The sequence below is a fragment of the Ammospiza caudacuta genome, chromosome 17 (assembly GCF_027887145.1).
Source record: "Ammospiza caudacuta isolate bAmmCau1 chromosome 17, bAmmCau1.pri, whole genome shotgun sequence".
Taxonomy (NCBI): Eukaryota; Metazoa; Chordata; class Aves; order Passeriformes; family Passerellidae; genus Ammospiza; species Ammospiza caudacuta.
The window spans coordinates 2,461,934-2,599,554 of record NC_080609.1 but is presented as its reverse complement, the minus strand read 5'-3'; the positions used below and the strand labels follow the sequence as shown (position 1 = coordinate 2,599,554).

Sequence of the window (137,621 nt, the reverse complement as noted above, 5' to 3'; positions counted from 1 at the left end):
GGGCTGCTGAGCCCTGGTGCCCTGCGAGGCAGAAATGCTCAAACCCCATTTTCCACCTCACATGGAATTTGGAAAGCTAAAATGTTGGGTAGAACCGTCCCTCGGCTTTGCCCACTGGGCCGTGTTTGGTTCGGGAGGAGAGGGGTGGTCGGGGGGAGCGTCCCCCACATGTGGCGGTGCCAGATGTGCTGGCTGGTGTCCGTCTGTCCGCCGGCCCCGCTGGGACGCGGCGAGGATGGCGAGCAGATGGCGGGGAGATAACACCTCCCCGGCCCTCCGACAGGGATGACCCCGCTCTGCCGCTGATTAAAAGATTAATTTTGGAGTTTGAAATAGGAATTTGATAAATAAACGCGAGCCCTCGGCAGAACCTCACCCGGCCGGCAGCATCAGCGTGGGGGCGGCGGCGGCCGCGGCCGGAGCAGCGGCTCATCCCTCGTTCCTCATCCTTCATCCCTCGTTCCTCATCCCTCATTCTCCATCCCTCATTCCTCATCCCTCGTTCCTCATTCCTCATCCCTCGTTCCTCATCCCTCATCCTTCATCCCCCATCCCCCATCCCTCATTCTCCATCCCTCCTCCCTCGTCTCTCGTTCCCTCATCCCCGGCTCTCCCGGTGGTGATGCCAATGGTTCTCCTGCAGCTGGAAGCTCTAAGCCAGTTTTGCAGTGCTGGTTTCTGTGCAGGAGCTCGGCCAGAGCCAGCAGGAGCTCAAACAGCCTCGAGGGGGCCGCCGGGGCCGGGCAGGGCTCGGGGCCTGGCCCTCTCTGTTTTTAGGGATTCACTTGGGTGAATTTCGTGCTGTGGTTCTCAGGATTTTTCCCATCTGTGGGGTGGACAGGGGGTGGCCAGGCCAGCAGAGCAGGTCCTGCAGCCCCCACCAGCCCCTGTTAATAAGTTTATAACCAGTGCAATCCCACAGCCCAGGGGATTTAGGCAGGCAGGATGATTTATAATCCTGTTAACCCTTCACAGCAGTTGACACCCAAACAGGGGCCATGGGACCAGTCCCCAGGTGAGCATCAAATCACTTCTGATGGGAAGGGCAGGAGGAGGAGAAAGGCTTCCTCGTGGGAGAGATGTTAATGTTATCACAGCTTGGAGCTGCTGTAGTGGAAATGAAGGCCCTGTTTGAGCTTTCCCCTGTGTTTGTGTTAATCCCCATCTCAGGGGTACATCCAAGGGTTGGGCTGGAGCAGATGTTGGGGGATGTACAGCTCAGCTGGGCTCTGGCATAAATGCCTTTCCTAAAAACTTCTGGGCAGACCAAGCCTGACCTCCCTTCTACCTTAAACAATCTCTCCTAATTGCTGCAGGACAGGTTGAATTGATAATTCATAATTGCAGAGGTTCTTTTTGCCTTCTCCCAACCAAAACCTTTTGGAACAGCACAGGGAGATCTGTGTGTTGATGCCCATTGGAAGAGAGCTGTAACCCTTGCTGTGGTTTAACCAAGCCCCAGCAGTGTCCAGGAGCAGCTCTGCCAGGCAGGTGCCCACACACTGAGCATCTTCTCCTGGGCAAGAAGAACCTCCAGAAATGCTCCACCACTCTTGGCCTGATGCATAATTGTCAGTGGCATCAGATTCCTCCTGCAAGCCCCTCTCTCCCTGGGGTGATGGGCAGCAGGGATCTGACTGTCAGACAGCAGAGGGTCATTGGGATGAGCCCCTCATGCTGCAGAAATCCACAGGCTGAGAAGGGTGATGGAAATAGGGATGGAGTTTAGGGGAGGGTGATACAAGGGGCTGAAGAACAGGAAAGCCTGACCAGCAGTGAGGTGGATCTCTGGCTGCCTGAGGTCTCTGTGGCTGGTGCAGTGTCCTGGGAGAAGGGGATTTTCCTCCCTGAGGAGTGAGAACGTGCCTCAGCCTCAGGGGAGCCACTCTCCTCCAGCAGGAGGAACAAGCACTGAGAACAGCCCAGCCACCAAATACTCCTCACTCTGCATTGTCAGCCTGGGCTTGGGAGGGAGTGAGGCAACACCAGCAGGAGTGGGGAGGGTGAAACGCCCCCCAGGAGCCCCCTGTGACCTCTGAGGGGTCAGGGGGAGGGATTGAAGGAGCTCTGGGGCCCACAGGGTCCCTGGGAGGAGGAAAGAGCCCAGGGCTGTGGGGACAGGGGTGGCAGCCCTGCCCGTGGGGATGGAGACCACAGGCTTGGAGGAGCTGTGTCACCCCCCAGGGCTGGCTGCAGCCACTGCCACCCTCTGCCCACCTGCAGCTGGTGCCCAGGGAGATGCTGAGCCCAGGGCTGGGCTGGGAGCACAGGATTGCCCATCCCTGAGTGGTCCCTGTGGGACCTGCCTGGTCCATCGCCACAATTTTGGCACTGTGGTTCCCTTGGGTGCAAGTTATTGCTGAGGTGGTTCCAGCTGGACATGAGAGGAAAACTTTGGGAACAAGCAGCCTTTGGAATCACTTCCCAGAGACGTGGTGCATCCCCCAGTGCTGGATACTTCCAAGGCTCAGCTGAGCAGGGTGCTGGGCTGTCTTGCCCAGACTGTACTTTGAACAAGAATGGTTGCACCAAGCGCTCCTCCAGGTCCCTTCCACCCCGGTGTTCCATGATTGTTTGTTCCCTCTTCTGTTCAGACTTGTCTGTGAGCATCTCTGATCTCCTGAGCTCATCTGAAGTGACTCCATGGGTGCTATTGTGAGAACACCGTGGGCTGCACCGTGGGCAGCTCCCTCCCAGCTCCTTCCCAGCTGATTGGTTTTTTGATTTATCCCCAACGCTTTGTAGCTGATCCTGCAAGCAGCACAGTTGCAATTTTCCAACTTCTAATCAGATGGAGAAACCTCTGCAGCCTACACTGATTTTGTTGTGTCATGAAGAGAACTCACCCAATAATGATCCCGAGTTCCTGCTGCTCCCAGGGGTGGGAGGATGGCAGAGACCGTGACCCAGTGCCCTGCTGGGGTGAGCCCTCCCACCTCCGCCTCCTTAATGCTGCTTTCCGGTGCCAAAAGGCCTCAGACAGATCTCACTTCCACTGCAGGATGTCTTTCCACCTCTAATCCCCACCCACACAAACCTGCTTGGACTCTGCTCCTCTGCTCAGCCGGGCACAGAGGCTCCCTGCGGGCTCAGAGTGCTGCTGTCAGCACGGCCTCCCCTTTTCCCCTTTTTCTCTTTTTCCCCTTTCCCCCTTTTCCCTTTTTCCTTTTTTCCTCTTTTCCCCTTTTCCCCTTCTCCTTTTCCTCTTCCTCTTCCCCTTTCTTGTTCCCCTTTCTCGTTCCCTTTTTCCCCTTTTCCCCTTTTCCCCTTTTCCCCTTTTCCCCTTTTCCCCTTTTCCCCTTTTCCCCTTTTCCCCTTTTCCCCTTTTCCCCTTTTCCCCTTTTCCCCTTTTCCCCTTTTCCCCTTTTCCCTTCCCCTTTCTCCTTCCCCTTTCTCCTTCCCCTTTTCCCCTTCCCCTTTTTCCTCTTTTCCTCTTTTTCTCTTTTCCCCTTTTCCCCTTTTCCCCTTTTCCCCTTTTCCCCTTTTCCCCTTTCCCTTTTCCCCTTTCTCCTTTTTTTTCCATTTCCCCCCTTTTTTCCCCTTTCCCCCCTTTTTTCCTCTTTTTCCCCTTTTTTCCTCTTTTCCCCCTTTTCTCCCCTTTTCTCATTTTCCCCTTTTTTTTCCCTTTCCCCCTTTCCCCCTTTCCCCCTTTCCCCTTTTCCCCTTTTCCCTTCCCCTTTCTCCTTCCCTTTTTCCCCTTCCCCATCCCTGTGCCTGGCCAGTCTCAGGATCCTCCCTGGGGCTGTCCCTTTGTGGTTTGATGTGGTCCTGGGGGGATCTCAGGGATAACCCAGGGATGCTGCTATGGGATCCCCACGGGGTCTGGCCATGCCTGGTCACAGCTGCTCCCCTCTCCTGGTTCCTGGGTTTAGCCTCAATGCTGGGGCTGGAACAACTGAGATTATTCAGATTAATTCAGATTAACAATGGAGATGATGGTTCCATTTCTTGTACAGCCTCAACATGGCCTGGAGATTACTCCATGTCTTGGTTCAAAACAACAATTTTTGGGCCAGCTATTTATGGAACACAATGACATTTTGGGCTGTGAGGGGCTGTGTGGCTGTGGGGAACCCCCTGAGCCCTCAGTTTCAAAGGAAATGTGTTTCATGGGAGAGGAGCCTGGGGTGATGCCTCCCATGGGATTTGGGTTTGCTGCTGGACACGCTGCCCGTGCCATGCCAACCCTGTCCAACAGTGACACCAAACCCATCACTGCCCTCGTGCTCCAGCTGCTCCCAGCTCTGTTTGCTCCTTGACAAGGGCACACCTGAGTTGTTTTTTACCATAACTTTGCTGTTGATTGTGCTTGTTTCAGCCATTTTCTTCCCCTCTTTTCTTGCTGAAACCCAAACCCATCACCACCACCTTCTCCAGTGCTTCCTCTTGGCTCTGGTTCCTGTGCCTCTCCCAGCGCTCCCAGTTTCACTCTCCCACACTTTCCTCTTCATGCTCTCCCAGAAAAATACACTGGAAATGCACCTGACTTGTGCTGACCCAGCATTTTTAACTCTGTGCTCCTGCTCCAAGACTCATTTTGATTCTATTTACAGTTTCACCCACCCCTGCTTATAAATGGTACTGTTAAGTAAAGCTGACTTATACAGTTTCACTCAACTTCTATTAAAAATATATTTTCCAAGCAAAAGTAATTTTCCCATTGGGAAAAAAAATTTCAAGGAGTTTTAAGCCCATTTTTCTAGAAGTCAAAGAAAAAGTGGACAACAAGTAAAACATGTTTATCTGCTGTCCAGCCCCATGGGGCATCAATTCTCACTTCAATTATTCTTAATTCTTCTATTCTCTCACTTAAAAAGCTAAAATCTGATTTAAAATCTGAAGTCTCACCAGCAGTTCCCCGGGAGGAGAATCCTGGGTTACCCTGGAGTGGCTCAGCTGGGTCCCAGCTCCACAAGGATCTCGAGCACACAGCCCAGGCCCTTTGCCAGGGGAATGTTTGCCCTCCACACTGTTCCACAAATTAGGCCTGGGACCCTTGGGTAGATCATGGGCCCTTATAAATCCTTCCTGAATGTGATCCCAAGTTTTAAACCACTGAAAATCCTCTGAATTGTTTTTGTTGAAGATTCCTCTGATTGGAGATGTGTTAATGAATGGGACCAGCAGCAGTGTCTGGTGCTTTGCCAGGTTTGGTGTGTGTTTTGGAGGATGGAACTGAGGAACTGAGTGTTTGGAGAGAAAGTTGGAAGCTGAGCATTGCTCCTCTTCCCTGAGGGCCTCTTGGATTTGGTTTTCATTTCTTTTACCAGCTTGTGGACAAGCCTGTGGTTTATTGCAACATCCCACCCAGTGGGAAGGACCAGGAACCCCAGCCTGGGGCAGCTGAAGGACTTTGAGTCAGAAATGTGAGCCCCAAACACACCTGTATAACCCTGAGTGTAGAAATTGTTCCCTGAGATGCAGAAATCGGGGTGGGTGAATTGCTAAAGTGCCAGGCAGGAAAATTTCCCCATTTTCCTGCAAGTTTTGTCTTGGCCTGGCTCCAGTGAGCTTTCCTGCAGCCCCTCTGAAACTGGGCAGAGAAGTGACCTTATCATGGAGCCACAGAATGCTTCAGTGGGAAGGGACCTTAAAGATCATCTCATTCCACTCCCTGTCTTGGGAATGGACCCCTTCCAACCTGCCTTTGGAGATTTCCAGGGATCCAGGGGCAGCCACAGCTTCTCTGGTCACCCTGTGCCAGTGCTTCAACTTTATCCCACTGCCATTGCCTCCAGTGCTTGTGCAATCCCTTCAGCATCGCTGATTTATCCCAGCCAAGACTCTGGCCCGTGGATCGGGGCAGGAATTGTGAGACAATGCATCAGCAGAGTCCCAAGGGATCTGGGATGGTTGTACACGGTGTTTTGGTGGTGGTTTGATGGTGTTTTGGTGGTTTTTGGTGGTGTTTTGGTGGTGTGTTGGTGGTGTTTTGGTGGTGGGATGGAAAGGTGTCTTCCTCTGACCAGGAAGGTTCTTGATGCATCAGAGGACTCAGGGTGTGATCCTGAGTGTGAGTGGCAGGAGCTGCTGGGTGAGGGGTGCCCAAAAGGTCACCCCAAGGTGGGCATGGTGCCAGGGCTCCCCTGCCCCTCAGGGAGCTGTGCCCTGGTGTGGAACAGCTCCCACTGCAGAGTGGGCACAGAGGGAGGGTTTCACAGCCCAGCATTGAATTCCTGTGCTTGTTCTGCCACAAAACCTCCTGGCCAGCCTTGAACGAGGCACCAATACCAAGAGCTGGTGATCATTGGGTCTTGGACTCTCCTGCCTTAATTTTTGTCTCTCCAGCAGATTTAGAGATGGGCCCAGGTTCCACCCCTCAGGCTTAGCCTGCTTCAGCCAAAGCCTTGGCAAGGATGTGGAGAGCCAAAAATTAAGGCAAGAGAGCCAAAAATTAAGGCAGGAGATTCCAACATCTGATGACCCCACATCTTGCTGTGCTGGAGTGTGCAAAATGATCTATCACCAGATGCATCTATGTTTGTCTAGTTGGCATTACTTATCCAAATTTTATTTTTTTAGCTAGATAATTTAATTCTTAGGAAAGTTTTGGCCACCTGAAGGTCAAATCTATTCAGGTTTTATACAGCATCTGAATGTCCTCAAGTGAAAACAATTTAAAAAAAAGAAGACAAAACGCAGGAGAACGTTTCCAATTTGTCTTTGTTTTGAAGCACTTTGCACAAGGCCATCGGGGAACCTCCAGCTGATAAAATCAGCTGTTCAAGCATGGGAACAGCAACATCCATCCAGCAGTTTGGACTCAAGGGATGGTTTGGCAAGGGGTGGCAGTGCCAGGCGTGGCCACAGTGGCTGCAGTCAGAGCTCTGCTAATGAGGGCAGGGGCCACTAATGGGGCCTGGCCAGGAGCCTGCTGAGACATGGGACAGCACGAGGAGAGCACTGATGGGGAGGCAGGCACAGGAGCTCCCTGTGACCTCAGATGTCCCCCAGAGCTGGCTGGGATGCAGGACCCGTGTCCTCCTTTGGGTCCAGGGGAGGACATTTCCCTTCTCAGGAAAGCCACCAGAGCTTTCCCCCTGCTCCTGCCAAACCCCAGGGTGGCTCTTCTGGTCCGTTCCCATCACTGGCAAACCTTGAATAATCTTATTTCATCCCCCCATCCCACAAGACAGGGGTGCTGCTGCTTCTCCAGCTGGGTGGTGGCACCAAGATAGAGATGGAGCACACAGCCTCAAGCTGCACCAAGGGAAATATAGGTTGGATATTAGGGAAAAGTTTTTTACTGATAGAGTGATAAAGTTCTGGAATGTTCTGCCCAGGGAGGTGGTGGAGTCACCATCCCTGGGTGTGTTTAACAAAGCCTGGATGTGGCACTGGGTGCCAGGGCTTAGGTGAGGTATTGGGGCTGAGTTGGACTCGATGATCTTGAAGGTGTCTCCCAACCCAGTGATTCTGTGAATTCTCTGGCTGTTCAAAGGCAAGTCAGGCTTTTGAGCTCCCAGCACACAGGGGACAGCTGAACTTGTCCTGCATTAAGAAGGAAATCCTGTGGGCTGGAAAAGATGCTAAAAGGAAAAAAATCAACATCAACCCTAAACCCCCTAAGTGCCACAGTCTGTTCCTGCTTCCAGAGCTCTGCTATGGATTTTAGGGATGGTGACTGCACACCAAACACTGCCCTCCATCCCTGCAGGGGCCGTTCCCAAGAGCACATCTCAAGGAATCCCTTTGTGCTGAGGATGAGGGGCCAGCCCTGCTCCAGCCCCGCGCCTGGAGGGGCCGCGCTGGCCCCGGCTTGCGTAAGCTTTAATCTAAAGTTGGAGATGTTTTGAGCTGATCTGTGTTAATGTTGGGAGGAATTAACATGCATACGGGGACACCACGTGATGCCCTCCGACCTCCCCTTTTTTTTTTCTTTTTTTTTTTCCCATTTTTTTCCCCCATCACTTTAACGGATTCCTGCCAAATCCGAGCGGTGGTGCCGGGCAGGGCCGGGCTGGCACCGCCGCCACGATGCCCGCGGTCTCTGTGCTTTACAAGGGAGTCATCATCATCAGCAGGTAATGGGGATGGAATTGCTCAACAGAAACAATTCCAGCCCAGGCTGTGCCCTGTGGCTTCCCCCGGAGCGGGGTTGGGATGCAGGGATGGCAGGAGGAGCCCCGGACATCGGCGCTGGTTGGGTTTTGTGCTTTGGTGGCGTTTGAGGCTGGTTGGGTTTTGTGCTTTGGTGGCATTTGAGGCTGGTTGGGTTTTGTGCTTTGGTGGCATTTTGTGCTTTGGTGGCGTTCGTGGCTGGTTGGGTTTTGTGCTTTGGTGGCATTTTGTGCTTTGGTGGCATTTGAGGCTGGTTGGGTTTTGTGCCTTGGTGGCGTTTTATGCTCGGGGCTGCCGGGCAGCCGTGCCTTGGCGTGGGGATGATGATGATGATGATGATGATAAGGGTTGATGGCAGGGATGATGATAAGAGCTGATGGTATCAAGGAGCATCTGCTCCACTGGAGCTGCAGCCGGTGGTGCCTGCCCTGATCCCGGCTCGCTCGGGGAATTTCCTCTGTGATTTACTCGAAATACCCTGAAAATCCCGAACCAGCCTGAATCCAGGGCTGCTCTGCCTCCCTGGGATGCCTTCGAGCTCCGTTTTTCAATAGCCACATGTGGCCAGTTGTTTGTTCAGTCTTCAGTGAGGTGCAAGGATGGCAAGAAGGGGCACTTTTTATCATGGAGAAAACGCCTCCAGTCCGAATCTGAGAGGTGGAAGTTACTGGCTTTGCTGGACAGCTCGATATTTTGAGTTTTATTTTGGACTCCTGGTAAGTCCCTGCAGGTTATTCTTATCCTGCATCCTGCTGGATTTGGAGCTGCCTCTTGTTTCCCACGCTGCTGTTCCTCCTCATCCATGTTCAGATCTGGGACCTGATATGGATTGGGAAACACTTTCTCTCTTGGCACTCAGATGCTGGGGAGTGCTTTGGTGCCTCCTCAGCCCTGGTTTCCACCTGGCACATCTGGGTTGGGGTTTCAGATCAGAGCTCATCCATCCTGAGGAGCCCAAGGAGAAGTGCTGGTGGTCCCAGGTTTGGTGTCTGGCATCTGTGGTTGGGCAGGGTGGTTTTGGGGTCATTCATCTGGGAGCTTGCCTAAGGTGTTTAGGGGGAGGCTGTGGTTTTAGGGGAATCTCAGGTGTGTGATGCTCTTCCATTTGCTCTGGCTTGTGATGAGAAGCTCCCACCAGACCAGGCATGACTGGGAGCAGTTCTTACATCCCATTTTCCAGACCCTCTGCCTGCATTAAAAGCCTTGAGAGTGGATTGTGCCTGTGTGTGTTCATTCCAGGCTGTGTTTGTGAAGTGCTTTACTCCAGAGCAGGGCTCCCAGCTCTGATCTCATTTCCCAGGAGCTGCACAGCTGTGCAGCCCCGATAATCTGGGGTAATGAAGCACAGACAGGTCCAGCAGATTTGCTGGGTGGGGAGGATGATGCTCAGCCCTGCACATATTCTCTCATTTATCTGGGCACAGCTTGGGGGGGCTGGCTGGGGGCTGTTTTGCCCCTGTGGGTGCAGTGGTGGGGCTGTGCCTCAGCCTGGGTGTGTGCTGGGCTGGGAGGGACAATGTGCCCCAGGGTGTGCTGGCTGGGCACCTGTGCCCCTGTCCTTTATGGCCCATGACACAAAACTGCTCCTCTTGTCTCCCCCAGGACACTCATGGGACCGTACGGGATGGACCGAGCCGTGCACTGCTTCGACTTCTACGAGTGTGCAAACGGGCTGGGTGAGTACCAGGGACTGGGGGAGTACCAGGGATGGGCTGTGCCTCAGACAGCCTCTAGCCCCAGAGCCTGGGTCAGGATGTGCCTCCCTGTGTGCAGGCTGGTGTCCCACTGCATCTTGTGCCTTGTACCTGCCTGCATTGAGCACCTTCTGCACCTTTTGCAGCTGTGGCACTAAAAGAATGTCAAAATCCCAACTAATTCCATGGTAATGGTGAGCAGCCAATGCAGGAGCCCAGGCCCACAGCCCCTTCCCTCAGCTGGATGAGCAGGAGTGGCCTTTCAGAATGTTTTGGATTAAATCAATTAAAATGCTAAATAAATAGAAAAGCAGAAGCCCCAGCACTCCCCTGCCCCTCTGCAGACTTTTCCCCTGGAAAACCATCCCAGTGGGGGATGGAAGGTGCTTCCTGAAGCACTCCTGAGGGCTGGGTGCATGAGCTGCCTTTGGAAAGTTTGGCCCACGGGGAAGGGAATGAGCACAGGGTGAGTCAGTTGTCCTCCCGGAGCACTCTGAACTTCAAAGCATGGGAGAGGAGGGAAAGGAGGAGGTCACATCCATCAGAACATGACAGAGTCCCAGGTTCATGACACCCAGCCCAGAGGGATCCAGCAGAGCCTTTCTCTGACCTCTCTGTATCCAGTGGTGCTCTGCCGTGGGCTTTATAAAAATCTGTTATCCTGCATCAGCATTTCACAGTCTCTCCCTTAATCCTTGATTGTGAGTGCAGCCCACCCTCCACAGAGCAGCTGGGGACCCTTGGTGAGACCTCTGAATGACCATTTGGGACAACTCCTGAGGAGTCACCAGAGAAACAAGTTCAGATTTCCTGAGACCCGAGATTAATTATGGATTCATTATTGGCTGTTTCCAGCTCTGGCAGGGACAGCTCTGCTGACTCTTCCCACATTCATGCGGTTCATGGGAGCTCAGAGAAATTACTTTATTTGGTGAATATGATATTTTAATCTGCAGAGGTGGATTTGGTTGGGTTGATGGGATTTCAGCTGCTGGCTTAGATTAGCTCATTGAAGGAGGAGGCCCAGAAAAGCCTGATGGGGCCATCACTGACCTCTGGGAGAGGTGACAGACGTGGCAGCCCTTTGTGAGCCGCTTCCTCGGGTTCCAGCTCCTCTCCTTTCCCCCAGTCTGGGCCTGAGGGTCTCTGCAGGGTCCAGCAGAACCTACAAAGCAAATTGTGATGTGCTGGAGGAAGCTACAATGATGTGCAATAATGTGGATTTCCTAAAGCCATCAGCTGCTGGCTTCAGCCTCTCCTGTGGGGCTTGGAGCACTCAGGACAGGCAATCATCCTGCAGAAATCATGGAATGGTTTGGGTGGGAAGGGACCTCAAAGTCTCATCTCACTGCACCCCCTGCCATGGCAGGGACACCTCCCACTGTCCCAGGCTGCTCCCAGCCCTGCCCAGCCTGGCCTTGGGCACTGCCAGGGATCCAGGGGCAGCCACAGCTGCTCTGGGCACCCTGTGCCAGGGCCTGCCCACCCTCACAGGGAACAATTCCTCATTCCCAATATCCCATCCATCCCTGCCTTCTGGCAGCTTAGTCTTCCCTCTCTGATGAGTGCTGCTTACAGAATCCCTGTGTGTGCCAGAGGTGTCAGAGTGGGTTTATTTGGGAAAAGAAAGTGCCTTCATGAGTTTCTCAAACTGAATGCAGGGTTATCCCAGCAGTTTCTCAGATGTTATACCAGCATTTTCCCAGGTAGGATGAGGTGTTATTCCAGCAGTTTCTCAGGTGGGATGCAAGGATTTCTCAGCAGTTTTTCAGGTAGGATGAGATGTTACTCCAGCAGTTTCTCAGGTGGGATGCAGGGTTTTCCCAGCAGTTTCCCAGATGGATGCAGGGCTATCCCAGCAGTTTCTCATGTGGGATGCAGGGTTATCCCAGCAGTTCCCAGGTAGGCTGAGGGTTATCCCAGCAGTTCCCAGATGGATGCAGGGTTATCCCAGCAGTTCCCAGATGAATGCAGGGCTATCCCAGGTGGAATGCAGGGTTATCCCAGCAGTTTCTCAGGTGGGATGAGGTGTTATCCCAGCAGTTCCCAGGTGGGATGCAGGGTTATCCCAGCAGTTCCCAGGCAGGATGAGGTGTTATCCCAGCAGTTCCCAGGTGGGATGCAGGGTTATTCCAGCAGTTCCCAGGCAGGATGAGGTGTTATCCCAGCAGTTCCTTGGGAGCAGCAGCAGTGCTGGCTGCCAGGTCAGCGTTTGGCCGCGGGTCTGTTGCTCTGTGGCTTCAGGTGCAAACCCACAAGTGAACCTCAGCAGAAGTTCAAAGGGGTTACCTGGCAGCTCCTCTCACCTGAACCTCGAATTAAGGAATAGCCATCAAAGGGAAGTGCTGATTAAGGAGCATTTCTCAGAAACACTGAGATCTCATTATCTTGACCTTCATCTGCTTAGGACAGGGCAGGGAGTGATTCACCTCCAATCTGTCCCTTCCTCCAGACAGAAAAAGCTGGCGGGGGCTGCAAGATCAACAGAGGGATTAAGGGAAATGTAATTGAACATTGCCAGCTTAGGCAGGGAGCAGGCTGCCCCTCTGTGTGCCCAGCCTGGCAGGCACTGGGGTCAGGATGATCCCAGTTGGACTAAACAACCAGCTTAGCCAGGACACCCCCTGACCTGTGTGGATCCAGGAGCAGGTGAGATTATAGCCTGAGAACTGTGACTCTGGCATTAGTGGGAGTGGGATTAGAGGCACCAGAGGAGCTTGAGGGTCTTGGGGAAATTTATAGGATTGTTAAGAGCCTAAACAAAGCACAGACTTGGTCAGTCTTACCTCTAAGTCCATCTGGAGTTTTCCTGGCAAACTTTGTTCTGCAAAAGAGAAAAAAACCAGGGACATGGACATCAGCTCCAGGACCTTTGCCAGAAAGGAAAGATTAAATAGAGGGATCCAAAATAGGCTAGATTATCTGGCCCTAAGTATGACTTAATAAGCATTATACTGGGACTTTGATGCTGTGATAATTAAAGAGCCGTTATTTACCTACACTGGGTCCCAAATAGAAATCTGATTGAAGTAAATGTTTATAAAATATGTAAAAAAATATCATCCCAGGAATGCTGCCACCACAGTCCTGGATGGTCCAGGTTTGCTGCCATCCATCAGCTGCTGTCCCCTGGAGTGATCTGAGCCCTGGAAAGGCTGAGCCCTCCCTCCTCCTCCTCTTCCTCCTATTCCTCCTCCTCCTCCCTGCCCCACTGGGACTCTCCAGTGGATTTGGGGAGCAGGACTGGCACCCAGAGCAGCTTCTTGGTGAGGTGATGGGTGTGAGCAGTGGGCAGAGCTCAGCAGCCTCCAGCTGCTTTCTCAACAAGAGAGTTAAAACTGAGGGATTTTTCCTCCCACACCCAAGTTTGAGTGTGTCTGGAGCAATACTGTGAGTAATCAGTGATTTTAATAACAAGATCGGATTTTCTCCTGACATCGTTGGGGATAAAGGAGGATTTGGGATACCTCAGCTATATTAAGGCATTATTACAATTGATTTGCAGACACAAAAGGGAAATGAGTCATTATTGATTTGATACCAGCACACACTGGGCTGCTGGGGGATGCTGTGGCTGGGCCTCTGCAAGGTGCAGATTTCTATATTATTTGTCTGATGTGCTTCATCATTCCTAATTCCTTTGTGGTAGGAGTGAAGAAAGATGTGGGATGTGTTCCTCAGTCATGTCCAGCCTTGGGCTGGACTTCAGGCTCTGCTCCATCCAGGAAACTGATGGACTTTGCCTCTGCAGACCCCTAATGTTTTCCCAGGCCCATCCCTGGGGTGCCCCTGTTCCCTGGGGTGTCTGCACAGCCCAGCCGAGATCCCCTGGCTCCACAGGGAGCACAGGAATGTACTGCTCAGCATCCCTGGCCATGGGCAGGTTTTATCTTTCATGGCAGCAACATCTCCTCCCTACTTTTGTGCCCAGTGCTTGACCTGACCCACAGCTTGGTGAGGCTCGTGCTGCTTATAGATACTTTTATGGAACAATATTTCAAATTTGAGTGAAGTTCTTTTACAAATCACTATAAATTATAAAATATTATAAATATAAATTATAATAGATAATAATATAATATATTGTATAATTTATAATATATAAAATAATATATAATGTATATTATATATAATATAGATATATATTACATATTATATCTTATATATAAATAAAATAAATAGAAAATATTATACAAAATATAGAAAAATATATAAATAAATTATAAAATAATATATATTAATATATAATATATAATATATAATATAATATTATATTTTATATTTTATATTTTATATTTTATACTATAAATTAGAAAATATCAGTGCCCATTCCTGACGTGTTCTGCTGTGAGTTCCCTGTGAGTTCCAGCAGTAACAACAATTCCAGCTCCTCACAAGGGCCTGCTTAATGTGTTAAGCCTAGGGAATAAACTCCAGCATTCAGACAGGGCTGGGATTTGGAGCTTGGGAAAAGCAGCAATTGGTGCATATAGAAATGTAAATGTATTTATGGGAAATTGTTATAATTTAGTTATTATCTAATCTAATCTGAAGGTGACTTGAGACACAAAGGCTTTCCCTGGAGGCAGATGAAAGCTGTGAGGGGCCTGAGAGCAGAGCTTGGGTTACCAGAGGAAGGGAAGCAGGGATGGGAATGATGCCGTGCCCTGAGAAATCCCCACCCAGGATCCCCCTCTACCTTAGTTTTTAGGGTTCCCAGGTTTTAGGGCAGCAGCTGGGCCTTGTCCCTACAGCCCAGGACTGTGCAGGGCTCAGAGTTGGGGCAGGGCTGGCCTGGGCCTGGCTCGGTGGCACTGCCTGTCCCCACCCTGTCCCCCTCAGCCAAACGCCCGACCCATGGCTCTGGGCACAGATTTGTTAATTAAAGCCAGGCTTTTTAATCCTTCTGTCCACAGCCTGGATCTTCCAAGTAGGACTTAATGAGCCCTGGATAAATAAATAAGTCTCTTGGACCTTTTCCTGCCAGCCAGCTCAGGGTGGGCACAGGGACAGGCCCTGTGGCTCTGAGGGGGCTCTGAGGGGGATCTGAGGGGGCTCTGAGTGGGCTCTGAGGTGGCTCTGAGGGGCTCTGAGGTGGCTCTGAGGGGCTCTGAGGTGGCTCTGAGGTGGCTCTGAGGGGCTCTGAGGGGGCTCTGAGGGGCTCTGAGGGGCTCTGAGGTGGCTCTGAGGTGGCTCTGAGGGGGCTCTGAGGGGCTCTGAGGGGGCTCTGAGGTGGCTCTGAGGGGCTCTGAGGTGGCTCTGAGGTGGCTCTGAGGGGCTCTGAGGTGGCTCTGAGGGGGCTCTGAGGGGCTCTGAGGTGGCTCTGAGGGGCTCTGAGGTGGCTCTGAGTGGGCTCTGAGGGGACTCTGAGGGGACTCTGAGGAGCAGGACCCCGTGCCAAGGTGCTGCAGGGCACCCAGGGGTGTCACACATGGAGATGGGGTCACCCCCCTGCTCCTGCCCCAGCTGCTGCCCCAGGCCCAGCTCTGACACTCCTGGGGTGGCTCTGCCATCGTGTCAGGGCTGAGGAGCTGCTGGAGCTGCCAGGGAGCAGAGATGTCCCCAACCTCTGGGGGGTGTCCAGGTGTGACCAGGGAAGGAATCTCCAGTGGGAAACGCCACCAGGAATGATTTATTTGATCTGCAGCAGGAGCAGATCCTTTCCCATCAGGGATGAACTTGGAGCTGCTGGAGAGAGTCCAGGGGAGCCCATGGAGATCCCCAAGGATGGAGCCAGGCTGGCAGAGCTGGGGATGCTCACCTGGAGAGGAGAAGGCTCCAGGGACACCTCAGAGCCCCTGCCAGGGCCTGAAGGGGCTCCAGGAGAGCTGCAGAGGGACTGGGGACAAGGGATGGAGGGACAGGACACAGGGAATGGCTCCCACTGCCAGAGGGCAGGGATGGATGGGATATTGGGAATGAGGGTGGGCAGGCCCTGGCACAGGGTGCCCAGAGCAGCTGTGGCTGCCCCTGGATCCCTGGTAGTGCCCAAGGCCAGGCTGGGCAGGGCTGGGAGCAGCCTGGGATGGTGGAATGCCCATTGGAATGGCACTGGATGGGCTTTCAGGTCCCTTCCAACCCAAACCATTCCATGATTCCATGAATTTAGGGTTGGGGCTGCACCCCTCAGGCATGGCCTGTGCCAGCTCTGGTTCTCCTGCCTTTGTGCCACGGGCTGTGCTCTTCCTGCAGGCATCAAGGTCATCGGTGGCATCAAGGAGCTCGCTGGAGAAGAATATGGAGTTTATGTCAAGAGGATCCTTCCAGGGGGTGTTGCTTATGCAGATGGTGAGTGGAACACAGGGCAGGGTGCCATGAGGTCTGAGAACAGCCCAGACTGAGGGCATTTATTCCACACATTTGTGTAATCCCTTCTTAGATATTTTGGGTGCTTGCTTGGAGATTTTCCAGTGGTTGAGGGGTATTTTTTTAGTGTGGCAGCAGCCTTGGACTGGCTCCTCAGCATCTGTTCTATTGCTTTGTGTGTGTAGAGCCTGACCCATCTCTGCCACACAAGAATTTTCCTGTCCCTTCCCACCTCTCTGTGGCCCCAAAATGAGCAGAGATCCTTTAGCAAACTCAGCTCTGCTCTGATTCACTGATTTCATTCTGAATATGTTCAACTAAGTAGCTATTAGGGGTCTGCATAGCTCCCCTTTTACAACTTCAGCTAAAAGCTATCTTTTTTTTCCCCAGCTGACATCATTTTTCATCCAATAAAGGAAAATAAATCCAGAACAGGTGGAAATGCCTCTCATGGTTTTCTACCTGACCTCGAACTGAACTGCTTGACCTCAAAGTGAATTAAGCAAAAGCTTTATTGCAGTTTTCAGCATTTACTTTTGCAACTTCCTAGAGCAGAGGAAGTGCTGAGACCTTGGCACGGGCTGTTCTGGGAGGTTGCAGAAATTCATTTATGGACATCTGGAAAAACAGGTTGGACGAGCATCTCAGGAACAGCCCATGCATTTTTCATCCTGTCTCTGGGCACAGGGGGAATGGCCAGCCTCTCCCAGTCCCTTCCAGCTGTATTTTCCACAGTTTCTATCCATTAGTTTTCTTTTCTAGGCCGCCTGCAGCCAGGGGACCAGATCCTGGAGGTCAATGGAGAGTCCCTAATTGGGGTTACCAGTGAAAGGTACCATGGCCAAATGGAAATGTCCCATTCCTGTTGCTTTTGTGGGATTCTGTGAAGTGGCTCAGGCTGTGGGTTTTGTGGGGGACACCAGGGCATCATCCTGGGTGCTGTTCCCAAGAGCCAGCTTGGAGATGATCAGACAGAAAGATTCAGTATAAAAATAAACCAGAGAGCCCAAATTGTATCAGAGCTGCTCAGACATCTCCCCAAAAGCTGGGTTTGAAACAGCTCCTGTCACCTCCACTCCATCTGCTGCAGCTCCCAGCACGTCCTGCAGCTCCCAGCACAGGAGATGAGCTGAGCCTGAGCCTGACAGTGCATCTCCAGCTCCTTCTGGAGCCACGACCCAGCCCCTCAGCTCCCACCAGAAGAATCATTCACAGCTCCACAGGAACACCAGCATTTTGGGGCTCTCCTTTGCCATGAAACATTGTGCTGTCCTATTGCCTGCCCTGCATTCCTGCACCAGAGGCTGGATGGGGAGCAGAATGAGGAGCCAAAGCCCCAGAGCTGCTGGGCCTGGTGCTGTCCATGAGAAATCTCTGTGGCTGTGGGAGGCTGTGCCTGCTCCCACAGCTGCCCTGGCTGCCAGGGGTACGTGAATTTTGTCCCAGAAATGGCTGTCCCTGGGATGGAAGCCTCCCCAGGCTGGGAATTACAGAATCCTGGAATGGTGTGGGTTCAGAAGGATCTTAAAGAGCACCTCGTTCCAGCCCCTGCCATGGGCTGTGCAGGGGGATTTGCTCTGGTGTCTGCTGGGTTTTGCTGTCAGGGACTTCTCACTTCCTGCAGAAGTGGGAAACCAGGGTATTGCTGGGCTGCCCTCAGCCTCGCTGCCAGGGCAGGGAATGGGGCATGCAGCCAAAGCTCAGCTGCTGGCAGGGCTTGCCCAGGGCAGGGGGCTGTGCCAGCTGTGGGGTGAGCAGGGTGAGGCCAGGGGAGCTGGGACTGACCTGTCCCTGTGTTCCAGGGCCGTGGACATCCTGAGGACGGCGTCGGCCACCAGCCACATGCGGCTCCTGATCGCCCGCGATGACGACGCCAGGTCAGGGGACACGGGGAGGGACCTTGGGGCACTCCTGGCACCACAGCTGGACAGTCTTGGGGCAAATGGGGCTCAAATCCCACAGGGAAGGTGGCCAGGGGTCCTTGGTCACTGTGCAGTGGTGGGAATTCAGTGGAGCTGTAGTGGAAGGAAGCAAAGCTTCCCTCGGTGGCTCCCAGCTCCAGCCCTGCCTGGGTGAGGTCCCCATGTCTGTGGGACATTCCAGCACTGAGCAGATTCCCACAGGTCCTTCTCCAGCTAGAGCCAGGGCTGCTCCAGACTTGGCTGCAGGGTGGCACAGCTCCCTCATCTCTGCTCTGTGGTGTTTCAGCACATCCTGCACAGAACTCTGGATGTAGGGACAGCAGGATCTTCCCTTTCCTTTCTGGGAACACGGGGAAGGATTTTTCTGCTCTCCACTTTTTTTTCCCCACTTAGTTTTGTCTTTTATTGATGCCCTGCTATCTTTTAAGTCTGTCCTTGAGCATGGGTGAGCATCTGGCATGTATCAGACACATTGAGTTAAGGTCTTCCTTTCCCAGAGCTTTCCTCCTTCTCAGGGAGGATGAGAAGTTTCTCCCTAAACCTGTCCCTTTGTTGCTCCCTGGAAAACCTTGCTGTCTCAGAGGGTTTGGCAGGAGAAGGGAAGAGCTCAGTCTTGTCTTGACTGGGTTAAAGCTGTGTGGGACAATGATGAGAGAGGGCAGAGCTGTGGGACCCCAGGCATGGGTTAGTGGAGTCTTTGCTGATATCCCACAGGAGATCTGGCACAGTGTGCTGGCACAGCCTCTCCCTTGACAGGAGCAGGGGCAGCTGAGGTGCTGAGGAAGCAGAATAATGAGGGTGGGATGTGGCAGAGGGAGGCTGTGGGCAGGCTGTGCTCTGCCTCAGGTCAGTCCCTGCTGAGCACACCTGGATCCCGTTAGTGTGGAGATGATGGATGATTAATGATGGCTGCATTCCTTATCCATCAGCTGCTGTGCAGCCTTCCTGCCTTGGCACAGCAGTGAGAGTGCCCTAATGACAGGCGTGAGACCAATTCTGACACAGCCATACACTGCTGGGAGAATTATTTGCTATTAATGACAGGCTGCTTTTAGCCACCCTCTTCCAGGGGAAATGCCATCTCCTGTTATTACACTGAGTGCAAGTCCTTCAGCAGCTCTGAGGAGGTGCTGGGTGAAGCCAGTAGGTCAGCAGGGATGCTCTGCTCCAGTGGGGATGCTCAGGATGCAGCTGTGAGTCACAGCAGTCCCCTTGGTGGGGCAGAGTGCCAGGGGGCATCTCACACTCTCCCAGCAGGAGAGATGGGATCCCTGTGCTCTGACACACTCGATTTCTCAGCCCCCAGGTGAGGTTTTCTGCCTCCACGGTGCTCTGTTCCCAGATGTTCGGCAGCTCCAGCATCCCCAATTGCAGCAGATGTTCCTGCAGCGCTCCTGGGCCGGGCGTGGCCCCGGCTCCCCCCCCCCACCCCCGAGCACTGCGGGGAGCTGGGGCAGGGCAATGGAACTTCAAGCGATTTATTTGGCCTCGTTCACTGTTTGTTATCTGTTAAATCTGCAAAAGGTTAGCCAGAGGCAGAGGGGAGAAGTAATCAGTTTATTTTTTCCTTTTCCCAAAAGATTTGCAGAGATTTCACTTACATAATCACCTCGCAAACTGTTTAATACACGAATACATATCTCCAGGATTAAGAGCTGGGGGAACACGGGGAAGGATTTTTCCACTCTCCACTTTTTTTTTTCTCACTTAGTTCTGCCTTTCATTGATGCCCTGCTATCTTTTAAGTCTGTCCTTGAGCAGGGTGATCGATGGAAAGGGGGGTGATGCCCGGGGAGGTGCTATGCCATGAGCTCTGGGCACCTTCTCCCCTTCCCCCTGCCCAGCAAAGCATCCCATGAGACCTGAAAGCTGAGGAGGACACAGGGCAGAGAAAATTCAGTTTATTTTCAGATCCTTCCTCACCCAGAGCTCTCAAAGGAGAAGGGAACATCATGGCTCTGGGTTTGGATCCAACCCTCCTGCCAATTTTCCCAATGACTCAGCTGAGTAGCATTTTGTTGTGGTTGCCCTTGGGTGAATTTGAGTCATAAACGCTATTATTTGTCTCTGGAGTTAATTATAGGCCCAAATTACCTGTGCTTTTCATGGAACTCAGTCTCTGGCATGTATCAGATGCATGTTTGGGGCCTGTCGCATCAGCTGGGCTGCAGAGAGCAGCAGTAATGCCAGGGCTTGAAGCAGAGGATTCAGATTTGGAGCTGGACTCACCAGGTTTAGGTGATGCTTAAATCTGATTTTCGTCTGTGCTCACCTTCATCTAATGAGGATAATTTTATTGCATAGTCATAATTATTGTTTATTCATTCTCAGCCTGAAAGTCACAATAGTTCCTTGTTTCTCTGCCTTGCACAGATATGGGCCTGGTCTGTCAGGTTTATCACTGGGAGGAGCCAGGTTGTGCTGCACCTCTGGGTCCTGGCAGGATGAAATATTAAATTAATTGTGTTCCCACATGAGATGCATCCCCAGCATGCCAGGAGCAGGGGCTGGTGGGGTAGCAGGGCTCACACAGCCAGCAGGAAGGAAAGGCTGCTCCTCTGTGAGTGCCCTGCAGTGTGGAGCAGGGTCAGACTCACAGCATCTCTGAGGGTGGAAAGGATCTTTGAGCCCAACCTCTGACTGCTCTCCCAGCTCAGAGTGCCATGTCCAGCTGTTCCTTGGACACCTCCAGGGGTGGGGACATCCCCACTGCCATGGGCAGCCCCTTCTAAGGCCTGACCACTCTTTCCATGAAGAAATTCCTCCTGGTGTCCAACCTGCCCCCCCATGGCACAGCTTGGGGCCATTTCCCCTTGTCCTGTCCCTGTTCCCTGGGAGCACAGCCCAACCCTTACCTGGCTGTCCCCTCCTGTCAGGAGCTGTGCAGAGCCACAAGGTCCCCCCCTGAGCCTCCTTTTCTCCAGGCTGAGCCCCTTCCCAGCTCCCTCAGCCCCTCCTGCTGGTCCAGCCCCTCCCCAGCTCTGTTCCCCTCTCTCTGGACCCCTCCAGCCCCTCAGTGTCTGCCTTGTGAGGGGCCCAGAACTGCCCCCAGGCCCAGGTACAGAATCAGCTCCCAGGTCACTGTGCCCACCCTGTTTCTCCCAGCAGAGGGGCTGTGACAGGAGCTGGTGCCTGGTGTAGATGCAGGATGGTCCCTCCTGCCCTGCCAGCCCTGCCTGTGACAGTGACAGCGCAGCCCATGGCTCTGCTGTGCTGAGCATTCAGTGCTAAGCTGGCAGGGAGGGCTGGGGCTGGCTGCAGCAAGCCTGGGTGTGCCAGGGACAAGGGCTGGGCTTTGGGACAAGTTGCCAACCTCTCCCAGAGCTGTGAGCTGCACCTGGGCCTGGCACTGCTTCCATCCCACCACAGAGAGGGAAGACATTGAATGGTTTGGGTTGGAGGGTGTCTCAAATCTCATCCCATCCCACCCCTGCCATGGCAGGGACACCTCCCACTGTCCCAGGCTGCTCCCAGCCCTGCCCAGCCTGGCCTTGGGCACTACCAGGGATCCAGGGGCAGCCACAGCTGCTCTGGGCACCCTGTGCCAGGGCCTGCCCACCCTCACAGGGAACAATTCCTCATTCCCAATATCCCATCCATCCCTGCCCTCTGGCAGTGGGAGCCATTCCCTGTGTCCTGTCCCTCCATCCCTTGTCCCCAGCCCCTCTGCAGCTCTCCTGGAGCCCCTTCAGGCCCTGGCAGGGGCTCTGAGGTGTCCCTGGAGCTTCTCCTCTCCAGGTGAGCATCCCCAGCTCTGCCAGCCTGGCTCCAGAGGGGCTCCAGCCCTTGGGTTGTCTCCATGGGCTCCCCTGGACTCTCTCCAGCAGCTCCAGGTCCCGCTGCTGTTGGCCCCAGGGCTGAGCCAGCTCTGCGGGTGGGGTCTCACCTGAGGGGCAGAATCCCCCCCTCCTGCTGCCCATAGCAGGGCTCAGCCCAGCACAGGGGGCTCTCTGGGTGCTCCCAGCCAGGGCAGGTCCAGCTCTCACCCCCCAACAGCCCAAATCCTTCCCCAGGGCTGCTTTTGGTTCCTTCTCTACCCATCCTGGACTGGGGCTTGGAACTGCCCTGACCCAGGCACTTGGCCTTGTTGTGCTTTATGAGTTTTGCACAGGTTGTGCTTTATGAGTTTTGCTTTATGAGTTTTGAGGGTTCCCCCTCTCCAGGCTGCCCAGGTCCCTCTGGATGCCCCATCCCTCCCCTGCAGGGTGTGACCTCCCCACAGAGCTGGGTGTCAGCTCCAGGCTGGCTGGGGGTGCCCTCATTCCAGTGCAGCTGTGTGAGAAAACCTGCCTTTGTGACGCTTTTGGAGTGCTCTGGGTTCATGGCTCCCACTCACCTGCAGGTTTGTTTTTTGTTTTTTTTTGTTTTTTTTTTTTTTGAGACAAACCAGTAATTTCTGATGTCACAGGCTCCACTTTCTCTCCCAGCTGTGGGGCAGAGCTGAGGTTTCCAGACGCTGTGTAACCTTTGATGTAGGATTCACCCTTTGTTCTTCCAGGAACAAAAGGGCAGCACAAAGAGGCATTATGAGATAAAATAACAATTTTCTGTGGGGAGATTGACCCCCTGCTGCTTAATCTGCAGCAAAGTCATCCTGGAGCTGGCTGATGCTGCAGACCCCCCATCCCACCCTGGGGCTGGCTGAGGCTCTGCAGGGCCAAGCTCCATTGCAAGCATCCCTCAGACCTCAAATGTTTGCATTCTAATGAAAAAAAAACTGGAGAAGGGCTTGTTAAAATGAACTTTCCACCTCATACAACGCCACGGTTGTTGTTTTTTAATCAAGCTGGGCATTTTAGTCCTGCAGGCACCTGACAATTCACAATGTTTTAGTAAGGGTCAAATTTTAAATATTAAAGACATCTTCTGAAGCTTCTTGGTGTCTGAAAGCACAAAGCAAGGCCTGCTGGCATTCCTTCAGTGTGCTCCTTCATTAATCTGCAATGTTTGGGCATTGTCTGCCCTGTCCAGCTCCTCCAAACACAGCACTGAGCACAAAATTAATTCCCATGAGACTGGCACCAGAAAGTGCTTTACTTTCTGCTGGGATAAATAAATGTGTGCCTCAAGTTAGTCATGTGTTTGTGTCCCTGGTGGAACTGGGGCTGGCAGGAGTGACCAACAAAGCAGGAGCTGGGACGGTGGCATTTGGTCACATTGTCCCTGGGCTGGACCCAGCCTCACAGCTCATTCAGGCTCCTGAGAAAATAATGATAAACCTCCTTTGTGGATGAATTTCAGGACACAAAATAAACAACAACAAGGAGTGCTGAGCCCGTGCATGTGCTCACTTATGACAGAGTTTGGCAGCACGGGTTGGTGACGGGCTTTGCAGGGTCACAGAGCTGCTGCACCAGTTGCATTTGCATTGACTAAGAGTATTTCAGCCATTGTTTGGCGTTTATAGCCTCCTCTGTGCTCTGCTGGATTATTATCTGAGGAAAATGGAACAATAGATGACCACAGAAATACCCAGCCCAAAACAAAGCCTGAGTGCTGGTGGCTTGGTAACCACTGGGAATAATGTGTGAGATTGCAGCGCGTTGGACCTGCCCCTGCAGGGGTCAGGGAGGGTAAGGCCATGGCTGTGTGAGCTGCCAGTGAAACTGGTATGAATCAGCTGCAAAAACACAGAGGCTGTGCTGGGAAACTGGAATAATTCTGCTGAGATCCACCCGAGGCTCAGCTCAGGGATCAGCAAAGCAGGGGCTGCCTTGTCCTTGTGCTTCCCCAGAGCTTGTGGAAGCGTTTAGGTTGGAAAACCCTCTGAGACCCTCGAGTCCAACCCTTAACCCACCACTGCCAAGGCCACTGTTAAACCATGTCCTCAAGTGTCACATCCACATGGTTTTTGAACGCTTCTAGAGGTTCCACCACTTCCCTGGGCAGCCTGTTCCAGTGCCTGACATCCTTTCAGTGGAGAAATTTTCCTAATAATTCACTTATTTTGGTGCCTTACATTATGAAACTGCCTTCTCCTCATGCACAGTAAGTGCAGATCACACAGGGCTGGCCCCACACAGCTGTCCCTTGATGGGCCACTGTTGAAGTGAGGGGGAGAACGACCATCCTATAATGCATCGAACTCCAACTTTATTGATCGATCCGTCACCTTAAATAATAGTGTTAACGAACTTCATGCATATTCCAAAATACAGCTTTATGATAGGCTAACAGAGAAAACTCTAACCACTCCTTTTGTTTTACAATACCGTAGATTGTTTACATCAAACAAAATCAGTGTTCTCACTGTGATACGAATGGTTCCCAAAACTTCCATAACTGTTCCCAGGGTGCCATCTTTTCCCAGAGAGGATGTTACCTTTGTTATGGGAAGACTGCCTGAGAACTTTATTGCTTATACAAGGATGCCTGAGAGAGACTAATTGTTTATAGAAGTCAGGCTGGAAGCTGCTTTGAAACTGCTTCACAGCTACCTGTTACTTTTCTCTCAGCTGCATGGCTTCGTGGCCTTTTTCCTCAAGCCATGCCTGAACTAAACTCCCGACAGGCCACCAAAAATGCCTGCCACTGTCTGAGGGGTAGATCCAATAAGGAATTCCAGTGCTTGGAGAATGGCTTTGATCATCCTCTTGTCCTCCCTACTGTTTTATCACCACCATGACTGGGAGGTCACAGCATCTTCTGGGTGTCCTGATGGCATCTTGGCTGTTCCTGGGAAGTTTGTGCCCAAGAGGTGAAAGCCAAAAATGCTCTGTGGGGTCGTGGGGTTTCTGAAAAAAGTCATGGTCTTTTTTAAAGGTCATGGGTTTGGTTGATAAAGACAATAGTATGGATGCAAATATTGGGATTCACCAAGGCATGTCACTGAGCATTGTGTGACACTTGGGTTTTAAATTAGCATTAAATGGAATGAATAAGGCATGAATTTGATGGCAATATTAGATAAGGCATGCGCTGGTCTTTGAAGTTTGTTAATGAGCTGGTTGTGACTGGGAAGATGTAAATTACTGAGAGCACTTCCAGCAGGAACCTGAGGAGCTGATGATTCATTCATCATTTAATATTGTTGACTCTAATCTAGCCAATAACACCCCACATCTGTCCTGGTGAGGAACGCAGATGACGCAGCGTCTGCGAGTGTGTCACTGCAGTCTCCTCGCTCAGGGAACTTTGCTGTGGCTGGCTTCCTACAGGTTCACCTCTGGAGCTTGTCTGACTGGCAAGCCTGAGAGGGAGCCACTCATAACCAGGCTTTTCCTGGGGCTATGGCATCAGGAAGGCTCCTTCCCATGGGGATTCCCTCCTGCCTTCAAAGACGACATCTAATGGTGTTGCTGTGGCCACTGAAACAACATTTGCAGGGTCTGTCCCACTGCCTGGATGCTTATTAACTGGCATGTGTAAGAAATTAGTCATCCTTGAGGATCTCTCTGCCAAAAGGTCAGATCCTGCAGGTGAGGTTGGGTTATGAAGGGAGAGAACACCCCCCAGTGCAGGGGGACAACATGAGAGCAGTGTGGCAGGGTTGGATCAGAAGGCTGCTGAACATGAGCACGATGGAGATGTGATTCCTTTCCATGCCTCCTCATCTGAAAGGATGTGAGGGGCTCACAGCAACTCAATGAAAGCTTACAGAAATGAGGCAGGAGCTGGTAGATGAGGACAATGGTGGTTCTTAATGGAGAGGTCATGAAGAAAATCACCTGTGGTGTACAGGGACTTCCAGCTCATCAAGGGCTCAACACACGGTGGTCAAACTCAACCTGGAACAAATCGTCTCGTGCCTGGGCATGGAGATCACTTTCCAGGGGATTTTGGGGATGAGATTACATGCAGGTCTTTGTTGAGGTGTCATGCTCCAAGGGTACAGCTTGTGATGTTTGTGGAGAGCATCATCATGGATGGGTTAGGAAAGTGGGCTGATGCTTCTGCAGGTGCCTCAAAAGCCATCTCCCTCTTTACTCCAGCAAGAGCTACAGGATCTGCCTTCTGTCCAGAAAAAGAGGAGCAAAACCAGAGAATAACCTGTATTTAACTGTCCTAGAAGGAGCCACAAATAGGCCGAGAATTTTTGGGTTTTGTTTGCACAGTTACAGCTCCTTCTGGCAGGGTTTCATTTGTGTGGTGTGTTTGCAAAACTTTTGAGCCTTATAGATGGGGGTGAAAACATTTCCAGGAGGGTCCATGAGGAGGGGTGCAAGGCAGAATGCAAGGCAGGGCTCCAATGTTCATCTGCCCACTCTCAGGAATGACAGCTCTCAGCACAGAGCCTGTCCATAGAATCATGGGATCATAAAGATTGGAAAAGACCTTTAAGGATACATCCCTTCCTAGCTCCTCTTGTCCTGAACACACTCCAGGGCAGGGAAGGAGCACTCTGGAGCTCTAGCCCATCACAGGAGAGCTGCACTGCCATGAGATTGATTATAGACCTGAAGCCTTGCACAAGCTCTTGAAAGCAGGGTCTTCCCAGGAGGAAGCTTTGTCTGCTCCCACAGCTGGAGAGCACCAGCCCTGCAGCCTTGGTACCCAGTCCCTGCCATCAGGGGCTCTCTGGCCATACAATCATGTGGGGGGAGCTCTGAGCAGCAGCTGACTGCACCATGGTTTTGTTTGCAGGAGAGAGTTCTCTGAGCTGCTGGAGAAGTTTGGCTCCCAGAGCAACACGGGCTCGGCGCGGAGCTCGCCGGTCCTGCACAGCGGCAGTGAGTAGCTCTGCAGGGAACTGAAATCTCCTCTCTCTGCAGAGAGAGTTTCCTTCATCCCAGTGTCATTCTGAAGGAGCTGTGGTTGCATTTGAGGAGGTGTTGGGGTGGAGGTTTGAAGAAGGCTTGTCCTTATTGCAGACCCTTGGTGCATGCCAAGAGCATGGCCAGTGCTGCCACGGGGTGATCAAGGGAGGCTTGAATTGGATCATAACCACTCCCCTGATCCCCAGATTCTGCCTAACTCATGTGCTGGGCAGGTGACTCCATCAGTAAAGGCAGCTGCACATTTTTGCTCTGTATTTCAAGGCATTTCAGCAATAATTCATTTAAAGATCATTATTTTTCATTTGCTAATGAGAAATGTTTAAAGAGATGCAACAAGGTTGCCCTAAGCATGGTGCCAGCACAAAAAGCCATGTGTGCCTGGGGAAGAAAGCTTTCCCTACAGCTTGACATCTCACCAGAGAGCTGCTGGCCCTTCCCCTATGGCAGAGGTGTGTGGGGTTGGCAGTCCCACGTTGGAAGAGTGTAGGAGGATAGAACATAAAGTAAATAAAGATAGTAACGTAAGTAAATAAAGGTAGTATAGAAAGTAATCTTACCCCCCTAAAGAGTTGCAGCTGAGCCAATTATTAAGGATTAGGAGCAGGCCTGATATTAACAGCCACACCTGTGGCCAATCAGAAGAGTGTTATAAAAGAGTAGATTGGTTGGCTGAGGAGGAACTGGAGTCAATTGGCCACCGTGAGGGCAAGGAAGAGTCAGTGCATAGAGGAGATGCCAACAAGAAACATCAAGGACGTACGAAACTCTAGTGATATGGAACCCTTGCAATGTAATGACAATAGAACTCTTGCACTATAATGACTACAGAACTGTGCCGATGTTTCCTCTCCTTCAGCCCTATCCTGGTGTCTTTAGCCACCATGTGGCTTTCCCCAGAAATCCAGGAGTATCCCAATGTCTTTAACCACCATGTGGCTTTCCCCAGAAATCCAGGGGTGCAGCACCATCTCTCAGCAGCAGAGCAGGGGGAGGGTGATGCTGGGGTGTCTGAGTGCCCTGCTCTGACTGTGCCTTTGTTGTTCAGGTCGGTACCTGGAGAGCACCTCGTCGGGCTCGTCGTCGCGCTCGCAGAGCCCGCTGCTGCTGAGCCCGGCCACCTCGCACGGCCCCTTCCTGGGCAGCCTGGCGCACGCTCCTCACGCACAGTACGTACACATCCTCCCAACCTGGGCAGCAGGGCACCACCAAATGTCAGAGGATACACCCACTAAAGAAATCCAGGGCTTGTTGAACAGTTTTGTTCATCCTTATGACCTCTCTACTCTTCTATCGCCGGAACGGTTCAGGGGCCACAGCATCTTCTGGATGTGGTGGTGGCATCTTGGCTGTTCCTGGGAGGTTTGTTCCAATGGGGATGAAAAGGTTCCCAGTTGAGACAATCCATATGTCTACACCATGCAGCAGCTCCTCTTCTCTGGGGGTACCAGTCATCCGTTTTTCTGAGTCTGGATTGAAGGCACTTGAGACAGTAATTCAAGTGTTTATTATTTCTTATTAGTAAAATAGTCTCACTGCTGTGAGTTCGGCAGCTTTTCATTAGAAGGCACAAAATGGCCAACAATCTCTTGTTACAAGGTCTTTTTAAGACTAAACTATCCAATTTAGAACTGACACCTAGATTATTTTCTCTTTTAACCCAAAAGAGCTGCAATGGGGACTTTTCTGCCCAATTACAAAATGCCACCCAAACCCAGGAAGAAGAAGCATGAAGAAGAAACCCAGGATGACACCCTGTGCCTCCATCTTGCTTCCATCCACAAGATATTAAAAATCCCAAAACCTAAATTTCTCACCAAGTGACACACCTACACTACACTCTATAATCTATTTCACACTTTTGTGGATTCTAGTTTATCTTGAAGTCTGGGAAACTTTCTCCATGAATGAGGGTCAAAGTCAGTGCTGCCCTGGGGGTCAGGGCACCCCAGAGCAGACAGAGAAATATTCCTGGTTCTCTGGGTTTCCACACTCTTCCTCCCATGTGAAACCCAGGGAGAGGCCATGGTTTGCAGCCAGGTGAGAGGGCCCTGCACATCACCTTGTAAACCACGAGCAGAGTGTTCCTGCAAGGCTGGTGCTGCTTTCAGGACCTGTTTTTGGAGCTTGTGTCCTATTGCCATGCTCCTGGCACTTTGACCCCATGCTCCAAGAGCACCAGCACCTCTGCATGCAAACATCCCTGATTCCCTTTGCTTTGGGGTCATCATCCTGCAGCCACCTCATCCTTTGGTGGCCAGAGCATCTCCCAGAGTGTGTTTCCATGGGGCCATGTGCCCTGGCACACTCTGCAGGGTCAGAGGCTGGGACAGGCTGAGCTGGTTTTCTGCACTCCCGTCTCCAGGGCCCTTCTCCAGAGGGACAGCTTGGAGGCTGTTCACAGTCATGGAATGGGGACCATTTGTCCCCAGGGCTCCCAGCTCCCATCCTTTGCCAGCACAAACAAGCCAAGACACTGGTAAAGAGAATCAGCCCTCACTGCAGAACCAGTAAATCCTCTTGCTAAATACCAGCTTATTAGGGATTTGCAGAGGACAAATATTTGGCACCAGAGGTTTGAGCTGCTTGCGTGGAGTGAGAGACCCAAACAGAGGAGACACCAGATCATCTACTTGGCAGCTGCTTTGTTCAAGCCATCCTCACTGTGCTGTTAATTCCCTCCAGGGTGAGGTATAGAATCCAGAATGGGTTGGGTGGGATGGAACCTTAGAGATCATCTCATTCCAACCCCCACACTGGGCAGGAAAATGGGCATTGAGGGGCCTGTCTTGGTGACCTCCTTGCCATGCTGTGCCATGTTCTGCTTGTCTCCATGCAGCTGCCAGGCCCCACAGGTCCCCCCCCTGGAATCACAGACCAATGCTTTCACCTGAGCATTGGTGGTCAGCTGTGAGATGTAATTTGGGCCGTGGGTCTTTTCATGCATGTGGCTGCCACCCCTTCTGCTCACCACAGGTTGTCCCCAGGCTGTGACTTCTCGTTGTGGCATCACTTGAGGTCCTGTCCCTCCACTGAGCAATGGGAGCTAGATGCAATGTAATCTCACCACAGTCAGTGTCTGAGATTCTGGGTTGAACAGAACATTTTAATGCTGTATTTCATTACTTCATTTCCCTAAGATTGTTCACCTTACAGCAATGTTTTTTTCATAAGACTATGGCCCATCCACTCCTTCCCCTGGGGTGTGTGACCACAGGGCTGGCATTGCTTGGGAACCTGTGCTGGTGTCACTGTGGGGCGTGGGATGCTCAGCTGCTGTTGTGTCTGAAGTTGTAACACAAGGAGCCAGTGCAGGCTCTTTGGGCAGGGGCTGCTGTGGAAGTAAACTGAAAAGCAAAAAGCCAGCTGCACCCACCAGCTGCACCCATCCCATTTAGAGGAAAAGGCTTGTTGATCCTTCTGCACCACCAAATCCTTCCCCAACCCCCCCGTTGCAATGCTGCCCATGGGAGCTCAGTGAAATCTCTGCTCCTGTTTGCTGCTCCTTTCCATCCTCAACTGGACAAGCCACCTGCCACAGCAGCAGCTCACAGTGTGGTGGGTGTTGCTGTAAAGGATGCCCATTTCTTAGGGCATCTTGCATGATTTTGGGTCCAAATCCTGGTTAAGACACACCCAGCTGTGTATTCTGAGCTTCACTTTGATGTTTCCTTAGAACTGCTTGATAGCTGATCCATCTGTAAATTGCTGTCTGGTGATTTAGTTGGGTTCAAGCAACAACATGTTGATCATTTGTGTGGTTTTGGCTATAAAACCAGGAATGCCAAGTATATTCTGGTTAAATCTTTAGTTTCTTCTCTAAACAAGTATTCCCCTATTGGAGATTAGGGGAAGCAGTCACTTTAATAACACTGAACAATGTCTGCCCGAGAACAGGAGGCCTCACTTCCCCTTTCCAACGGTGGGTGGAAGAAAGGATGCAAATAAAAGGCTGGGAGAAGGCAGAAGGATCACACATGGAAATAAATCCAGGCAGTTTGTTCAGTGGTATGAGAAGATAACCCAGATCACCTTGAGTCACCTGCTGACTTCTCTCCCTTGCAGCTACTCCATTGACTCAGGAATCCAGAGCATCTCTGTAGCAAACTCCTCTGGCTTGGGGCTGACAATCAGTGGTGGATCCAACAGGCCTGATGGGCCCATGATTTATGTCCAAGAGCTTTTGCCAGATGGGGACTGTTACAAAGTAAGTGTGGAGACCCTCAGGATCTCTGCCATGGGCACCTTTCCTACAGGCTGTGGCTGTTCTGAAGCAGTTTTTCTAGGAGTAGATGGATAATTGCATGGACTAATGAGGATCTGTGTTGCAGGAGAAGGCTTTGGGCAGAGATGTCCCTTCTCAATGCTGTGTCTTTCTCCCTGCTTGTTTAGGACGGTCGGCTCCGACCTGGAGACCAACTCATTGCCATCAACAGAGATTCTCTGGTGGGCAGCACACATGAGGAGGCCAGAAAAATAATTGAAAAAGCCAAATTCAGGTAGGTATAGAAAGTATTTCCTGTCATCATCAGGTGCTGCTGAGTCTTAGGCAGAACACTTCATACCAAGGTTTGGCTTCAAGGGCACTATTAGCCTTAAGGTGGTCACATCAGGAAATCTTGAAGGCATGGATCATCCTGAAGTGTAATCCAGACCTTCTTGATGTTCTGGGCCTCATGAGTATCTCCTATCACTGCTTTGAAACAGAACTGAAGTTAAAGAAGGGGAAAAAAGGAGACTCAGGAGAGATCTTATGGATATATACAAGAGGGTGGAGCCAGGTGGGGATTGGGCTTTTTTCCCAATTAACAAATGACAGGACAAGAGGAAACAGCCTCGAGTAGTGACAGGGGATGTTTAGATTGGATATTAGGAAAAACTTCTTTCATGGAAAGAGTTGTAAAGTCCTTGGCACAGGCTGCCCAGGGCAGTGGTGGAATCAGCTAGAGGTGTTCAAAAGCCATGGAGATGTGGCACTTTGGGACATGGGTCAGTGGTAGCCTTAGCAGTACCCAGGAAATGGTGGAACTCGATGATCTGAGGGGTCTTTCCCAACTTTAACCATTCCATGATTCAATGGATTGCAGCTGGTGGAGATCCAGCTGCACTGGTGCAGGCTATTCAGGCTTAGGTCAGGTTATCCTGGAGACAGAACCACAAGCACGGGAGCTCTGCAAATTTGTGCCTTTTGTTTGGCTAATAAGATGTTGTGTGTTTGTTGTTTGTTGAAGACACGAGGGAAGCACAGAAGTGGCCTTTATCCCTGGGAGGGGACGGTTACACCCTGGCCTGTCAGTGCACAGCAACAGCCCATCCCCACCTCCAAAGGCTCTGGGGAATGGCCTGAGCTCCTGCAGGCTGAAGGTCCACGTGAGGTCCCCAGAGGTAGGTGGAAATTCATCTCTAAAGAGGTGTGATAGCAATCCCGGAGACAGATACCAATCCTTCATCAGAGAACTCTTCTTCAGGGAGTCCCAGGTAATACTTCTAAAAATCCAGTGGGAAGTCTGTGCTGTTGATGTATTTACCTGCAGGCAGATGTTTTAAATCTGAAGTAATTTCTTCTCTCTTGGGTTTGAGACAGAGATGGATCTGTGGAGGTAATGACAGGAGTTTCATCTTCAGGGCCTGCATTCAGACCTGTTTCAAGAGTCTCGGGTTTAAAAAAAACAAAGCCTTTCTGTGGATAGAACCTGCATCTCATTCAGCAGCAGTCATAGGGCTGGAAGGGATCTCTGGAGCCAGTTTGATCTAGGCTCCTAGCCAAAGGCAGGCACAACTCTTTATTCTCCAAGCCCTGTGATGAGGATGAATCCCCAGCATTCCTGCACAGCCCATTCCTGCTCCTGACTGCTCTAATGATAAGCCAGGCTCGCTCCTGCTGCAAAGCCAAGCTCCACTTTGTGTTTGCAGAGCAGTGCTCGAGCTGTGAATGGCCGGACAGGGTTTAACCACACAACCCTCAGGGTCTGCAGCTCCACTCTGTGCATTTGTCACTCCCCTCCTGGACTGGTGCCGTGCTGGGTGTCCTTTCTGCCCTCTTCCACACAAATTTCCTTCAAAAGAGGCTGGCTGGATGTTCCTTTCATACAAGACCATTCACAAAACACCTTGCTTTCCAGATCTGTGGGGACACAGACTTACATGAATGTCACCTATGTGTTGCCTTTGGGTGCCCCAGGCTGGAGATGTGCCCTGGAAAGGCACCAGAGCCCCTGGAGCTGTGGCTGGGTACTGTGGTTGGAGCCCTCACCCCCAGCTTGTGATGCTGTGTATGAAATCCCACCATTGGCTGGACAGATTGGGCTCCTTTCCTCACTTTGCCGCTGAAAGATGGAACTTCTAATGAGGTCTGGACTCGCACACCAGGGAAAGAGTGCCCAGTCAGATGTGCTGCCTGTCTGTATGTCCTCACACCAGTCCTGTGTCCTCTTGGCACCCAAGTCCCCAGCTGTGTCACAGTTCTCTTGGTGGTGTTCACCCTAGGATTATTTTTCCCTCTTCCTTGTGCTCTCAGCCATGACATTAGCACACAAGAAAGGGTGTGAACTGATCTCAGCTTCCTGCCCTGCTCGCTGGGATAATGATGGGTTTGGGGTAAATATCACACCTGGCTGTGGCCAGACTTGGGACCTCCCTGCTGGATTGGATGCAGAGCTTCAGGGAGATCCTCTGTGGAGAGACCAGGCAAGGCCAAAACCAGCCCCAGCACGCAGGCACAGTTACAGAAAGGACAGAACTGTTTGTGTGTGACCAGGTTTTGGGGTGGCTCAGCCTGTGCCAGGTGCTCCCAGAGAAACCCCTGGAATCTCTTTAGGTTCACCTGCACAAGGGATGTATGTGGTGCCCTCATGGCTCTGCCTTGAACTCTATCTCCTGCTCATTATTTAGACCAACAGATTCTCCTTAGCAACTGTCTGTGCCATTTTGTCTTGTTTTTCTAGAATAGACGTGAAAATCCTTTTCCTGTGCCTTCTTTGTCTCCGGACATTTGCCCACCAGAGCTCACAGTCTCAGGTGAGTCCTGCTCAACCATTCCCTTCGTGTGGGTGACAAACAGCTGTGGCTCCTCAGAGCTGAGGAAATTACAGAATCACAGAATGGATTGCCTTGGAAGGGACTTTAAAGCCTGGCTCATCTCATCCCCTGCCATGGCAGGGACAAATTTCACTATTCCAAACTGCTCCAAACCCTGCCCAGCCTGGCCTTGGGCACTGCCAGGGATGCAGGGGCAGCCACAGCTGCTCTGGGCACCCTGTGCCAGGGCCTGCCCACCCTCACAGGGAACAATTCCTTCCTGATATCCCATCCAGCCCTGCCCTCTGGCAGTGCAAAGCCATTCCTCTTGTCCTATCACCACATTTTTATCAGTGTTTATACTGCTGGAGTGGAATTTAATGGGGTGATAGTGACACTCAGCCTGCTCAGAGAGAGGGCAGGCAGCAGCTTGGTTTACTCAGTCAGTAGTGATTATATCCATGTTTGCCCATAGTAGCAAAACTCTTTAGTAAGGCGCTCAAGAACTGAGGTATTCAAGAAGACAAATTCCTGCACTCTCAGCCTGTGGTTCACTTGCAGCAGTGGCTTTGCCCACCTAAACATGCAGCAGGTTCTCCACAGGCCACATTCCCTTCTGGGGGTAATGGGGGGTCTTGGGCACACAGCATAAAGGCAGTCAGGTAGAGAGTCAGGATGTACACAGCAACCCTGGGCTCTGAACAGGTTTTGAGGATGCCCTCAATTGGCCAAACTGGGAAATGGCTTAGAGATGTTAAATAAATCAGATTTATCTCTACATCCAAGCTTCAGTTTTTGCTTATTTTCCATTCTGTGTTTCATCTTTATGCTCTGGGTCTCCTGAGCTCTTACCTTTTGTGGAGAGAACCACTCTGTTCATCCAACAGTGTGGCAGCAGTGAGGGGTGAACCTGAATCACCCTGCAGCTTCCCAAATCCCTTAATGCTATTGAGGAAACCTCAGTAATCCCCAGAGCCCAGGGAGTCAACCTCCACAAGGTACCCCACACCTCTGTGAGAGGAAGGTTACTCCTGCCCTGAGGGAAAGGTGGATTTACCCAACAAATCCTGAACAAGTGCTGCCCACCATTCTTGCAGCCTCAAATCCAACAGCCCTTCCTTCCCTGTGCTTACAAATCCTTGTGCCTTGCTGCAGTTCTCTGGAAGGCTGAGAGCAAGCCCTGGAGCTAAACTGTGTTTAGTCCATCCCTGGGAGCAGCAGGAGATGGGGCAGCTGCTCCCAGGGATGCCTGGCTCACCTTGGGCAAGCTCAGCTCTGCCTTCCTTGCTGCCCTGGAGAGTCCCTGGGATGGGGATGAGCTCTGTCCTCCCTTCCTGAGCGCCCTGCAGGTGCCAGGGACACTCTCAGGTGGCCACCACAGACAGCCAGTCCTGGTGATGGGGACAGAGCAGCCCAGTACCAGCAGTGACCCACCCATGGCCTGACTTAGCTGGGGATTTGCTCACTCCAGGATTTGAGTGTGGGATGCCAAGGAGGCTTTGTGCCAGTGTTGTCATCCATGGAGACAAAGTGACTCTGAAAGAACCACAGGCTGGGAGCCTGGGCCAGGCAGTGCCTCTCTCTGGGTCCCTGATGGATGCCCTGGATATGGCTGTGTCCAGAGCTGACAGCACATGGAGCTAATCCTGATTAGCCATGGCTCCAAGGGTAATGGCTCTGCCCTTGAACTTGGAGAGGGAAGTGCTGGTGGCTGATCCAGCAAACCCATTTGCTGCCTCTTGCTGCTTCCCAGCTGCTGGCCTTAGCAGAGCAGATGGAGGCCTGGATTAGGAGGATTATGCAGCTCCTCTGCTACTCACTGCCTTCTCCTGGCACCTGGGCCCTGCCCCGATGGCCAGGAGGGCGAGGTGAGGGAGAAATGCTGCAGGGATTCCAGAGGAGCAGTGGGACTTGGCCAAACAGAGCTCACTGTGATGTTATCTAGACCCAAGCAGCAACAGGAATTGCTCCCTGGGCAAATCTCATGACTGGCACCAGAAGGAAGCTTGTCACCTGGGCTGAAGGTCTGAGGGTGGGCAGGGGCAGGCACAGACACCCTGCACCCTCCTGGGGTCTGGGTGGGTTCTCCAGGAGCAGTAACACCTCCTGCAGCCCTCCTCCCAGGGGCTACCATGGTTCCTTACAGGCAAGGGTTAATCATAATGGAAAAGGTAGGGTTCCCTCTAGGGATGGACTTTTGTGCTCTGAACCATTTCAGCAGTGCTGGCAATGCTGAGCCAGCTGTTGGCAGCTGGATCCTCCAGCTCATGGCAGCTTTTCACCAGTTCAGCAGCTGCTGCCTCTGGGTCTCTCTGCCTCTGTGCCTGCCTCACAGCACATGTGGCTCCTGCCCAAAAACCCTGCCTGCCCAGCTGAGGGGAAAAGGGTTCAAGGCTTTTTGCAGTCTTGGGGAGGGAAAAAACCTCAGAGTGGTGCTTTTCCACCACATCACTTTTAATCTATTCATTTTTAATGAACTTTTAATCTGTTCATTCCTATGGGTGTCAGGAATTCTTTCTGTTTTGTTTAATCAGAGTAGACAAGAACCAGGCAGATTTTAATTCATTTTTCTCACAGTTCGCCATAACTCCAAAACTCCACCAAACTTTGTGATTGGAAATTTCCAAAGTGCTGGAAGTTTTTTGCAGTTCTTTGTCCCTGGATGAAACATCTCATTTTAAACCATGCAGAAGCCTAGTTTCAGAAGGATTTTCCCCAGTATCCAATCTTTCCAAGAGAGGCCTAGTTCAACCTTCCAGAGCTGGTTTAAGTAAATCCTGGACTTGGATTTTTGCCCTGCTGCACACACTTTACATTTCATGCAACAAGAGATCTGAATTTTGCTTTGCAGACACCTCTACCCAAATGCTTCCCCATTAATCTTTGGTTTTGATTTTTCAGCACCTGCTTCAGCTTCTAACTACAAAGCAGCTTCAGGCACCAAACCCAAAGTAGCCCTGGATCCCCATATCCGGCTCAAGGATGGAAAACTGGAACTGGTGAGTGGCAGGGTCCCTGTCCCCAGGGCAAGGTCCCCTCCTTGTGCACTGTGCAGGAAATAGTCCAGCTTCAGCTGAGCTTGCTGCAGGTTAAGAGGGTGAAACATCCTGACTGTGTCTAAAGGGGCATTTAAACATGCCTTGGCTCATCTTGGCTATTTCTTGGTGCTCCATGAAGCTCCAGAATTCATTTCCTGGCAGCTGCACCTCCTTTAGACATCATGCCATCGGCTAAGGTTGTGCCCTCCAAACTTTTGGTGCCGCTGTCACTGCTAGGGTGACCTCAGGCAGCCTGGTGTGCGGGAGGGGAGGCTGGGACAGGAGTTATCCCATCGAGATTCTCCCATCACTTTGTGGAGAACACATTCCATGGGCATGGAGCAGAGCTGCCCATCTGCTCACCGAGACGCCGGGGAGGGACAGGGTGGTTCTCCCGTCTGGCACCTTGGGTTATTCCGGCGTTTGAGCGGGGACATGGGGACAGGGCCACCACGGAGGCCCCGATGTGACGAACATCTGCTGCCCCCCGACGGCAGCGCCGCGGAGCCGCTCTCGGAGCCCGGGATTCTCCCGAAGCGGATCCAGGGTGGCATCGGCACAGCGACCTCTGCTCCTCAGCTGGCAGGAGCGCAGCGCTTGGTTTCGCTTCTCAAAGCTCTGTTAGCTTTGGGGGGTGACACCGACTGGCGCAGCCCGAGGTGGCTTTGGGGTGGCCAATATCCCAAAGTGAGGGAGCCTGCAGCAGTGCCTTGCTCAGGGGGGTGAGCAGAGGCGCAGGAGGTGGGAATGGGACAGCAGAGGGATCCCAGGACTCGGTGCTGGTGCTGGGAAGGTGAGCGAGGATCCCTCCGAGCCCCTTCCCAGGGAATCTCCTGTGAGCAGGAGCTGCGAGTGCAGCCTGGCACTCGAGCGTTTCACTCAGGCTCTTTCCCAGAGTCTGCTCGACTTTGTCTTTTAAAAGCTTTCAGCTGCTGCTGCCAGCAGGGAAGTGGGGCTTGCACAGGCTGATCTGCTTCTGTGTGCTGCCCTGAGATCGGGCTGATAAACATCAGGAGAAGTTAGGGCATCAGGAGTAATGAGAGAGCAAAACATGCAGTGGAGGAGCAAAATGTTTGAATGTCTCCTCTCTCCATGAGAAACACTATGTTAATAGCTTTTATCTTCCTGGTCCCAAACACAATTTCTGAGCAGTAAGAGAAAGGAGAGCCTGAGTTCTTGCCAGCTGAGTCTTGCTGAAACTCCTCTGGCTTTTGATAAAAGTCCTGAAAACTCATTGGAGCAGCAAATCTGATTGCAGATAAAATGTTCTTGGAGGGATGTGAACCTGTGTTCAGGAACAGACATTTCTGTACACATGCAACAAAGGAGAGACTGCAAATCCAATCCAAGCCTGTTCCTTTGGGAGATGCTGCCTGGAGAAACCCAGCACCAAGTGTCTTCCCAGTGCTTACCCCAAAGAATTGCTTTTCCAGTATTTTTCTTTTTAAAGGCTCCTTGTTTCTGCTCAAGGTTCTGCAGTACCTTGGTCTGGATGTGACTGAGGAGAAGAAGAGGCAGCTCAGGCAAAGCCTGACCACGGACTCGCAGGGGACTGTGGCCTATGGAGGTGAGCAGGGGCTCTGCCCAGGGAGATCTGACATTTCTGTGCAGCTTCACTGGCAGCTAAAAAGGGAAAAAGGGACAGAAGTGGCTGGTGAGACACCTGCCTGGGTAGGGATGGAGCCTATAAAGAGGGGAAGTCACAAACACAAAAGGAGGCATTCTGTAGAATCATGGAATGCTGGAAGGGGTTGGGTTGGATGGGATCTCAAAATTCCTCTAATTCCATCAGACACCTTCCACTATCCCAGGTTGCTCCAAGCCCTGTCCAAGAGAACCCTTCCAGGGAGGGATCAGCCACAGCTTCACTGTGAAACCTGTGCCAGGGCCTCACTGCTCTCACAGGGAAGAATTTATTCCTAACATCTAATCTAAACCTACTCTCTGTCAGTTTAAAGCCATTCCCATTGTCCTATCATGGGTAAAGTCAGACTAAAAGAAAGCTGGTGCAAGGGTTTACTTTCCTTAAAATCCCAGTTTTCCCAGCAGGAAAATGAAACACACAAAATGAAAGCCAGTTCTGCTTTCTGTGGCCTTCCAGAGCATGGCTGGCCCCCAGGGTCTGCTCCCCAAAAGGCTTTCAGCAAAAATCCCAAACCATCAGCAATGTCCCCAGCAGAGAGAACAGTCACAAGGCATCTGGATCAATGTTTTGTGCAGAGGGAGGGATGGCACACAGAACCACAACCCTCTCCTTTGAGTGACTGGAGCTGTAGTTTGTGGAAACAGAAATGAGGATGATTGGGGGTATTTAGCAATGTGCTGCTTTTGCACAGAGACTCTGGCTCCTGCTGCAGCCCAGGCACCATCCAGGACAGGCTTCAAGGTGGCACCCTGTGAACCTCATGAAGTTCAACAAGGCCAAGTGCATGTTCTGCACCTGGGTTAGGGCAGCTGCAAGCACAAACCCAGGCTGGGCAGAGAAGGGAAGGAAAGCAGCCCTGGGGGAGGATTTGGGATGTTGGGGGGTGACAGCTGGACCTGTCCTGGCTGTGAGCACCCAGAAACCCCCCTGTGCTGGGCTGAGCCCTGCTATGGGCACCAGGAGGGGGGGATTCTGCCCCTCAGGTGAGACCCCACCCGCAGAGCTGCGTCCAGCTTGGGGGACACCTCAGAGCCTCTTGCAGGGCCTAAAGGGGCTCCAGGAGAGCTGCAGAGGGACTGGGGACAAGGGATGGAGGGACAGGACACAGGGAATGGCTCCCACTGCCAGAGGGCAGGGATGGATGGGATATTGGGAATGAGGGATTGTTCCCTGTGAGGGTGGGCAGGCCCTGGCACAGGGTGCCCAGAGCAGCTGTGGCTGCCCCTGGATCCCTGGCAGTGCCCAAGGCCAGGCTGGGCAGGGCTGGGAGCAGCCTGGGACAGTGGGAGGTGTCCCTGCCATGGCAGGGGGTGGAATAAGATCATCTTTATGGCCCCTTTGTGCCCAAACTATTCCATGTTTCTGTGATTCTGGGACCCTGGTGCCACCTCCCTGATGGTCCCCACCTGTCCCACACAGGCCATTCTGCTGTGCCTTCCTTCATGTCTGAAAGAAAATTAATGTGGATTTTCAAACTTGTAAATTTAACACCTTTTCTAAGTACTGAACTCACTGAGTTGAGTTTTTGTTTAAATCAGCAACGTGAGAAAGGGCAGCAGGTGCCTTTTTTCAGGGAAATGTGGGTTTAGCCTAAAATTTTAAAACTTTCAGAACCACAGTCGTCAAAACTCCCCTGTGAAAATATCTGGGGTTTTCTGGGTGTTAAAAATGTCACTTTTTTTCAGTTGGATTAGAAACAGGAGTATGATAAAGTCTGTCAACAACTCATTTAAGCTTGATGGGGTTGCTGACAAACCCAGGATTATTAGAGAAACCTGTCTGGCATCTCTGAACCCTGGATGGCCCCAAAACCAGTGGCATTTTCCCCTAACCCACAGCAATTTTCTCTTTTAGCCTGGTAAAAACTGCTTGTTTCTCACAGATGTTCTCCAAGCACTCAGGGATCTGATGCAGGAGGAGCTGGACGAGGCTGGTTTGGATTCCAGCTCTGTGCTCTTCACTCAGCACGAAGTGGCCAATTTGCTGGATACATCAGCTTTTCACTCCCTGGTCAGTCACCCCAAAGCTCTGCTACATTGAATCCATGGAATTCTGAGATGGGAAAAGCTAAATTACAATTTTCTGGTTGTTCTAGAGTTAGAAAGACAAAGCAGAACTATTAATTAATCATTTTTTAATAGAAAATTCCATAAAAGACCTCTAACTTCTCATTTGTAATAAGGAAATAAGAGTATCTATGGGACAATATGAGGAAGCAGCCTGGCAGTTATGCAGAAGGAGAAATAGCCATAATTAATCAATTCTAAGTAATTTCATCTGGTTCACAAAGTGAAAATTCACTCTAGCTCAGCCACATCAGCAATGATGGGAATCAGAGAGTGAAATTCTGTGGGGCAAAATGAACCATGCTGGTGCTGAATTATTTAATGTGCCTTTTGATCTATTGCATAAAAACGCTGACTCCCTTTTTAGGTGATTCTGATTCAATGTGTGATGAGTCTGTCCCTCTCCTTGCAGACCTTTGACTCTCTCAACTGCAATGGCAGCGAGGACCTGGAGCAGCTGCAGCTGGAGATGAGGGATCTGCGGCACGAAGTCCGCAGGCTGAAGGTTCAGAGCAGATTTCTTGGCTGGGATTTCTTGCTGTAGCTCTCTGTGGGGGTAATGGGGTGGCCTGTCCCTCTGGAGAAGTCACCAGTTTGCATTCTGTGCATTCCTCAGTCACACAGGAGCCTCTCACCCTCCACTCTCCTTAATTGCCTCTTTCTCGCTCTCAGCCTCAAAGGAAAACTTATTTGTACTCAAAGCATGCAGGCCCTTCTCAGCAGGGAGTTAACATATTTAAAAAGCAGCTCTCATTAAGAATTCCAGTGTGTGATTAACAGAAGCAGCACCTGTCCTCTCACCCTCACCTGGCTGTGAGCACCTCAGCTGTGTCCAGGTGGAATTCTGCAGGTCACAGCTCTAAAAGCTCTCCCTGTGTGGGGACAAAGTGCACAGAACTTCTGTAAAATAACATTCTGGTGGGTAGGGGCATTCTAGAAAATGTCCTGTCATCTGTTGCTCCTAATTTGGTGAAAATATTTCCCACAGTCTCTCCTGAGAGAAGTGGAGAGCAGCAAGAAGTCGATGGAGGATGAACTTCAGCGGCTGAACCAAGTTAGTGGAGGGATTTCTGGGCTGCTGGGGTGGGTTTGGGGGTGGGTTTGGCAGCTGAGGGGGACGTGGGGTGCTCATCAGAAGTTCCTGGTGCTTGCAGAAGGCGCTGGGGTTCCTGTCAGAGAACAGGAGCCTGCACAGCAAACTGCAGATGGCCGAGGTGGTGCAGAGACAGGCCCACAGTGCCGAGCAGGACTACGAGGAAGTGATCCACCTGCTGGAGGCTGAAATTGCAGAACTGAAGATGCAGCTGGCAGGGAAAAAAGCAAAGCACGTCTCTGAAATAGAGGTAATGCAACCCCCTGGAAAAACCCACAGCCCTTCAGACTCTTCTTCTGTGGGTTCATAGTGTCATGGAATGATTTGGGCCAGAAGAGATCATAAAGCTCATCTCAGTCCAACCCTCTGCCATGGGCAGGGACTCCTTCCACTACCCCAGGTTGTTCCAAGCCCCGTCCAACCTGGCCTTGGACACTTCCAGGGATGGGGCAGCCACAACTAACTAAGGTCACCCTCCTTATATTTACACAGGCCACAACTAACTAAGGTTACCCTCCTTCTATTTACACAGGAGAAAATGAAATAGCACATAGATCATTTTCTGTGTGGGACCACAAGGCCAACACAGTCTCTGGATCTGTGTTATAATTTGCACAACTTCCACTGTCCCTTCCCAAATGCCCCAAACTGTTGTTTCCAAAAGCCAAGGCTGGAGCATCACCAGCCCCTTTCTCCTCCTGCTGTGTCCCTGTGTCAGGAGGACATCCTGGAGCTGAGGAGGCAGCTGTCCCTGGCTGATGGCCAGCTACGAAAATCCGAAGTGTCGCGGAAGCGCCTGGAGATCTGCAATAGGAAACTGCTCCTGTTTGTGCAGGTGAGGTGTGCACCTGCCCACTGCTGCAGCATCACCACGGCCTCTTTCCTTCAGGGTGCTTTTGCAAGTCCAATCAACTTCCTGCTCCATAAGCAAGAGGGTGTTTTTTCCCTCTCTTACCCAAAAAAGTCACTGTGTGTTGGTTAGGAGGAAGCAGGGGATGAGCTCAGATCTCCTCATCCCCTGGGAGCAATGCAAACTCCGTGGTGCAGGTTTTGCTGGTGGCTCTGCTCTTCCTGGCTCCCTGTGCTGAGGCTGATGTCAAAATCACCCATGCTCACCTTCCCTTACTATAGCTCTATAAATAGGAACCTGGAGAGTGGCTTTGCTCTTCCAGTGCTTTTCCCCTTGGATTTCCTGCAAAATCTTAGAGTTTAATGCTTCATTTGATGGGTTTTCCACATCATTCCCTATGTTGGGAACACCAGTCTGTGTCATTAATAAACTGGCCAGCATGGGAAGCATTAGTAGTCAGTGTATCTGCCATGGCTACTGGTGGCCTGTCCCAAGAACTCCTGAAATCAAGCAGAAACAGTGGAGCAAAAGGAAATGTAGATGCTGTGTCAATGTAGATGCTGTGTCCTCTGCTCCAAAAAAGGAAGAATTAAATGCTCCAGAGCTTCAGCACTATCTGCTAGAGCCTGTGCAGTTTGGGGTCAGACTTTGGAAATATATCTCATTGACCCCAGGGTCAAACATCACAGGATTTTGAGCACTGGAGCAAAACGTCTTCATTTTTCCTCCACCCCTCAGTGGTGCTGGAGAAGTGCATGGTAGTGAGAGCTTACACGTGCAGGTCCAGCCCAGGAGCCAGGGGCTGCTGGCAGCCATGATCACTGAAATGCAGCCTGCAAAATTATTCCTTGGAAGAGGATTTTTGTGTTGCATTTCATGTGTTTTAGCAGTAATATTAAAATGCAGAATTCAGATGTGTCTGTAAATTCATGAATGCTGCCTGAGCTGCAAAAGGCCTTGAGATATTTGCTTCAAGGGCAATGAATAAGCAGAAGCTGATTACTGTCATATTAAATCTGATCATCAGGAAAAACCCATGGGGTTTGTTCTCAGGAATTATTCATTCCTACAAGTTTGAAACCTTTTTTTTTTTTTTTTTTCTGTTGCATGACAGAACATTTACAAGGTCTTGAGCACACACAGTCATTTACCAGATGAGAAAAGGTAGGAGATGGCTTCTGGGCTGGGAATGGTGAACAGCAACATGAAATGTCCTTTTCTGACCTTTCTCTGGGGAAGGTGCTTCACACGTAACCTACCCAGAGTTTCTAAACATACTTTCACTTTGGAAGTGAAACCATGGGAGAAAGATGATCTGGAGGCTGCTGGTGGGTTGATGCTGGGGGAATTGGGCCTGTGTTTAGGCTTTTTTTGGGAGTGAGGAGCTGAAATTCAGCTTGGGTTAAATTGCTCTTGTCAGCAGAGACCCCAAGCAGGTTGTTTCAGAGCAGCACAGTTTTGACCCACCTGCTTTTCCAAACATAAACCAGTTTTGGCTCCAGGACCACATCCTTTTTATCAGCAGTTAGAGCAGACAGAGTGTAAGCAAGGAGCTCTCCAGACTCTCAGCTGCATGAATAGCAGCAGAAACAGAGCTCAGGCTTCTGGACTCCCCTCCAACCTGAGCCTGTCTCCTACCACTTGGGCATAAATGTACCACAACTCTATGTGTGTTTTTAACTGATTAAATAATTGAAAAGTCACTGTCCCGTCGATAATGACCAGTCCCTTTAAAAGCCAGTTTTTAAGAGGGATGGAAATCAGTTTTTAAGTTTCCAAGTTGGTTCTTTCTAATATAATGCGGGGGAAATGCTTTTGACAAATTCTGAAGAGTACTTTGCTATTTTTCTGTAACAAAGCAATGCAAGTGTGTCTAACAGACACTTTAATGTGAAGGGATGGAGATGCAACCCCCCAAACACACAGAATTTATGTAGCAGATCCTTCCTGAGAGGCTGGCCAGGATTGTCAATGCCCATTCTCTGACAGAACTATTGATGGCACTTTCCGTATTTATAAGCGTCAACCATGAAACAGAAGAGGATAAAACAGATGCAGTCTCAGACACATCTCTTCCACCTTCAGATCTTGTTGACCTTTTGCTATCAGAAGCTAAAGAGCTGTTAGCACCAATCCTCTCCAACAAGGACGGTAAGCACTAAATGAACCAGAGGAAGCTGAATCCCAGCAAGTCCCAGGGATCTCTGCCAGTGTTATTGGCAGTTTCCAGCACCTTCGATATTTTTCCATACCAGTTGAGCCTCCCTGATTCTCTCATGCTCACTGGGATGTAATTACCCTATATCCATGTGACTCATCTGTGGATCTGCAATGCAGAGTCGCAGGGTATGGAGTCAAAGACTTGTGCCCAGGGCCAGAGGAAAGTTGTTTATCCAGGGGAAAAGCCCTGACAGGCAGGAGGAGGGTTTCACAGAATCACTATAATGATGGTTGAAAGGGACTGCTGGAGATAAGAACTTCTGCTCCAGGTAGGGCCATCCCAGTAGAGGGGATCTGCAGTGGGTTTAGCCAGCCAGGATGGAGATCCACAGCCTTCCTGGATGGTGTTCCCTCACTGCTCTGTGACAAAGATGTTCCCAGCACCAGCCTGAGCTCCCCCAGGGGCAGCCTGTGGCCTCTGCCCCTACTTACACCAGCTGCCCTGCCAAAAACAGCTCAGCTCCACAGCCTTTAATTTCCCTGATGTGGCAGTGGGGGCTGTGAAGTTGCCTCCTGGCCTCCTCTTTGCCAGGCTAAACCAGCCCAGCTCCCTCAGCCCTCCCCAGCCTCTCCCTGCAGGCCTGGAGCTTCCCTTGCTGGATCCTGTCCAGTTTCCCAACAGCTTTAGACCCAGGATCCAAACTTTCCTTCTGCCATCCAGGTACCGTTCCAGCAGTGCTGAGCAGAAGGGAACAGTCACCTCCTATTTCCTTGGAGTAAAAACCAGCCATGCTCCCTTTTCCTCACATCTGTGAGCAAACCAGGGAACAATCCAGCTCCATGACAGTCTGGATTGGCTTTCTCAGTCTGGGACTCTGAGCTGGTCCATAAGCCAAAGACATTTCTTGGTGGCAATTATTTGACCCTGCTTGTCTCCTCCCCCACAAAATGAGTGTCTGACCTCCTCAGTGTCATGTCCAGGTGAATTCCCAGCCCCAAACAGGTGCCCAGTCCTTACTTTGATGCTATTCACCAGCTCAGTGTGGCCACAGCCCAGCACTGGCTTTGTCTCAAAGCACAAGACACAAAGGAAATAATTGCAGCCTTTCAGGAGCACCTCTGGTTTGTGAGTGCTGTCAGCATTTTCTGAGCTCCTGCCTCATTAAAATGTGCATTATCATAATGCAGCAGCATTGGGCATGTTCTCTGCACTAACATTGGCTCTGTGCTTCCATCTGCAGCTCTGCCATGGGACAGGGACCAGTGCCTGCCTGCGGAAGGAATCCCAAATTACAAGGAGTAGGTGTCAAAACTGCTGTGGTCTGTAATTTGGACAACACAGATACTAAAAATTCCTGTCAGTTTTGTTGGGGTTTTTTAACCAAAACTGTTGCTTGATGACTTTTGATCAGACAGTCTAGGAGAGGCCTCCAGATGGCCATGACAGAGAAATGCTGTGAAATTCCTAGACAGAAAGAGACTTCCTGCCCTGCACTGTGTGAATTCCTGGATTTCTCTTTTGCTTTATAAAATGCTGGTTTTCCTTCAGGCCAGATGGGAATTTGTGGTTCTGTGGCTTGTCTAGCCAGCATTTTTATAGTGCACTCTGTGCAAGGGAAAAAGCATCACTGATTATGTTAATTTTTTATGCTGTGATATCGAGATGTTGTGAAGCTCCAGACAAGGAAAGCAGGCTGACTTGGCTTTGTTTGGACCTTAAACTGTTAAATTTCCCTGAAACCTCCTAAATTGCTTGTATTTAACAAAGCCATTTCCTAAAGTTATCTGAAAGGGCACTTTGAGACCTAAATATCTCCTACTGCTTTCTTAGCTTAACTCAACCTGAAGATCTGCCAGCACGGTTTTTTGTTTAGGTACAAAGTACCCATTTGCAAATGATAATTTCAAGGTTATGAAAAGCATTTTCAGACAAAACAGGCAGCCTGCACAGTCTAACCAGGCAAGATCTGTGGCTGCTTCTTCTTTCCTAAATAACCAGTGCTATAATAATTATCCTCTGTGTCCTTCTCCCAAACCACCTAAGGCATCTTTCTCCTTTTCAGCCACCTCCATCAGAAGACCACGTGGCCCCCTCCTGCAGGCCAGACCAAGAGTGACCAACCACAGCCACCAAGCCCCACGGAACTGCCTAAGAAGTCGACATAAATACCCCATGGCTTGGTGGTGCCCTGAACCATGGCCATCCATCCCAAGGGATGGGAAAGACACCCCCAGGCACCTCAGCTTCCAGGCCAAGCAGACTGAGAACAAGAATCATTCTTCCTAACTATCCAAGACTTTTTCAGCAACCTCCCCTGCGTGTCTACCTCCGAGTTATCGTACGAGGCTTTTTGCTCACGGTTTTGCAGCTTTATAGGAAAAATATTCTCATGAGGCTACAGAGGCCTGGATTTCTGTGGCAGCCTTTTAGAGCTTGTATTCTGGGTAGCATGAATGTACCTGAGGGACTCAGGGGTCTCCAACAGATCCCTTTTGGTATTTCAGATGAAAAACCAAAGTCTATTTAGTGACTGTAATCAAAGCAGCTTAATCCCTAGTGTCCTAGTTGTCTTGGGATAGGAATTTCTCTTTTTATTCTTTTTGTATAGCTTATCCCAGCTGCAGTGCTTGGAGTGGGAAGCAGCAGCTCAGGCAGTTGTTGGCCAGAGTGCAGGAGGCCAGCAGGGTGCTCTGGTCACAGCATGGACAGCGAGCCCTCCCTGGAACGTGGCAGGACATAGTGAACATAGCTCAGTAAAGGTCCCTGGTGTCACTGGGAAATGAGATCCACGTGATGCAAGACTGGGACAGCAGTGGATGGGGATGGGCAGAGGTCTGGAAAATAAAATGGAAACACTCCTCACAAGGAGTTTGCTCTCTGGGTTCTGATTGCAGCTGCTGCGTTCAGCGTCTCACAGACAAAGACACAGCCTGAGACCATTTTTCCTCCCTTTTATTTTGGCAGCTCCTGGGGAGATGCATTGAGAAGTTGCAGGAAAATGGGGTACAATCTGGCTTTTACAAATAATTTGTTAAGATTACTTCAAGTCTTCTTTGTGGGGGTTCAAAGCATGTGGATCCTTTATTGTCTAAATTAAAGGCTTAGGCAAAATCATGACCCTCACCAGCATCTCCTGCACTGGAGGTATCACTGCACTGCTAAACCAGCAACTGTGTGGTGGAATATATCACATAAATACCCAGTCTGAAATTCTGGGTAAGCTTAATTTCATAGCTTGGGGTAAATTAAATCTTGGGAGTGCATACCTCAGAATATAAATTAAAGGACTTCTTTTAAAAGGAGACGTAATCCTTTGGACTGCTTACAAGGAATATTCCCAGGAAGGAGAAAATATTCATCTTGGGATATGCTGTTTAATAGCTCATTGCCCAGTGCTCTCTGCTGTGATGGAATGATAGCAAATCCTGGTGTTACCTGTGGGTTTGGCCCTACAGCTTTGTTCTCATCTCCTGTGTTACACAGACAGGTAAGAGGCACACTCAGCAAAATCCAGTCTCACCAGTCTGGTGTACCCTGGCTCTGGAAAAACACCTCCAGTTCCCCTGGGGTTAACCAGCAGATCCCAATCTGCTCCTGGCAGGGTCTCTCCAAAAGCATTTGGCTGGAGGTGGCATCCCAGGGAGATGTCTCCAGCCACTGCTTGTCACACTTGTCAGGGAACAGCACAAACAGGATTTGGGGAAGGAGCAAGACTTGGGTTGTGCTGTGCTATTTCATATTCCCAATGTCACTTGAGACACCTGGGAGAAAAGGGCAAAGTTATGGGGGGAACACACCTGTTTAGGCTGCACTTAATCAGCTAGAAAATCAGCAATCTGTTGTGGAAATCCACAGAAGTTTCAGTTTCATCTCTGACAGTCATGGAATTGAGTCATTTTCTCAAAATACAAGTTCTGAACTCCACCTCCTTGAGTGCTGGAAAGGCACAGACCAGGACTGTCCCAGCAGAGACCAGTTACGTCATCTGAAAGAGGAACTCTTGATGCTGCTTCCACAGTCTGTATTATTCCACAGATGTGTATTTAAGGTCCCCAGAAAGAACATTTTGTATTAAAGCATCACAGTGGGTGAGGGTTTGGATGAAATAAGCATTATGTGGTTGGTGCTGGCACCTGGCAAGGGGTGGAAAGAAGGGGATGCTGCTCCAAGGCTGCTGTATTTGGGGTGTCCTGAGCTGTCTGTTTCCAAAAGAGCTGTGAAGTTCTCAACTTTTTAAATTTAAATTTATTAATAATAATTTAAATTTTCAACCTCTGAGGCACAGAGCCTCAACAGCTCTGTGCTCTCAGCTAACTGGCTCTGGAAAGGAAATCCTCCATGTTCCCATCAGCCACTGGAGAGCCTCACATCAAACAAGGATCAAGAACTGCATGCTTCCCCAAGCTCTCATGTTTCTCAGCTGGTTTCCAGTATTTCCTCTGAATTTACCATATTGCTGTGCCTTTGCTCCAAGCCCAGCAGAGCTCTCTCTCTCTGCTAACCCTGCTGTTCCAACCCCACCTTGCAGAGCAGTGCTCAGAGATAAGCTCTGACAAGAGCTGTGCTCCTGGAGCTGACACTGATTTTGGTGACCCAGAATAGCAAACCTGTGTCAGGCTTTACTCCCAGGCAAGGGGAATCAGGCAGAACTCAGCAAGGCACAGGGTGACATCTCCTCACAGAGCTCCAAGAGGCAAAAGGGGAAATGCATAAAGGAACAAACAGCACAGAAAGAAAAGTTATTTAAATAGGGTGTTCTTTATTCATACAGGGCCTGTCTAGCAGTCAGTAAGAGAGCTGAATTCTGGGTTAATTTGCAATACTTTGGCTTGCTTGTAAGGTTGTGGAGATGTGCTGCTGTCACAATGTGCTGTGTTTGTCTCAGAGAATGTGCCTTGGAGGGTCCCAGAATGACTGCACAGAAATGAGAAGGAGTGTTTGTGATAAAAATGAGACCTGAATGGTATTAGATCTTTCTGAGTGGCCTTCCAGATCCTGAAGGGATCCTACAAAAAGATGGAGGGGGACTTTTTACAAGAACATGTAACAGGACAAAGGAGAATTCTTCACACTGACAGAGAGCAGGTTTGGATTAGATATCAGGAAAAACTTTTCTGTGAGGGTGGGCAGGCCCTGGCACAGAGCAGCTGTGGCTGCCCCAGCCCTGGAAGTGCCCAAGGCCAGGTTGGACAGGGCTTGGAGCAGCCTGGGATGGTGGAAGGTGTCCCTGTCCATGGCAGGGAGTGGAACTGGATGAGCTTTAAGGTCCCTTCCAGCCCCCAAACCATTCTGTGTTTCCATGATTCTATGATAGGCTGGAATATGGCAAATATCTTATGAGCCAAAATGCAGAGAGATCCCCATAAACAGAGTATGTCAACACACTGCAGGTGATAAACTCAAAAAGATGCATTTAAAGAGCATCAGTGGGATCAGCTGTTGAGCTGGAAGCTTTGGGGGTTAAATATTAGTGATGTGATGGGTTTATTTTGTATTTCTCTTATGCAAAGCAGAAATTCAGTTCTTCCTGCTGGTGGTCAGAGGGTGGGAGCCCCCTCTGCCTCACAAAACAAACCAAACCAAGATTGGAGCATCCATTTCAAAAGCTGCAGAAGCAGGGCAGGCAGGGCAGGGAGCCCTGGCATTGTCTGGGAAGGTGAATGTAGCAGAGCCATTAGCACAATGTTCATCTGCAGTCCCACGGGGAAAGGAACCCAATCTCAGCCTGCTGCTCTCCAGTTTCATCTCTGCCACCTTGCTGGGTGACCTTGGGCAGCACATTTCATCTCAGGTTTGCACCAAAAACAAACAGGACTGAGAGGGGCACGGGCAAGGCAAAGGCCAAAGGGATCCACGGGGTGTGGGGCTGTTGTGACCGTGTTCACAGGGGTCTGAAAATGAGGGAGGAGATGAGGATCTGACTCCATGTTTCAGAAGGCTTGATTTATTATTTTATGTATTATATTAAAACTATACTAAATGAATAGAAGAAAGGATTTCATCAGAAGGCTGGCTAAGAATAGAAAAAGAAGGAATTATAACAAAGGCTTCTGTCTTGGACAGAGAGTCTGAGCCAGCTGACTGTGATTGGCCATTAATCAGAAACAACCACATTAGACCAATCACAGATGCACCTGTTGCATTCCACAGCAGCAGATAATCATTGTTTACATTTTGTTCCTGAGGCCTCCCAGCTTCTCAGGAGGAAAAATCCTAAGGAAAGGATTTTTCATAAAAGATGTCTGTGACAGGGCAATGTCCTGGCAGGAGGGGGTCAGTGAGTGCTGTGGGGTTGGGTACTGCAGGTCTGCTTTCAGTCAAGAAAACATCAATATTTCAACTTTTCCTGGCTCTCAGAACAGCAGATGCAGCTTTTGCTCAGCTCTGGTGAAGCAGAGTGAGATGAAGTGTTAAAAGGTGTTTTTACCGAGGTGTGCAGGTGCAGAGGTGAGCTCCAGCCCAGAATAGTGCAAGGGAGGAGCTGCTGTGTCTATCCCAGTGCTGGAGGTGTGTCGGGAGCCTCTTCTTCCTCCCAGCTCCCCTGTGACACCTGGACTGCAGCCCACGTTTAGAGAGTGCAATTCACCTCCACGCTGCTTAAATGGGCTCTAAAAGGCAGGTGAGCTTTACTGCTGAATTTTTAAAGCAAGCCCTTAATGTTTAAGCAGTGCTGATTTTCTAAGGGCTGTTGGACAGCAGCTCCCCAGAGTGGCACTGCAGGAAGGGCTGGGCTGGAGGTGTGAAGCTGCCTTTGCCTTTTCCTTTTCCTTTCCCTCAGGGATCCTCCTCCTGCTCAGGGCTGAGTTACCCCAGCACCTCCATCACAAACCACTGAATTTCCTGGCCTTGCTGACTGCAGCTTTGCCACAAACCTCCTTTGCAAGTTCTTTCAGCTGCTTCCCTAATAAGGTAAATAGGAATAACAATATAATAACAATACAATATAACACTGCCCTGGGCTGGAGCTCACCTCTGCCACCTCCACACCTCGGAAAATGAACAATCCCTACAAACTTTTTCCTGCACGTGATGTGCCAATGCGTTTGAATTGCTGTTGAATTTTTTAATTTATGCCACCAGATGAGGCAGAGAAGTTGAGACAAAAGCAGAATTTGGAGTGAAATGCCCTTGTAAAGGGGGAAGTGGAGGCTGAATGATATCTCCAGACCAGATGTCCTTCCTGGAAGACATTCTCCTTTCTAACTGCAGGAGTTCCTGGGCTGGGCTGCTGAGGGTCAGAACTTCTTATTGAGGAGCTGCCATGAGAAAAAGCTGAGGGTCAGAGCCAGCCCTTGAGGCAAACACCCAGTCCTGGTAGGTGGGAGGGCAGTCAGGGCCCTTGGGAATGCCCTGGAGAGCTGGCCATGTGTCAGGGGAAAAGGCAGCCCACTGCCACTGGAAAATGCCAAGGTGACCTGCTGGCAGCAGGAAAAAAAAGTGTTGGAAAATAGGAATTATAGTCAGGGCTGCACAGCAGAGAAAAAGATGGATTGGGACCCACCAAAATCTCATCCAGCTTTTATGGCCTGAACAAAAGGGAAACAACCACAATTAGGGCACAAAGCAGTTACAGGCTGGTGTAAATTCTGCAGAAGAAGATGGAAATAGGTCTTTATTTTTTCTTCTGTTTTCTCTGAGGAAATATAGCAGTAAATGAGGAACAGGAGAGACATACCACTTCTTTAAAAAAGAAAGTTGCTTTGTGATGGGAAATTCAGAATATTTATTTATAAATAAATACAAATTTTTTATTTTTAATATATATTTATGAAGTAGATGTTGCAGGCCTTGAGTAACTTTGTGGTTATTGATGCCAAGTTGTGCTGCAAAGGTCTTTAGGAAAAGTGCTCTGGCTCCACAGGCTGCAGCCCTGGGAGCTCTGACATTTGATGGTCAATGGTTGTTTTTGAGCAGTGTCAGGTTGGTTTCCCCAGTCTGAGATAGCAGAACATTTCAGGAAATATTGCTGATCAGAAATAGCACTGCAGCTTCCTGAAATGCCTGCCCAGATAAGGGAACACTCTGCAGCTGGAAGTGATAAGGAGGCAGGAAAAGACAAAGCAGCAGTAAATGTGATGTTACTTCAATACCAGCAGGCAAAGGGGCAGCTGGTCCTTAGGGAGAACCTGAAAGGAGGCTCTGAAGGTGCAAAACATTCCCCAGCCAGTGTCCCACACCCACTCGTGGTGCCACACACCTCTCCTGCCCCAGGACCAGCTGCTCAGGCACTCTTTGACACCCCAAAGTTGGGCAGTGTTGGCATCATTTCCTGCACAGAGCCACGGCCCCAAGGACTGTCACTGCATGGTGACAACTGTCCAGCACATGTCCTGACAAACAGGGGCCACTCACCCTGAACTGCAAAGGATTCAGCAAACACTGCTCAGGCTTTCAGAGCTGGTGGGAGAGGGGAAGCTGAGGGGTGAGGATGCCTCCCAGGATCCTCCTCAGTCTCACTTGTCTGGGTGACTCCCTGGTACCTCATCCCAGAGCACAGTTTGGGGAATATTTGCTCAAGGAGTGGATTCACAGGTGTGTGATAAATCATGTAATAAATTAAACAATACAGTGCAGTGACAGAGTAGAGAGCTAAGGTGAGCAGGTCCCTTTGCTCTGACCTACCCTGGGATAAACAGGATTAGATTGTGTTTGGGAGCTGTGGCTCTGCCTCCTCCTGCCCTGACCCAAGAAAGTTCCTCCTCCTCAGGGGCAGGTGCTGGCTGGGGGAGAATCACAGAAACATGGAATATCACAGAAACATGGAATATCCTGAACTGAAAGGATCCCATCAGCATCATCCAGTCCAGCACAGCCCTGCACAGGACACTCCATCAATCCCACCCTGTGTCCCAGAGCGTTGTCCCAGCACGTCTGGAGCTCAGGCAGGGTTGTTGCTGTGACCCCTCTGTGGGGTGGGGTGAGCCCATCTCCACACACAGCCCTCCTAATTCTCCTTTTCTGCCCACGAGAGACGTGCCCGGGGCTGGAGCCCTCAGCACAAGAAGGACATGGAGCTGCCGGAGCGAGTCCAGAGGAGGCAGCAAGGTGATCAGAGGGATGGAGCAGCTCTGCTGTGGGGACAGCCTGAGAGAGCTGGAGACTCAGACTTCAGAGCCCTTTCCAGCGCCTAAAGGGGCTCCAGGAGATCTGGAGAGGGACTTGGGACAGGGGCTGGAATGACAGGCCAAGGGGGAAGGCAGGGTTCGGTGGGACACGGGGCAGCGCCGTCCCCTCACGGCGGGACCGGGACCCGCCCGCCCCTCAGCGAGATGGCGGCGGGGGGCGCGGGGGGGGGGGCCGCACGTGCGGGGGGCGGGGCCTGCCCGCGCCCCCGCAGCACAATGGACAGCGCCCTGCGGGGGCGGGGCCGGCAGGGGGCGGGGCCGCCGCAGCCGCGGGAGCCGCCGAGAGCGGGATGGGTCCGGCCGGGCTGCGCCGCGCCCGCGGTGAGGGGGAGCGGGACGGGCGGGAGGGGAGCCGCGCTATGGGATATGGGCTCGGGAATCTGGGTGTGGGGTACGGGAGGCGGCCGCGGTGGGCAGCGCTCTCCGGGGGTCTCTCGGCGCCGCCGTGTGAGGGAGGGGAGGGAGGGGGTGGGTGTGAGGCTTTTCCTGCCTCGCGTGTCTGGCTGGGCGCGTCGTGAGGCGGCGGAGCGGGGGCGGTTGGGTGAGTGTGGGGGCGCCGGGAGCCGGTCTCCTTCGGACACGGGAAGTCGAGAGGGAAATTTTAGCCATAATCCTGTGGGATCGGGGAAGGAGCCGGTGAAGACCGGGGTGGCGGGGGATCCCTTGGGGTCTAAGGACAAAATGCAGCGGTTCTGGAGCTGTCGGGTCGGTGATGCCGGGGGCAGCGCGGCGGGCGCGGCCGAGCCTGGCGGGGGCTGAGAGCGGCACCCCGGCACCAGCCGAGCTGCCCGGGCTCGGGGTTAACAGATCCACCCTGAAACTCGCCCTGAAGTGTTTATAAACTCAAAGGGTGACCCTGATCAATGGCTGTTGAGTGCATTGATGGATTTAACAGGTTGCCCAGAGAAGCTGTTGCTGCCCCATCTCTGGAAGTGCCCAAGGCCAGGCTGGATGGGGTTTGGAGCAGCCTGGGCTGGTGGGGCTATAACGAGATGGGATTTAAGGTCCCTTCCAAACCATTCTGTGATTCCATGTTTTCAAGTCAGCTTCAAGGTGAACCAAGTATGTTCTCAGGGTCACTTGGCTAAACTCCTCCAAGCAGTAAAACTGGTCTGTAGAGGGTGAGAAGGTGCTTGTGTGGATGGCACCGCTTGTCTGGTGGGGCTGATGACAGCCAGCCTCTGTTAAAGGAAAATACAGCTGCAGATTTAACTCAAGGCACGCTGAAACAGTTTGTTGTACTGTCAAGTGAGCTTCTGCCTGGCTCTGCTCTTGATTTATGTGTTATACTGAAGCATGGGGTCCTTGGCAAAGAAGGATGTGAACTTGGAGAAGTGGGTCCATAGGAGCCCATGGAGATGCCCCAAGGGCTGGAGCCCCTCTGCTCTGAGGCCAGGCTGGCAGAGCTGGGGGTGCTCACCTGGAGAGGAGAAGCTCCAGGGACACCTCAGAGCCCCTGCCAGGGCCTAAAGGGGCTCCAGGAGAGCTGCAGAGGGACTGGGGACAAGGGATGGAGGGTGATGAAGCCCTTGCACAGATTACCCAGAGGAGCTGTGGCTGCCCCATCCCTAGAAATGTTCAAGGCCAGGTAGGATGGGGCTTGGAGCAGTCTGGGACGTGTCCTTGTCCAGTGAGGAGAGAAAACAGGACAGGCTTTAAGGTCCCTTCCAACCCAGACCATTCCAGGATTCTGTGTCTCCTACTTTTAAATTGTGTTTGAGAATTGAACTATTTCCTACACTGGATGGATAAGTTGATGTGCTATGACTTCCTGTGGAGTAGTAAGGTGAAGAATGAGGGGTTTACTTCAGGAGTGCTTATCTCCTGCTGCAGGCTGGCAAATATCACAGAGTTAATGTATTGCTGTGCATAAAAGTTCCATGGTGATTCTTTGGTGAGAAAATTACCTTACGAGATGGATGTGTGGAAATATTGGGCATGGAGCTTGTTGTGATGCACACATGGAAGCGAAACAGCTCTGAGAGCAGAGTGCTGACACTGTTCCGTTTCCTTCTTCCCCTCAGCCAAAAAGACTGTTCCCTATTGTGTGGTCAGGAGTGTATAAATGTTGTTGTTTGGGTGTTTGTGTTGCTTGTCTTTGGTTTTGATGCACACCAGGACTCCAGGTACCTCTGCCAGGTGCAGGAGCAGTGCCCAGGCTCCACCTCAGCACAGTGATCTGTACCTCCCATGCTGCCTCACCTGCTCCTGAGGTGTGTCTCAGGGGCAAGACTAAGCCCTGCCTGAGCAGATGTCTCCTTCTAAAAACTGGTAAAGATTTATTCTGGCACCATTCTGCCTTGAGCCTTCCTTATATCAAGCTTCAAGAGACTTGTTCTTAAGTTCTTAGGTGAAAAAGCTCTAATAAATATCCCACAGCTTGGTGCTGTGTTGTCATTCTGTGTGTAAAGCATCAATTGCAATATCTCCCTCAGTGAAAGGGGCCCCAGGCAGAGGAAATGTCACACACCTTTCACTCCACCTTTCTCTAGAAAGAATGCAGCCCTGTGGATTCCCCTTTTCTAACTGGAAATATCAGCTTAGCTGGGTGCCACAGCTGGCTTTCACGTGGTGCAGTGGTACTTCAGGAAGTCAAGAATCCTGCTATTTTCAGCAGTTCTTTGTCAAAAACAAAACAAAAAAACCTGCTCAGTTCTCTTCAAGATGAAAAGCAGCCACCACAGGTGGGAGAAGTTAATAAAGTCACTTGCTGCCAGTTCCACATCCAGCAGGCAGCCCCAGTGTGGAAGGAGCTGGGTGAGTTCTGTGCCTTGATGAGGAGCAGGGGGTTTGATTCAGGGATTTCTGTGTATTTCATCCATACACTCATTTCTGATTTCCAACCATCTGGCTGCATTCTGTTGAGTAAGCTGCTCCTACAAATAGCAGAATAGAAGTCAAGCATATGGAAAACCCCTCAGGTGTGCAGTGGGTGATTCTGGATGAGAAGGGAACACCCAGTCACTGTCACTGCCTGTCCCTTTGCTGTGTGCAATGATGTGAGTTCCTGCCTGGCTCCTGTGCTGGGGGAGCTTTGCACAGTGGGGCTGCACCACTGCTTCTTCAGAATCCATTTCTCTGGAGTTACAGCAGGTGCCATCAGGGGTCCATATCCCTCCTCCTCCCACCTCCTTCCCTGGAGCACCTGCTGGTGCATCTCAAGCGTGTAATGAGCTCTCTCTGGTTCACAGAGGAGTTGCTGTGTGGGCTGGAGCAAAAGGGGTGCCCAGGGGGCTGAGGCTCCCAGGGCTCAGTGCTGTTGGCACAGTGTGTTGTCACAGGGTGCTTTGGGAAATGTGGTGGCTGCTGCTGTTTGCTGCGTGCAGCTGTGCAAGAATTGAAATACTTTTAAAACCTACTTGGGATGGTTAGGGTTGCTATTATTGGGATGATTGTTGGTAGCCAGATTTGTTGCTTCAATGCATTGATGACTCCAACCTCTGAGATTTTATCAACTACTCTGGGCTTGGCCAGCTGGTATTGAGCCTCTTTCCTGGCGTTTCCCCATGGATGCTCCAGGTGTGCCTCCACCTGTGGATTGGGCTTTCCAAGTGGTCATGCTGCAGTTCAGTGGGTCACTGCTCTTCACCTGAGTTGTCTTCCATCAATGTTTTTTTTAGCCAGATGCAAATAGGAAGTTGAGCAGGGAGCCTGGGCCACTGTAGAGCTGGGAGGATGTTTGAGGAGCAGACGAACTCTCTGGGTTGGGTGGTTTCTTTCTGGTGGTTGACCTTACCTGTTTATAATTTGAGTCGAACACGAGATGAATTTAAAACCACATCTGTCTTTGGTGCTAAAGCCCTGGGAAGATGCACTCTTGAGCTAATATGGCTCAGATGCCCAATGGTAACACCTGGGACTCTTTGTCCTCATCAGTGCTAATCATCATCTTCAGCTGGGTGTGCCAAGCAGCCACCTTTCACTGCCTTTTCTGATGGTTTTTTTCTTTTTTTCCAGGACTTGCAGCAAGAATCCCTGTTGCTTTGAGAAGCACAATGACCATCTCACAGCTCTGTTTGGAGGAAAGGGCATAGAAGGTCTGCTGCCACTGCACTCTCCCGAGGTAGGAAAGATTTCTAGGGCAGGTGTGAGTTATCATCTGTCATTCTTCCACAGCTTCCCGTGGGTGTAATAGTCACTGGCTCTTTTCTCCAGCCTCCCCTCAGCTGGAGGAGCACAGGGACAATAAACCTGTGGCAGTTGAGTCCAGCAGCTGCCAGGAGCAGTGGCTCTGTCCAGGTTGTGCCATCCCACTGCTCTATGGCTGGTGCCTCTGTGGGTGATTCTAGACTGATCTGTCTTGAGCCTTCCTGCTGTGGAGGTCTCTGACCTTCTCCTGCCAAGGTGCAGGAATTCCTGGTGCAGGAGGTGAGATCAGAATAAGCAAGATCCCAGCTAAATGTGCTTGAGGAGGCTTCTCCTGCTCTGTTTGCACTCACAGGAGGGTCCCTGCCCAGCCTAATCGTGTTACAGGTCATGTTCCAAGGTGCCCTGTCCTGTGCCTCTTGGCTCGGGTGTCTGACACCTGATAGCAGCCAGGGCTCCCTGGGATGTGCTTGTCCTGCTGCTGGGTTGGATGCTCTGCTGGGAGTTTCTCTCTGCACTGACTGGCTTGGCATGGACTGGCTTTTAGCCCCAGTGAGACAGAGACCCACCAAGTCCTGACCTTTGCTGCTTGGGTAATGTGATCCTCTGCAGAGGAACTGTCTGATCACCGGGCCCTATTTCTCCAAAAATCCCCCATTCTCAGGTACTCAAACTCTTCAAGTCCTTTTCCCCCTCATCCTTGCATAGATTTTACAGTGTGATGGCATCTTGCAGCAATTTTTGAGGGAGAATCTATTGCCTATTCATGTTTCACCTCGGGTTTTGGGCTGAAAATGTCAGGGATAAGTTGTGTGAGTGCTCTGAGTTCAGCACTACACTGTGTCACGCTGCCCAGGGCTGTGTCTGCTCAGCAGTGGAATTTGAGTGGGGTGGAATGAGCACAGTGCCTCCAACCAGCCATCCATCCAGCCTTTTGTGTCCTGATGCTCATGGATGGCATTGGCAGGAGCAGTACAAAGGAATTCCTAAAGGAATTGCAGAAAGCAGCCTAATAATGCTTTTTATAATGATTTGTGCACTTCCCTGGAGATTCTGGTTACTGGTGCATGTTTGAGGGTTAAAACCCAGGCAGGACAGTCTGAGGGAGGAATCCTGATGAGGACAGTGAGAGGTGGCTGGGAGCAGGGAAATGCTGAGGACAGGATTGTTCCTGCTCCCTGCAGTTCTTGCCTCAGTTCAGCTGGAACAGTGGGCATCCAGGCAGTGGGATGTGATTGCCAGCTTAGCATCAGGCATGTTCTTTCAGCATGCTGCTTCCTTTTCCTTCCTTTCAGTGAGCTAAAACAACTGAGTCTTACTTTGTGCACAAAAGCATTTAAAACACATGGTATGGGAAGCTGTGGAAGCTTTCAATGAGGAAGATTTTGCCCTAATCATTACAAGTATAATTTAGGGAAGGGGGATAGGGGGAAGAATTGCTGTGTAGGCTCTGTAAGGCTCCTAAGACAGGCTCCTTCTCCAAAATACATTTCATTCTGGCTTTACATCTCTGTACTGTGCTTTAATTATTGTGAGTTTTGTTGGAGCTCCAAGTTGAATTTATTGCAATAGTGCTGGCAAGCAGCACAGGATGCTGGGCACTGCTCTGGACTGGGACTGCAGAGACCTGCCTCTGTCTCTGCCACTTACTAGGCAAGATATTCTACCTAATAAATCTCCTTTCTATTTGTAAGAAAGGGCTTCTAGTAAGGTCTGTAAAAATCACCTAGAATGTATTGCACTGCTTGATGTGGGGGATCTAAAATGTTCCAATTTCTCTCTGTTACAGGTGTGTGGTAAAAATGGTGCAGAAATACCAGTCCCCAGTTCGAGTCTACAAATACCCTTTTGAGCTCGTCATGGCAGTGAGTAACACTGAGCACCTTCCCTGCTCCAGCTGCTGAGGGCCAGGGGAGGTGGGGGACTCTGGGCTTGGCTGCATGTCTGTGACAGTCCTGCTGCAGGGACAGAGCCTCAGCTCCCCTCCTCCAGTTTTCCAGGAAAAATAAGGATTGGTATCTCAGTGTTAAGAATGGCAGCTTAGTTGTTAGAAGGGGAAAACAAAACCAAACAAGAAAATCCAACCTTATGTAATTATTCTTTGACAAGGAAGGGAAAACTAATTGACATTGTTAGGCAGGGTCAGTTTGTGGCCAGACACCTCCTTTGCCACTCAGTTCAAAATCTGTCCAGCTGTGATCCCAATCAGCACTGTAGTATGGATGTATCTACAACTGGATTCTGAGTAATACTGAGCTTTTTGATTTGGTTAAAGGCTGGAAATCTTTGGGAAAAGTCTCCTGTATTGTTCTTCCCCATCCACTCTGTGATTGAGCTATCCAGAGACCTCTCTCCAAATCTTGTGATTTCCACAAGGGGCTTGAGGGCTGTCTTTGGGGTTCATCCACTGGTAATGCAGAAGGCTGATGTTGACCATGGGAGCTGCTTTAGGCAGAGTTTCTTTTCAATATTCTGGACTTTGTCACAATCAGGTGTGAGTCAAATACCCTCCTCAAAGGTTTGCTGTTGCATTTCAAGGGCAGCATTTGGGTGTTGTTAGAGGAGCTTGCTTATGAAATCTTGCAAAGTTTTGTTTTGTAATCTGCTGGGCATTTCAGCTGAAGGGATCCCCAGGCTTGGTGTTTGCCACTTCCAGCCTGCTGCTTCCTCCATGGCCTGTTCCCAGTTCCTTTAGTTTATGGGAGCCCAGAATGAAGGTGGGAAGCTGCAGCTCTTGCAGACAGCTGATGTGATTCCCATGAATGGAAGGGAGAGCCTCTCTTGAGCTCCTCTTGACAATGTGACCTCTTCAAGATTTCTGAAAAATTCACGCCTTAAGATTTGTTTTATCTGAAACAGCCTCAACCTTTTATTTCAACAGTTAAAACTGGGGGCATCAGTTTGTTCCTCATTGTGAACAGGGGACCCCAAAGGCAGCAGCAGCTGAGAGTGGTTGCTGCTCACTTTGCTCTCTGATCATCCAGATGAACACTGCTTTTGCTGACAGTTGAGCTCCCTCCCAAATCCACCCCTTTTTCACCCAGTCTTCCCCAGACTGGCCATGTCTGTTCACAGCTAAACCAGTAAAGTGCCACAGAATTGCCCTGACCAGTTTGGGGCTGATGTTTGTGGCAGTGGAGCTTTCTGACTGTGCTCTTTGCTCTCTCAGTGCATCCTGTGTGAGAATAAGACACCAGTGGCTGTGATGAAGATCCTGGGAGCCTTTGCTCCGTGCACACCTCTCCACATTCCTGTTGTGTCTATTACCAGGATAAAGCTACCACCAGATGCTCCTCGGTCGATTGGCTGCTAATTGAGGAGGGCTGCCTTGAGACAAATCCTTTGTAAGCTTTCTAGCACAGGCCTAAAGGCCAGGGGCTGCTAGGCTTAATTCTGCAGTGGTTTAAGTTTATTTGCTTTCAGTTTTTCAGCATAATAGAACTTAAAATTCCCTGGGAATTGAGGGCTGGGGTTCTAAATGTCATCCTTTATTGTTCAGCAAATCTTAACAAAGTTATTAGTCCTCTTTCTTATGAACAAATTCCTTTTCCAGGCTCACCCAGCAGACTGTGCTGTGGAGTAGGGAGCACAATACAGACCCCTTAGCTCCCCCCACAGAGTCCTGTGAAAATCCTGTGTTCCCGGCAGGATCTGCTGTTGTCAAGCAGCATTTCAGCCTTGTGGTGGTCGGTGCAGGCAGGGCTGGGTGCCACCGTTCAGTGCCACCGTTCAGTGCCACCGTTTGTGTGGAGGCAGCTCGGATCTCACGGAGCTGTCAGGTACAAGCTGTCAGTTGCTGGAAGTTTTGCAGGGAAGAGTGGGTGTGCAGTGAAGCTGTTTTGCTCCTCAGCACGTGGCATTGCTGTTAATCTCCTTCACCATAAATCTGACAGCAGCTTCCTCAGCACTGAGATTCAGCTGCTTTCATCTTTTCCCCTCAGATGCTGTGTGGGAACCTTTGGAGTGCCGAGATCTCAGGCTGTGGTAGGGAAGCAGAGGTTGCAGGGTGACCTCAAGACACCCCCATGTTTTACAGATCTCTGGGCACCCTTCAGCCTGATACACTTGTGCTTAATTCCTCACTGGGAAGGGTCATCCCTCACAGCACAGCCTGAACAGAACACAGGAAATAAGTTGGGAAAAGTATTTTTCCCTCAGAACCTCCAGTGTTTGGACCCTGGAAAGGTGTGGGTGTGCTTTGCTCACTTAGAGTTTGAGAAATAGGGTTGTCACAGCCAAATTTGGCAAACAATTCCTTGTTTCTGGGCTCACACACACCCCAGGCCCTTTGTGGAGCCCATCCCCAGGAACAGGAGTTCTCCTTGAGGCCATGTGTGTGCTGAGGCTGTGCTCAGGGATGAGCTGGGGCTTTTCCTGTGATACCTTTGTTACTGTGTCAGGGTAATTGTCTCTGGATTTGCACTCTGCCCTTTGCTAATGCTCCTGCAGCTTGGGTTGGAGCATTTGCAGGCAGGAGATTTGACGTGTATTCCAAGTCCTTGGAAGAACATTCCCCTCCTTGCTCTCTTTGCCAGTCCTGTGCATCTGAGGAAATAAAAGGGAATCAGCTTAACAAGTCTTTTCTTGTCATTTGGGAGTTCTGAATGCTTTTCTTTTTTCTTGTCCTTCCTTCTAAAACAGATTTTAGCAAAGGGTGTTTTTTCCACACCTGTCCAAGGTCACTGTAGTCATTTCCACCTGCTTTGTTCCTAACTTGGATTCACATTAATGGATCAAAAGTATTATGCTCTTCAAACACATATTCAGTGCCTGGCACCTTTATACCTTATACTTGAAAAGAACCTTGACTTCTGTTAGGCTTTGTTATCTTGTCATGTTTTTCCTTTCTATTTTATCTTTTTTTGTCTGTGTCCTGTTTTAAATGGAGCTGTTCCTCCAATGGATTGTCCATGCCTCTCTGGGCCTCATCTTGTCTTCCCTTCAATTAGATCAGTAGATTTGACATTGCATGTCTTCTAATTTTATCTTACAGCCAAGAAAATTCCCAAGTATAAACTTACTTTTCATTTTCTTTCTGTTGTAACTGGAAAGCTAAAAGGGATTTTTTTTAAATGTTATAATGAATGAAAAATCCAGAAGGAGAGGTACCTCTGCCACATATAAATGATGCAAATATTTGTGAGCCTTCTGTGATGTACTGGGGAGGAGAATTTGGTTTGGGTGAGCGAGTCCAACATGCAGGAAACAGCCAAGAGAGAGAGATATTGCATATTTAATGTTATTTGCAGTGAATTATTAGGTTAGATGAGATGGCTGGGGCTGGAGGGTTTCAGCTTTGAACGTGGTAGGGAGTTGTGCTCCTGTTCTTTTTAGTAGTGCCTCAGCCCTTCACACTCAAGGTTGACATTGACCATTTTCACACCCTTTTGGGAATTTATAGGGTCAGGTCCCTAAAGGTACAGGTTGGGAATAACCCCCCAGAGACCTCACAGGGCCTTGTGTATGTGATGGATAATTTCAGTTGCTGCATTAGTGGTGCAGATGAGAAATCTCTGGCAGCACTTGTCAATGATTTGCTCCTCTTGCCACAGTGCACTTCGTGTTCAGCTCTCACTGCTAAGAGCAGTTATGGTTTCTGCTGCAAGAGAGAGATCTTTCTGCACTACTCTATAAAAATAAGTCATGATTTGGGGAAAAAGAGCAAAGATCAGGCACTGGGAGGTTTGCAGGAGCATCGGCTCCCGTTGCCTGTGCAGTTGTGTTTTGTGCTTGAGACAGAACTGCTGTGGAGCCCCACATGTGCCTGATGTGAGTCAGTGCTGCTTTCTGCTTGACCTCATTTCTTGGTGCTGCCCAGGGCATGTGCTGACACATATCTGTGCAGCTGGGAGCCTGAGCTCTTGGACACACACACACACATGGGAGCCTTGGTGTGTGCTTCTGTGCTGCCTGAGTGCTGCCCATCAGCCAGGCCAGTTCTGCTCCTGCAGTGAGAATGTGGCTGGGGTGGCTCCTCTGGGGTGCCTCTCTGGTGCGGGGTGTTTCTCATCTCCAGCATCACTCAGAGTCTCTGACAGACCTGAGGCAGCTCAGGAGCCCCTGCCTGGCTCTGCAGGTGAAAGCTGCAACATCTCAGCTCCTGACCTGCACTTCCCAGCAGCTCCCTGACTCTTCTGGTTTTAGTGGTGATTCAGTGTTTTAATCACAGAACAGTTTGGGTTGAAGGGGCCTTAAAGCACATCCCATCCCAACCCCTGCCATGGCAGGGACACCTTCCACCATCCCAGAGTGCTCTCAGCCCTGTCCAGCCTGGCCTTGGGCACTGCCAGGGATCCAGGGGCAGCCACAGCTGCTCTGGGCACCCTGTGCCAGGGCCTGCCCACCCTCACAGGGAACAATTTCTCCCCATCTAACTCTGCCCTGTGGCAGGGTGAAATCATTCCCCTTTGTCCTATCACTCTGTGCCCTCATCCAAAGTCCATCTCCAGATTTGTAGGTCTCCAGTGTTCTTTACATTTAGTTGTTCTGCAGTTTTTTATTTCACAGGTAAGATGAAGTAGGAAATTAACAGTGGATGGATCTGTTTCAGCTCAGTGTAGATTGAGTGTCAGCGGTTCTAACAAGCTGAGTGACAAGTTTAATTCAGGCTACAATTGCTGCAAGTTTATTTCAAGTCAGAACTTACTTCTCATGGAGTAAGCAGCTGAAATATTCCTTCTCCATCATCTCTACTCTCTCATGCTGCACACAGGGTCATACCCATGGAAAGCCAACATCCATGGTCCCAGTGTGAGATGTCTCTCTCTTGTGCCTGACTCTCAGGAGCAGTCCCAGTGATTGTCACTGGATTTGGCAGAGCCTCACTGCTGTCCCTCAGCCTGCTCTGCACTGTTTGCTCACTGGCAAAGCTTTTGCTCCTCTCCAGCAGCTGAGGATCTGGCCCAGGGTTATGTGCAAGAGTCACCATCCAGGACAACTAAAATCCAATTGCATCACTCATTTCACAGGCATCCATCATTCTTTTGTCACCAGAGTTAGGAGGTTTGTAGATGCAGGCTAACTGAAAACAGCTTCTTGCTGTTTTGGCTGTCAGGCTTAGCTGGAGGAGAAGAAGCTCTGAATGCTGGAGGTCAGGTTCTGACAGCCAGAACTGCTTTCCATCCACTTTTTCAAACTTATTTTCCTTTTCAGCATCAACATGCATTGTGTTAAAGTTTTTTTATTTTAAGTAGCTTTATTTAATGACTTCTTCCTGTTGCCTTTAGCAGATTGAATATATAAAGAGACTGCTTAAATCTTGGTGTGCTGGGTGTGCTCTCCTCCTTCCCCAGTGCTGTGGTGTCTTAAAGGGTTTGATTTTTCACTGGCTGATGAAATTATGTTCCTGCAGAACCTCTGAGCCCATTTTTGCTGCTTAACACCCAAACAGCTCAGGGTGTGCTGGGAGCAGACAAATGCTGTGAGAGCTGGACAATGCACAAGCAGACTGATGTCTGGCAGGGGTCACATCAGCTCTGTGGGTTTGTCCAGAGTGACAGCTCAATGTGTGTGTTCACAGCCCAGCCAGGCCTCAAAGGCTGCTGCTGTCTGTCAGGTCACCCACAGTGCCATGTCCTACAGTGCCATGGCACTGCTGCACCACAGAGGACACTTTGGGGGGCTCCTGAATGCCAGGTTGGAGTTACAGGCTGGAATGGCCCCATCTGGGGCTCCAAGTTGCTGTCACTGTTATGGTATTGTCACAGCCTGGTTTTAAATAAAGAAAAGTAGAATCTTGACTAAAGTATTTGATGCTGGCTCATAGCCTCTGCTTTCAGGTGTGAGCTCTGGAGCCAGGAGAGCATTTGCTGCAGGGAAGCAGAGCAGCTGCTGGCAGCTGGAATCCTCAGGAGCAGCAGTGCAGGCACAGAGGGAGCAGCCAGGGACCTTGGAGTGGAGCTCTCAGTGCAGGAGTGCCAGGGGAGAGGATCCTGCTGCCCTCTCTGTGGATGGCTGCAGGTGACACAGGGAGGAGCTTTGCTGTGTGTCCAGTGCTTGGGAGCTCCTTTGCAGCTGCTGTGATGCAGGTAATGGCACAGCTTTTAGAAATTTTGAAATTTTTAGAAATTTTGAAATGCTATTGCTGAGTGGCAGGGCCCTGGAGATGGAGAGAAAATCAATGTGCAAGGGGGAAAAATGCCACAAAACAAGTGTTCTTTGGTGGTCAACCCATGCCACACATGACATGAAATGCCTTGATAATAACCTAAGCAGTTAAGAAATTAAGAAATCCTTGCAAAGCAGAATCTGCTTTACTTTTTATTTGTGTATTTTATTTATTTGTTATTGATTGTTATATGTTATAGATTTTTATTGATGTATAGATTGTTTGGTATATAAAACTTGGAATTCCTCCTTGGATGTGCATGGCCTGCCTGCAGCCATGGGCTTTTATTGATATATACATTGTTGGGTATATAAAACTTGAAATTCCCCCTTGGATGTGCATGCTCTGCCTGGCAGGCTGTGCCAAGTATTTTAAAGAAGGCAGCTTCCCTCATCCCTACTTTTTGCCATGTTGGAAGGTGAGTTTGCTGTGACTGCCAGAAGCTACTGGGTTAACATTTTATGCACTTAGAGATAATCTAGTGTTGACTCAAGACATGATGCTTCAGTGTGACTTGAAGGCTTGAAACTCTGCTGTCAAGATACACTAAAAATATCCCCTCATCTTGCTGCTGAGCAGCACTTGGCAGCAGGAGCTGGGGGTGATGCTGTGGGTGCCAGCTGGGCTGGCTCTGCTCTGGGGGCTCAGCCCCAGGCCCTGCCACCTCCTCCCTTGGCATGGAGCAGGTTGAGAGTGAGCAGTAGCTGGGGAAGAGCTGACATTTCTCCTGGGACTGTGGTGTGGGATGTTTGCCCTCAGGTGAGCAGGAGGTGTTTGGTGAGTGCTTTGTCCCAGCTGCTGGAGGATGGAAGAGCTGCTGGCAACATCTGCACAGCACCCTCAGTGTGTTGTGTGGGGAGGGCAGAGGTCTCTGAGAGCTTTTAGACTCCATTTGCTGGGCAGGATGGTGCTGACCATGTGTGCCTGCAGAAGGTTTGCACTAATTCCAAGGGCTGTACAGTTTACTCACTTCTCCAGCTGCAGCATGGAGGTTTTCCTTGAAGGATGGGTTGTGTCTCAAGCTTAATCTGGCTGGTGCAGGGATGGCTGAGCTCTGAATGGAGCTCCAGTTCAGAGGCACAGCACTGGGAGACACCTCCAGCTCTGCTCCATCACCTTTATCTCATCTTCCTGTAGTGATCCTTCTCTACTGAAGGTGTAGATGCAGAAGATAAATTATAAACTCTTCAGCAGGGACTAAAACAGGTGGTAAAATTTAGAATCATAATTAATTCTTACACCTCAACCAATATGAGCTTGTTTAAGTGCTGAGCACAGTGACTTTCCCAAGTTTGGCCCTGAATCATGGCCAGTTTGTATAAATTCTCACAGAAGCTTCTGGCAATGACAGAGTGTCCTTCTGAGTAGCCATTAGTTTGTGAGCCAGCCTGTTTGATTTTGGGGTGAATCAGCAAGCAGTAAATGTGTGATGTGACACTTGACTGCTGTGTTTTGCTCTTTCAGGTGTTAGTCACACCAGATCTCTGCCTCCTTGCCTTCTCATTTTGGTTCCTCCCTCTCCACACTGGGCTGTGACAAGCAGTGGTTCCTGGATAAGGTGTCACTTCCACAGTTTTTTGTAAAGGTCAGAGCCTTGTGCTGTTGGTGACCCCAGCTGCTCCACACAGAGTTCCCTCTCCCAGCAGAGGAGAGAAGGCTGCAGCAGGACAGCCTGAATGGGATATTGTTCCTCCTCAGACAGGAGGTCAGGCACGTTGGTGCTCCCTGGGAGGGCTTTGTGCAGCTGCAGGCAGGGCCTGGCTGTAGGAACTCTGCTGTGGCACTCAGTTGTGCCTCTATTGCAATAGATGCTGCTGCTCCCTGAATTGTTTCTTTCACCAAAATCTGAAGGAATGAGGCAAATTCTTGGCTCTAGTCCAGGCTGAGATAACACTGGGTCAATGTTTGTGGCCTGGGTGCTGTTGTCCCATGCACTTCTCGCTGGCAAATCTTTTTCCTCTGGCCAACAGAAGTGGGGTTTTATTTTCCCTTGGGCCCCAAACACTTTTGCTGTACATACTCTGCACCTCCTTGAAATGAAGTTCTCTTTTCCCTGAATCAGTGCCTTTCTGTACCCTAAATATGCATTTTGTCCCTCCCACATTGTTCCTTGTATATTTTATCTTACTTTGTGGCTAGTGGGAAGCTGGGATCTGATCTGTTCAAAGCACGTGGATTATTGTGTCTGGTGTGTGCAGACTCTGTGGTTCCCTTCAGCACTGAGACCAAGCAGTGGGAGGAACTGCAGGATGAAGTTCTTTTTTTCCTAGAAGGCCTCAATCTGCAGAGGAATATTTATATATCATTAGAGCTGCTCAAAAGCTGCTCCAAAGGCATCCACTTCCTACTTAAAAGTGATGAGGTGTCTTCATCTTGCTTCTCATCATCTCTTTTCAAAGGGATGATGTTCTGGGCATCTTCAGCTCAAAACCTGGTATTGTACCTCCTCCTCACTTCCCTTCCTCTGAACACAGGAGTTCCTTTTTCCTGGCAACCTGCACATGGCTGTAACATGACCTTGAGGATTCTCATTAATTAATACAGATTTAAACACTGTCTGGTCATGAAAATTTGAAGTGTTTTAGCACAAGGATGAAGTCTTCTCCTTGTCACATATTCGTGTAATATTTACTATAAATTCTGTCTACATCAGGAAATATTGACAATAAATTCTGTCTACATCAGGTAATACTGACTATAAATTCTATCTACATCATCACAATTAAGTTTCTTTGTGCCCCACACAAAGCAATTTCCCCCTCACAGCTCTGGTGCTCTTGGAGATCCCATCTCACAGGAGCTGCTCCTGGAATCACATGGAAAGCACCCAGGGCCCAGCAGGCTGGAGGGAGCTGCCTGGGGTGTGCAGGGGGTTTGGCTGCTGAGGTTTTGTTTCCTGCAGTAATTCAGTGGTTCCACGTCCCTGTTGTTGTGCATTCCTGTGGTGTAAATTGATTTCAAGGTCACTTCCTAGCAAACCCTGCCAAGGAGAAACAGGAGTAGCTGTTGGAGAGATCCTGCCCTGGCCATGTGCTGTGGCTGCTGTAGGAACAGCAGTGTCACAGCTCCTGAAGGGGAGGCAGGAGCTCTCTGGCACTGCCAGGATCTCTGACACCTGGGAGTGTGCAGGGCTTGCACTGGGCCCTGCTCTGCAGGGGAAGGGGCTGAGCAGGTGGAGTGGGGGGTGTAAAAGAGGGTAAATTCCTCTTTTCTCTGTGGCTGTGAGGCTTTAGAATGGCATTTCTGGAGTTTGACACTTGTTGGTTTGTATAATTTGTTCTTGTTTACATCTGGCTGGCCTTTGGAGTACTGTCTTCTCTCAGATGTGGGGTTTGTACTGGTTCCTGAGTATTTAGCCAGCAGTTCAGAACACTTCCAAGCATGGCTTCTTGCACTGTCCTCAATCTCTCCTCCTCTCACAAGCTGATTTTCACTTTTCAGTGTTGGTGCATAATCCATTTGGGATGGATATTTACCACAGCAGATAAAACCACTGGGATGTATTTCCCAGGAGATCCCAGGGCAAAAGCTTGGTCAGAGCACTCTGCTGATTTGACAGTCAGCTGTATCACTGTTAATGATTGTTCCTTGTAATTAATCATTTGTCAGCTTCAGTGGCACTAAGGGGTCTTTGTTGGGATGCAGAGGTCACTGTAACGAGTTGGAAATATCCTTATCCTACTCTGGGCTCTCTTCAGTGGGAAAGGAAAATCTGACACTATTGAACCTTTGAGATCTTGAACTTTCCTGCATGTTTTAACTTTTCAGCTAGAAATTGTTTCACTTTTTTTTTCCATTTAATTTTTCCTATGTTGATTTTTTTCATTCTAATGAATTGAATCTAAATGCTGTTGTTTGTTTGTTTGGTTGTTTTTTGTTGTTGTTGTTTTTTTTTTTTTTTTTTTTTACATTTAGATGCACCCAAAAATAATTGGTTATAGTTCTAAGCAAATGCTCTTGATGAGTTCAAACAGATTCCAGGTCCCTCTGTTTTCACTCAGCCCTCTTGTGAAATTGAATGTGTAATTTCAGTCTCAGGACTGCAGAGATTTAAATGACTCTTTGAACTGTTGGTTACAGTGTACTACAACAAAATCACTGATTTTTGCAGCAATTCTTTTGTCAGAAATCTGGGGAAAACCAGCTTGATTTAGGGAAGGACACTGGTCCTGAGCCAGCAGCTCTGGTGGAATGGTTGGTTTGGGTATGAGGTGTTAATCCCAGTGGGGTTTACAGGAAGGGAGGGAGTGGCTTCATGGCAGCATTAATTTTATTATACATATATATTTGATCTATATCTGATTCTGGTGGAGACTTTGGTCACCCCAGTGTCAGTCTGAAGTGCAGTCCCACAGCAGAGCTGTAACACCCAGTGCTGGCACAACACTGCTGTTGTTCCTTCTGGGAAAGGAGAGGCACAGAAGGGAGAGACAAATCCTAGTTCCTGTATCTGCTCAGTGCAGAGCTCCTGCAGGAAGGAGCTGAAAGAGCAAGTGCAGGTAATCAAAGCATTAAAACAATTAATACCAACTACTCTGTTGCCTTTCATTTCTCTGGGATGTTCTGTTGTCCACCTTGGACTCTGCAGAATCCCAGAGGGGTGTCGAGATCATTAGCTTGTCAGAGTGACCCCGAGAAAAGTTTGAAAGTCTCTTTTCCCAGCCCAGCGCTTGAAGAAAGAGTCAGAGCTCTTCATTTCTCTGTCTCAAGGTTGTTTATTGTTTTTTATCTATGAAATTCTTTCTCTTGTCCAGCTGAGGTCTGCTCAGCAGGTCAGACAGAGGCACTCTGCCTGCCCCCGGGGTGGTGTTATATCTTTATAATAAAAACTACATATACAATATTTACAATTACTTCCCAATACCTATCCCCTATGTTACACAGTGAGCTTCTACTCTAAACCAATCTGTGAGTGCCAACATCACAGCAGAAGATGGGAGCCAAGAAGAAGAAGGAGAAAGGCTGGACATGCCCAGATCCCTCCATCTTGCCCCCCTGAATCTCCATTCTAAAAACCCCAAAATCTACTTTTTCACCTTGTGATAAATTCACTGTCATTGTACTTAATTTGTCATGGCTTGCAGATCTTCATCTAAGGTTGGTAACTTGCTCCACGGGTCATAATCAAAGCCACAGGGGTCTTGGGCTCTGTGCCAGGGTCTCTGGCAGGGGTCTTGGCTGCTCAGGACAGCCAGAGGGATGTCCTGGGTCCTCACAGAGGAGGAGACATAACAGCTGTGTGATGGCTTGAAAAAAAAAAAAAGCATTTCTCTGTCTTTCTAAGCTCCCTCAGTTTCCCTGTTGCAGGAAAGAGGAGGATTTTGGTAAGAGGATTCTGCTGGGTGCAGGAATGGGCTGCTCTCTGCTCAGCTCAGTCTGCAGGGATGGGAAGTCTGGGTGCTCTGGGAACAGCTTTGCTGTGACTGCAGCGTGGGGCTTCAGCTGTCCTTCATGTGATCTCAGGCATCTTCCCTGCTGTATTTTTAGAGCTGTTGTGCAAAGAAGATTAGCAAAGGACTTAATATCGATGTGGATATGGATTCTTTGTCAAATATGGCAGTGTTCCCCCTATTTAGGCAATGTGTTTGGGCTCGTGTCACAGTTATATCACCAGGCTGTGCCCTGCCATGTGCCTCTGCCCTGGCCTCTCTTCCTGCTCCAGATGTTGTTTATCTGACTGAAAAAGTGCTTGCACTCAGTTTTGGTCTCAGTTTTGCTGGATCTAATGACAGTTTATTAGGGAGCCTGTTTCCAGCTGGATCAGCTCCATAGTTAGTGGAGAAAGAAGCAGCTGGGAGTTGAGATCCAGTGCTTGACTCTCAGATGGGAGCCACGGACACCTGCATTCAGTGGTGGTTTTGGACTGGCTCTTGTGGTCCCTCCATGGTGAGGGGGCACTTACAGGTGAAGCTGTTCAGGGTCCTGGTCCCACTAAAACAGCTCTTGTTTGTCTGGAAATTCCCTCAAATGTTCCTGGCGCAGCTGCACCCCTGAAAGGGCAGAATCACAGAATAATTTGGGTGGGAAGAGATCTTAAAAGCCCTTCCAGTCCCACCCACGCCCCTGCCATGGACAGGGACATCTTTTGCTGTCCCAGGCTGCTCCAAACCCTGTCCAGCCTGGCCTTGGACACTGCCAGGGATGCAGGGGCAGCCACAGCTGCTCTGGGCACCCTGTGCCAGGGCCTCAACACCCTCACAGGGAACAATTTCTTCCTAACATCTGATTTAAGTGTGTCCTCTTTTAGTTTAAGACCCTTTCCCATTGTCCTATCAAACTGTCCACCCTTGCTGTGGAATTAATTGGGGCAGCATTCTCTCAGGGAAGGGCTTTCAGTGACACTTCTTGCAGCTGTGTTGAGGGCACATGTATGGGATGACATGGGACAAAGTGCCCAAAACCAGTTGCTAAATATTCTGGTATCCCAGTGGCCTCTGAGGTGTTCTCAGCATGCACTGCCCAAGCACTCAGGACTCCAGTAACTCAGAATGGGTGGCCTGAAGAGATACATTTTGTGTGTGCTGGAACAGAAGAGACCAGCAAGGTGCAGGCTTTGGCCTCAGGATAGCCCTGGGTGGTGGTTTGGAGTGTGGAGGGTTGGGACAGGGCAGGTGGAAGCACAAATAGGAGGTGTTGACTGTGCCTGAGCAGATGAATGCCTGACAGATCCATGAACTCCCATCCTAACAAATTCAGCTGCTCAAAGCAGTGAGAGTGCTTCTCTTGGCTGGAGCCAGGGGGGTCTGTGTTGGAAACTGTTGGAAACAGTCACTTAGCACGGGAATTTTGGATTTATCTAAACTGGATTTGTTATTGCTGTGATGAGGAGTGATAAGCACAGGTAGAAGAACATGGGAAGAGTTCTCTGGGAAGTGTGGCAAAGCAAGCAGGACCTTGCTGAGGGACTGGGAGAGCAGGGTTTCGAACCTGCGTGCTCTGTTCTGGCCAGGACTCCAGCTGGCAGCTGCCTGCACTTCCCTCCTGATACTGGAGCAACATGATAATCTGAAATAGCTCCTTTCCCGTCCAGAGGTCTGGGAGCAGATCTGGAATGTGTCCTTAAGTGCCTGGACTATTTTGGGAGCAGGGACATGAATCTGTGCAGGGGCATCCAGGCTTTGCATGGCTGTGTTAATGGGGAGCTGACAGCCCAGCTCCAGCATCAGCACAGCAGTGTTTGCTTTTGGGCCAGAGAACTCATGGATGTTTTTATTTTTCTGTGCTGTACAAAATGGTGGTGTCTTCTGGAAGGTGGTAAGATGACAGCAGTTCCTAGAGGAATTGCCTTGGAAAGATGGCAGAAATATCTTAGGGTGGAAATGTGGAGCTCTGAGTGGAAGGAGAGCACAGGTTCTCTTCCTGGAACAGCTGCAGTGGAATTCTGGGCAGCTTGTGCAGCTGTGCAGCTACCACATATTTGTAACAGCAGCACAACGTGCAAGAGGCTTTTCAGAAATCCAAGGAAAATATTCCATCCTGCAAACATCTTAGAATATAGTAAGAGATGAAGCACTTAGGGAAGGAGCAGCAGCAGTGAGTACTGCTCATGCAAGTTAACTTCTCTGCAAGTGCCAGGGAAGAGTGGATTTCTGCTAGAGCTGCTAAAGAAGCTTTGGAGAAAGGGCTTTTCACAGGAATGTGCTGATAGAACAGGGAACATTTCAGAGCCAGGACAGAGTTGGTTTAGAAATGATAAATTGAGGCAAAGTCAGTAGCCAATAATTGGTGGTCTTACCCTTGATTGTTTAGGGCAACAAGAACTGTTCAGCACATCACGTTTTAAGGCTTCATACAGACAGTATTGACCCAGAGATTATAATATTCCAGTCTTTAGCCAGCAGAAATCAGCAGAGCTCTGTTTGCCTTTGCTAGTTAGGAGCTTCCTGCTGTTGAAGTGATGATTCCCTTCCTAGTATTCTTCAACAGCAGGATTCTGTTTCTACTTCATGTGTGAAGGGAAAGTTATGTTAGGACATGTTTGGCTGGTGACTGACATGGTGCTGTCCCTGCTTGTACCTACTCTGCTTTAACTTCACCTCTGAGAAAACTGGGGAACCTCCAGAGTTCAGAGGGCTGTGTTTTGTTGGACTTTCACTGTAAGGGAATTATTTAATTCAGAAGCTGAATTTTACTTTATTTTCACTTCTAGGCCTACGAGAAACGCTTTCCTACGTGCCCAGAGATCCCAGTGTTCCTGGGGAGTGAAATCCTGCACGAATCCAGGAGTGAGGACGGAGCCATCCACGTCATCGAGCGCAGCTGCAAGCTGAACGTGGACGCTCCCAGGCTGCTGAAGAAGGCAGGTGGAACCTGGGGAGCAGAGAGGCCTGCATTCTGTGGGCTGGCTCAGATAGATAAAGGCTCCTAAAGCTACACTCGTGTCTCAGTGTTTCCCCTCCTGTTCAGATTGCAGGGGTGGAGCACGTGTTCTTCATCCAGAGGAACACGGTGAACTGGAGGGAGCGAACGCTGCGCATCGAGGCCCACAACGAGACCTTTGCCAACAGGGTGGTGGTCAGGGAGACCTGCAGCTACTCAGTGAGAGCCCTGCTGGGGCTGGCTGTGCTGGGAGGGGCCAGCTGTGCACTCACATGCTGGGGGAAGGTGCATGGGTGGGTTTGAGCACCCCTGCAACAATGGGATTGGAGACTCTGGGGCTGGAAAGGCTGTTGGGTACTGAGTGTGGGATTGTTCAATTGCTTTGGAGAGACAAGACCAGGAGGAATGGCTTCCCACAGACAAGTTGGATATTAGGAAGGAATTCTTCCTTATGAGGGTGGGCAGGCCCTGGCACAGGGTGCCCAGAGCAGCTGTGGCTGCCCCTGCATCCCTGGCAGTGCCCAAGGCCAGGCTGGGCAGGGCTTGGAGCAGCCTGGCATAGGGAAATTTCTTCCTGCCCATGGCAGGGGGTGGAACTATTTGGGTTTTAAGGCCTTGATGATCTTAAAGGTCTCTTCCAACCTAATGATTCTGTGTGTCCATCCAAACCATTCTGTGCTTTCATAGGGCTTGAGAAACTTCTTCAGGTTGATTGTGATTCCCTGCTTGGAGTGAAAGTGGAAAACAGAACTGATACTGCAGAACTGCTGGTGTTCCCTCAGTTTCTTTTTGATTGAAATTCAGGCTGACAAAAACATCTAGAGCTTGGGCATGTCTATAAATCTGGATGTCTAGAATTAAACCCTCACTGTTCATTATTATGAGGGCCTGAGCAAAGCCTGACAATTTATTTTGCCCACAAATAAGTGAAAGTTTTAGCACCTTGTTTGTCATTATTTTTGTGCTCTAAAGATTTGGGAAAGGACTTGAGCCTTATTTGTGGCCAGGCTGTCTCCCTGTGTGGCTGTTTCTGTGCTGTTTCACTGCAATGCTGCTCTGAGGGCCCAGCTCAGGTGTTTCTGGAAGCAATCAGATCCTGCTTGTCTTTCCTTACACTAATGTCCAGCTCCTGTTACCTACCTGCCCTTTTGGCAACTGGACAGCAGCTCAGCTTCTTGGGAGTAAACAGGCTGTGAGGAGCTTCAGGCAAGAGGAGGAGTAGAAAAGCTGTGAACATTTTGGATGGTGAGGGTGTTCCTGGGCCAGAGATCCCTTGGTGACTGCAGAAGGCCGCCTAAAAACTGCCAAAAAACATCCTAAAAACTGCTGTAAATTAACTTCCATCATTATCAAAGGCACTGACAGGTCTGAAATGCTCCCAGGTCAACTCTGAGATTGTTACACTTGCTGATTTTGGCCGTGTCCTTAGGAAGGAAACGTCAGCATCTGGGCTTTGAGGGGAACAGGGTGGGAGCTGCTGGCTGCATCCTCAAGATGGTTCCCTGCTCTATTTTTACCAGTTCCCTTTTCCCTGCCAGAGTGCACCGGAAGGAGGTTTATTCTCATCTTTCCTTTTCTGCTGCCTTCTCTGAGGCAACTTGGAGAAATGTGATCCTGCTCCTGCAGTTACTTAATATCTCCCCAGGGAATTTTTCTTTTGTGGTATCTCTGTGTGGGGGCTGGAGTTGTTTTTCTTTCCTGTCAGTTTGTGAACAGCAGCACCTGCAGAGAGGAGGCAGAGCCTTCTCAGGAAAGGGTTAAGTTTGAAAGAGGGAAGGATTCTGTCATATATAGAGCAGCAGAGGGGAAATGAGGGAAAGGTGTGTGTTGAGCTGAAGAGTGGGGAAACTCCCTGCTCTGCCATGTCCCCAGTGTTTTGGGGAGAAGGCTGATGTTAGTGGCTGAGTCTCCCATCCAAAACTAAAAAAGAAACCTGGTTTGCATTTTTCTTCTTTGCAGGTGTAAGAGTTTTAATTGCATGTTCCACAAGGCCACTCTATCTTTCCAAAAGGAGACTTTGATATGAATGCTTGATGTGGGCAGTTCCACTGCTTTTTTTGTGCAGTTCAGGTCTGCTGAGGCAGACATGGGTTTAAATCTTGATTTCCTTGTGCACATGAAGAATGTTGGCTTGGCAAAAGTCTGGATGTCCAGTTCACAAAGGGTTGTCACAAGGGGAATGAACCTGGCTGGTCACTCCAGATGTGGCAGTGCCTCCTCTGCCCCCTCTCTGTGGTGCCAAGGCCATGAGCCCTATGCCCCCATCCCTCCTGTGTGTTGTGTTCCCCTGGCTGCAGGTTCACCCTGAGAACGAGGACTGGACCTGCTTTGAGCAGTCAGCCTCCCTTGACATCAAATCCTTTTTTGGCTTTGAAAGCACCGTGGAGAAAATTGCCATGAAGCAGTACACCTCCAACATCAAACGGGTAAGGTGGCCCCCCCTGGCTGTCCCTGGGCCTCCCTGGGTGCCCCTGGGCTCCCCTGGCTGTCCCTGGGCCTCCCTGGGTGCCCCTGGGCTCCCCTGGCTGTCCCTGGGCCACCCTGGCTGTCCCTGGGCCTCCCTGGCTATCCCTGGGCTCCCCTGGCTGTCCCTGGGCTCCCCTGGCTGTCCCTGGGCTCCCCTGGCTGTCCCTGGGCCTCCCTGGCTGCCTGAACACCCAGACCCTCTGTTTTCCTTTCTCTAAACACACCCAGTGGAGCTTTGTGCCCTTGCTTGTGGCTGTGGAGTCCCTCAGGTGGGCAAAGGAAGGCAAAGAGCCCAGAGCAGAGCTGGTGGAATGTGGCTGTGCCAGGGGAGCAGGGCACTGGGCGCTGTGGGTGCAGGGCTGCTGGGCACTGAGGACACTCTTTTGTGCAGGAAGGGAAAGTCCTGGCTGAAAAACACTCCCTGTGTCTCCAGAGCTTGGGCTTGGGACAGGGGCTCTGTGTGCAGAGGAACAGGGCAGCTAATTGGGTTTGAGAGCAGGAGAATGGGGTAAAAGTAGTAGAAAGGCATCCATAACTGAGATTTTCCTGGTCATTATTTGTAATTCATCATTCACAGGGGGCTTGGATACTGGAGGTTTTTTGACAGGATCATGGGGATGGAAGGAGAGATTTCCTCTCTATTTATCCTTAGCAGCATTCATCATATGTCCTGAGCAAACTCCAGCGCCTTGCTGGCTCTGGAGGAGGCTTTTCCTAACAAGAGTTCTCCCCTCCAGGGCAAGGAGGTGATCGAGCACTACCTGAAGGAGCTGATCTCGCAGGGGATCACGTTCATCCCTCGCTGGAGCCCTCCCGCGGCGGAGGAGGAGCGAGGCCCGGCGCTGGCACGGGCCCCCGGTGCCACCCCGCAGGAATCCGGGGCTGCTGGCACCAGCAGGGACCCTCCTGGCAGCCCCTGCCCGCCCCCGGAGCCTGCCAGCCCCGACGGTAGGCACTGCAGCTCTCACTGACCAGGAGCTTATTTCCATTTCTCTTGGCATCAGGTTTTTCATCTGGAGTGTGGGGGAGGAGGAGGGAAAGCTATTTTCTTTTTTCAAGGAAAATAAACAATGGAACTTTTTCTTTCCCCTAAAACAAAAAAAAAAAACTGTGCAGGCAGTGTGTTTTGGAGCTTAGAAAAAAATTCGATTTGATCAGGTATTTTATACTTTAAACTAGAGAAGGTGTCTTCAGTATGCTGGAATTAAATATTTTATCTGTTCCAAAATTAATATTCTTGGGGACAGGTTTGGATGTTTTTTGGTCCTGTATCAGGCCAAGACAAACTTGAGGAATGTCTCCTAATGCATTTTTCCCACAAAATGCCTGAATCAAACTTTATCTTTCCATGTGTTGGTCTGATGATATTTTCTAGACTAAATAAAATACTAGGCAAAAAGAAATAGGAGGGACCTTTGAATCCAGAGTTGTAATAGAAACACTTGTTGTCATTCCTGAGAAGGAAAGGCAGCACTTGTTTTGCTGAGTGTAACCTAGCAAAAAGCTTGGAATTTGGAAATATCAGTAGTTCTGCTTTCACCTGACATTCTCTGGGAGCTTTTCTGGAAAAAGATAAGAATCCACAGAGAAGCTGATTAGCAGAAATGATTGAGATTAATGTTGTCCTCAGAGTGGTGGGTCCCAGCTAGCAGAAGAGGAGAGTAGCCCTTGTTTTTCTGCCCATATTCCTGCTCAGGACAGGATTAGCTCCCCTGGGCCTGCTCCCCACCTTGCTGACTCTGGGGGTTCCATGGGATGTCTCACTTCCAAATGCAATTTCTGTTATCCTGCTTATCCTGTGGGTGTCCAGGCCTCCTTCTGTCGGTGATGGCATCTACTGGAACCTTGTGGCTGACAAAGAGCCAGCTCTGAGGTGTCCCCAGCCCTGCTTCCCATGCCTTCCACCCCATCTGCTGCTTGGGCTGCTCCCCCTAGCTGCCCTGTTCTGCTGGCTGGCAGCTGCCAGGCCTGGGTGACACATCCCCTGTCACATCCCTCTGTCACATCCCCCTGTCCCTCGGTGCTGGCAGTCACCAACCCCTTGTCCTTTGTCTCTGAGCTGGAGTAGCATTGAGCTGCTTGGTGTGCACAGGACTTCTCCTGCCAGAATCCTCCCTGGCTGTCAGAAATGTGCTGTTGTTCTCCCTCAGTCTCTGGTGTCCCTGGGCAGAAGAATGGCTTGGTTTCCCAGCAAACCACTTGTCACTGCAGTTGTGGGTGAGATTTAGGACACGTGGAGATGGAAGTGCCCAGGTCTTGGAGAGGTTGGTGAGCTGAATGCCAGAGCTCATGAGAGATCTTTTAAAGCTCCTGCTGGAGCAATACAGGGCTGAATGGAATATTGGAGGCAGAGCCAGGTGGAGTGATACAGCACGTGCTGCCATGGCCTTGTGCCCCAATCACCAGGAGAGTGTCCCCCCATCCCTCCATCCCTCCCTCAGGCGGCTGGGATGAGGCTTCTGAGCAAATCCCCTGTAAACCATAGGGAGCCCACTGTGCAGAAGCACCTGCTCCCCTCCCTGCTGGCTGTCCCAGTTGCTCTGAGCTGTTGTGTCCCCTGCAGGTGACAAACTGGACTCTGACTACATCGAGCGCTACCTGGGCCAGCTGACCCCGCTGCAGGAGAGCTGCCTGATCCGCCTGCGCCAGTGGCTCCAGGAGACCCACAAGGGAAAGGTGGGCAGGGCACAGAGGGGCACTGAGGGGCATCCCCAGCTGGGATGGGGAGCCCTGGCTGCACAGACACACTGGGGAATGAGAGGCTGCAGTGTGGCACCACCAGCTGGGGGTGCTGGTGGATGTTGAGCTGAGCATGAGCCAGCCCTGGCAGCCCAAAGTCACTGAGGGCACTGTCCTGCTCTGCTCTGTGCCACAGTGGCCTCACCTCTAGTCCTGAACACCACAGTATCAGAAAGATCTAAAGCTGTCAAGAAGTGTCCAAAGGAGGAACATGATGGTGGGGAAGGGTCTCAAGGGGAAGCCATAGGAGGAGCAGCTGAGGCCACTTGGTCTGTTCAGCTGGAGGAGAGGAGAGCACAGAGCTCACTGGGGATGCAGCTCCTCCTGAGGGGCAGCTCGAACCTCTGCTCTGTGACCAGGGACAGGAAATGGTTGGAACTGTACCAGGGCAGGTTTTGGTTGGAAATCAGGAGAGGTTCTTTCCCCAGAGGGTGCTGGCACTGCACTGCCCTGAGGCTGCCAGAGATCCAGGAGTGCTTAGGCACTGCCCTCAGGCTCAGGGTGAGATTGTTGGGGTGTCTGTGCAGGGTCAGGGGTTGGACTGGATGATCCCTTCCTGCTCAAGGAAATTCCATGGTTCTCTGATACTTCCCTGAGAAGCACCACGGGCACTGAGGGATGGATGTGTCTCTGCTCTGCTGGAATGTCCTGGGCTCCTTCTGGTTAAAGGAAAGTCTCTGTCAGACCAGCAGGGTAACTGATATGTGCCTGGGAAAAGAAAGGGTCTAGAGCATCTTGAATGCCTCAAAAGGGGTTTAACTCCAGATTTCCTGATGGAGAGGGATTAGGAGGGAAGGAAAGAAGGACCAAGGATAGCACCAGAGAGAGTAGTTGGGTGGGCTGAGTGGATAAAGAATGCTGAGGAAGAGGGGCAAGTGATCCTGCTTGGAAGCAGAGAACAGATGGATGAGGTTTCAACAGTAAAAGCTTCCTGGCTCAGAAGGAATCAGCTCAGTCAGTCAGGATGGGTTAGGTGAGGTGCTCTGCATTCCTGGCTTTGGGAAGATTTTCATTCTTTTTCCTTTACCTGGCCTTTCCAAAAGGCACTGCTGCTTACATGGAGCTTTGCCAGTCCTGCATGCTGTGTGTCTCAGAGCTGAGCATGTCTCATCTGAGTACAGGGAGTCTGAACATGATTTAGAATGCTGTTTTTTCTTGGAAAAGTGAATGTGAATCACCTCTGTAGAAATCAAATGTAACAAAGATTTAGTGCTATTGTCCTGAAGTTCCCTTGTGTGTGAGCAGGCACGTGGGTTTTGTTGGTAGCCAGGAGTGTGGATGGAGAAACAGCTCCCAGCAAACCTCACTCTGAAGACAGCAGGAGGTGTTGGGGCAGTGTCAGAGGCTCCCAGCAGCTGATAAGCTCCATACACCAACAGTGCTGTTGAATTGTAAGAGCTGATAAATTCCCATCCCCAAACATCTGCCAGAGCTGGCCAAGGCCACTGGGGTACAGTGGCATCAACAGCAGCTGGGATACCTTGGACCAGAAGGGTGGGGGCTGCTGGAGGCAGGTAGAGACTGCAGGAACAGATGTGTGATATATTATATATGGTATGTGTGATATATTATATATGGTACATGTCATATATAATATATTGTATATATACACACCTGATGTAGCAAAGGGCCCCTTGAGGGGCTGTGACACCTCCCTGGCGGCTGCTCTTGTGTCCCTGTGATGCTCTGCCCCTGAGGAAGGAGCTGGGGCAGTGAGTGAGCTGTGTGAGCAGGAACAGCCTCACCAAGCAAAGGGCTCTGCTGGAAGCTGCTTTGATCTGTGTCTGCTGTGATCCTCCAGGCAGATGGGAGGCCCTGGACAGGCAGGGGTCAGTCCCTAGGTGTGAGTGGGGTCTCAGAGAGCACAGGAGGCTTTTCATGGAACCCTGGACACTTCACTGGACAGTGGAGTGTTGTGGGCTCCACTGGGGTAGGAGATCTCTCACCTAGTGGGTCCTGGATGGGAGGACATCCCAGAGACAGGGTGGCTTTGTCCCTGCTGTGACCTGCAGGGATCCTGCTTTCACCTGGAACAGGCACCACCTAAAACCTTTGTTTAGGTTGAAAAGTATCAACCCACAGGTTGGTTTTCCCCCTCCATGTCAGAGGCTGGAGAAGGAAGAAGTGAGAGCACATAAGCCAAATGTGGAGCAGCTGCCCCTTGGGTGCCTGGAGCTGGGCAGGGAGTGGCAGCCCCTGTCCCCTGGGCAGTGCAGCTGAATCCTGAGCTCTGGGGACGCTGGAGCTGCCTCTGGGTGGCCTTGCTGGGCCCCAGGAGGATGTGGGCACACAGGAGGGGAGGTGCTGGCTGCTGAAACTTCACATTGAACCCCCTGACTGCTCAGCTGCTTCTCCTGATTCCCTGACAGTGCTGGCCAAAATCAGGAGCTTATCCTGCAAGGCTGGGGTTGTCCCTGGAGAGGCTCTTACCTTGCTGTGACAATCTGTTCTTTTAATTCAGAGCAGGGATGGCCTTATTCCTCTATCAGGAATTATCAAAAAATAGATCTCCTGTTTCTTGGAAAATGGCCCTTCTTATTTTTGTCCTCTGTCCTATTTCACTATCTTTCCCCCATTCTTTCCAAAGCAGACATTACCTTTACGATCAGATATGTTGTTCCTTAAAAAATCTGAGGAGTTGAAGGAACAAACTGTAAATGGTGTTAAAACTGCAGCAACTTAAAGCTCTGTTCAAGGCTTTGCAGCATGCAGGAGAGTGCAGCAGTTTTACCAGGGAATACAAAAGCAGGCTGAAATTAAACCTTCGTTTTCTTGCATGTGGGAGTTACTGCTTTGGTTGGACAAGGATAAAAGACTAATTCTGCTGTGGAATGAGTCTTCTTGGAGCTTCCTGCCCTTGGTCCAAACAGAAGTGCTGGATTTGCCTCTTCCCTGGAGTCCTGCACAGGGGAGGTTTGAAACAGGAAAACATCAAACCTTCCAGCAGCCATCCCTCTCCTGCAGGGATCCAGGAGTTGTTGTGGGTGTCTGGGCTGGGCCTGATGAGTGACAGCTGCCTCTGAGCCACAGGAACACAATCCTGAATTATCTGATGAGCACTCTGCTGGCTTTAAACTTGCTGTCATACTGAATTCCTCTACATACTCCTGAGATCATCTTTGGGAAGGCTGCCCTCTCCTTTCCAGGACACACAGATGCAGTGTTAGAACCAGTGTTAACCTGCCCCCTGCTCCTAAGGTGCTTAAAGATTGGTTTAGGCTGCCTGAACTCTGCCCCTTCTTTAGGTGAGCCAATTCTTACCATCTCTTGCTTGTGAATCCAAGATTGCTCCCTCCTGACACAGCTGCCAGCCTTGCTTTCTACCCAGCTTTCTGTTTCCCTGAGCATGGCAGTGGACAAACAAAGGGGCTTTGACTGCTGAACATGGGGGTTTGTGTCCCAGCAGGGCTGGGAGTGCTTGGCTTGTGCTAGCACAACATGGATACTCTGGAAGAGACAATCCCTGCTCCACAGAACTGCATTTTTTTATGGAAACTTGTAGAGAATGAGGCCAAACACTTTTGGAGAAGTTGGAGTGAGGGACTGTGAATCCAGCAGCACATGCAGCTCTAATCCAGTTGGATTTGCAGCTGACAGGCTCTTAGTCAGATTTGGCACTTCTGTGGAACCCATCAGGTTTGTTGTTAATTCCTGCTGCTTGGCACTCCTGCCAAGCTCTCTTTGATTCCTCAGCTAAAGGGAACATGGCAGATCTGGGAGGAGGTTGGGATAAGCCATTCTGCAGACTTGCTTTGGGAAGCTTTTGTGCCTGTGGTGTGAGGATTAGGGCTAGTGCTGGGGTGAGTGATTGGGAGAGGGTGTGTTGTAGTTTGGGCTGATTTGGATCAAGAGTTATTGTGGTGTAATGGGGCAGGGAAGCCTTTGAAGCACTCAGCAGCTTTCCTGTCCCAACACCAGCAGCAGGGCCTGCACAAGAGCTGGAATTGGTTCTGGTGGCATCATTCAGACTGCCCAGTTGTGATTCCCTGCAGTGCCTCTGTGCTCAGTGTGTTACCTGTGGCTGTTTGGTACCTGTTCCCGTCATGTGCTGATTTGCCCTGGGCAGGTGAACTTGCAGCTCCCTGACTTTCACGCAGTATTTTGGAGATCCTTGTGGATAACCAGCCAGGGGAAACATCAGCCAGGCCAGGGTTTGCTGGAGCTCCTGGGAATTGCACTGGGGAAGGGCTTCTCACAGCCAGTGAAGTGAGCTGGTCCCTGCTGTTGTGCTCCTGCACCCTCTGCTGCTTCCAGCTGGGTTAGCTGCCGAGGGAGGGAGGCAGAAGGGAACTTTAATTTGCTGTCTTACTTTGAAGAGATTTAAAACTGTGTCAACTGCAGCCTCCTCTGCAGGCCAGATGGAACATTGCAGTGCTGACCCTGGGGTTTTCTCTCCTGGCAGATCCCCAAGGATGAGCACATCCTGCGGTTCCTGCGCGCCCGCGACTTCAACATCGACAAAGCGCGGGAGATGCTGTGCCAGTCGCTGGCCTGGCGCAAGCAGTACCAGGTGGATCTCATCCTGCAGTCCTGGAGACCCCCAGCCCTGCTGCAGGAGTACTACACTGGGGGCTGGCACTACCAGGACAAAGGTGAGGATTGCCAGCCAGGGGCTCTGTACAAATCACAAATGGGATGGGACTGCTGGGAACGTGCCTTGAGCTTTTTGATTTTCCACCACCACTCTCATTACATGGTGATGACAATGGGAAGATGCCAGTAGCAGACCAAGAACTCAATGTTAGAACTTACTTTAAAAGTTTTCTGACCAATCACACAAAGCAAAAGCACATTGACAGTAGTTCTATCCAATCACTATAACCTTTGGTTAAACAATGCTTGCTTATTTTGGATACAATACCTGCTTGTAAGCCTTAAAACACAATGCACAGAGCTCCATTATTAAGCTTAAAACTTGCTAATATCTCACTAGATACACTTTTCTGCAGCTTAGGAGTTATGCTAGACAAGCATTAATACACAGACCATTGTTCTATTTATCCTTACATTCCTACATTTTACTGCTGACCTATCCTATGGCTACTGCTCAGCTCTAATCACAGCTCTGCTGTCTCTGAGGCCTGCCTTTTGCAGCTTTCCCAAAACCCTCTGATTTTATGGAGGGTTATTTTATTTTATGCCCCTGGTACCTCACTGGTGGCCTGGGATGTTGAGGAAAGCTGTATTGACATTTTTAAAGTTAACAAAGCAGTTCAGTGCCTGTGAGTCCCTGTAATTGTATTTCCTCTGCACAGATCAGTCAGTGCAAAGCAATTTCTCTGAACAGGTTGCTTTTGGCAGTGATTTTTATCCTTTTCAAATATTTAATGTGGCTTTTAAAAAAGGTATGAGAGTGATATCCTGGGAGACTAAAGTGCTGCCCTCTCTAACCCCTTTGCTTGAAGATGGGCGGCCGCTCTACATCCTCCGCCTCGGGCAGATGGACACCAAGGGTTTGGTGAAGGCCCTGGGAGAGGAGTCCCTGCTGCGACACGTGAGCTGTGCCTTTGTGTGCCACCTGTCCCCTCAGGGTGCTGGGAAGTCTTGGCATGGTGCATCAGGAGTCCTGGAATGGTTTGGGTGGGAAGGAACCTTAAAGTTCATCTCAGCCCACCCTGTCATGAGCAGGGACATCTTCCACTGTCCCAGGCTGCTCCAAGTCCTGTCCAGCCTGGCCTTGGGCACTGCCAGGGATCCAGGAGCAGCCACAATCTCTTTGGGCACCCCGTGCCAGGGCCTGCCCACCCTGCCAGGGAACAGTCCCTTCCCAATATCCCATCCATCCCTGCCATCTGCTTTCTGTACTTTTAAAAATAAGATTTTCCAGCCATCCTGGTTACTCAGCCATTCTCAGGCTAATCCCTGTCTGTGCTGTCTTTGATTCCAGGTTCTGTCCATTAATGAGGAGGGACAGAAGAGATGTGAGGAAAACACCAACATCTTCGGTCGCCCCATCACGTCAGTATCATTGGTTTATCATTGGTTTATAACTGGTTTTCCTGAGCCCTTGCAGACTCTCAGGGCCATGGTGAAGGATGCTGCTGTGGTTTGGGGTGATGTCCTTAGGGTTACAGTGCAGACAGCAGTGTGTCTGTGGTCCCCATCTAGCCCATAAGATATTTATATATTTATTTGTTGGACTTAAATGCAGACAAATCCCACAGTTTTGTTGGAAAGCAAGTATTGATCCTTCCTTACATCATTTTCATATCCCATCTCAGATTAATTTAATCTTTCTGTTTTGGTGATTTTAATCCACATCTTTGAAATTCTGGGTTTTTTAATGCAGGAGCCTGTCTGCCTGATTCTATCTTCATTTAAAATGCATTTTTGCATTATTTTTAGCAATAGGCCTGCATTACCTTCACCACCTTCTTCCAGAGTGACAGGTGTTCCTGCCCTTGGGGTTGGGGGTGTGTGTTACCTGGAGCTCACCTGGATTCTGCTGCCCAGGTGGAGATGTGCTTTTATTGGAGCTGCTCATGTCCCAACAGGCTTCCCTGGGTCCTGCAGGGGCTGTGGGGTCACTGTGGATCCTAAACTGAGCACCCACCACACTCTAAAGTTCTGACAGGTCTTTTTCTGCCTGTTTGTTTTAGATCCTGGACATGCCTGGTGGACTTGGAAGGGCTCAATATGAGGCACCTCTGGCGGCCTGGGGTGAAGGCCCTGCTCAGGATCATCGAGGTGGTGGAGGACAACTACCCTGAGACCCTGGGGAGGCTCCTGATTGTGAGGGCACCACGGGTCTTCCCTGTGCTCTGGACCCTGGTGGGTGAAAACTGGGCTCTGCAGGATCACAGATGGCTACATCTGCAGAGGCAGGGAGGGAAAATCTCCAGGCAGCTTCTGGGGAGCTCCTGAAGAGCCACAGCAGAACCAGGCCATGGGGTGCCTGCAGCTCACTGGGTTCTGGTCACTGCCATCCACCAGGACAGGATGAGAAGCCTGGATCAGAATTGCCCATTCCACCCTTGGTGGGCTTTCATGTAAATGGGCAAAGACAGACACCTTTTAATCTCATGCTGTAGGACACTGAAGGGTAATAAGTAGTAATAATCAGTAGTAAATAATAAATCTGGTTCTGCCTGGTGCCTGCTGACTGCTCTGGCAGTGTGAGAACATGGTTGTCACATTTCTTGTGAGGTTTGTGGGTGAGGCAGTGACTGCAGACTTCCTTTACATGAAGCAGAAAGTGCTGTGAGATGGTGATACAGAGAGAGAGAACATTTTCAGTTTGGTATCCCTCTGTTTGGGAAGTGCCTCAGAGCTGTGAAGCTCTGCACACTGCTGAGACATGTGATGAGATGGCTCAGCCAGCATCCCCAGCTGCCCTCAGTGACAGCCATGTCCTGTGTGCCCTTTGTCTTGCAGGTCAGTCCCTTTATCAATGAGAACACAAGGCAGAAGTTCCTCATCTACAGTGGCAATAACTACCAGGGCTCAGGAGGGCTGGTGGACTATGTGGACAAGGATGTGATCCCAGACTTCCTGGGAGGAGACTGCATGGTGAGTTTTCCTTCCTCCTGTGCAGGTGCAATCTGGAACTGATTTCCTGTTCCTCACCCCCCTGGCCTTCCACTGCCTTCTGGAAGGGGTTAAACCTTCGATCATGGCCCTGCTGTGGGCACAGGGCAGATGTACACAGGGCTGCTCCCTGCAGTGCTGGTGCTGCCCTGGGATCCTGGGGCGTAGAGCATTGGGGGGTAGCACAGTGGGGACAGAGACAGAGATCTCTGCTGCAGGTCAGGAACTTGGGGTTTATTGCAAAGGGCCTGGGGGCAGGGCCCTGCTGGGAGCTGCCAAACACAGCTCAGAGCAGGCTGAGAGAAGAGAGGGGCAGAGAGGATGAGAGGGTAAGAGAGTAAGAGAGTGAGGTTTCCATTACAATACAATAAATCTTCTTCTGCGTTGAATACTCTGATTCTCACTAACCAATCTAGTACAAGATACAAATCCTATAGCATTTCCATACAGCCTATAAGAATCATTACATTACCATACTGTGTTACATTTTAAACCCTATAAACTCCTCTTTGGGCCCCTTCTGCCAAGCTGGCAGGGTCTGCTCTGACCCTTGGGCCTGTCTGCAGGCAGAGGGTGTTGTTCCATCAAAAGGGGATTACCTTCAGCTGGCCATGCCATTGTTTTCCAGTTGTTCAGTAACTGAGGTATCTCAAAGCTTGCTTTCATTTCAATCTCACTTATAGTTTCTATATTCTCAAAATCTTTTGCCAGGCAATCCTATTTATAAGGCTTTCCTGTTTCATCTTCCCCAACACTGGAGCAGGGTCAGAGCACAGCTCTCTGCAGGGAGCTCACAGAAACCTCGGTGGTTCCCATGAGAGCCACTGTGCAGTTCTGGCCCAGCTGAGGGCTCAGCCCATGTCTGACAGCCACAGGAGGTGCTGGCTCACTGCTGGAGCATGCTGAGCCCCTGTCTGTCTGTCTGTCTGTGTGATGTTGCAGTGCACTGTCTCAGAGGGGGGACTTGTCCCCAAGTCCCTGTACCAGAGCGAGGATGAGCCGGAGAACTCGGATCACATCCGGCTGTGGACAGAAACCATCTACCACTCTGCCAGTGTCCTCAGAGGAGCCCCACACGAGGTACAGAGCACACCTGAGCTGCTGGGGTGGCACAGTGACATGTGTCCCCTCTGCTGGGCTGGCTGCAGCAGCCAAGGGCTCCCAGCACAGGGAGCTCAGCAGCAGCTGCTGTTCCTGCAAGGGAGCAGCTGCAAGTGTGGGAGTGAAGAGCAGCAGTGTGAGCAGCAGGGCTCTTATCTCTGCTGTGGCCTGATCTTCTGAAAGGTCCAGTCTCTTCCTCCTCCCCCTCCTCCTCCTCTTGGGAGAAATAAAGGGCTCTCAGTTTCCCTTGTGATAGTTCAGCTCCTATTCCTAGTGGTGTAGCTGGGACAGTAATGGGGGTGATAAAGGAAGGTGTGTGCTGGGAGTCACCACCAAACAGGATGTCCCAAAAAGGAGCAAATCAGTGTCAGATCAGTCTTCTGGCCTCTCTGATGGGGAGTCACCCTGATTTGGCTCTTTCCTCAGTTCCACTGAGGTTTTCCTAGAGCAAGTAACTCATTTACAAGTAACTCTGATATGGGGAGAAAAGGTAAAAACACCTGAGTGGGTGTACTGTGGGAGGTGGTGTGTATCCCCCTCAGGAACCAAGACCAGCTGAAGGATTGTGGAGCCAAGTGTGTTTGCCCCAGAGTGGGGAGGAGCACAGTGCTGCCACCTGACCCTGCAAGGGGCTTGTTCTGTTCCTTTCTCAGATACTCGTGGAGATCCTGGAGGGGGAATCTGTCATCACCTGGGACTTTGACATCCTGAAGGGAGATGTGGTGTTCAGCCTCTTCCACTCCAAACGAGCTCCTGAGCCAAGTCAAAAAGAAGCCACAGCACCAAGTCCCTGTGGTGCAGGGGACAATGTGCAGCTCATTGACAAGAGCTGGGTGCTGGGGGTGGATTACAGCAGGGTGGAGTCTCCCCTGGTCTGCAGGGAAGGAGAGAGCATCCAGGTCAGAGGGCTGGGGTCCTGCCATGGCCTCAGGGTCCTGCCAGCTCCAGAGTGGAGTGGTGGGGAGGGAATTGATGGTGTGGGAAATCAGGAACTGCTGGAAAAGGGGGCTGTGGTCATTCCCAGCAGCAGGGAAGGGTGGATTCTGCCCTTCTGCCCTACTCAGGTGAGACCCCACCTGCAGAGCTGCCCCAGCCCTGGGGCCAACAGCAGCAGGACCTGAAGCTGCTGGAGAGAGTCCAGGGGAGCCCATGGAGATGCCCCAAGGGCTGGAGCCCCTCTGGAGCCAGGCTGGCAGAGCTGGAGGTGCTCACCTGGAGAGGAGAAGCTCCAGGGACACCTCAGAGCCCCTGCCAGGGCCTGAAGGGGCTCCAGGAGAGCTGCAGAGGGACTGGGGACAAGGGATGGAGGGACAGGACACAGGGAATGGCTCCCACTGCCAGAGGGCAGGGATGGATGGGATATTGGGAATTGGGAATTGTTCCCTGTGAGGGTGGGCAGGCCCTGGCACAGGGTGCCCAGAGCAGCTGTGGCTGCCCCTGCATCCCCGGCAGTGCCCAAGGCCAGGCTGGGCAGGGCTGGGAGTGACCTGAGACAGGGGGATGGGGATGGGGATGAGGATGGGATGGGCTTTAAGGTCCATTCCCACCCAAACCATTCTGTGATCATTTTTCTGGATGCCCTGTGAAAATGGGAAATCCTTATTTAAAGTGAGTCATTGGAAAGAGACTCCAAGCTAAAATTCTTAATGGAAATTAAGCTAAATAAGTTGGGGTTTTTTTTTCCTGCTGGTACTACAGGGCTGTGTCTCAGGGAGGTGACACAGGTGAATGCCACCTGTGCTGGGTCATTGAGCCATTCCCCCATTCCCCCGTGCTCACCTGCTGTCCCTCCCTCTCTGCAGGGCTCCCATGTCACTCGCTGGCCTGGCTTCTACATCCTGCAGTGGAGGATGCACGGGCCCCTGCCCTGCTCCAGCTCCAGCCTGCCCCGTGTGGATGATGTCCTGGCCTCCCTGCAGGGCTCCAGCCACAAGTGCAAGCTCATCTACTACTACGAGGTGCTGGCCTCCAAGGACTTCAGGTAGGGCATTTACAAGGGGTTTACTACGAGTTGCATTGGGGGTGAGTTAAACATTTGGATATCAGAGACCCCCTCAGGGGGTGTGTTTAAATGACAAGTGCATGGACACAAAATTGGTGGCATTTTTGCAACCAGTCTCCTCTGGTGCTGTAGGTATTTAAAAGTTCCCTTCAATCTGGGTCCATCAGTGAAATTTGTGCTTTGGGTCTTGCTTGCAGCTGCCTGAAGAGCAGGAGATTTTTGACTCAAGAGGGTTTTTATCTTAGTTGGGAATATTTTTAGAAGCTGCTTTTGGAGTAATTTAAATATCAGCTGGGCTGTATCCCAGATGATTTTGTTTGGCACTTGAGAAGGATGAGCACTTCTGGACAGGTGAACAGCCAGCCTTGGCAGGGTGTGCCTGGCCCCTTCAATGCCAGAATCACCCCCCATCTGTCAATCTGAGCTCTGTGCAAGCCTTGGCCCTTCCCTGGAGCTGGAGGCGTTGGGCAGAGCAGATGTGAAGGTGGTGGCTTGAGGTGTGACCTGGCCAGGTGCTGTGGGGTCAGAGCAGCAGAAATGCCTCTCTCCAGTCCTGCTCTTCTTGGGGCTATTCCTGAGCCCAGCCTGCCTTGGGCAGGAGGAGCTGGAGGTGCTGAGTTGGGACTCTGCTGTTCAGCAGCCTGGAGCTCTTGGGTTCACAAGGCTGCATTTGGAGTCCTCTGGAGCTTTTCTTTCACCTCTGAGGCTCCAGCTGTGTCCCTTTCCCCAGAACAATACTCAGACACAAGGAATCATATCTGTAAATGGGAAAAAATGTCTCTGACTGATTAATTTTTCATCATGACACAGAGATTCTTAGAGAGCAAGTGGGAAATGATGGGCCCAAAAGCAATTGTGCAAATGTTGGAGAGGGGAGCTGATCTGTGGGAGGAATCCCTCAATGCAGCCTTGCTAACAGCACATCTGTTCTGTCCCATGCCAGGGGATCCATGTCCAGCCTGGAATCCTGCACCAGTGGCTTTTCCCAGCTGAGTGGAGTCACCACATCTTCCAGCCAGTCCCAGAGCAGCTCCCACCTCTCCAGATAGCAGAGCCAGGGCTGCAGCACCAGGGGCACCCAAACCAAAGAGCTCCAGGGCTGAGCCGTGGGGCAGCCACAGCCATTTGGACACAGAGAGGCCTCTGGGGGCTGCTTCAACCACAAAAACTGAAATTCTAAGGGCAGGTTTGGGGGTTTGAGGTCAGCTGCCTGCTCCTCAGTGGCCTCCCTCACCACCTGTGGGTTCTGGGTGCCTGTGAGTTTGCAGGAACCCACTCCACTCCAAAGGGCTCTTTTCAGTTCTTTCCCCCAGAGGAGGCTGATGTTGCCTTACCTGCTGCACCTTGAGGGAATTCCTGGGTGGCAAAACAAGGGAATGTCCTGGGTGCCCACAGGGTTCTGCTTCCACACTGGGCAGTCAGGGGGGCATTCCAGGGGCAGGGCCTTGGCAGGACCTCCCAACACCTGGGTACAGGCAGCATGGTTCAGAAATCACTTCCAGGCCAAACCAAAAACTCTCCTGGTCTGGCAGGATGCTCTGGGAAATGTGTTGGATTTTTGTAACCCTGCTGAGAAACAAAGTCAAAAGGTTTTTGTTTTTTTTTAGAAATTCCAGGCATTGAATCTGCCTGCAGTGAGTGGCATCTTCCAAACTATTGTTTCTTTTTACTCAGGTTTACAGCAATAATGAGTAGGTCTGTCCCATTCCCAAGTGGATGGGAACTGAATCCAGTCCTAAAGGGCTAAGAAAAGCAATATTTGATTTCCTGAAGGCACAAGATTTTCTGGCAGTATTACAGAACTTGCTTCTTCTAAACATGAGCTCACTTGAAACCATTCAGAGAGGCATGTATGTATGTAAGCACTTACTGAAGCCTATTTATTCTACACTAGCTAATTTTAAATTAATTTTTAACTTATTATGTCAGAAATGACTATTAAATACAGTCACCTTTTTAATGGGATGAACTTTGTTTTAGAAAGGAATAACTGATTGTCTTCAATCCCAAGCAATCTTTCTGCTTGGGTCCTGATCTTTGTGATCAATGGATGTTCTTGCAAAAGGGCTGCATTGGGGTAAGGGCTTGTGTCACCTTCCTTGCAAGGATAGGTGAGAGTCCCATGCTTTTTTAGACTGTTTTTTAGGACTAAGAAACAAGGATTGAGTTCAGGAGTTGTCATGAAGATGCACTGTCTTCCTACACACCAAAAATGCCACGTTTGTCCCTAATCTCTGATTGTTCCTCTACTCAGGTTGGGGAACAAAGTTATCCATGTTCTTGTCCAGGTGAAAAAATAATGAGAGCAGGTGTCAAATACTCACCAAGTTTTTATTCAGGAATCTGTGAAGTTGTTCCTTCCCACCCTGTTTTTTTATAATCACTGGTTTTGAAGCACCAGGCTCTGCCAAATGAGAAAAGAGCCAAAATATTTGGGACAATGGGAGACAAAGAACTTGACATGGGGTTTTTTAAGGATTGGAGCCAAGGGAATCACTCTGCACCTTGCATCTCTCCCTGTGAACAGGTAACTTTGTTATGTAGAGCTCAGGGAAGTTCTGATTTCCAATTCTCAGTTGTTGCATGGACTTTCATGTTTCTCCCAGACAAATGAAATTTCTGTCTCTGGCATTTCAGCATAACTGGAGTCTGATAAAGATGGACAAATGTAAATGTAATTCCTACATTTCCTCTGGAAAGTCAGGAATTCTGGAAGCAAAAGTGCATGTGTGTATCCCTCATGGAAAATCCTTGACCCAGAATAAAATCTAATTTAGAAACAGTTTCAGATTCCCAAAGCCTCAGGAGCAAACCCAGCCCTGTCCCCCTGTGCTGTTTCAGGATTTTACCTTCCCTTCTCACGGGGTTGCTCACATCCTGGTCCTGGGTTTGCTCTGGGTAAGAAGGATCTCTTCCTTTGCCCTGAATTTGGTTTTTTTTGGTAATTTTGTTTTGAAACGTGGGATGTGCTGTTTTCTGCTCACCAGAAGTTTGACTTTTGTCAGTGGAGGAATTTGGCCCTGGCAGATCTCTGAAGGGTGGGGTTAGGGATGGTTCCTCAGGGTGTTCCTGGCTCTGGGGACATCCCAGTCCCAGTTTTTCCTCTTGTCCCTTGGCAGTCCCACTCCTCTGCCCATCAGAGATCATGCACAGGTCTGTGAAGCAGATTGTGACCTCTCCAGGCTGCCTGCTTTATCCCATCTGACAATTTACTCTGAAATCAATTTAAATAATGCAGTAATTTTTTCCTTTTTCTCTTGAATATTAACAGGAAAAAAGGAAGCAACAGCCTGGATGCTGTGCTGTGCTTTCTAAACCTGACCTTGTGAACTGCAGATACCAGAGACACAGAATTCTTCTACATCACCTTTTCCCCCTCAAACTACATCAGTGTGCTTAGAAAATAAACTCAGTTTTCTTCACAGTGAGCTGAGTCTGGGAGGGATTTTGGATCCTCAGAAATCAGAAGTTGGGCAATGGGCTCATTGTGGGTGGTGCAGCAAAGCCCTCCCTGCAGTGAGGCCGCTGAGCTCGGGCTGTGTGCAGGGAAGGAGCTGCTGGTTAAAAAGTGGCTCCCAGGAAATTGTGGGGCTGTCCCTGGTTCAGATATTCCCTATGCAAACACAACACCTACCTCAGAGCTGGTGCCATGCCCGTGGGGGCAGGGGAGTGCAGGATGCTGTGCCAGGGTCACACAGCCACAGGCGGCACCTGCATTGCCAGAGCTCTCCAGGTGTGCCCCATTCCCTGGGCTGGGAGGGCAAACACAGAGGATGAGAATGGATGTTGGATGGTCTCAGCTGAGGTTCAGGGCACAGTCTGAGCTGTGTTTTGCTGCTCTCCGCTGGAGGAGGAGGAAGAGGAGGAGGAGGCTGAGCCCCCGGGGCACAGGGGCGGCTCCAGCCCCGCAGGTGTCACCGGAGCCGGGGAGCGCTGGGAGTCGGCTCGGGGGCTCTCCCAGGGAGGCACCGCAGCAGCTCAGTCCTTCCTCAGCTCAGTCATTCTCAGCTCCTGAGCTCAGCTCATTCCTCAGCTCCTGAGCTCAGCTCAGTCATTCTCAGCTCCTGAGCTCAGCTCAGTCATTCTCAGCTCCTGAGCTCAGCTCAGTCATTCTCAGCTCCTGAGCTCAGCTCATTCCTCAGCTCCTGAGCTCAGCTCATTCCTCAGCTCCTGAGCTCAGCTCAGTCATTCTCAGCTCCTGAGCTGAGCTCAGTGATTCCTCAGCTCCTGAGCTCAGCTCATTCCTCAGCTCCTGAGCTCAGCTCAGTCATTCTCAGCTCCTGAGCTCACTGTTGGGAACAATTCCTGACACTGAGCAATCCAGGCACTCCTGAGTGACTGAGATGCAGCCACTCTGGTTCTGTCTGTTCTTTTTCAGGAAGTGTGGATAACAATTTGTAATCCCAGTTTGGTTTGTTGGCAGATTCTGAAAATGCCATAATCCACTCTCAGTTCCCAGTAGGAATTGGTGAGCCCAGCTGCCCACCACACTAGGCTGGGGAGCTGCTGGGGCTGAGGCCAGCCCTGCTGCAGGCAGGGAATCCCTCATTTCAAAAGGCATTTTCAATCCCTCATTTCAAAAGGCATTTTATGAGCTCACACTGCTTTAACGTCCCAAATGTTTGTACTGTGAGCAATTAATGCAAGGAACAGCTATTAGAGATTTACTTGACAGCAGCTGTCAAAGACTCCTGCATGCAATTAGCTTTAATATTCCTCCAACACCTTTGTGATGCTCCTTACAGCTGATTATTTCTCTCTTGGAAGGTGAGATTGGAGTCAAGTCACATTTGCTGGCTTTTAGTGACACCAACACCCCCTTCCAAGCTTTCAGTTACACCTAAGTTAAATGGGCATTAATTAAGTTTTTTAGCAGCACTTACTTTCTCTCCTTTGCAGCTGGCTTTGGTTTTATACACTGAAATCCTGATTTTTCTCAGCCAAAACCCTCAAACCTCCTGTAAGAGCCCACTGCAGGGCACTGAAATAACAGATGTCCTGTGATGGTGTCTGTGTGTCCTGGTAGAGCTGTACTTTTGGGTATATGGGAAATAAAACATCTCTGAGAACATGTGGAATTGTTTGATTCAACTGTTGAAATTGCAGGGCAGTGAAAATTCAAGCCTGTGTGCTGCTCTCTTTGCCCCCACAGAAGCAGAGGTAATGCTTGTATTCACTTTTTCCTGCTTTTTAACTAAAATGTTTGGGGTTTTTTCTACAGAACCAGCATCTTGTGTTTAATTTCCTAGCACAGTGGGCTGGAACAGCACATCCTGCAGTGTGGGTGTTATTAAAAGTAAAAGAGCCCCTGGGTTCCACTGGGGGGCTGAGGTTAGCTGGGAAAGGATCAGCTCCTTCTGCAGCTGCACATCAGGAATTCTGAGTTTCAGGCAGGTAGCACTAAAAGACTTTATTCAAGTTTCAAATAAACTTCTGTAAATCATAGAAAAATAGAGTCTCTTGGTTACAGGCTGATTTGGTGCCAACACTGGCACAGAAAATACACATCCTTTACTTGGAGAGGTAAAAAGGGAGTGAGTGCATAAAGGTGTGTGGGGCTCAGACAGGCTCTCACCCCTCTGCAGCATCCAGGGGCTTGGCCAGGCTGGTTCCCTCACGGGGCAGCAAATTCCAACACTGTTTGAGTGGAACTGTGCAAGGATTTGTTCCACATTTCCCGAGGAGGAGCTCGGGGTCCTGGCTGGGCTGGAGCCCCTGCTGGGGCAGGGCAGCCCAGTCTGTGCCATGCCAGCCATGCCAGGCTGTCCCTGTCTGAGCCATGCCAGGCTATTCCTGTCTGTGCCATGCCAGGCTGTTCCTGTCTGTGCCATGGAGCCATGCCAGGCTGGCCCAGTCTGTGCCATGGAGCCATGCCAGGCTGGCCCAGTCTGTGCCCTCCCCCTCAGGGACAGCTCCAGGCTGTGCCAGGGTCCCTCAGAGCTGGGCAAAGCCTTTGGAGAGATGCACAAATGGAACCTGGGACCTGAGAGGCCTTTTCTGGTGCTGTGCTGCAGGAGCTGCCCCAAAGCACAGCACTCAGCACCCTCTGGGGCTGCTCTGGCCTGAGGGTTGGTCAGAAAGCACCCCAGCCCTGCAGGGGCTGTCACAACCCTGCATGTCACCTGAGCCATCACCACAGCTGGGACAGGAGGGCTCTGCTGGGCACTGGCTGCTGCACCTGCTTCAACGTTTTACAACAAACTTTTGGTCACTTTTCTGATTAAAATCAGCTTAGCAAGGAAGGGCAGACACTGATTAGTACCTTTAAGCCCGACTTTGTACTAGTGGCAGCTTAGCATCTTAAAAAGCACTGCTCAGGTGAGCAGGGATCTTTTGGAGGTGCTGACTTGCATCCCTCACCTGTTTGCCTTCAGTTCTGGAAGGAACCAGCCCATCTCCTTTGCTGCTGCAGCTGTGGAATTCCCTCACCCAAGGGATGTCCTGCATCCCCTGATGCTGCTGGGGCAGCAGAGGAAAGGAAAGCACAGCCACAACAGGGCAGTTCTGGGCTGAGGCTCCCAGCGGGAACAGCCCCAGTCCCAGTCGGTGCTGAGGGGCAATGCAGGGTGAAATCCTCATCCCATCCATGATTCTAAAGGAACTCCTGGTTTGGCTTCTTGGTGTCCTCAGGCTCCTGAACGTCCTCGTGGTCCCAGGCAGCAGAGGTGGGGCTGTGAGGGCTGTCCCCGTTGATGTCCCTCAGGGGGAGGTAGCGATAGTCGCGGTGCTGCCGCCACCGCCCCTGCAGCAGCAGCCCCACGTTCCCCAGGGCACTCAGCACCAGCAGCAGGGCCAGGGCAGAGCTCAGGGAGAGCCACGAGCTCCTGTGGGACACAAATCACAGCACCAACAGCTCCCCTGTGTGCCCCAGTGTGCACAGGATTGCCCTCCCTGCTGTGTGTTCCCAAGCTTGTGGCCTGCTCTCAGGACAGAACCATGGAATTGTTATGGCTGGAAAAACCCTCCAAGATCATCGAGTCCAAACATTGTCCCAGCACTGCCAAGGCCACCACTGACCCATGTCCCCAACTGCCACATCCACATGGCTTCTAAATCCCTCCAGGGATGGGCACTCCACCACCTCCCCAGGCACCCTGTGCCAGTGCCTGACCACCCTTCTGTGAAGGAATTTCCCCAATACCCAATCTAAACCTCTCCTTGCACAATTCAAGGCTGTTTCCCCCTGTCCTGCCCCTGTTCCCTGGGAGCAGAGCCTGACCCTCCCCTGCTGTCCCCTCCTGTCAGGAGCTGTGCAGAGCCACAGGGTCCCCCCTGAGCCTCCTTTTCTGCAGACTGAACACCCCCCATGCTCTGTGGCAGCCTCTGAGATGCACAGTGAGCACCAAACGCTTACTCTGACAGCAAGAACTTGTCTTTGCTCTTTTCCTGGGAAGCCAAACACTGTCCAGCTGGAAAACAAAGAGGGAAGAAAGGTGGGGCAGGGTGTAAAATTCCACTAAAAAAGAGCAAGGTTAAGCAGAGCTGGTGACTGAGCAAACACCATTATGCACTAAAGCTGCTGGTCCAGCTTTTACCCAAGCCCCAGCCCCTGCAGGGATACCTCTGTGTAGGAGCTCCTGCAGCGCCCCGTGGTGGCTGATGTTGCAGCTGCCGGTCTCGGGGTCACAGGGACACGAGTGGTCACACGCACAGCGGCTCCGGCAGCTCGGCCCAAACCAGCCCAGGGGACACTCTGGGGATGGCATCACAAAGGGACTGGTCATTGCCACGGCTCCCCCTGCTCTGGGAGCACCCAGGCTGTGGCTGCAGCTCCCTCAGCTCAGCTGAGCCTGCAGCAGCCTGGGAGCACCATGCTGGAGGTCAAGGCTGCTCCTTGGTGGGCTTCAGAGGGAAGTTTGTGTAGAACTGGGATCACACAATCATGGAATGGTTATTTGAGTTGAAAGGGACTTTAGAGCTCATCTTGCTCCACCTCCTGCCATGAGCAGGGACATCTTCCACTAATCCCAGGTTGCTCTAAGACCTGTCCAAGCTGGCCTTGGATACTTCCAGGGGTGGGGCAGCCACAGCTGCTCTGGGCAACATCTCGGGGACGGGATTAGCTGAGTGTTCCCAGGCTGGAACAGAGCATCACTGACACAATCAGGCAGCCAGGAAGTTCACACCCCTCTGTAATTCAATCATTCACTCAGACACAGGGGACCTGCAGTGGTTACACCAGGCAGAACAGAACACTCAGCTAATGGGTGTGTGAGGGCAGGCACAGGGAGTGTGAGGGTGGAAGGCAGGACAGCCCTGTGGAGCATTCCCCAGGCCCTGACTGCACCACCTGAAGCCTGGGCTTCAGCAGGGCCTCATGCAACACCCTGGAGCAGAGGATGTTTTGTGGTCACTCAGGGGCTCTGGGAAAAGAATGCAGCTCTTTGGGGCTGAGACTAAACAGGAATCCACAGTTCTCTGTTGAGGAAGCAAACTCCTCTTTCCTCTCTGCTCCTTCTGTCACAGACACATTTTATGAAAAATCCTTTCCTTAAGATTTTTTCTCCTGAGAAGCTGAGAGGCCTCAAGAACAAAATGTCAACAATGATTATCTGCTGCAGTGGAATACAACAGGTGGATCTGTGGTTGGTCTCATGTGGTTGTTTCTAATTAATGGCCAATCACAGTCAGCTGGCTCAGACTCTCAGTCAGTCACAAGATTTTATTATAATTCCATTCCTTCCTTGGCTTGCTAGCCTTCTGATGAAATCCTTTCTTCTATTCTTTTAGTATAGTTTTAATATAATATATATATCATAAAATAATAAATTACCCTTCTGAAACATGGAGTCAGATCCTCATCTCTTCCCTCATCCTGGGACCCCTGTGAACACCACCACACTCCTTCCTCTCCTTTTCAGCCCATTTGGGTAGGACAGGCAGGCCCAGAAGAGCTGGGAGCCGGCTGGTGATGTTCAGGCCTGAGCTGCCCTGGCAGAACTGCCCCCAGGAGGTGACACAGCGCTGTCCCAGCCCCAGAGGTCGCTGTAACCCTTACCGTGCTCACAGCTGGCGCCGTAGAAGCCGGCAGGGCAGGAGCAGGCTCCGTGCACGGGGTCACAGAAGCTGCCGTGCTGGCACCGGCACCGCTGGCTGCAGGACTGCCCGAAGGAGCCGGGAGCACACGCTGCGGGACACAGAGATGTCACCAGGACCCTGGTGGCAGAGGTGAGCAGTGCCAGCACACAGCCACAGCCCATCCCTGGGGAGGGATGCTCCCACAAGCTGAGTGTGTGCCCTGAACAAGGAGCAACGACTCGAGTGTCTCCCACCAAGCCAACTGTAGATGCCCCAGCTGCATTGAACTCACACTGCCAGAAAAGAGCAGCCCAGCCCACAGGGAGACTCTCCCTTCCCTGCTCCCCCCTGGGGCAGGCAGCTGCTGGAAAGTGGCTCCCACTGCCCCTCCCTGGCTGTGCAGAGGCAGAGGAGCAGCAGTCAGGGTTTACCTTCAGTGCAGTTGCTGCCAGTCCAGCCGGCGTCACAGAGGCATCCAGCTACGCAAACACAGAACAGGCATTACTGACAACAACAACACACAGGCAGGCAGCAAGGACCTGAAATTAGGAGCCTCTGCCTCTGGAGGTGCCCTCAAGAGGAGGAACCCTGCGCTCACACAAAGGGTGGGTTCATACCCCCATCTCCAGCTGCAAATGCAGCAGAATCCCTGATGGCATTCCCTGGGACCAGCTCTGGGGCAGCACTGGCAACACCTGCACCCAGCAAGCTCTCATTCATTTGAATGAGAGTGGAGTCAGGAGGACAGGAACAGGGTGACAGGGCTGGGCACAGAGGGGCAGAAGCTGGGGACACACATTCCAGCAATCCCTAGGCTCAGATTCATGGAAGAGTAGCAACTGCACACTTGTAAAAATTATAAAGTAGGAGAGGCAGGTGAAGAAGGAACAGTAAGGGTAGGGGAGAGAAGCAGCTGCTGTCACACAGCATAATATATAGCTCTGCCCATCAGCAGCCTCACAAAAACCCAGAGCACAACCCTGAAGCACAAAAGGAAACTGAGGCACAGAGCTGGCTCCTAAAGGCAACGTGTTCTGACCACCTGCGCCTCGGATGCTCCGGAGAGGGGAAGCAGCCCCACACACCCACCCAGCTGCTGCCTGGCACTCCACATTCCCCCGGGACGTTCCCAGGGCTGCACGGCCAGGTCCTGCCCCCCCGGCCCCCCGGTGCCAGCGGCACGGGCGCTCACCGGCGCTGCAGACGCCGCGCAGGCTGCAGTTGGCAGGGCCGCAGTCCAAGGTGTCGCAGGCGGGTCCCGCCCAGAAGGGGCTGTCGCAGCGGCACCGCCCGGCCTCGCACAGCCCGTGGCCGCTGCAGTCGGGCGGGTCACAGCCCGGCTCGTGCACGCACACCACGGTGGAGATGCTCCGGGGACAGCGCCACATGCTGTCAAAGGAGCTGGGGACAGCAGAGGGGACAGCCTGAGCTCACCCCGCGCTGCCCAGCACAACCAACAGCCCTTACATAACCCAGAGATTTCCTCCTGAGCCACGCTGCCAAACATGAACAGTAATACTGGGGAAATACAAACACCAAGCTGCATTGGAGTCAATGTTTTAGGTGAGTTCTATCCCATCTGACAGGTATCATTTCAAACATGGAATTACAGAAGAAACAGTCCCAGATTCCCTCATTTTGGCACACATTTTCTTCAATGTTATTTGCTTTGAGATACATTATATCACCGTAGTTATGGCAACTGAATGTTAAATCCCTTCATATTTATAGTCAGAACGGACTAAAAAGTTGAATTTAAAACAAAATATTCTTTAGATTCCCTCCAATGAGGAAGGACAGAGTCTCCCAGTCAGTGTTTCTCTTCCATAATAATAAGCTGCTGACAGATCTCTGCTAATTCCCCTGGATGTGCAGCTCTGAATCTCCCAGACTAAGAGCTGCTGCCTTATCCCATTCCCACATCAGCCACTCAGTCACAGCCACAGCTCTGCTGCCTGTCTGCAACCAGCTCAGCTTTAATCCTGGATGACTAAGTGGAAAAAACATGGAGTCACTCAATCTCTTTAAATCCTAGAGCTGCTCTCTCCTGCCTTTGCTGTGCCCTCTCAGGCTGTGGGCTGGGCTCTGCAGGCTGGCAGGAGCTGCCGGGCCTGGGCAGAGGCAGCAGCACCTACCAGTGCTCAGAGGGGTAGTTGGCCAGGGTCCCGTTCAGGACCAGCGTGGCAGAGCCTCCCCCATCCAGGTTGATGGCATTGATGACTCCCTGCTGCTTCAGGAATTCTGCCATTTCCCACAGGCTGACCCTGCAAAGCAGAGCTTGGTTGGTGATTTGCCTTCAGTGAAGCTGTTAGACCAGGAGCCTGCTGCTCTCTGTGGGGGAAGGGGAAGCTCTCCCATCCCAGACCGCTTTTGGCGGTTCTTTGGTCACTCTGAATGAGGTGAACTCCCCAGCAGCCAGAGGCAAGTGCAGGGCAGAAGACCTGCATGGAGACAATATGTGGATGTATAAATAAGGGGAGTCTGGTCAACTTCAGGGCTCTGCCAGTGCAAGAGAAGACAGTTTTTAGTGACATGGGCCATATTCGATGAAAGGCAGCTAAGGGGTAAGTGCAGTAGCTGAGCCTTTTCTGTGAATCTTTTCTGGCTCCCTGAGCTCTGCAAGGCTCAGCTTTAAAACATGTCCCTGACAGCTGCAGAGCCCTCCAGCCCAGGAACTGAGGAATTCCCCAGCCCTTACCCTCTGGACTCTGTCTGTCCTTCCACATGGACCAGGACCAGGCGGCCCTGGCGGTCGTGTCCCACGGCAGTCCTGGCTGAGATCACATTGATGAACCTGTCAAAGGTTCCTGCAGCACAGGGAACAATTCACACTCAGCTGGGGCACACAACAGGCTGCTGAGACACATCTGGCTGCAAAGAGCTCCCAGCAAGGGCCTCATCTGAACTGAGACACAGGGAGAGCACAGCCCAACCTCCTCTCGTTCATCCAAGCCCTACAAAACTGCTCTTGATTAAGCTTTTGTCTGGCAAAGGGACAAAGCAGGGGATTCACAATCCCTTGGCATCAAACTCCTGTAAGAGGCACCTGCTTTGAGTTTCTGGTTGGACAGGATGAGAAATGTTCCCTGTGAGGGTGGGCAGGCCCTGGCACAGGGTGCCCAGAGCAGCTGTGGCTGCCCCTGGAAGTGTCCAAGGCCAGGCTGGACAGGGCTTGGAGCAGCCTGAGACAATGGAAGGTCCCTGCCCACAGCAGGGGTGTGGAGTAAGATGGCCTTTAAGGTCCTTCCAACCCAAACTATTTCATGATTCTATGAAAGTCTGACCTCTTTGTGGCATTCACATTTTCTGAAAAATGTCTTTGCCCAGGATTTTTCTCCTGGGAAGCTTAAGAGCCTCAGAGAAAAGGGGAACAATAATTATCTCATTTGATTCTCCTGTGTTTTGCTCATCTAGAATGAGTTTGGAGATTGTTTACCCACAGGTGATTGTTCCATTGGATTCTGGTGTGAGTTGTTTTCACTCTTTGGCCAATCAGGGCCAAGCTGTGTCGGGACTCTGGAGAGAGTCATGAGTTTTCATTATTATCTTTTTAGCATTCAGTAAGTATCCTTTCTGTATTCTTTAGTGTTGTGTAGTGTAGTGTAATGTAATGCAATGTAAAATAAATTAGCCTTCTGAGAACTTGGATTCAGATTCATCATTCCTCCCTTCATCTGGAACAACCCAAACACAATTCCTGTTAAGTGCCCTTGTCCCCAGAGTGCCAGGGACAGCCAGCCCCAGCTGCAGGCAGGCCCACAGCAGTTACCTGTGCTCTGGGTGTCCCCACACTCGGCTGCCCGGCTCTGGTTGATGTACAGCTCTCCATCCCTCAGCAGCCACACCACGCCGCTCACCAGCTGCACAAAGGGGTTGGACTGGTCCAGCACATCCTCCTCAGACAGGTAGCTGGGAACAGAGGGCACCAGGGTCACCCACAGGCACTACACACCACCTTAAAGCCTCTCCTGCTGCCAGCAGGCTCCTGAACTAGGGAGAGGGCAGGAAAAGGCAGAATGAAGGACAGCTACATCCAAATCCAGGGGCCAAGCAGTGTGAAACAGCACTTGAGCAGCCAGAGCAGCCCCTGCTCTCTGCACAAAGCCACAGCTAACCATGGTCCCAGGTCACTGTGCCTCACACAATGGCAGCAATGGGGCCAGGGGATCTGAGCCAGGGTAATGAACAGAAAGCATCTGGCAGAACACAAGGACAGAGCTGTGGAGAGTCTCAGTTCAGTCAAAGAGAATTCTCCCAGGCTTCAGGCCTGGGAAACTTAGAGAGGAAGAATGAAAACAATTATGATCTCTCTTTCTGTTCATGTTGTTTATAAATATGTACCTTCAGAGTGTGCTATTCATAGTTCACCCATAGTGTGAAAGGTTTTTACTTTGAGACCAATTGGGTTACACCTTAGTGATCCTGGTTATAAAAGGACACCACCTCTTAATGAAATCTCTCTTTTTCACCTTCTGAACCACGGAGTCATTTCATCCATCCCTGACTCAACAGTGTCACAGAGCCACTGCCAAATACTCAGGGACCTGTGGAAGCAGCTGTAACATCTTGCTGCCTGTCAGCTTCTATTCTCCAAAACTGTGACACCCAACAGCTTTGGAGAGCATGTGGAGCTGCAGCATCCAGCCTGCCTGCAGCTGCACTGGGTGGCACCTGCTCCTTCCATCTGGGCAGGAGCTTCCCCTGCTCCTGCAGACAGCAAAAGGACAGTTCAGGTGCCACCTCCATGCCCAGGTGTTGTGTGTCACCACAGGGATATTGGGGATACAGGGGAACACCTGCCTCAGGGGAGCCTGGGCTGGGGGATGTCTGCAGCTGAGGGGTGGACAGCTGTGCTCTGCTTTTTGGGTTTAAAGGTGACTTTCTGATGTCTTGTGGGAGCTGGATGCTCAGCTTTTGTTTGGTATCCATGACTGTAGGCAAACAAAGCTTTGTGTAATTGCAAACACCTGAATGGAAAACATGCCAAACCAATCCCCTTTTCCCATGGGAAAGGAACAAGAAGACAACATGAACGTGGCTGAAAGCAGATCAAACTACAAAACAGTTTGGGCAGGGAGTGACAGCTTTCAGAGCCTGGAGTCACCCACTGCCAGCCCAGGGAGCAGCAGCAGCTGTGCAGGGTGGGGTGACTGCCCTGGGCTGTCCTGCTGGCCTGATGCAGGCTGAGAGTGAAGGTGTCAACGACTTTCCCCACTGTCCCGACAGCCACAATCACACCCAAACTATCTTTCTGATCATGGTTTGGAAGGCACAAAGCCACCAAAGACCACGACAGCTCCATTTAACAGGGACATCCTGCCAGAGCTGGGGAGCAGCAGGGCAGAGCTAAGCTTAGGGACTCAACAGGGACCCTGAAATTGCTGTTGAATTGAAGGACGTGTCACTGACCCACCCAGCCCCTCTCTCACACAAATCAAGGCCGTGGTGCTCAGGCCTGCCAGAATGGCTGTGGGATAAAGCCCTGGCTTGGCACACTCAGTGCAGGGATCCTTCCTGAGGTCTGGGACTGAGCTACCAGAAGGGTGGAGATGCAAACTCCAGGCTGCTGCTGCATCTTCTGAGACCAGCAGAAGGGTCCTGGGAGCACTTCTGGGCCTTTCAGGACCCTCCTGCTGCTGGAGAAGGGCAGCTCCTGGAGGCCTTGCACTCCAGAGAGCACTACAGTCTCTCAGTCAAATATTCCTCATCAGAGGGTGATTAGAACTTCTGTCTCCATCTTGGGGAGGGTCACATGCCCAGGTGGGCAAGAAGGCCAGTGACACCTGGCCTGGACCAGCCACAGTGTGGGCAGCAGGGCCAGGGCAGTGACCATTCCCTGTGCTGGCACTGCTGGGACATCTCCAGTGCTGGGCCCCTCATGACAAGACAGACATGGAGGGGCTGGAGCATGTCCAGAGAAGGGAACAGAGCTGGGAAGGGGCTGGAGCACCAGGAGGGGCTGAGGGAGCTGGGAAGGGGCTCAGCCTGGAGAAAAGGAGGCTCAGGGGGGACCTTGTGGCTCTGCACAGCTCCTGACAGGAGGGGACAGCCAGGGGAGTCGGGCTGTGCTCCCAGGGAACGGGGACAGGAGGAGAGGGAACGGCCTCAAGCTGTGCCAGGGGAGGGTCAGGTTGAACATGGGGAAAATTCCGTCGTGGAAAGGGTGGTCAGGCACTGGCACAGCTGCCCACGGCCTTAAAGAGTTCCAAAGAATAACCACCCTTAAAGTGTTCCAAAAAAGTGTTAATATGGTCAATCACACGTTTGCCCAGAAAGGATGTGGAGTCTCCATCCTTGGAGATGTTCAAAATCCAACAGACATGGCCCTGAGCAGCCCACTCCATCCCACCTGTGCTAAGCAGGGTGCTGGATGAGGCACCTCCTGAGCTCCCTTCAAACCCAGCCTTTCTGTACTGCAGCCAGAGCACACACATTGCACTCTGTGCCTCCTCTGTGGAAAACACAGAGTCCCCCCTCCTTCTACCCCACCCAGTGTCCCCACTGCAAGCTGGGAGAGGAGATACTGGAGCCCAAGCAGCTGGAGGTCAGCACTTACTGAGCTTCTCTTCATCCTAGGACATGAGCCAAGGGCCACCACCAGGTGCAGCTAGAACATCCCTATCTTCAGCATTCCAAGTGAGCTTCTGCTCTAACTGGGGAGGCCAAGGAGGCAGTGCTAGGATGAGCTTCCTGCCCAGCGATGCCTGAAACTCTTCAGGCTAGAGAGCACTCTCCAAACACCCCCCAGCTCTTACCCGAACACCATGGTGCCATCTTTGCGGATGCCAAACTGAGCGTTTTGCAGGCCTCCCGAGTCTCTCACCAGCCTCCCATCGCTCACAACATTCCCGAGGCACTCTCCAGTTTCCATGTTGAAGTACCCGCCGTTCTGGGCCACCAGACACTTCCTGAGCTTCGCAGTCTCCTCCACGGTGGCTCTGCGCTGAGCCCGGCAGCCGCCGGCCCCGCCCGGCTCCAGCACCGAGAAGGTGCTCAGGGGGTTCCTCACGAACGTGAAGTGCCCGTAGATCGCCTTGCGCTCGCTGCCCTCCGGGTGGATGTAAGAGACAAACGTCCTGGTGACGGCCACCGGCCCGCCCGTGCTGTTGTCGCCGGGCCACGCTTCGTGGGTGAGGTTTCCGTACTTGACGGGCTGGCAGTCCCTGACGTGCCGGTGGCCGTGCCGGGGGCCGTGCTGCCCGGGCGGGTACGGCTGCAGCGGGGGCTCGCCGGGGCCGCTCCTGCAACGACAACACCCGGTTGTCCCAAGGCCGCACAGGCGGGGTGGTGAGAGCGGCGCAGCTGGGGGTGGGCACGGCCTCGCTGGCACCCAGGCCCGCTTCTCCCGCGTCCCCGGTGAGACCCGCCGCGCTTCGAGGGCGGCCGTCCCGCCTGGCACCCGCTCCATCGGCCCGACACAGGGCACCGGGAGCCCCCGGACAGACGGTGCCCAGACACTCACCCGGCGCCGCGGGCCACCTGCAGCGAGCCGAGCACCGCCAAGGCGGCCATCAGGACCGTCCCGACCCCTGCTCGCCCCGATCCCCGTCCTGGGGCCGGGCCTGCCCCGACCCCCGCCCGGCCGGGATCGCCACCCGCGGCCCCCGCCGTCCCACACGCCGCCATCTTGGCGGGCGCTCGGAGTGCGGGCGGCGGCACTGCCACCTAGCGGCTGCCGGGGCGGGCGGGCGTCGGAGCGGGGCCGGGAACCGGGAACCGGGACAGCTCCCACAGGGCGGGAACCGGGACAGGGACAGCTCCCACAGGGCGGGAACCGGGACAGCTCCCACAGAGACACGGGCGGGAACCGGGACAGCTCCCACGAGGCGGGAAACGGGACAGCTCCCACAGAGACACGGGCGGGAACCGGCACAGCTCCTGCAGAGACACGGGCCGGGGCTGGGACAGCTCCCACGGGGAAACGGGACAGCTCCCACAGAGACATGGGCCGGGGCTGGGACAGCACCCACGGGGGGGAACCGGGACGGCTCCCACTGGGACACGGGTCGGGGTCGGGGACAGCTCCCACAGGGACACGGGCCGGGAACTGGGACAGCTCCCACCGGGAACCGGGACAGCTTCCAGAGGGACACGGATCGGGATCGGGGACAGCTCCCACAGAGACACGGACAGGGAACCGGGACAGCTCCCACAGGGACACGGGCGGGAACTGGGACAGCTCCCACGGGGCGGGAACTGGGGCAGCTCCCACAGAGACACGGGCGGGAACCGGCACAGCTCCCACACGGACACGGGCCGGGAGCCCGGGCTCTGAGTGTCCGTCTCTCTCTCCACGGCACCTCTGACCCTCAGGGACGGCACAGGACCCACCGCCCTTACAGCCAGTGCAGATCATCCCCCCGCTCGGAGGATCGAGACTCTGTTTTCCAGAAGGGAAAAATTGCTACACCGAGGGAATGATGGTACATTGATTGTACATTGACTGTACCTGGGTTATCCTGAATCTAACTTCAGTGAATCTAACTTACAGAATCATGGAATGTTTTGTGTTAGAAGGGACCTTAAAGCCCAGCCCATCCCACCCCCTGCCATGGCAGGGACACCTCCCACTATCCTAGGTGGCTCCAAGCCCCGTCCAGCCTGGCCTTGGGCACTGCCAGGGATCCAGGGGCACCACAGCTGCTCTGGGCACCCTCACAGGGAACAATTCCTAATTCCCAATATCCCATCCAGCCCTGCCCTCTGGCAGTGCAAAGCCATTCCTCTTGTCCTATCACCACATTTTTATCAGTGTTTATACTGCTGGAGTGGAATTTAATGGGGTGATAGTGACACTCAGCCTGCTCAGAGAGAGGGCAGGCAGCAGCTTGGTTTACTCAGTCAGTAGTGATTATATCCATGTTTCCCCATAGCAGCAAAACTCTTTAGTAAGGCATTCAAGGACTGAGGTATTCAAGAAGACAAATTCCTGCACTCTCAGCCTGTGGTTCACTTGCAGCAGTGGCTTTGCCCACCTAAACATGCAGCAGGTTCTCCACAGGCCACATTCCCTTCTGGGGGTAATGGGGGGTCTTGGACACACAGCATTCCCCTTGTCTTATCCCATTGTCAAAGTCCCTCCCCAGCTCTCTTCAGGCCTTGATTCCATCAATGAGGTGGTACAAGGACAGGAACTGTGGTATTTGCTGGGTCTCCAAAACAAAGGAGGAATTGAGAATCTGACTCCATGTTCTTAAATGGCTATTATATTATATTATATTATATTATATTATATTATATTATGCTATACTAAAACCTATACTAAAGAATGAAGGATACAAACAGAAGGCTTAACAAGAATGATAATAAAAATCTCGTGACTTTCCAGAGCCTCAACACAGCTGGACATGATAAACTTAAAACAATTAACATGAAACCAATCAAGCAATGACCAGTTGGTAAACAATCTCCACACCACATTCCGAAGCAGCAAACACAGGAGAAGCAATCAGATAATTATTGTTTTCATTCCTCTCTGAGGCTTCAGAGAGGAAGCCTTCTCTCAGCTTCCCAGGAGAAGAAATCCTGGCCAAGGGATTTTTCCAGAGGAGATGACAGTGACAAGGAGCCAGCCCTGTGCCCTGGGGCTGTGGGGCCACAAGCCCAAGGCTGTACTGCAGGAGCAGAGCCCAGTGCTTCCATAGCCAGGGGGTTATGCCTCAGCTTTCCCAGGATTAGCACACCTGGTACAGGTAAATAAATGTGCTGCTCTCTCAGGTGTCTTGCAGGTGGGAAAATGGAGTTTTATGTCACAAATTAACCAGAAAACTCCCTCAGGACAAGACAGTGCATTCAAAGATCTTAGCTAGTGGGTTATTATTCAGTTTTATTCAGCCATGGAGAACTGCAGGTGTCCTGCTTGTGTTTGCAGCTGGAAACAAGCTGTCCAGTGGAACTCCAGGGTGGCCTAAAGGTGGTTTTCATGGTCTAAACTCAGCTCTACATAAAGCATGAGTAGAGCTGCAAGTTTGTGCTTGGTCTTTTGCTCAAACCTTTTCACAGAGACCTTCATGGACTAAGAGTTCCACTGGGAGGCTTCCACCCAGTTCCCAAACTCACCCAGGCTTTTCCATGGCTTACAAGAGAGCCTGGAATCACAACATGCAGTGTGGAATCCATGGGCCAAAAACCACCTTGGGAAATCCCTGGGGAACAGAAACCTCTTCCAAATTGGAATGAAAAACAAAGCAGTACTTCAAAAAGGAATAGTGTCTCCTTCCCACATAGTGAATTGATTTTCAGTTTACTTTCCTCTCTAAAGCAGCTCCTTCCACCTGATTAGTATTAAGTATAATTGGAGTTCAAGGGACTTGTTTTTCCAGAATTGCTCAGAGGAAAGGGTGGCAATGCCAGAATTCCAGTGTTTGTTTTGCAGTGACACATGATTTCCCCACTAATTGAGATAAGCACCTGCTGTTAAAGATAACCAGTCTCCATTCCAGGTTGTGTCACAACCACATTCATGTCCCCAAAATGCAGGGTCTAAAGTACATGTGAGTGCAAGGGCTGGGAAAACACCTTGTGACCACATTGAGCTTTGGTGTGAAGACACAACCCCAGCCCCAACTGAAATCTAAGTCAGGCTTTAAATATCTCTGTTTACTCCACTCAGTGGAGGTCAGCCAGTGGGTGTTTTTCTCTGTTATCAGAGTGAATATCATGAGAGGAATGTGCCTGCTGATGTCTAGAGCTAATGCTAATTCCAATTATATATTGGAATATAGGGCAGATATTCTTCTGTCTTGAGCCTGAAATTCAATCCAGCTCTGAAAATATGGCCATGACCACAATTAGGAATTGTTTTATTCTTTTCCTGCAATTTGAAAATCTTGTGTTGTGAAAAAAAACTTGTCTAATAATTGCTAACTTGAATTATCCTATGGCTGATAACCACACTGGCTTTGCTTTTCCTGATTATCTCCCTTCTTCCTGTTCTAAGCTCTGGGAGGAATAAAAAATGTAATTCTATAACCTAAACCTGTACCTGTCTGAAAAGTTGTCTAAGCCAATACAAACCATTCAGGGGAAACTATCCTTGGGAAGTTATGTAAAAATTTCCTAGGTCACATCTTTTACCTTCACTCCTTCCTTAGGGATTTTTTGGGTGAAGGGAAAATGAATAATGCAGATGAAAAGCAGCTGGTGAGGTTAAAAGGCAGCAACTGCAAGAAGGGTGCAGAGTTTGAAGTGTTTGAGGAAAAAGGAGCATTAAAAGTGTCTTTTCATGCAGTGGGTTGGAACAAGATAGTCTTTAAGGTCTTTACAATCCAAACTCTTCATTGATTCTGTAACCCTGTGCCATTTTCCCTTTTGACAGGAAGTTTGGAAGGCTTGGTGAAAAGTTTATGGGAAACAGCTGAGATGAGATGAGGTAAAGCAGGTGCAGGTACTAAACAATAACATTAATTTACTATTTTAGAGCACGGGGAGGGTTAGAGGAACATTAGGGCCAGTCCTCCCTTCAAACATCTGAGGTTTTCCATCTCCAAGGCAAAGCCCAGGGGTGTCCCAGCAGCACCAGCCCAGGCTGTGGCTCAGGGCTGGGACACCTGCAGGGGCATTTCAGGCCACCTGGAATGGCTTCCAAACTGAGCCTATTCTGCAGCCAGCTCCTTTCATCTCCACTGTGGCAGGGGTTGTGCTTTAAAAGTGGAGCAAAAAGAGAAAAAAACACGAGAAGCAAATCACTTTGCTGTTAAAAATGGCTATAATTTATCCTTCATGGGGTAGTACAGTGCCAGTGCTTGCAGCCCTTTGGAGTCATGGTGAGTTTGTGAGGATTGTGCCCCACAGTGCAGGTGTGATTGCTGCAAATACTTGTTACTGGAACATTCCATGTTATTTTTTTCAGTGCAAATAAATAAATAAAAATAAAAAGGTGGGTTTTAAAAGGTTCCAACTACATATATCATGTGGCTATAAGAGTAACCACAGTAGCAGCAGGCTGTCATGAGATTTGCTTGAGACATTTGAAGTGGAGACTTCTGGGATGAGAGAAGTTCCATTTGTGAGAGGGATTTTGGCTGCTCTGTCTCTGTTTATTGCACTCACAGCAGTCCATCAAGGGCAGGAGGACCAGGCATGGAGCTTAAACACACTATTTGTAGGGTAAGTGCAAACAGCATTTCCAAACTTTCTGAAATGGTCAGGAAGAAGAGACAGGAAAAGGCTTTTGTAAAAGAGAACTGCTGTTCAATACATATGAAAAATTCTCTGGGCAGAGATCAGTAGTCTCTGAAAATGCATTTCTCTAAAGTGCATCCCTGTTCTCAGAGCCTCAGCCAGAAGTGATGACTGCACCTTATTTATCTTTCTCCAGATAAGTACTCTGAAGATGATACAGGTCAAAAGGACTTTTATTGCAACTCTACCTTCATAAACTAAAAGTCACTGCATCCCTAAAGCTGAAACACTTGTAATTTTAAGCACTTTGATAACCTGCCAGAAAATACAGCTGTATGGAGTTGGGGTGTTATAGCCTGATAGCCTGCAAGGATCCATCAGTCCTCATTCCATTGCAGCCAGGATATTTGCACTTTACTCAAGGAAGTAAACAGAAAAACAATTTGCATTTTGCATTAAAATGGTACAAGCAAGGAGCTGTCAGGTGAGATAGGAGGGACTGAAAGAAGGGATTCCCACAAGATCAGACCTCCTGCGGGTTGGAATGGATGTGTGTAACAGCAGGAGGGGATGTGGGGCTTTTCTTGAGGAAACCTTGGCTCCCCAGGGAATGGGCACAGCCCCGGGGCTGCCAGAGCTCCAGGAGAGCTTGGACAGCGCTGCCAGGGATGCCCAGGGTGGGATTGTTGGGGTGTCTGTGCAGGGACAGCAGCTGGGCTGGATGATCCCTGAGGGTTCCTTCCCACCCAGAAGATTCTGTGATTCCATGTTTTGTCAGTAGAAAAATATGCATTCCAAGCAGAATCTTTGAACAAAGTTCCAGGCTTTATTTTGTTGTGAAACCAGTCTGCCCACACTTATAATTAGTTACATGTTTTAAAAGGAAACAATGGTTTCATTGTTACTGCCTGCTTGCTGTTAGGCAATATGGAGACTTACACTGGAAATGCAACATTTGACATCTGCCTTTGTCAAAGGGAGAAAGAAACACTGGAACAGCAGGATGCCATTCAGATGGGGGGGCCAAAAGGTCTGCAGAGAGAATTGTGGAATTGTGACATTTCCTGGCTGGGAGGAGTCTCACAGGGATCATCCAGCTGCTGGCCCTGCACAGACACCCCAACAACCCCACCCTGGGCATCCCTGGCAGCGCTGTCCAAGCTCTCCTGGAGCTCTGGCAGCCCCGGGGCTGTGCCCATTCCCTGGGGAGCCTGGGCAGTGCCAGCACCCTCTGGTCTCCCTGACAGCCAACCTAAACCTGCCCTGACACAGCTCCAGCCAGTCCTGTCTCTGGTCACCAACATCTTTAATTTGTGTCTTTATCCCTGTTTGTAGTGAAGAAATACCATTTGCTCTCTGCATTGTGCGACAACCCTATTGAATTCTTGGCCCGTCACCATCATATTTTCTGGAAAAATCCCCTTGCCCAGGATTCTTCTCCTGGGAAGCTGAAAAGCCTCAGGGGAAAAGGAAAAAAATATGATCTCATTTTCTTCTCCTGTATTTTGCTGCTTTGGAATGTGTGTTGGACATTGTTTACCAACAGGTGATTGTTTCATTGGTTTCATGTGAATTGTTTTTACTTAATTGTTTTTACTTTACCTTCATGTGAATGTTTTTACTTAATAATCACTGTCCAGCTGTGTCGGAGCTCTGGAAAGAGTCATGAGTTTTTCATTATTGTCATTTAGCCTTTGGTCTGTATCCTTTCTCTATTCTTTAGTATTCTTTAGTATAGCATTCTTTAATATAATATAGATCATAAAATAATAAATTAGCCTTCTAAGAACATGGAGTCAGATTCATCATTTCTTCCCTTTGATGGGGGCTTCAGAAAATACCACACTTGGCCAGTACAACTGAACTTATTTTTAAACACTTGTACAACTTAATGATTTCTTCAACGTGTTGTTCAGTCACTTCCATGGTGCCAAGGTAAAGTGGCAAATACTTCTGTCATCAGGCTTCTGTTTGTTCTGTATTTCCATCAGAAAACAGGGATCAGCAGGATGAAAACAGATGGAAATTGTTTATTAGGTACACATATGAGAAATCAGTGGGATGCAGATGTTGAAGGGATTTAGTACCTAGTAGGATCAGGGATTGAGACAACAAAGTCTCAGGGGATAGCACAGAAACACATAGAGTGTTAACTCAGATCCAGAGAAGGGCTGGTTAGAATTTAGCTGAATTCAAACTAAGGAAAAGCACATGCCTTGGATGGTAATGGGGCTGCACTGAAATCAACCCTGACTTCAAGTGTGGGAACCCAGAACATCCCTGTGGCTGTCCAGGACAGCCAAGACCCTGCCAGGGGGCTCAGCGATCCTGGCACTGAGCCCAAAGCACCTGTGGGTTTGATTATTACCCATGGAACAAGTTACCAACCTTATATGAAGACCAGCAAGCCACAACAGTTTAGGTAGAATAATAGTGAAGTTATCACGGGGTGAAAAAGTAGATTTTGGGGTTTCTGGTATGGGGATTCAGGGGGGCAAGATGGAGGGAACTGGGCATGTCCAGCCTTTCTCCTTCTTCTTCTTGACCTCCATCTTCTGCTGTGATGTTGACACTTTTAGATTGGTTCAGAGTAGAAGCTCACTGTCTAACACAGGTGATAGGTATTGGAAAGTAGTTGTAAACATTGTATACATAGTTTTTAGTATAAAGATATAACACCACCCCAGGGGCAGACAGAGTGCCTGGAACTGTCCTGCTGGACGGACCTCAGCAGGACAGGAGAAAAAATTTTATAGATAAAGGACAATAAACAACCTTGAGACCGAGAAATTAAGAGCTCTGACTCTTAAAGCACCGGGCTGGGAAAAGAGACTTTCTAACTCTTCTCGGGGTCACTCTGACAAGCTAGAGATTACGACATTTGAGATGCTCTAAAATGTCCGAGGAAACCCTACACTGCGGACGAGAGTCCAGTGCCGCTGTAATTAGTTAAGCCCCGTCTATGCTGTGATTAATTTAATAATGAACCGTTCTCTCGGTAATTGCCGGTACCGCGGTCCGGCCGGGTCCCCTCAGAGCCGCCCCTCCGCCCCGCCAGGGGGCGCTCGCGGCGCGCCCTTACCGCCCTCGGCGCTCCAAGATGGCCGCAGCGCCGTGGCCGTGGCAGGGCCTGTGGCCGGGGCTGTGGCCGGCGCTGTGGGCGGTGGTGGCGGCTCTGCTGCTCCTGCTGCTGTGGCGGCGGCGGCGGGCGGGCGGCGCGGGCCGGGTGTGCGTGGCCGTGCTGGGGGACCTGGGCCGCAGCCCGCGGATGCAGTACCACGCCTTGGCGCTGGCCCGCCACGGGCGGGAGGTCGCGCTGCTGGGCTACCTCCGTGAGTGAGGGGCGGCGGGGCCGCGGGGCCGGGCGGGGCGGCCGCGCCTCTGACCGGGCTCTGCCCCCGCAGAGAGCCGGCCGCTGACCGGGCTCTCCCCCCGCAGAGAGCCGGCCGCACCGGGACGTGCTGCACTCCGAGAACATCCGGCTGGTGCCCGTGGCGGAGCTGAGCGGGCTGCGAGGTGCGTGAGGGCCGGGCCGGGAGCCGAGGCTGCGGGGGAACGGGGCAGCGTGAAGAGCCCGCAGCGTGTGCGGGCCCAGCCCCGCCGCACGCCCGGCTCCCACCCCGCTCTGCCTTTCTCTTTAAACAGGAGCCCTGGAGATAAGCACTGCTGGTGCATTGGTGCTGTTCACGTGTGAAATTGGTGCATTTCACAGTGAAATGTGGACATGATTTTCATTCTGCCTCTTTCTCCCCCACCTTGCGTTTAGCCCTGTTGCCCAGAGCAGCTGTGGCTGCCCCTGCATCCCTGGCAGTGCCCAAGGCCAGGCTGGGCAGGGCTGGGAGCAGCCTAGGACAGTGGGAGGTGTCCCTGCCATGGCAGGGGGTGGAATGAGATGAGGTTTAAGGTCCTTTCCAACCCAAACCATTCAATGAGTGTAGGATTTCTTTCTGTACAAAATACAGAATGAGAATTTGTAGGGATCACAAGATGTTTACATGGCTTTACAGTGATCATAGAATAAAACCACAAAGGTTGGAAAAGCCCTCTAAGACCATTGAGTTCAACCATTCCCCCAACACTGCCAAGGCCACCAGTGACCCATGTCCCCAAGTGCCACATCCACATCTTTAAGCCCCTCCAAGGATGGGCACCCCACCACTGCCCTGCACAGCTGTGCCCATGCCTGACCACCCTTTCCATAAAAAAATGTTTCCAATATCCAACCTAAACCTCCCCTGGCACAGCTTGGGGCCCTTCCCCCTTGTCCTGTCCCTGTTCCCTGGAGCACAGCCCGACCACCCCGGCTGTCCCCTCCTGTCAGGAGCTGTGCAGAGCCACAAGGTCCCCCCTGAGCCTCCTTTTCTCCAGGCTGAGCCCCTTCCCAGCTCCCTCAGCCCCTCCTGGTGCTCCAGCCCCTTCCCCAGCTTTGTTTCCTCCCCTGGACACGCTCCAGCCCCTCAGTGTCTGCCTTGGAGTGATCCAGCCTGTCCAGATTCCTCTGCAGAGCCTTCCCACCCTCCAGCACATTGACACTCTCACCCAGCTTGGTGCAAATTTGCTCAGGGTGCCCCTGGTGTACCCAGGTCATTGGTAAAGTGTTTCCATTTTCATGTTATTCTGCCCTGTCTCTGCAGAGCTGGCTGGTTCTGACATTCACATTTCTGTGGGGAGAGCTGTAATACTCTTACCTGTTTTTCTGTCACTCTGCAGTGGGGCCAAAGCTTTTGCAGTATGTCCTGAAGGTGCTCGTGCAGTCAGTGCAGTTACTGTACACATTGCTGAGGATAGAGCAGCCATCCTACATTCTCCTTCAGGTATGTTTTGTGTTGGGACTGATTTCAGTACAAATAAATGCTTCACAGGGTGGTTTTGGCCATCTCAGACATTGTTGTAATTATTTCAGAGCTGAGCTGGCCTCTTCAGTGGTGTAAACCTGTATGCAGGTATTTTTTGGCTCTAAACTTGGATTGGTCTGTTAACAAGTCAAGTCTTCTCTTCCTATTAGTTCTTGTGCTTTCAAACTTCATTGCCATGGGTGGCAGTAAAGCATAAATCTTACTGGAAATGTTGGTGTGTTTTTTGGAGGGGAATTTTCATCTTGATCCAGGGTTAAATTTGAAGTACCTGCCAGTGTTCATAAGTGAACACAAACAGTCTCTGTTGATGAAGCTCTTTTAAGGTGATGCAACTTCAATTTGATTTTTGCTTCTGGTATTTGCTTTGTGTTTGTCACTTGGTCACAGCTGATGCTATTTTGGTTTTGTTTTTGAGCAGAATCCCCCAGGCTTACCCAGTATAGCTGTTGCCTGGGTGGCAGGGCTGTGGTGGGGGAGCAGACTCATCATTGATTGGCACAACTATGGGTACAGCATCATGAGCCTGAGTCACGGGAGGAGCCACCCACTGGTCCTGCTTGCAAAATGGTTTGTGCACTCATTTCTGCTCCCTGTAAATGATGTGCCTTGGTGAATTCACAATGGAGGCCAGTGGGGAGGGTGTAACTGGCACAGGGAGGGGTTTCTGGGCTTTGCTGTGTGGTTTCTGTTCTGCAGCTTCTTTGTTGAACATGTGGGAGGGGGTTGCTTTTACCTACCTATGCAAATGTTGATCTTGTTATTGGAATCTCTTTATATGTCCTGAATTTTTTATTCTCTAATGCTACTTTACACTCCAGCTCTTCTTTGAGCAGCTCCTTGCTGAATAGAATTGGTTTTGTGTAGTTAAAGCGATCAAATTTCAGTTCTGAGGGCAGTTGGGTTTCTTTGGGTTTTGTTTGGCTTTCATCAAGCATGGGCACTGGGAGCAGTTGCTGCAGTTGTGGTTTCTGACTGATATTTCATTTTTGTCAGGTATGAAAAGCTTTTTGGGCGCTTGTCTGACTATAACCTGTGTGTTACTGATGCCATGAGGAAAGATCTCTGGGTGAATTTCAAGATCAAGTAAGTCATGTGCCTCAATTTATTGTGTGTATGTACTAAGTAAATGAAAGAACAGATCCCTGAGGATTCAGGATTCAGAGGGATCTGACAAAAGCAGCTCTCCTGAGCTCACCCATCACCACTGAAACACATCAGCTCAGTTTTGTGATGGGCCAGTGTGGTGTGGGCATTCAGGAATCTTCATCATCCTTCTGAACTAACACACCCCAGTGACTGAGGTGGCACTCCAGGAGCCATGGCAGTTTGCTGCAGGCTGCCTGTGGAGCCAGAGAGGGACAGGTGTCACTGGGATTTGAGCAATTACTCTGGCCTGCCAGCTTATCTTGAGGGCTTCAAGATCAGGGGCAGTTATGGAGTAAGTTTGAAAATCAGCACACATAGTGTGGTGCATTTCACCCCTAGAATAAGCACACAAGAAAGAGGCTCTGTGTTACTTGTGCCCACCTTGGTGTGTTCCAGTAAACTTCAGGAATACAGGAAGTTGTAAGAGTCAAAAAATTGCTTTGCTGTATAGTTATTTCTTTAGTTTTCTAGTTAATTTTTTCTGATTACATTGTGGCAGCCTGCCACTGTACCACGTGCATGTTGTTACATCTGTATCTTATTTAAGCTGCACTCTTCTTTCCTCCCAGGGCTGTAACATTGTATGACAGACCAGCATCTTATTTTAAAGAAACACCATTAGACCTCCAACACAACTTGTTTATGAAACTTGCCAAGGACTATGAGCCCTTCAGAGCACGGTATGGGCAAGGGCAGCTGCCCCTGCATTGTAGGAGTGTTGGGGGGCAGGATGGTCAGGATGGAGACAGAGATCTCTGCAGCCAGGTCAGGAACTTGGGGTTTATTGCAAAGGGCCTGGGGGCAGGGCCCTGCTGGGAGCTGCCAAACACAGCTCAGAGCAGCCTGAGAGAAGAGAGGGTAGAGAGGATGAGAGGGTGAGAGAGCAAGAGGGTAAGAGAGCAAGATTCCCATTGCAATACAATAAATCTTCTTCTGTGTTGAATATTCTCATTCTCACTAACCAATCTAGTACAAGATACAAATCCTACAGCATTTCCATACAGCCTATAAGAATCATTACATTTCCATACTGTATTACATTTTAAACCCTATAAACTCATCTTTCAAACCCTTCTGCCAACCTGGCAGGGTCTGCTCTGACCCTTGGGCCTGCCTGCAAGCAGAGGGTGTTGTTCCATCAAAAGGGGATTACCTTCAGCCAGCCACACCATTGTTTTCCATTTGTTCAGTAACTGAGGTATCTCAAAGCTTGCTTTCATTTCAATCCCACTTATAGTTTCTACATTCTCAAAATCTTTTGCCAGGCAATGATATTTGTAAGGCTTTCCTGTTTCATCTTCCCCAACACTGCATCCTTGCCCAGGGCACATGGAGCTGTGGCACTGCAGTTACCAAAATCCTGTGTGGGGCATTCTGACCCCAGCAGGCACAGGGGGCACTGAGGGGCCTTAGTGTCATCATAGAGCACAACACAGCACAAAGCACCACAGCTCCATCAGAAGGGTGCAAGAGAGATTTATTACAGCAACATGTTGCTTTTATACTTTTTCAAGATATTTACATTCACTTAACATAACATTCACTGCCCAGTGGTTATAGGAAAGAAACAAAGTTTTCAGTGGGTGACCAAGGAGCCATGTCATTCTGTGAGCCAGCTAGAGTCTGTATCTCTTAACTTTCACTCCTTCATCACATCTCCATGGTGACAACCTTGGTGTCTTCCTCAGGAGAGATGTGGGGCTTTCCTTTCTCTTCAGGAGGCCTTTGCTGCCTCACAAGAACAGCACAGAATGTCTCTCCTACACCTTAGTTGTCACTAGAGAGGCCAGAAGAAATGAGATGACTGAGCTGTGGTGACACAGGCAGTAGAAGTGTTTTGTTTTTAAGGCAGCTGGCACCAGCACTGAGGCTCTCTGTGCCAAGTGTCTGGGGTGGAGCTCTGCCTCCCACTGACCCCACTGCTTGGATGCTTCCTTAATAGCATCCCTTCCTTAATTACTGTGCACAGCTTTCAGGATCTTGGTCCAAGAGTTAAACACGCCCCTCTGGCAGTGCAGGATGTCACCTACAGCAGATGTACCAGATGTTTGATTTCACCAAACTAAGGCCTGAAAAAGCAGTGAAATCCACAGTGCATGGTGGGGATTTTTTGGAAATGCCTTGCTCAGAATGTGTAGGTTTGTCACTATAGGACATGAAACAACACAAGAACACAGCACTGTTCTCAAGGTGAAAAAAGGGAAGTTTATTTTCTGACTCCAACATTTATAGATTTCTAAAAGTGACAGTGGATTGGAGGGTGACAGTGCCACCTCTCCAATGACACTGGACATACCAACAGTCCATCAAATTTCTCTTCCTCTACAAAAGAATGCAAACCAAAAAGTTATTTACAGAAAGTGTGTGAGAAAGTTCGTTACAAGAATGTAAACATCAAAAAGCTTAGAAAATCTTAAAAAACCAAACTGCATAAGTTCTGAGTTTAGTTAAGTAAATGTGCTGTTGGCCTCCATGCTGTGGTGTGAGACAGACTGTGGAAAGGGAACCTGACTCTGCTCAGCTTGTGAAGGAAAACATTTGGCTGGAAAGTGGAATTGTGCCTGTAGCAGCAGGAAAGAGGGAAAAATGGCCTGCCCTGTCGTGGTATTTCTGTTGCAATGATTCTGTTCCTAGACAAGTTGAGCTTGAATCTGAAGCCCAATGTGTGGGAATGGGTGCCAGGTGAGCAGAGTGCTCCCTGCTGTTCTGGCTGTGTGCAGCTCAGGCTCAGCAAGTTGTGTTTCCATAGTACAGAGCGGTGAGTCCCGGCGCTGACACATCGGCCTTCACCCGGAGGGACGGCAGCAGTGGCAGCGTGCTCAGGGCCAGGGGCCGGCCCGCCCTTCTCATCAGCAGCACCAGCTGGACAGGTCGGGAATCGCTTGTTTTCCATGTTAAATAGGGGGGTTGTGCTTTCTCACACTTGAAGTTTTGCTTGTCCTTTGTTTTCCTGGGAGAATTTGAAGACAAGGTGTGTATGATGCAATGAAGTATTGTGTAACTTAAATAATACTACAAATGAATGGTTTTTTTTGAAGTTGGATTTTAATTATAGAGCTCAACTTTAAGAATAATTAAAAGAGGCTTCCTATTTGTTTGTTTTTTAGCTTTCATTCTAGACATACAGCTTGCATGGTGGTGTAAAACAGATGAAAAAACTCAAATATTTACTCCTTACTGAGCACCCTGCACCCTGAGGGTGCCTCTGCCCATGGCAGGGGGCTGGGATGAACTGAGCTTTAAGGTCCTGTCCAACCCACTCCAATTTGTGATTCCATGATTTCTGATGATGTTTATTACACAATTATGTACATTTTTCCCTCTGTATGGGGAAAGGAACAAAGATTAGAAACAAATCCATTGCCAGTGATCATGGGTAGGATTGTCTTTATCTTTGAATTATCAGGGCAGTTTTTACACTTAATTCTCAGTTTCAGAAACTAGAAAATTTTAATGGCTTCAAAGATATAAAGTATTTGTAGCTGGTTTATCTGTCATGTTGCCCACAAGGGAGATAAATAAACACTGTGTATGGTTATGGACTTCTATTTATGAAAATAAACTAGGGGATTTTTAATAGAACATTTTAGTATATAGTAACCTTTAGGTACAAACTATGTACTTAACTTTGAGTACATGGTATGTGTTTAAATTGTGTAGGTGAAGGTGAGAAAAATCTCAATTGTTATTTCAAGTAAAAAATTTTAAATGGTAGAAATATGAATGTTACTAATAAAACCTTCTCTTTCAGAGGATGAAGACTTCTCAGTCCTTTTAAGAGCTTTAGAAGGTTGGTATGAAGGAATTGGTCTCACTCTTTCAAAGAGGTCTTCTGGCCACTTAAGAAGGGTTTTGCTAAAGAGCAATGCTTCCATATTCAGGTGAAAATGCAGTTGTATTTGATTAATTAGCACTAATTTCAGATTAGTAATTGAAATAGAGCAGTGCAACATCTGAATTCAATTAGAGGAGTTGTCAGGGGGAGTTAAATCTCTAACTGGCTCCTAAACTGCAGTTTTATTTTCTGAGCTATTACATCTGCTCTCCACAGGTATCTGCTAATGGGAAGGGAGGGAATACTTTGTCTTGTCTTGTAGACTTTGCAGCTGCAGTTCCAAATTGATCTATTGAAGCAACTGACTGGGGAGCAGTTGAAGAAATGCTTCATGCACAAACAGCCTGATTTATTTCTGGAGGAAATGTAAATGTTAACATTGCTGGATTTACTGCTGTGTTACTCATACATGCTTGTGAGGAAATTGCTTGTGGTGAGAAGCTCAATAATTAATGCACTGTCACCACTCTTCAGCCAAGCACCCTGTCAGCTCTGACCAGTTTTTATCTTCTCCAGATTATGAGAGGTTTATTGAGGAAGGAGCTGCACTTCCAGCTTTGGTGTGTGTGATAACAGGTGAGGATGTTTGTGTTACAATTCTTCAGTGCCAGCAGAAGGTTCAGTTGTCACTTTTGTTCTGTGCTGACTCTTCTGTTGCTGGTGGCAGAGAGGAGGGACTGTTGCCTTTGTGCTGGTTATCAGGACAGTGATTTCCAGCTGAGTTATTGCACCATCCACCAATTATGGCACATCTTAAGGAGCCTCCCTGTCTGCTCCAGCTCTGCATGAAAAACACTCTAAGGCCAATGTTGAGATGATGCTGCAAAAGCAATGTCAGGGGGAGCAGCCTAAGCTGTGCCAGGGGAGGCTTAGGCTGGGTATTGGCAGAATTCCTGCATGGGAAGGGTGTCAGGCACTGGCACAGCTGCCAGGGCAGTGGTGGATGGATTCACCATCCCTGGGGGAATTGAAAGCCATGGGGGTGTGACATTCAGGGTCAGTGTTGGCCCTGGCAGTGCTGGGGAACAGCTGGGCTTGGTCTGAGAGGGATTTTCCAACCTTAAAAACTCCATAATTCTTCATTGATGGGAAACTCACTGAAATACTGAATAAGAGAAGTCCGTGTGCACATTCCTTTCAAGGAAACTTAAGATTTTTCATGTCTTTTTGGGGTACCACAAGTGTTGTATCCTATTTGTGCTCCTGATCCAACAGGAGCTTGCATTTCACAGGCCACATTGTTTTCAGTCATCTTGATAAAACATTTTTTTTTTCTGTTTTACACAGGTAAAGGACCTCTAAAAGATTACTACAATGGGCTGATCCAAAAGCTGCACTTTAAACACATCCAGATCTGTACCCCATGGCTGGAGGCTGAGGATTACCCTCTTCTGCTTGGTAAACAGTGGGGGATGGAGATGGATTGAGGATGTGTGGGAAACAGCTCAGCACAGTTGCAGGGGCTGATGCAGACTGGGAGAACATAGTCAGGAATGTTGCTGTTAGTGACAGGATATTCATGGATTTGACTCATTACAGCAAAGAATTGTTGGAAATTCCTCTGGCTGGCTTTTCCCTGCTTTCCCAAGAAGTAGCTGTGCTGTTTCAGCCTGTCCTGGGCACTCTTGGTTTCTTCCAGCTGTGCTGAAATACAGGTTCCTGTGCCTGTTCTACTTTACCTTCAGGGTCAGGCCAGTAAATGAAATTAAATGTTGTTGGCTGAGCAGCCAAAAGTAGCTGAAATTCTAAATTAACATGTCATTGGAATGTTATTCCTTCAGCATCTTCATTGCAACAGCACAAAGGGGGAGTAATAGAGTTATAAAATACAAATTCAATGTGATCTTCATTCTGCAGGGTTAGAGCCTGACAGTCTATGTGGCTGTAAAACCCTGTTTATTTGGTCCTTTTTAAATAATAAACAAAATGCCTGTAAAATCACACTACAGTTCCTCTGTTTGAGCTGCCTTCAGCTGGGAGAGGTCACTAGTGAGGTCACAATGTTTACTGATGGGGTTGGGATGGGATTTTCCTTTTCTTGCCCATTTTTAACAGATTAAGAAGCAGAAAGGCTGTTTTAAGATACATAAAACTTCAAAATCCTCTTTAATTTAACATGCACTCACCATTTTTCTAAAACATAACTAATTTTGAGTCCAGAACACACTGTGCTTTATTTTTTTTCCCTGATTGCTTGAAATTGTGTCTGGGTAGTTGAAAGTTTCACTTGCACCATCCAAAGCAGCAGGAAAATGAAGGTTTGCAGGACAGAGGAGCTGCTTTCAGAGAGTTCAGACTGTGTTGTGTTGGATTTCAGGCTCAGCAGACCTGGGGGTGTGTCTCCATAAATCCTCCAGTGGTTTGGATTTGCCCATGAAGGTGGTGGATATGTTTGGCTGCTGTTTACCTGTGTGTGCAATACATTTTGAATGGTAAGAGCTTCTTCTGCTACAGCTCAAGGCAATCACATAAAGCAATATTCTTACAAAGCCAGAGTTCAGCAGCTACTGCAGGAATTCAATGAGATCCCTGTATTCTGCCATTTTAAAAATTAAATAAGATAGAAATCAAGGTTGGTTTAAGTTTAAAAATTAATACTAGTTTCTAAAAACTTGGGAGCATTTAATGCAAGCACTTGTCTTAAAAAAATCCCCGTATTCCACTGTTTCCATATATTTAATTAAAAACAATCTTTTTTCTGCATAGACACACCTGTTCAGTGAAAGGCTGAGTGTGTGCATGGGCATTCTTGGAATTAATGGTCCTTTGGGAAAACAGCAGCTTTATAAAGAAGATAAATTCCTGTGAAGATTTCATGATGGATCATGGACAGATTTTCCTTGTGGAACAAGAATTAGTTTTAAAGTGATAATTGCCCTGGTTTTTAATGGATGTGCAGATGAGTGGCACAAAGACAGAATGAGGGCCCTTGGGTACAGTTGTGGTAGATTTGGTCTGACATAGAAAGGAGAAGAAGTGTTTAACTGTTTAACACTGCCTGTGTAACTCCTGATGTCAGCTGTGGGGCCATAATGATACAGACACCCTGGTCTGGTCCCTTTGGATGTCACTGTGCAACACTGCAAATGTCCCACTCACTGCTTTTTGCCTCAGTTCTCCTTTTTTTGTGTCTTTTTTCACAGTTTACATGAGCTGGTGAAGCACAATGAGAATGGGCTGATATTCAGGGACTCACAGGAACTTGCAAAGCAGCTGAAGGTAAAGGCTCTGACTGATTTCTTTCCTCCCAGAAATAACCCCAGAGGTGCCACTGTGTGAGCAGCCTTTTCAGGTCTAACATCACCTGTTTTGCATTCTCACAAGGCTGGCCTGGCCTGGTGAGCATTGTCTGCCTCACTTCTGTGTGAATGTGAACCTGAAAAAAGCATTTCAAACTCTGTCCTTGGTCTCTCTTCATGGGGCCAGACCCCAGAACTGCAGCTGTAGTTGAGGGGAGGCTGGAATGAGCCTGAAATGGAACCTCAGTTATTTTTCTGTGGTTTTGTTTGTTAAATTACAGATGCTTTTCTTGGATTTCCCCAGCCTGGAAGGGAAACTTCAGCGCTTCCGAGAGAACCTGCGCGAGTCGCGGCAGCTGCGCTGGGAGCAGAGCTGGGACCAGACTGTCCTTCCCTTGCTGGGCAGCAGGGACTGACGGGGCAGGAGGGTGTCAGACACATCCCTGCAGCTGCAGGGATTGGGGAACAGTGAATAAAGATTTTGTATTGTCTGCACTTAGAGTTTCTAACTCCTTTTCTTGGCTCTCACACTCTTCCTGTACAGTTCCAGCTTCCTGGGTGAGTAGGAGGTGCTGGAGGTGTTGAGCTGTTTGTTGTGTGAGAACCTGTGCTGCTTCTTTTGGTGAAGATGCTTGAACACAGATAGAAACTATGACCAGCTTCACATCCTGTACAGTCAGCACCTCAGTAGATGATTTGGGTATGGTTTCTTTGGCACATGGCAGATGCTTTTCATTGGAATTGTTTCATTTAATCTGGTCAGTTTGATGGCCAGTAATTGCCCGAGCACTGAATATTCCTGTGTGGATTTATTGGGACAGAACCATTTTGTTTCCAACTTGTTTTTCCTTTTGATAATGTGTGCAAGGGTGTGGAAGCACAGCACTGGTGTGTGACAGCTTTACTGGGCACTTGGAGCAAAGCAGAGCTTGCAGTGAGTGTTGTCCCTGTACTCTGAAATGAATGTGCCCATTCACCTTGGGAAAGGACCTAAAATTCCTATCTTCTTGAACAGAAAAGGGAAAAATAAACCCAAAATACATTAACAAAGTATGTATAACTTAGTCAAAAGGCACTTTGCTTTGTGAGTGCTTACTCAGGTACAGCCTTCAGCTTTTTGTTAAGCTCAGTGTTCACATGCAAGCCTAATGCTTACAAGATTTTTTTCATCAACTTTTTGATGATAAAACAGATGTCAGTCATTGGTAACTTGGCTTGGAATGTGTTTACTGCTTCTCACAGAGCTCCTGCTTCAGGCTGGGAGTGAGGACTGGGCTCTGAACCAGCAGTTTTAAACTCTGAGCAACTCTTGAATATCTGCTTTTGTCAAAAGGGAAAAGGTAAATATAGGGTCAAGTTGCTTTACTGCAGGAATTTGGCAAAACTTCCAGCTTATGGATTGAAGAATGATTCCTAAAGATTGATTTGCCTGTTTTTTAGTGGCTTTTTCCTGTTTTCAGTCAAAATCCTGTCTAGAGATTTGGCCATTCTTGTGCACATGGAGGTAAATTAGGCACTTTTCTGATTAAACACTAATGCCAAAGGCTTTAGAGAGGTTTCCTCTTCATAGAACAGAACTTTTTAGATCCAAAACGAGCTCTATACAGAACCTTTGTCTTGAATTTTGTGTGAGGGGAGATAAAGGAGCTCCTGTGTGGGCTGCCAGTTTGTGTTTACTCTGGAAATAACAACTTTGAGTTCTTTTTGGGGACAGGGAGCCAAAACCTGGCCTGGGGTTCTGCTTGATCCCAGCAGTCGTGGTCTCCTTAAGCTTGAAGAATAAGAAGATTCTTCAGGTTTCAAGTTAGGTATCATCAGTTTTCTCTCCATTGCTACAGAAGGAGGAGGTTGAAGTGTTTTCATTTCATTTTAAGTAGTTTTTAGTAGAGAAAAGGAAGCTAAAAGAGAAGAATGAGCATCACTTTAATGTTTGTGCTTCAGGACCAGTGCTGCCCAACAGGGGAGGGATGAATGATGATGGGAGGTTTCAGAGCAGGGGAGCTCAGTCCTTTTTGCAGGATACCTGGAACACTGCTATGGAGAGAGATTCCTTTTTCACTGCCAGCCCTGCCTGGATTCCCAGCAGCCACTGTGAGAGAAAGGGACAACAATTCTGACTCATCATCACTGCAGAGTGAAGATGCACCTGATTTACAGCAGAGTCATCCTGGAACACAGCTGCAGGTACTGCTCACTGTTTATTGGGGGTTTTTAAGCCAACCCAAACTGCAAATATACACAGAAAAACACCAGAGTAGATTATTACAGCTGGTTTTAAAACCAAAACCCACTGATTACTCTGAAACATTGCTCTGCTCCCTTGTCTGGGAGATCCTCACCCTGTGATTTGCAGGTTGCCCCCAATACTTACAAATCACAACAGAGTTGGGAAAAATCCCTGCTTGAATTCTGCTGTCTTCTACAGAATCCAAGTGAAGTGTGATTGGGGCTTTTTGGTTCCTGTTGCTTGAGGTTCAGTCACTTCCCAGGGGCAGCTGCAGGCTTGGATCCATGCTGGGAATTAGAGGAAGGACTCCATGTGTCCAGCTGTATCCTCAGAACCTCCTTTCCACAATTCAGGATAATCTTGTTACAAGGCTGACACAGCTCTCAGGTCTCTAAATTCCAGTTCTGCTTGCTGTTCTACAAATAGCTGTAGAATAGTTACATCTGGCTGCACATCACAGAGAAAATTACAGCTGCTGTGGGCTGGAATCACCTGCCACCTGATCCCAGCTTTATCTGTGAAGAGAAACACTGAGAATCATATTTATGCCTAATAAAATGAAGAGCAAAAGTTGAATGACAAGTTCTGTAAGGAGAGATCTTTAGCATGCTGTGATTGTCAGGCAAATGCTTATGAGTGTTTTTGTAAAAATCCCATATATGGCTGTGCTGAACACTCAGTGTCACTTTGTGAATTAACCAGAATTTCCCAGAATATCCTGAGCTGAAGGAACCCACAGGGATCATCAGGTCCAGGTGGTGAACACCAGCTGACACTGCAAAAGATAGGCCTTAGGAGTTTATATGAAGAAAAATCCCCAAATCTATTTTACTTAATCTCTAGTTGGGCTTTTTTTGTCAAAAGAGAAAAGGTGAAAATAGAGTCAGGTCAAGGAACAAGTAAGATAAGATTAAGAGTTTAGGCTGCATCTTAGCTGTTATCACTGACAGTGCAGCACTGATGGCTCCCTCCTTTAAGCTTAAACCTCTTTTTATTTCCTACTGGCACCAGATTACAAATCATCCCTCACAGATGTGAGCTGTGATAGCCAGGATGGACCCAAAGGTGAGTTCCAAGCTGATGAAATCCATGTGCAAAAGCCACTGCTCCTAAATCCAGCTCTAGGATAAGATCCTGCCCTTGGACAATGCTCCTGCTCCTCTACCACAAAACAAGGAATGGGAAAAGGCAAAAAGGCAGAACTATTGAGCTCTGGATGGAACAGCACCCACCCAGCTCAGCCTGGAACAGCTGATACGTGGCTGGATTTCGGATTGTGGAGGCAATGAACACCTCAGGAGCTTTCCTGTCTGCTCTGGAGGTGGAGAGTTTCTGTAGCATCCCAATGAGGGCTACAATTATCTCAGGATCATACACCACATCTAAAAGAAAAAAAAACATACAATATTTATTGAGAATTGAGCAAAAACCAGACAAAAAACTGCAAAGCAGAAATAAAATCTTCACAGTGCAGGAGAATATTGATATTTTATGGGCTATGCCCTCATCACTAAAAATCAGTGCTCCTTTTTGTAAATGGATTGTCAGATATTTTATTTAAGCCCATCCTAAGGGAGGCAGCAGAACCACTGAGTGTTGGTGCTCTGTTCCCACTGCCCCTGGCAAAACAAACCTGCCTTGTTAGGAATGAGTGGTTTAGAAGCTGCTGCCAAGGAGTTTTCATCTGGAGTCATTCCCTGGAGAGCAGAAATGGTGGAGAGAGGTCAGGGAACACCAAGGGGAGCAGGGGGGGCTGTTTCCTACACTGAGGTGTGCAGGTGTGAAGGTTTCCTACACTGAGGAGTGCAGGTGTGAAGGTTTCCTACACTGAGGAGTGCAGGTGTGAAGGTTTCCTACACTGAGGTGTGCAGGTGTGAAGGTTTCCTACACTGAGGTGTGCAGGTGTGAAGGTTTCCTACACAGAGGAGTGCAGGTGTGTGCTCCACTGCAGTTACTCGTGCTGCAGTGAGTAACAGCAAATAGAGAGATGTCAGTGCCCCTCAGCTCTTCCCTTCAGAGTGCAGCTGGGGCTGGTTTGGGCACTGAGCAATGTCACTGCCATTAGGTACCATGCAGGGACTTCATTTTATACAATTCCCAATCACTGCATCCTGTGATACCTGGGATGCCAAAGTCATTTTTGCACCTGGATTCTCAGGTTTTTTCTTTGCAAAGCCCCAAATCGGGGTGTAAGTCCTACAGCTGAGGCATTCTGCTCTCACTGGGTATCACCACCATCATCCTACTGCCACTAGGTTTTCCATGACTAATTTTTTATAGATCTCCCTCTGATTTTATACACAGACAAGTCCAAACACAGTCTGTAGTTGGTTGCTGTTATTTGTTACTCCTCAAGAGGCTGCTGGGGTTGCTGAGCCCTGCCCACCCCTGCTCCCTGTGGTACCTGCTGCAATCACAACATCAGCTCTGAGAGCCAGCAGCTGTTTCTCTGTCACTGAGCCCCAGTCCAGCTCAGCCACAATCACTTTTGGGGTTTGGCAGCTCTGTCCTTCCCCCTCCTGTCCTTGGGACTCTGTCTGGGGGCTCCAGGTCCCGTCAGGCTCCGGGCTGAGGCCGTTCAGCTGCAGGTTCTCCCCCAGCTGGCTGAGAACACGGGGGTGGCAGTCACTGAATATGAATGTCCTGGGCTGGCAGCTCTTGCAGATGGCAATTCCAGTGAAGCCAACCCCACTTCCCAATTCCAGGACTGTCCTGAGGGTAATGGAGTAAAAAGGACTATCAGGACTCTGCATTGAGTTAAAATCAAAACATTCTAAATATAATTAAAGGTAAAATCAGTTCCAGATAATTACAATAATTTTTGAGTGAACCATCCACAATCTAACCTTTGTCCCAAACAACTGGAGAGTTGGGAATAACTGAGGGTAGAATTGTCAGCATAAAATTAATTAGCTGAAATGCTGATTTCTGTAAGGCACAAAGCATTCCCACCACAGGGAGGAGAGACATTCCCACCTGGCTTTGGCCATCTGCAGCACAGTTGTTTCCTCCTGAGCTGGCTCTCCAGCTTTTAGTCAGTGGAGAGAAACAGACAGTGAGCAGCACAGTGCCTTCCCCTGTGAGTTTAATTATTATTAAATTATCTTTCCTCAAAACTCCTTGCTCATCTTGACTGCTTATAAATAAATTGGAAATGATGCAATCAGAGCTGTACACTAATCAAATGTAAATAATCCTTGGTGAATTCCATCATGAGGTGAAGGTCATTAATGAAATTACTGAAAACTGAACAGCTGACCTCACAGAGCAGGTCAGACTGCACAGTGCAAGGGTCCCATCCCAAACCAGGTCCTAAACCAGGCCCTCTCCTGGGTTAAAGTTGGCAGAACAGACAAGAGCAGCAATTACTCAGCAGCAAAAGGGTGCCATGTCAGTTATTTTGGGTGCATAATCTGTTATCAAATATTTCTGTTATTAAACTACAGTAGTGTAGCTCACAGTACCAAAGGGCTGGAGCCAGGCTGGCAGAGCTGGGGGTGCTCACCTGGAGAGGAGAAGCTCCAGGGACACCTCAGAGCCCCTGCCAGGGCCTGAAGGGGCTCCAGGAGAGCTGGAGAGGGACTGGGGACAAGGGATGGAGGGACAGGACACAGGGAATGGCTCCCACTGCCAGAGGGCAGGGATGGGATATTGGGAATTGGGAATTGTTCCCTGTGAGGGTGGGCAGGCCCTGGCACAGGGTGCCCAGAGCAGCTGTGGCTGCCCCTGCATCCCTGGCAGTGCCCAAGGCCAGGCTGGGCAGGGCTGGGAGCACCTGGGACAGTGGGAGGTGTCCCTGCCCATGGAATATGTCCCTTCCAGCCAAAGCCCTGTGTGACCCTGCAGGATCAGAGCTCTGTGCTGCTGCCATACCTGCCCCTGAAGAGGCTGGGGTTCTGCAGGGCCCACTGGGCCAGGTGCAGGGCAGCCTCCCAGGTGAGGAGCCCCGTGGTGCCCCCGGAGATCAGCGCTGTGCTCTCACAGAGGCTCACACAGTCCCCCGAGGGCTGCAGGACACAGGGAGGCAAAGATGCATCAGCACAGGCCATGACTGAGAGCTTACAATCAACAGGAGCACCTGGAAAAAGGCAGGAAGCACTCCAGGCTTCAGGGTGTGTTGCATTCACATTCCCTGAAAAAATTCCTTCACCCAGGGTTTTTCTCCAGGGAAGCTGAAAGGCAGCATGAGAGGCCTCAGAGAAAAGGAAAACAATTCTTATCTCATTTGCTTCTCCTGTGCTGTGCTCATCTAGAATGAGTTTGGAGATTGTTTACCCACAGGTGATTGTTTCATTGGATTCTGCTGTGAGTTGTTTTCACTCTTTGGCCAATCAGTGCCAAGCTGTGTCAGGACTCTAGAAAGAGTCACAAGTTTTCATTATTATCTTTTTAGCATTCTGTAAGTATCCTTTCTGTATTCTTTAGTATTGTATCCTTTAATATAATAGTAATAAATTAGCTTTCTGAAAACATGGAGTCAGATGCATCATTCCTGCCTTTGTCAGGGCACCCTGCATTTACAGTAAAGGTGGGTGTTTTTAAAGCCAATTATTGCTTCATTTGGGTGAGTAAATGTGGTTTAGAACAGTGCAGAGTCAGTTTTTACCAGTAAGTAGTTTTTGTAACAGTGAGTAGATTCTTCTTCTTCTTTCAGAACATCTGCCAGTGCCTCATAGAGTTCATCCAGGGGTTCAGCAGCTGTGGATTCCAGCTGTGGGGGAGGAGAACAGGGCAGCTCTGAGCATCACATTGTCATGAAAGAGAAAACAACTGCACCCTAAGCCCCATTTTAGTACAGAGTATTTACACTGAATCTTGTGGTTGGTTATTACATGGGGTATTCTCAAGGGAAAAAAAAAAAAGAGAGAAAAACAAGTGAAAAATAAGCTGAAAAGCAAGAGGTACCTTTTTGATGAGCTCAGTCAGGAAGCACCTCCTGTACTTGGCTGAAGGAGGATATTTCACACACAGAGGGTGAAGAATTGTCTACAATGAGAAGAACCATGGAAACCAATTACCCAGGGCAGGGTTTAGGAAAGGCACTAAGGACCACAGCAGGACCATTAATTGGGTCTGAGTGCCATGAAATACTTTGGAATTTAGTCTGCACAAGAGATGCTAAGCCAGAAATTGAAATGGGATAATTTCTGACAGGTTTGTGAGTTTACAGAACTGTGGCCACAGAGTTCTTACTTTTTGTGGCAACAAAAATATCATTTTTCAATAGAGCAAAGAGGAAAACAGAGTGAGAATAATCCAATTTCCTCTCCTCTTTATTTTGCTCTTCCTTCTTTCCGTTTTGGCTTGCTGCCTGATTTGTGATCCGCAGGGACAGTTTAGCACCCCCATCCCTGCATCCCGAGCATCCCGGAGCCATTCACCACCACATCAGTGCTCCGGCACGCGGGTCTGTTTTGATCTAAGAACACCCAAATACCGGACAAAGAAGGAAATCTGCGGTTCTGCGGGACCTAAAGAAGCACTGCAACACCAGATCAGCGATCTCCGTATTTCTGAGCAATTCCGGCGGATTTGGGACACCCCGGTGATGGCACGGGGGTGACTCCGAGCCGCTCCTCACCTTGTGCAGAATATCCACCAGCAGCGCGGAGTCCGGCGCGGTCCGCAGGCTTTGCTCGAGTTCCTGGAACAGGATAAATAGATAAATAAATAAATTAACAACGCCGCAGTGCCGCCTCCCCCCGCCCGGCCCCTCCGTACCGGCCAGGGCAGCGAGCGGAGCGGCCGCGCCGCCAGGAAGCGGCGCTGGAAGCGCAGGGCCAGGCCCGGGCACGGCTCGGCCATGGCCCCGGAGCACACACGGCCGGGCAGGCCCCGGTTCCCGGAGCAGGAGCCGCCCCGAGGGCGGAGCGGCGCCGCCCCACGGGCCCGGAGCACGGAACGGCCAGAGCGGGGATCGAACCCGCGACCCCCGGACACCGCTCCGCCACAGAGCTGCCCGGGCCGCCAGGGGGCGCTACGGACCCGCTGCCCAAGCGGGGACGGGGGAACACACACCGGGATGGGGGGGGAACACACCGGGATGGGGGAAATACACACCGGGATGGGGGAAATACACACCGGATGGGGGAATCAAACACCGGGATGGGGGGAAACACACACCGAGATGGGAGGAAGGCGCACCGGGATGGGGGAATGAACACCGGGATGGGGGAAACACGCACCGGGATGGGGGAATCAAACACCGGGATGGGGGGGAACACACACCGGGATGGGGGAATCAAACACTGGGATGGGAGAATGAACACCGGGATGGGGGGAAACACACACCGAGATGGGGGGAACGCGCACCGGGATGGGGGAACATCGAGATCATGGAACACTGCAATAGGGGAAACGTGGAATCATTGGATAAATGAATCATTGGGATCATAAGAACCATGGAAACGTTGTAATTATGGAATCGTGGAATCACTGGAAACATGGAAACACACAATGACAGAATATTGGAATAATGGAATCAAGGGATAATTGAATGGTTTGGCTGGGAAGGGTCATTAGAGACCATCCCACCCCTGCCATAGGCAGGGACACCTCCCACTGTCCCAGGCTGCTCCCAGCCCTGCCCAGCCTGGCCTTGGGCACTGCCAGGGATCCAGGGGCAGCCACAGCTGCTCTGGGCACCCTGTGCAGGGCCTGCCCACCCTCACAGGGAACAATTCCCAATTCCCAATATCCCATTCATCCCTGCCCTCTGGCAGTGGAAACCATTCCCTGTGTCCTGTCCCTCCACGCTGTTACAAGTACACCTGCCCTATCTGCTCCCTGCGGGCACTGGAAGCGGCCCCAGCTGAGTTCCCTGCGCTGTCCTTTCCCCACACCCTCCCGGTTTCCCTCACGGAGCCGCCTCAGCCCCGGCACCCCCTCAGCGGCCTTGCCTGGCGCGTCACCACTGCGCGCGCCGGGACGTCACCGCCGCGCGCCGCCGCGAAGGACACGGCGCCCGAGCGGGGCCGAACGGGACCGGAGTGACCTGAGCGGGGCCGAACCGGACAGGACCGGACCGAAGCGGAGCGGAGCGAGCGGCCCAGGCGGGCAGAGGCGCCATGAGCAGCCCCACGCAGGATGAGAGACTGCGGGTGCAGCAGCTCCGCGCCCTGCGGCGCCGCTGGCTGCGGGACCAGGAGCTGAGCCCGCGGGAGCCCGTCCTGCCGCCGCAGCGGCTCGGGCCCGTGGCCGCCTTCTGGGAGCGCTTCCTGCGGCCCGGCGAGCCCTGGCGGCACCAGGTGAGCGGCGGGACGCGGGCACCGCGCGGCCTCGCCCGGCCCGCTGGCCCCGCCTGACCGCCCCTGTGCCCGCAGGTGCACAACTTCTACCAGGGCGGCCGCTTCGTGTTTCTGCGGGTGCTGCTCCCCGCCTGGGCCATCACCTACTACGTGAAGTACCATCTCCTGGTGCGTGCGGGCCCGCCGGGGCAGGGAATGGCCGGGAAGGGCCGCGGGGATGGAGCGGGACTGGTCCCACAGCGGGTGGGGGACGGTGCTGCTCACGGTCGGCTGCTGCTGAAGGTTATTCCCCGTGGCCTGTTCATCCCAAAGAATCACTCTTGTGACACCCTAGCTGCAGAGCTACCCCCAGATCTGGGCCAACAGCAGCAGGACCTGGAGCTGCTGGAGAGAGTCCAGAGGAGCCCACGGAGACACCCCAAGGGCTGGAGCCCCTCTGCTCTGGAGCCAGGCTGGCAGAGCTGAGGGTGCTCACCTGGAGAGGAGAAGCTCCAGGGACACCTCAGAGCCCCTGCCAGGGCCTGAAGGGGCTCCAGGAGAGCTGCAGAGGGACTGGGGACAAGGGATGGAGGGACAGGACACAGGGAATGGCTCCCACTGCCAGAGGGCAGGGCTGGATGGGATATTGGGAATGAGGAATTGTTCCCTGTGAGGGTGGGCAGGCCCTGGCACAGGGTGCCCAGAGCAGCTGTGGCTGCCCCTGCATCCCTGGCAGTGCCCAAGACCAGGGTGGACGGGGCTTGGAGTAACTTGGGATAGTGGAAGGGTTAAGGCCCCTTCCGACCAAAGTCATTCCATGATTTATGGCAGTGCCCAGCTTCTCCTGTGATCTGAGCAGAAAAGCTGTGACTGAATTGTTCCTGTCCTGCAGGAACAGCCCTGGGAATAACCAGGGCAGCAATTGGTGTGGGGAGGGAAAGGGCCAGCCCTGCCCTCCCTGGCAGGTGTGACTGCTGCAGCCTCAGGTGTTTCTCTCAGCAATGGAAGGTTTAACAGGACTTGTGCTTAGCACAGTTTGTATCCTGGAAGGGTCGTGGTGCTCATTTTGAACACCCTTTGTGCTTTCTCCAAGTAACACTGTTCTCTCTGCCCTTCCCTGTGTTCTCCCCCTGTTCCAGAAATCGCCGCACAGGGTGGTTGTGGCCAACCCACGGATATTCCCAGTAAGTCTCTCATGGCCTGTCTTATCTTCTGTCACACACACAGGAAGGGTTTCCAGGGAGCATCTGGGAAATGTCCAGTGACAGCTTTCCCAAGAGATGTGCTGGGTCCTGTGGGCAGCACAGGCACAGTGGGTTTGGGCACTTCCATCTTGTTCTCAGTGCCTGTTTCAGTGTCACCTCTCTGTACCACCTGGCTGATGCTGCCCATCCTGGGTGGGAAATACAAACATTCCCTTTGGGAATGGGTGTTCAAAGCCCCAGTGGTTATTAACAACATGGAATCACGCAGGAGTGGCTCTGCTTCTCCTTGTTAAGCCCTGAGAATGTTTGTTCTGGCTTGGTCCCACTTGTCCCTGAAGGTGCCCCACACTCGGGTGTCCCCAAAGAGTTGTGTCACCTCAGCTTGGGACAAGTTTTATGAAGCAGAGAGTGTCACAATGTTTGGTATTTTCTGTTTCCAGGCTGCTCTGAGCTGTTACTGATGGGTGTAATAAGTCAGAGGGCAAATATTCCTACCGAAAATCAGCTCTGCCCTTTCTGACTGCTGCCCATTTTTGGCATAACACCTCCTAATCAGCTCTGTCTAAAATAAAATTATAAATTATTACATCCCAAACAGCCACAAAGCAACATGCTGAAGGTCAAGCTGTTGGCCTCTGTCTTCAGCCTCATTTTTCAGTTGAGTTAGGGCAGCTCAGCAGGCCAGGACTGTGCCTGGAGCTGGAACAAGTGACACTGGGGCAGCAGGTTGATTTTTTGAGGGATTCCATGGCTCTCCATGGGCTCTGGGCCATGGTGTTGGACTCACTGATCACTGCTGGAGGGGATTATGCAGTGCTAGAAGTAATTTTTAAAACAAAGCAGCTCAAAATGTGTGGCTGCTGTTCTGTAGTGAAAACAAGGGGTAAAGCAAGCACAGGCTCCAGGAAATTTTGCTGTGATGTTATTCCAGCATTCTGGGGACGTTGGAGGAATTAGAGTGTTCTGGGTGTGTTGTGAGATTCTTGCCTGGAAGTGGGGACAGTTGCAGGTTCCCTGAAGGACTGGGCTGTGTGGGGGGAGTCTGGGTGCCACAGGGAATGCTCACCATGCTCTCTTCCCACAGGGGGACAGGATTTTAGAGACTGGAGAGATCATGCCACCCCTGAAAGATGAGCACCACAGGCACCACTGATGGCCAGGAGCTGATTTCCTCTGTGGGGGAACACGGCCAGAGCTGCACCTGCTGTGTCTGTTCCATAAAAGAGTGTTCATTGTGCATTGTCTCAGCTCCTCTGTCATTTACTGTCCCATTAATCCATGTCATTCCAGGTGTTCCTCCTGTGGGAGTTCATTATTGCTGGATCCTGGGGATCTCCAAGGCCCTTGCTCAGCTCTCAGTGAGACCTGGCAGAAGGACAGTGTGGGCTTGGGGTGACCAGAGAGACACTCCAGCTTTCAGGGATTTTGGAGCAGAGCTGAGCCCCTCACACACTTGGTTCTCCTCTCCCACTCTACCAACCCCTTCTGACAGACTTCCAGACATTCCACCTTTGTCATCCCTCCTCTCTGCCTAGGGGGGGTGGCAGAAGAGGCCCTGCTGCCAAAACCCTTTTTTACCACTCTTCCCTCTGCCTTCAGCCCTTTCTGAGGAAGAGTTTTCCAGCCCCCACATCCCAGGGGCACTTTGCACTGGGAAGACTGGTCTCCTAAAGAGCAGTGATCCCTGTGGGTCCCTCCCAACCTGACATACTCTATGATTTGAAGGCTTTAGTAGGTACTTTGGGGATAGGAATGGTTAAACCACAATCCAAAGGGTAACCTGGGTGCCTGTGACACAATTCCCTCATGGAGCCATGAGAGAGCAGCCCAGCCTGTGTGTGTGAGGAGCAGGGGACAGGTCAGAGCCCCTGTACTGTGTTTGGGGACAGCCAGACTCCTCATATGGAGTAGGGACTGGAACCATCAGGGCTGTGGCAAACACGGGGAAAACCCCAGCACTCAAAGGAGATGAGGGAGGCCATGGACCCCAGGCCCTTGCCAAAGCCACATCCCTTTCTTTCCTTGGCCACACAGTGGCTCAGGGTGAGACAGCACTGAGGAATGAACTGGGGGGCAGCAGGATCCTCTGGGTCATCCCAGGGGAAGGTTGGGGGTCACTGGGGGGGTGGGAGAGTGAGCAGGGGCTGTAGGGGAGCGCTGGGGAAGTAGAGAGTCAGGGGGAGCCTGGGAGTTGAGGGGTGCTGGGGTTGGCAGAGGGGCTGCAGGGGGGTGAGGCTTGTCTTTCCCAAGGCCCTTGGGGTCCCTGTCACCACCCCTGCCCCAAGGTGTGCCCAAGGGCCACAGTGAGCCCACCCCCCTGGCCAGTGATCAGGGGTGGCCTTCCCTCCCTGGGCTCCCCTGACACCCCCACCCCACTGAGGACAGCTGGGGTACCCCAAATCCCTGGCTCCCCAGGCACTTGTGCAGTGCTTGTGAGGAACTGGGAACTGTGACATCTCCTGGGGACTCCACACACCCAGGGGGATGGATGCCTGATACTCCCAGAGCTCCCAGATTCCCCCAAGAATGCTTTGATACTCCCAGGACTCTCCAATTCTCCTAAGGAGATGCTGACAACTCTCCTCCTCTAGTGAGAATTCCCCCAGGACTGCAGGGAATTCCTTGTACCCCCAGAGTGCTATGAGCACTCCCACAGCTCCAGCAATCCAAGAGACACCCCAATTCCCCATGTCTCTGCGATATGGGG

General features: G+C 50.6%; 6 protein-coding genes across 6 annotated transcripts in view; 4 read left to right on the top strand and 2 right to left on the bottom strand.

Moving 5' to 3' along the window:
• Window positions 1-47,289, top strand: part of LOC131565386 (syntaxin-binding protein 4-like) — a 48,364-nt gene extending 1,075 nt beyond the window's left edge. The window contains exons 2-22 of the mRNA XM_058816246.1: window positions 9,664-9,737; window positions 15,948-16,043; window positions 16,824-16,893; window positions 17,864-17,938; window positions 26,567-26,652; window positions 27,746-27,866; window positions 30,763-30,904; window positions 31,090-31,196; window positions 31,929-32,082; window positions 33,642-33,714; window positions 36,616-36,713; window positions 38,223-38,319; window positions 40,280-40,407; window positions 40,876-40,968; window positions 41,452-41,517; window positions 41,618-41,806; window positions 42,275-42,391; window positions 43,521-43,570; window positions 44,427-44,557; window positions 45,808-45,865; window positions 46,630-47,289. Coding sequence (XP_058672229.1) covers window positions 9,664-9,737; window positions 15,948-16,043; window positions 16,824-16,893; window positions 17,864-17,938; window positions 26,567-26,652; window positions 27,746-27,866; window positions 30,763-30,904; window positions 31,090-31,196; window positions 31,929-32,082; window positions 33,642-33,714; window positions 36,616-36,713; window positions 38,223-38,319; window positions 40,280-40,407; window positions 40,876-40,968; window positions 41,452-41,517; window positions 41,618-41,806; window positions 42,275-42,391; window positions 43,521-43,570; window positions 44,427-44,557; window positions 45,808-45,865; window positions 46,630-46,732 — 2,128 coding nt within the window. The 3' untranslated portion in view covers window positions 46,733-47,289. The remainder of the gene's footprint in view (window positions 1-9,663; window positions 9,738-15,947; window positions 16,044-16,823; window positions 16,894-17,863; window positions 17,939-26,566; window positions 26,653-27,745; window positions 27,867-30,762; window positions 30,905-31,089; window positions 31,197-31,928; window positions 32,083-33,641; window positions 33,715-36,615; window positions 36,714-38,222; window positions 38,320-40,279; window positions 40,408-40,875; window positions 40,969-41,451; window positions 41,518-41,617; window positions 41,807-42,274; window positions 42,392-43,520; window positions 43,571-44,426; window positions 44,558-45,807; window positions 45,866-46,629) is intronic.
• A 12,282-nt stretch (window positions 47,290-59,571) lies between these two features.
• On the top strand, window positions 59,572-95,354 carry SEC14L5 (SEC14 like lipid binding 5). The gene is made up of 15 exons (XM_058815681.1): window positions 59,572-59,643; window positions 74,035-74,184; window positions 74,292-74,423; window positions 76,502-76,630; window positions 77,408-77,618; window positions 79,234-79,346; window positions 83,812-84,001; window positions 84,815-84,903; window positions 85,297-85,367; window positions 86,009-86,180; window positions 86,784-86,918; window positions 87,879-88,016; window positions 88,691-88,936; window positions 89,840-90,018; window positions 90,983-95,354. The coding sequence occupies exons 1-15, from the start codon at window positions 59,581-59,583 to the stop codon at window positions 91,086-91,088; spliced, it is 2,124 nt and encodes a 707-aa protein (XP_058671664.1). The 5' UTR covers window positions 59,572-59,580; the 3' UTR covers window positions 91,089-95,354.
• A 108-nt stretch (window positions 95,355-95,462) lies between these two features.
• NAGPA (N-acetylglucosamine-1-phosphodiester alpha-N-acetylglucosaminidase) lies at window positions 95,463-106,677 on the bottom strand. Its single transcript, XM_058816063.1, has 11 exons — window positions 106,520-106,677; window positions 105,813-106,298; window positions 102,827-102,966; window positions 101,756-101,864; window positions 101,193-101,321; window positions 100,250-100,458; window positions 99,489-99,536; window positions 99,038-99,166; window positions 97,601-97,732; window positions 97,394-97,448; window positions 95,463-96,863 (listed from the first exon to the last, which is right to left on the bottom strand). The coding sequence occupies exons 1-11, from the start codon at window positions 106,567-106,569 to the stop codon at window positions 96,632-96,634; spliced, it is 1,719 nt and encodes a 572-aa protein (XP_058672046.1). The 5' UTR covers window positions 106,570-106,677; the 3' UTR covers window positions 95,463-96,631.
• A 7,603-nt stretch (window positions 106,678-114,280) lies between these two features.
• On the top strand, window positions 114,281-124,750 carry ALG1 (ALG1 chitobiosyldiphosphodolichol beta-mannosyltransferase). The gene is made up of 13 exons (XM_058816283.1): window positions 114,281-114,512; window positions 114,619-114,696; window positions 115,891-115,994; window positions 116,455-116,603; window positions 117,030-117,119; window positions 117,752-117,862; window positions 119,937-120,052; window positions 120,934-120,972; window positions 121,534-121,593; window positions 122,305-122,415; window positions 123,335-123,449; window positions 124,161-124,236; window positions 124,538-124,750. The coding sequence occupies exons 1-13, from the start codon at window positions 114,281-114,283 to the stop codon at window positions 124,670-124,672; spliced, it is 1,416 nt and encodes a 471-aa protein (XP_058672266.1). The 3' UTR covers window positions 124,673-124,750.
• Window positions 124,751-126,451: 1,701 nt separating this feature from the next.
• EEF2KMT (eukaryotic elongation factor 2 lysine methyltransferase) lies at window positions 126,452-132,335 on the bottom strand. The gene is made up of 8 exons (XM_058816045.1): window positions 132,205-132,335; window positions 132,065-132,127; window positions 131,389-131,469; window positions 131,090-131,194; window positions 130,357-130,490; window positions 128,888-129,195; window positions 127,716-127,865; window positions 126,452-126,998 (listed from the first exon to the last, which is right to left on the bottom strand). The coding sequence occupies exons 1-8, from the start codon at window positions 132,286-132,288 to the stop codon at window positions 126,847-126,849; spliced, it is 1,077 nt and encodes a 358-aa protein (XP_058672028.1). The 5' UTR covers window positions 132,289-132,335; the 3' UTR covers window positions 126,452-126,846.
• Window positions 132,336-133,426: 1,091 nt separating this feature from the next.
• Window positions 133,427-136,151, top strand: NDUFB6 (NADH:ubiquinone oxidoreductase subunit B6). Its single transcript, XM_058816046.1, has 4 exons — window positions 133,427-133,730; window positions 133,806-133,898; window positions 134,849-134,893; window positions 135,999-136,151. Exons 1-4 carry the CDS (start codon window positions 133,551-133,553, stop codon window positions 136,065-136,067), a joined length of 387 nt encoding a protein of 128 aa, XP_058672029.1. The 5' UTR covers window positions 133,427-133,550; the 3' UTR covers window positions 136,068-136,151.
• The last annotated feature ends 1,470 nt before the right edge of the window (window positions 136,152-137,621 follow it).

Bases quoted from the DNA above. Each gene is read 5' to 3' on its own strand.
- SEC14L5 (XM_058815681.1), top strand. From the start codon at position 59,581: ATGGTGCAGAAATACCAGTCCCCAGTTCGAGTCTACAAATACCCTTTT. The intron at 74,185-74,291 runs GCAGGTGGAACC...CCTCCTGTTCAG, and splicing joins CTCCCAGGCTGCTGAAGAAG to ATTGCAGGGGTGGAGCACGT. The intron at 88,937-89,839 runs GTCAGAGGGCTG...CCCTCTCTGCAG, and splicing joins GGGAAGGAGAGAGCATCCAG to GGCTCCCATGTCACTCGCTG.
- NAGPA (XM_058816063.1), bottom strand. From the start codon at position 106,569: ATGGCCGCCTTGGCGGTGCTCGGCTCGCTGCAGGTGGCCCGCGGCGCC. The intron at 97,733-99,037 runs GTAAGGGTTACA...TGCCATCCCCAG, and splicing joins CGGCGCCAGCTGTGAGCACG to AGTGTCCCCTGGGCTGGTTT. The intron at 97,449-97,600 runs GTATCCCTGCAG...TTTGTTTTCCAG, and splicing joins GCAGGAGCTCCTACACAGAG to CTGGACAGTGTTTGGCTTCC.
- ALG1 (XM_058816283.1), top strand. From the start codon at position 114,281: ATGGCCGCAGCGCCGTGGCCGTGGCAGGGCCTGTGGCCGGGGCTGTGG. The intron at 114,697-115,890 runs GTGCGTGAGGGC...GTCACTCTGCAG, and splicing joins GGAGCTGAGCGGGCTGCGAG to TGGGGCCAAAGCTTTTGCAG. The intron at 123,450-124,160 runs GTAAGAGCTTCT...CTTTTTTCACAG, and splicing joins TGTGCAATACATTTTGAATG to TTTACATGAGCTGGTGAAGC.
- EEF2KMT (XM_058816045.1), bottom strand. From the start codon at position 132,288: ATGGCCGAGCCGTGCCCGGGCCTGGCCCTGCGCTTCCAGCGCCGCTTC. The intron at 132,128-132,204 runs GTACGGAGGGGC...ATCCTGTTCCAG, and splicing joins TCCGCTCGCTGCCCTGGCCG to GAACTCGAGCAAAGCCTGCG. The intron at 130,491-131,089 runs GTAAAAACTGAC...TGTGTCCTGCAG, and splicing joins GTTACAAAAACTACTTACTG to CCCTCGGGGGACTGTGTGAG.
- NDUFB6 (XM_058816046.1), top strand. From the start codon at position 133,551: ATGAGCAGCCCCACGCAGGATGAGAGACTGCGGGTGCAGCAGCTCCGC. The intron at 133,899-134,848 runs GTGCGTGCGGGC...CCCCTGTTCCAG, and splicing joins ACGTGAAGTACCATCTCCTG to AAATCGCCGCACAGGGTGGT. The intron at 134,894-135,998 runs GTAAGTCTCTCA...CTCTTCCCACAG, and splicing joins CCAACCCACGGATATTCCCA to GGGGACAGGATTTTAGAGAC.